The 107,052-nt window shown below is 36.7% G+C and overlaps 1 protein-coding gene across 1 annotated transcript; it reads left to right on the plus strand.

Annotated features, from left to right (window-relative positions):
• The first annotated feature begins 15,478 nt into the window (after nt 1-15,478).
• Nucleotides 15,479-88,170, plus strand: LOC121385129 (dual oxidase 2-like). The gene is made up of 32 exons (XM_041515670.1): nt 15,479-15,714; nt 22,882-22,956; nt 24,901-24,981; nt 28,221-28,382; nt 30,314-30,501; nt 30,822-31,041; nt 34,387-34,553; nt 36,433-36,514; nt 37,552-37,648; nt 38,477-38,588; nt 39,961-40,060; nt 42,734-42,912; nt 44,718-44,902; nt 45,921-46,033; nt 47,126-47,281; nt 48,252-48,359; nt 49,750-49,955; nt 50,887-51,072; nt 53,538-53,760; nt 54,537-54,630; nt 55,082-55,263; nt 58,415-58,484; nt 61,758-61,954; nt 65,391-65,621; nt 67,143-67,236; nt 69,420-69,469; nt 70,991-71,272; nt 73,460-73,683; nt 80,658-80,816; nt 81,670-81,825; nt 83,200-83,328; nt 83,613-88,170. The coding sequence occupies exons 1-32, from the start codon at nt 15,642-15,644 to the stop codon at nt 83,733-83,735; spliced, it is 4,704 nt and encodes a 1,567-aa protein (XP_041371604.1). The 5' UTR covers nt 15,479-15,641; the 3' UTR covers nt 83,736-88,170.
• Nucleotides 88,171-107,052: the final 18,882 nt, after the last annotated feature.

Here is a 107,052-nt window from a genome sequence, read left to right on the forward strand (position 1 = left end):
GTTACGTAATACCTCTGCGCGACGGTGGTCGAGCTGTGCCTAATACACACCCAGACCAGTTGCGGAGGCCATGTGGCCAGTAGTTACGTAATACCTCCGCTAGTTCGGTACAATCGGGGTATTGCTGGCGAACTAGGCGACGACCAGTCTAGGCTTCTAAGAAAAATATGCCGGCTTGGTCGCTGTGGAAATATCACTTGTAGGTATTCGGTGCCGCCTTGTGCCCCCAGGCGATATTCGGATTTTTGTAATAAATAGATAGGATTTATAGTTATCGGGGAGAAACATAGGAAGGCTTCAGGGGAAACGGATGTCGTCCACTGAACGAAATATATAAGTTCAGTCCGGACGTGGTAAATATATTTTTCTGCTCTGTGTATAACCTTGATATGATTGACTTTAAATATTTTAATACTGTATTATACCAATATTATTTAGACGGTGTTTCCGGTAATCTGACGAAGTAAACTGTAGGATTCATTGTTCTAATATTATTAAAGCTTAGCCAGTCATCCTAGAGGACCTAGGTAAACTGTAGGTTATTGTCTTTATGGTGATATGTACCAGTATTATTCTGTATTACAAGGTTACTGAATGAGTAGTTAAGGGTTAATTAAAAATTAACCAGTTAGAAATAGAGTTGTAATTCCTTTACTAATTAAGTTCCCTGGAAGCGTTTCTCAATTATCACACGTGTGGGTGTTGTGTCACGGTGAAGTGATTAGAATATTGTGTAAACTAGACACCTAGAGATTAACTAATTAAGTGATCAGTTCTGGGTTGTTATTATTTTTTGCTGTTAATTAACTACTGCGGCAGTACATTTGTCAGCGTAGGTTAATACAGATTCCAAAGTGTATTGTGTTTTTGTTGTGTGACACTTGATCCCCGTGACACTTAGACACGTCACTCACCACTGTCTAGTCCACACCCCAATCCACCCCCACCCCGGCATAATTTCATTCATAATACGCGCCTGTACATACAGACGTAAATCCGTGCGTGTGTATTGAAATTATTCTAAATTAAATGAAAGGAATATTTGTTACATCTTGGTAAATTTTAAACTCAAGACTACTTGGTGTCTCACTTATGGCTATTTTAACACTTGGTTTAGAGTGAGAGAAGAAACCCGTTACCACATAAACTACAGAGACGATCCATCTCATTCAAACGAGCGCCCGACCACTAAGCTAAATTCTGAGCGTTATTTGAAACGCACCCCTCCCCAGTCATATGAAATGATGAATGCTGTAATAAAAAACAGAGTCTGGCCTGGTGCTTATAAAACTTTTAGACTCTAATTAGTGATGTAGCAATACATCGAACTATCGATATATTGCAATAGTCAGTGCCTCGATAGCAATGCATCGATAGTTAACTGAACTATCGATAACTATCGCAATTGTTTGCTCAACTATCGATAGTTTCGATAGTATGCATAGTGAAATATGGTCTACGACCAACACATGATTTTACTACTTCGTGACATTACAAATAACTCACAGATACAGACAGACAAACAGACAGACAAACATACTTACATACTTACATACATACATACATACATACATACATACATACATATATACATACATGCAAACATGCAAACATGCATACGTACATACATACATACATACATACATACATACATACATGCAAACATACATACATACATACATGAAAACATGCATACGTACATACATACATACATACATGCAAACATACATACGCGCGTGCGCGCACACACATACACACACACACATAAGTTTTGTTTCGTTTAACGACACCACTAGAACACACTGATTTATTAATCGTTGGCTATTGGATGGCAAACATTTGGTAAGTTTGACATATAGTCTTAGTGACGAAATCCGCTACATTTTTCCGTTAGTAGTGGTGCACTGGCTAAATACATACATACATGCATACATGCATACATACATACATACAAATTGAAAAACTGAGGTAAATAGTTTTGCGAAATATCTATTCATATTACTGTTATCAAAGGATTTAATAATTCACAATACTATTGCAATAGTAATATCAGTATTGTAATACTATCACAATAGCATTTTAACTATCGCAATACTATTGCAATAGTAAAATTGACCCCAATAGTCAACCCTAACTCAAATAGAGTCTGAGACAGTAACGTTATACAAATTGCATGCGTGTGACGTCACTTGAGATTGAGTCTGGACTAATAAAATTTTTATAAGCATGGGCCCTGAACCAAAAGTGTACAGAAAAGATGCTAATAGTGACAATCGAACACAATAGATTTATTAATCATCAGCTACTCGTTGTCAGACATTTGGAAACCCATTGCATTTTTCCATTAGCAGCAAGGGATCTTTTATATGCACCATCCCACAGACAGGACAGAATATAGAATGGCCTTTGATATGCCAGTCGTGGTGCACTGGCTAGAACGAAAAATAGTCCAATGGTCCCACCGACAGTGATCGATCCCAGACCGACCACGCATCAAGCAAGCGTTTTACCACTGGGCTACGTCCAGCCCCATGACGTATTAAAACCGCGGGCACTGGTTGAGATGGGAAAAGAGCCAATCAGAGCGTGGGTCACCAAAATTATTCGATGCCGCGACCCAAGCACCTCCGACTGAGATAGATTACGGTTATATGGCGTCGACACACAGCTAATAAGAGAGGAAACCCGCTGTCGCCACGGAATGGGCTACTATTTCTGATTAGCAGCATTGGATCTTATTCTTTCCGATTAGCAGCAATGGATCTTATATATATATATATATATATATATATATATATATATATATATATATATATATATATATGCAGCATTCAACAGACATGATAGTACATACCACGGTATATACCAGTTCTTGAGCACTGGCTGTAACGAGAAATGGTTCAATAGTTCCACCGACGGAGATCACATCCAGTTGTACTATACAAAATAAACTCCGATAGCCGACAATGTTAACTTTTGTGGTTAAAAAAAAAATATGCAATATATCAATCAAACTATGACCCATAAATATTATTGCTACGATCCCTCCATGTGTGTGTGTGTGTGTGTAGGGGGGGGGGGGGACATACCATTTAAGAGATTTAATTGCTGTTTTTATTAGCAACCCTGATTTTTTTTGAAAATTATAGTTCTATTTTGTGGGACTACCCTGCACTGGTTTCAACCGCTTGTGTATATTGCATAACAGCTGTATTATATAACAAATGTATTTCTTGGCAATGGATAATATCATTGCACAAATAATCACTGTCACATATTACTACCAACCAGAATCCGTAAATATTTGATAGTGTCCTGGAACGTTGACACGGAACTTTCTTCTTTGGTACAACGCAACCTTTACCACTGAGCTACATCCGGTTCTTTGTGTACCGATGAGTCGGGTTGCAAAATTCGTTTTGATCTGACGGTGACGTTCAGAGCATCACGTTGACTGTTGTGGTTTGACTGGTTCCTGAAATGTTCGTTCTGTTTAATGTGTAGCAGTCAAGCAAGCGTTAGCGACATATGTCAGGCTGACCATACCCCAGCCATTTAACTGGAGAGAGAGAGAGAGAGAGAGAGAGAGAGAGAGAGAGAGAGAGAGAGAGAGAGAGAGAGAGAGAGAGAGAGAGAGAGAGAGAGAGAGAGACAGACAGACAGACAGACAGACAGACAGAGACAGACAGTGAGAGAGACAGAGACAGAGAGAGACAGCACAGACAGACAGTGTCTAACTCACGGAGACAGAGACAGATACAGAGAGAGAGACAGAGAGAAAGTTATCCTATGACCCATTCCTACATTCCAGAACTCAACAGGAAAGAAAGAAGATGGTTTGTGTACTGAATTACGATGACACTCATAAACTACATATAGAGAATACTACATGAGTGAGAGAGAGTTAGTTAGTTAGTTCTGACTTATATTAATGTTCAGTGAAGTAGAAGTAACTGAAATTATTTAACTTTCTTTGTTCTTGTCGGGAATACGTTGCCCCAGGAAACGTTGAATCATATGCTCGGTATCCGGACGTGTGTGTAAGTGGGACTTGTTATCTTCCTGTCGATGTGGTTATCTTCTATACAAAACAACATGCAGATAATACTCCACTACCACTAGTATTTATAGATCTATGAAACACGATGCATTTAGTCATAGTTTAAAGTTTCAATATCAGGTATATTTTTAACATATCAAAGACATTGTTTGTAAGTGAATCTTGCTATCGTCCTGTCGATATGGTTATCTCCTGAACAAAACAACATACAGATAACAGTGGCGGATCCAGAAAATCCATTTAGGGGGGCCCCAGTGACATGAGGTGGAATGCCAAGGGAACTTTGGGGGAGGTTTGGAGGGGAATCTTAAACAAAAAATGAAAATTAATATATAATAAAATTATAACTATCGCAAAATTTAGATCCGCCTCTGGATAATACTCCACTACCACTAGTATTTTTAGATTTATGAAACACGATGCATTACAATTATATTTTAAAGTTCCAATCTCGCGTAGACTTTTAAAATTGTTTAAAGTAACAGACCTAGTATTTAACATTACGGCGTATATTTCACTATTAGAACAATTTTTGGTAATTGAAATCGGATTTTAAAAATGTATATATTATTGTTTAGATTATCCATTTCGTACGTCCGAAGTGTTTCTGGTCATCCGGGCGTTTCAAATTCCATGAAATACATTTTTCATATTTTTTAAAAACATACGTTCTTCTGAGGAGAAACGGTTATATATACATGGGCGTACATAGGATTTTGAAAAGGGGGGTTCCAATACATAGGATTTTGAAAAGGGGGGTTCCAAAATAGATTGCAGAGATATTGGGCATATATTTCTATGTTGAGTAAATATAATAATGTCAGATATCAATGTCAGATATATTAAATTATAAAAAAAGCGATTTCAGGGGGGGGTTCGGTCGAACCCATCGAACCCCCCATGTACGCCCATGATATATGATCTCTAGTCTATATTTTTAAGGATCGATATCTTCTTCTTCTTCTTCTTCTCGTTCGGTTTCATGTGCTCACTAAACCCTGAGATGTGCTGCATCAATGAACTGGATCGTCAGTTGGAGCTCATCAGGGCTGCCCCATAGCTTTTCTTTGATGCTCTTTTCTTCTGGCCAGGTGTTTTGCCTTACGTTTACGATATGATCTCTAGTCTATATTTTTAATGGTATTTCCCTGTTTTAACACCACAGACTCGTGTTTCACTCTATTGTAGCTTTATACAAATGTGTAACTGGTTTGTAGATTAACCAAACTTAGTGTCCATTTTCACGGGTTCTTTTTTTTCTTTAACTTTATTAACGTGCCTATATCCAAAAAAAAGGTTCAGACACGTTCATGGATTAAAACTAGCGTGTGCGACTTTAAAGACACTTTTCTGAGCTTGCTTCCACTGCTGTTTTCAACCAACTCAGTCATTTAAACGACTAAATTTGCATATTAAATACGTGTCTGGCCCGTAACCAGCATGTTAAGTGTGTGTGTGTTGGGGGGGGCTTCTTTGTATCAGTCGGAACTGGTTCTGGTTCTGATTCTGATTGATTCCGGTTCCGATTCCGATTCTGATTCTGGTTTCGATTCCTGTTTCGGTTTCGATTCTGATTCAGGTTTCGGTTCCCATTCAGATTTTGATTCTGATTCTAGTTCTGGTTCTAATTTTTTTTTTGTTTGTTTGTTTGTTTGTTTGTTTGTTTGTTTGTTAATGAATCTCACTTTTCTTTTGGTTTTGGTAATGATTCATATTCTAGTTTTGATTCTGGCTATCATTCTATTTCTGGTTAAATCTGTGGTTATTGCTGTTATGGTTCTGATTTAGTTTGTCTGACTGTTAGCATTCAGTATTTCAAGCACAGAATTCGATAGGCGTGCTTCTACAGGAAGTAGATGAGTCAGACATAACTGACAGTTAAAGTTAGTTGTGTTTAACGACACCACTAGAGCACATTGATTAATTAATCATCGGCTAATGGATGCCAAACATTTGCTAATTCTGATACGTAGTCATCACAGGAAACACACTACATTTTTGTCTAATGCTGCAAGAGATCGTGTATATGCACTTTCCCACAGACAGAAAGCACATACCACGGCCTCTGACCAGTTGTGCACTGGTTGGAACGAGAGAAAAAAATAATCAGGTGAATGGTTCCACCGAGATGGTTTGATCCTGCGACGCAAGCACCTCAAGCGAGCAATAAACCGGCTGACCTAAATCCCGCCCCTAAATAATTGATAAGATTCAAGCGTGTAATATATTTTCTCCAACTGTGTTTGACTTAATAAACCAGCCGTAGCCTATATGGATGAAGTTGTATTTGTGTTACACGTTGTATTAGGACGGGTGTAATATATTTCACTGTGATAGAAAAGTAAAGCACTTAAACAGACTTCCGAATTCCATGCCATTGTTACAATGTTTTATAAGCATACGAGACAGGGGGCAAAACCTCAAATTCGGGCAAAAATTATACAGATATTAGGGTAAAATGTGCTATCTGAGACCTTTTTACCATGTCACATTGTGTATTCCATCATTCTACCCTCAAAATTAGTTGTAATCCAGGTAAATATGCGTAGTAACTCGTTTGCAACCCTATATAGCTGTTTGGTAGTAATGCTCATATGAATAAATGTTGTTATGCAGGTTCGGGCATTTTCGTTTAATTCGGGCAAAAGCCAGCCTACCCCCCCCCCCCTCCCCCCCTCCCCCATCACAAATGGGAGCCCGTACGCCTATGTAATTTTTGCGACTAACAGAGCCTCACCCAGGCACGCGTGTAGGAAATTATTCAAGGGTATGGGTCTAGTCTGTAGAGAGTGAAGTGTCTAGGACGGGTATGATTCATGAATTATTGAAAAATATATAATAAAAACGAAAATTCGCCTTTATCAAAGACTAAAATAACATCCTAAATACATTTGTGGCGGTTGTGGTAGCTAAAACTTCATTTGATTTCCCATGTTTTGTTGAGGGTTTTTTGGGGGGTGGGGGGTGTTTGTTTTTTGTTTGTTTGTTTTTTGGGGGGTTTTGTATGTATGAAATTATTTGAAGGTAAAATTCTGTTTGGGCTACTTCAAATATTAGGGCGACCTGAAACACATTACAATATATAAATACTGATATTTTATACAGGAAAAATATATTAATTAAAACGTAATTAAAGAGGTCACGTAAAGACGTCTATTAGTCAGAAATGTTTTTGCGCAAAATAAAAAGGCGCTAACTTCAGTAAAAATAAAAAGGGAATTCCCCATTTACAAGTTCCGGTCCCGATCGCACATATGTGTGATATAATATAAATTTATCACACGGTTTGAAATAGTCTTTATCACTAGAGTAAAATTGAATAGGTATGTAATGCTGCTAATGGAAAAATGTAGCGGGTTTTCTCTCTCAGACAAGTTGTCAAATTACCAAATATTTGATATCCAATAGATTAATAAATAAATGTGCTCTAGATGTATGTTGCTACTCCGGTTTTACGCTGCACATTCAACTGAATGACCACTTCAGGAACCAGTCTAAACAGTTTTCAAACGGCTGCAGAACGTTATAAGACTGGTTTTATCCGATTTTTTTTTTTACTTAAAGGAGCTCAATCACAGATTTGGTGGGCCTTATTTCTCTAAATATGCATTATAAATGGAAATTACATTCATTTGGAATACCAAACCTAGTTATTGTTTGATCCAAAACATTCTAATTGAACTACGATCGAGGGAATTCCATGACACGATTCAGTTTTAAAATTTGGAACTCTTCTTTAAATGAAACATTTAAAATACGGAAAAACAGACTCGTAGTGATGAGGCTATATATACGACAACCGTATAATGTATTTTTTGGATTATATATAAACGATCGCCGTGTATAGAGACTTGGGAAATGAGGGCCGGCTATATACATGGCAAATAATAAAAAATAAAAAAATATTTCATGACAAAAATAACCGCGAATACGCTGAAATAAAATAATAAACAGTCAGAACATGAACTCACCATTTATTATTATTATTATTATTATTATTATCAGGCGCGTGTGCAAATTATTTTGACTGGTTCGCAAAGTGGTATTTCGGTTTTAATCTATAGCGCAAAAAAACCCCAGTGTACTGTTGCATGTTGGCAAAGGTTGGCTAATTATTACTTAACAAAGGTTGGCTAATTATTACTTAAAGGAGAGGACAATTAAGGCATTTGGCCTGGTATGCATATTCAACGATATATAATGCACATTATTGCTTAATATCAACACGTATAATCGTATAGTTAATTAATAAAACGGTTAAATGTGACGACTATTATATATAACGGGCGCAGCCATTTTGTACCATCTCAGTGAGTACGCCCTCTGGCGAGCTGGTGGTTACGTAATACTTAACGCGTCACGTCAGGAATGAGCCTTAGAACTAGAGAAACACAATCTACCTGGTTTTTGCGGGATGATAAATAGTCATACATTGCAATGTTCTGTAATAATACACATCCCAGTAAGCCAACAGTAAGTATATCCAGCACTATATATATTATTTTTCAATACAAAATAAAATACCATTGTCAAAGTGGCTACACAACAAGTCGAAACAATTAACAATGTTTTGCCCATGCATTAACCTACGTACTGAAATGATACACGGAGTGTTTTCTTAGTTAATTGGTCTATGCTGTTAGTTGCTTTTACCTTCGATTCCTGATTGGCAGGTGTGTATTTGATTGGTAACCAGACGAGCCAATTAATTGACGCTGTCTAGACACAAAAATACATACCGGTATTGTGGAATATTACCTGTCGCCCCTAAAATTTGTAATGGACATGGTTTATTACTGTAAATAGTTCTGTAAAACTATTGATTAAGTAGATTTTTCCATCTAAAAACACAGAACTGACCAATTACGTAGTCCCAAAGAAAAGAAAATTATCACTTGGGTATCGTGGGTTGTCGTTTTTGCTCCAACGTAGCATATCAATAGGCGTAATAGTGTAAATTTTTCCTTTGGATTATTAAACAGAGAAAAACACTATAACCCCATTTTTTTCCGTTAATGCAACTTGAAATATATTTAGTTAAATAGTTTATTATATTATTACGTCATTTATGCTGTTTTACAAGTCAGGTTGATCAAAGAGAAGCGCCTTGTCGAAAATTACTGCTTTTGTTTACACTGTGCATACAGGAGATGGTCAGGAGCTGACGTCACTTCGCCCCAAGCTATCTCACCGGACGTCACAAAAACGAAACAAAATGGCTGCCCCCAGTTAGCAGGAATAATCATGGGTTTTTTTATTAACTCTAAAATTACGCGTTTTTCATTTGCTTAAGTGTCAGTATGTGTTGGTGGTCCGGGTATGCATCTTTCCAACACATAAGGCTCTTGTTGGAGTTGACCCTACCTTTAACCCAGTTGAATCCAGTTCTACGTGCAGGGACAAGTTCAGTTTGCCGTTTGTGTGTGTGTGCACGCACGTTAATCTTGCATTTTTATAGCCAAAACTCCTCCAGATAAAACACGGCCCCTCCACCCCAAAAAGGTAGTAGTATGCTAATAATAACAGTAATAGTAGTAGTGGTAGTGGTAGTGGTAGTGGTAGTGGTAATGGTAGTGGTAGTAGTAGTAGTAGTAATAATTGTGTATTATTATTATTAATATTATTACATGTATTATAATGTTGGTAAAATTACGTCGCGGTGGGGTGGGTGGGGGCGTTTGTTACAGAAACATTAAATAAATTTAGAGGGAGAACCGGGAGTGGTCTCAGCTTTACTATTAACCTATAAAAAAATGTATTTTGAGTTTTATTGCCCCTTACAATTTTGAGCATTTGAAATGTGACTAAATACAGGAAAATAACCTTCTAGTCATATTTATTTGCTGTAAAATTAACTTTTTTATACAGTTTTGCTGTGAATATAGCCAGCCCTCGTTTATGGAGGCTATATACACGGCCTTCGTATATATAGTCACATCGTATATAAACACCGTCTAGTTCACAGTATTCTTTAAAAATGTAACAATTCCTATCTCAAGTCAGTTGTTATGGCATATTTTGCATGATAATGAATTTGACAAGGTGGAAAATGAAGGTGTTCATGATCCAGATGTTTAGAGTTTTTCGCGTACGACTAACGATAAATTTACCTATAGATGCAAAGGCCTAACTAGTCGGGATTGTCGACGTTTAACATGCTTCTGTTACTAAAATAAATTAATGTATAAGCTTATTATCATTCAGTACATGTTTTTATTATTTTTTAATAACTTATTTTCATTGTTGTTGTTGTTTTTCTATTTACCCTACGTCGCAGGGGACGGTCAAGCGTTCTCGTTACACGAGCTTGGTAAATCGTTTTGACACTGGGGTTATTCAGGGAATGCTCGTCACGTGACTCAAAATAATACGTCACACCTCTGCACTCCAAATAGCCGCTATTTTTCTCAGAATTATGGACCGTACCCATAATTCTTATAAATTTTTATAAAATATCAGTAATAAGTGTGATATGGTGGTCATATAGATGGTTCAATAAAGTACTTTTAGGTACAAATCTAATGTATATATTGTCATATAATACCTTGTTAGAGCGTGTTTAATATCGTATTTAGGTATTTGATACCTCTGTTTACGTGAATTACTTTAAATGAAAACAAAGAATATTTTGTTAATGTAAAAAAAATTTAAAAAATAAAAATTTAAATAAAAGGAAGAAAAAAAAGAAGAGAAACACGAAAAAGTTTTACGGTCAGACGGTTTCGTACATAAGCACCTAATTTATAAGTTCAAAGTTCAAGAGTGTTTCATGCATTCATGCCTCACCTTGTTGTTGCGTCGCAAACACTGGAGGAACAAGGAAATGTTATATTTAACGACGCACTTAACACATTTTATTTACGGTTATATGGCGTCGGACATATTATGGTTAAGGACCACACAGATATTGAGGGATGAAACTAGCTGTCGTCACTTCATGGGCTACTCTTTTCGATTAGCAGCAAGGATCTTTTATATGCATCATCCCACAGACAGGGTAGTACATTCCACGGCATTTGATATACCAGTCGTGGTACACTGGCTGGAGCGAGAAATAGCCCAATGGGCCCACCGACGGAGATTTATCCCACACCGACCGCGCATCGAGCGAGCGCTTTACCCCTGGACTACGTCCCGCCCCAAACAGAATTTTCAAAGTCCTTTGTTCTTACTACAAACGGTTGCTGCCAAGTGCCATCACAGAACATACAAGTCCGCTGTCATTTCATTTGTAATATTAGTCTGTGTAAATACAAATTTCTGTTTGGAAACACGCTCCGTTTCAGTGTGTTAAAATCGAGAAGAATATTTTTTTTAGGTAACCGAGGCCAAAAGATTATCGAAAAATTGCGTGTGACGGATAGAAGTCGCATAGTAATGACATGGCACCTTTAAACAGGCGTGCATGCAACAAAGTTTGCAGGGATGACATGGGTCTAGTCTGTGGCGAGCGACGTTCCTAGGGGTTTTAAGTGATGTTCTAAAGGAAAATATATTTCAAAAACAAAATTATCTTTCAACAGGAGATAGGGGCGTCAACCCCAGAACCCCCACGGCATTTAATATACCAGTCGTGGGGCGCTGGTTGGGACGGGGGAAAATATCGTTTACTAATGCAAAATACAAAATCAACTATACTTTTAATTAACTCGTGTGTTAGGTGCGGTCGCGAAAAAGTTTCATTATGTCAAGCCAGTTCTGGGAGAATGACAGTCCTACAGGCGATGCAGGAAGAATGAAATAGTCTTGTGTCATGCTCGCATCTGTCATATCTACTTGATTGATTTATTTATTTTGAAGAAGGATCCTCTACCTCAGTGTGAGCACTGTCAGTGTACTCTGATTGTGGGTCCTATTTTGTTGGAATGCAACCATCTGAAAGAAACTAGAAAATCTATATTTGCAAGAAGAAATGTGATGGAATCATTTCGACTCCATTCCGAACTTTTGTTGTAATTTCTTCGTGATGCTGAATTTTATTCAACATTTTTGCACTGTTATTTACACTGTGTTTTAATTTAACTGTTGGATGTTTAATTTGATGTTGATTATAAATTCATTTATGTATTTACCTCAGTTTAACACCCGATAGCCGATGTATATTTTGTGCTGGGGTGTCGTCAAACATTCATTCATTTATTCATTCAGTCATCAAGGAGGAAAACTCTACTAAAGTGCCCATATCCCGCGTGATAGGTAGGCCTATTCCCATTGTAGCCCAGTCTTACAGATCCCGATGACTCGAAAGAAGGAAATGTTTTATTTAACGACGCACTCAACACATTTTATTTACGGTTATATGGCGTCAGACATATGGTGAAAGACCACACATATGTTGAGAGAGGAAACCCGCTGTCGCTCTTTTTGATTAGGAGGAAGGGATCTTTTATATGCACCATCCCACAGACGGGATAGTACCCGATAACTCGAGTGTCTTCTGTCCATAACCATATGTCTGACGCCATATAACCGTCAATAAAATGTGTTGAGTGCGTCGTTAAATAAAAACATTTCCTTCCTTCCTTCGTGTGTCTTCTAGCCCGGTTTGTCTGGATTTACCACTCTGTGGACCCGTTGAGTTTTTAGCCCATTTTTAAGTAGTGCTCCCTCCTACTGACATTTAAGTCTGGTTTCCGTAAAATCTGTGACGGACGCAGACCGACGCATGGTCTCCTGAACACGCCTCAGTAGTACGGGGCAGCGTTCAGCCAGATGGAGAACAAAAACGTTCGCTAGACTGGTTTCGCGTTAAACCAAATGGCCACGTCGGGAACCAATCAAATAGTTCGCGAACGTTAGCGAAACGTCCGCTGTCTCAACTTTTGTTTCTTTTGAGGAAGAGGGGCGGGATTTAGCTCAGTCGGTTGAGTGTTCGCTTGAGGTGATTGCCTTGCAGGATCGAACTTGTGGATCCATTCAACTGATTGGGGGGGGGGGGGGGGGGGGGGGGTCTCGTTCTCACCAGTGCACCACAACTGGTCAAAGGCCGTGGCATGTGCTTTTCTGTCTGTGAGAAAGTGCATATAAAAGATCCCTTTCTGAATTAGAAAAATGTAGCGGGTTTCCTCTGATGACTACATTAAAACAATAGTGGATGATTCATTAATCAATGTGCTCTAGTGGTGTCGTTAAACAAAACAAACTTTGTTACATATTCCAACAATGCGAGTGCCTTCTAGCCCTGTTAATTTCATCTTCGCAAGTCAATGTATCATTCCGTGCAGTATACTGCATTTCATGGCACGTAGAGGCGTGATGTAGCCCAGTGGTAAAGCACTTGCCTAATGCCCTGTCGGTCTAGGATCGATCCCCGTTGGAGGGCCCATTTGATTATTTTTCGTTCCATCCAGTGCATCAAAGGCAGTGGTATGTGCTATTCTGTCTGTGGGTCGATGCATATAAAAGATTCCTTGCTACTAATGGAAACATGTAGCGGGTTTCCTCTTTAAGTCTATATGTCAAAATAACAAAATGTTTCACATCCAATCGCTTATGATTAATTAATCAATGTGCTCTAGTGGTGTCGTTAAACAAAACAAACTTTACCTTTTAAGGTAGAAAATAGCGGCCATTACGGATGTAATATTATACATGTAATCGTTACACAACTATGTAACCGTGAACGTGACGTTCACTGTTCTACGAAAACGCAGTACGTAGATCTATTTGTTAGGAGTTTCTTTGACAAGCCGTATTTCTTAGAAATACTGAACAAGGAAGAAGAATATATAAAATACATGTACACCCTTTTTAAAAATCATGAGCTCAGTAGTAAAGTGATAAAGTTCTAAAGGTCTACAGTCAAAGTTTGTTTTTGTTAGCGATACAACTAGAGCACATTAATATATTAACCATCGGCTATTAGATGTTAAATATTTGGTGATTCTGACATATAGTCTGAAAGAGGAAACCCGCTATATTTTTCCTTTAGTAGAAAGGGATAATTTATATGCACCATCCTACAGACACGATAGCACATACAACGGTTTTTGATACACCAGTCGTGCTGCGCTGGCTGAAACGAGAAATAGTCCAATACGCCCACAGACAGGGATCGATTTTAATCCGGGTTTCGCTATACGGGTCTGGGTTGAGTTCGCAACGAGGGTCTCGCCATAAATATGTGTACGTGTATGTGTATGTGTATGTGTATCTGTATATGTATGTGTATATGTGTATAGACCTGTGTGTGTGTGTGTGTGTGTGTGTGTGTGTGTGTGTGTGTGTGTGTGTGTGTGTGTGTGTGTGTGTGTAAATATATGTGCTTGCATCGCAGGATCGAACTACCTCCGTGGATTCATTCAACTGATTGGGTTTTTTTCTCGTTCCATCCAGTGCACCACAACTGGTCGTGGTATGTGCTTTCCTGTCTGTGGGGAAATAAGTGACTGAAAGAATAGAGGGTCAGACTATTTAATAATACAGACATTGTTTTTAAAAGTCCGATCTAGATATGTCCACATGTGTGGCCTCACCAAGGCCCGTTAAGGCGCACAGCTTTTAGGGACGAGATGGGTTGCATCCCGTCATGAAAACCGCTAGAGTGACAGTCATTAGATGTGGTAGGCGTAGTGCTGTGCGGAAATACAGATCTTGATAAACCGGATCCGTGTGAACAAGTGAATATCGTACTACAGACGCGTGCGCAGAGGGGGGGGGGGGGGGGGGTCGGACGAAGGCGAAGGCGAAATGTTTTTTCATATCCCGATGTTTTACATTCCTGTGAAAGCAGCTCGGCTAGCCAGCAGAAAATACCTCAGAATAGCCCTAGAAGGGGTCAATTTTCCAGACCCCCCGCCACGGGCTTCGCGCCTGCGGCGCTCGCGGTGTCGGGCATCGCCTAACAGCTCGACACCCCCCCCCCCTGCAAAATTTCCTGCGCACGCCCCTGTACTAGGATATAGTGCAGTCGTCATGGTTGGTATATAGTAGTGCGGACGGGCCCGACGCCTAAGGATACGAGATAGATACAATATTGAAACAAAATAAAGTATAAGATAGAAAACCGAGACTGTGACTATAGCTTTAATAACGTGTATTCCATCGAGGTCACCAAATCTCCCGTTTTGCAGTATATTTAATAATAGCGTGAGAAACCCATGCCTGGATGATCAACTGGGACAATTTACGTATACTTTTTTTAAAATTATGTTCTTATATTTATATCGGAATGAACAAAGGGTTGTTAGTCATGAATAGTTGGTGTCAGGCTAGCTCTTCTTTAGTACTACAGTGTATTAGCTTCTTATATATATATATATATATATATATATATATATATATATATATATATATATATATATATATATATATATATATATATAAGGGTTAGGTTTACTCTATTTCTAATAGTTTCTACATACCTACTTTTGAGAACATTTACAAAGACTTTTTTAGCACAAAGAGAAGCGGTGCAGCTCAAAAGAATGCTTTACAGCTAACGCTGGACGTGTCACGTTTCATTCAATTCAGCAACGGGTATTTTCGGCGTTGCGTTATTTTTCTTCCGGGTTGCGAGTAGATAGAGTACAGAGCAACACAGACGGGCTCGGACAGTGGGGGGATTTGTCGTCAAGTAAGAATGACGCTTCCATGTCGGTTTATTATCAACGCTTTCATCTGCGTGCGTTTTCTTCACCTGTTACACAATGTCGGTGAGTTTCGTTTATGTTTATTTATTCTGAAAGTGAAATAATGACCGTTTTCAAATTATTATTTTTTTAATTATTAAATTACGTCTTTGGCCTTGTAATCCATGAGCCAGAGGGTCGGTTGGTACCACCTGGAGGGGGTTGGTTTGGTGGTAGTGGCTCATAGTGATTTTTGTCAAGGCCTACATCTCTAAAGGTGGGGTGGGGGTATGGTAGCATTGCAGGACTTAAGTTTACTGTATGAACTGTTATACCCTACCCCTATTTTCACGGGAGTTATACCATGTATGTTTTATGGAATTGTTAAAACGGTAACAGAAAGCATTGTAAAGTAGTTACCAAGACAATTATTGGATGACAAAAACCGGAGTATAGGGAGTTATTGGATTCGATTAGTTCGATCAAATACAAATGTATGTTCACAATATAGAAATCATTTGAGGGTTAGGGTATCAAATAACACTGCATTTAACCATTTTATAACCGTACCCACATTTCCTTTATAACATTATTATTATTATTATTACTTCAATGGATAGGACTAAATAAAAGCAATATAAAATATTTATTAAGGATAAGTCAAAAGTAAGGGAAAAGCAAGTTGATGAAACCTACATTTCAGAAACAGAAGCAATTGTATGATTCCACGAGGGTTGGGGTTTCACATAGACATTACGTAATCTAATTTTCACCATTTCACAACAGTAATTTCATTTAAAGTTTAGGTCTGCGCCCTCAATGCTCCCTGTAAGGGTTTTATTGCACACAAATGTGCAATTGCCTGCCAAGTAGGCCCTACTACTCAGATTTAATATGATCTTGAACGTATATGTTGTAGCATCATTAAAATGAGCTCTAATTAGAATATCCTTGTTTAGATAACATTTTTCAAATATAAACCCACTCTATTTGACTAAAAGTCCACTTTGATCATGTATTTATTGTTAAATGTTTGTGTGATAATAATGCTACAAAGGTACTGTTGTTTAAAATTATATCTTTGTACAAAGATTCCATTGAAGATACTAACAAATCATAACATGACCACATTCAAGACGGCATACTATTGTCTCTACAATTTCAATATAACAAACTATTAGTATGTTCAAAAGTGTACCTATTTATAAATTGCATTAATACAGTGGTCTCTGATTCAGCTGTACAAGTTTATAAAATTAAATATTACCTACAACTGCAATACTATACTGACGTCCAAACGAAACTTTACATACATAAAATTAGAATAATTTGATAATTAATGATGTTAATCGAAAAGAACCAATTTAGAAACCACCTTACAAACACTTTGCATTTATCATGAAGTGTATTGTGACGGTTAGATGTTGAACTTCACACGACTTTTATATCCCACCGTACGGTTTGTTGGTTTTCTATAATACAATTTCAAGCCTCGTAAAGTTTCTTTTGGACGTCAGTATATATTCAAAATAACATTGACCTAATCCACGCATTGTGAAACAAAACATGACACCGCGTGTCTTACTCCCAGCTGAAGACAGATAATAAGAAAAGTTGAACCGAATTCAATATCAGAGACTTAAAAAACATTTTAAAGATATCTTCCTGCTACCAGTACATCAGGTACAGGACTGACCACTCACTGTATTTGAAATTTTGAACCAGAGCTTTTGAGAATAAAACTACATTTATAAACTATTTCCGTACTGATGAATCAAATATTGTTTTTGCAAAGACATAAGAACAGGGATTGTTCCACATCATATGTAATGCTGTAGCCATCGTATGAAGATGATTGTAAGGCTTATGTGTAGGATTTGGTATTTTTACTGAAGACGTAGTTAGTCAAGTCATTGAAGGTAAGATGTATAAACATGTACAGATATATTATGAAGCTATACAATTCTTACGAGTCTAGTCTAGTCAGTTTATCATTTGGCCAAAAGGCCAATCAAGGAAAACCCCAGCATGGATGAAGATTTGTGCTAACATACATTTTACAGCCATGAATATGAAATGACGGTCAGTCACTGTTTAACATTCAGTGGTACCTATACCATGGGCCTTGTCAGTACTAGAAGGGTTATATAGAAAATCAAAGCAGGCTACTTTAACAGAAGGTTTAGACATATAAGCAGACAGTCTAGAGCAGAAAATTTGACATTTATTGTTGATGGGAGTTTACTGATCTAGATAGTAAACAGTCATTAGATTAAGTTTGTGGAGGTGGCAAAATCAATCTTGTATAAAGCATTGTTAGAAGGAAGCTACAGTCACTGGTTTTGTATTGTAATTGGCACATACCATGAGACTTGAACCATTATGATTAGTGAAAGACCATTAAGCAAAGAAGAACCTGTGCAGGAGCTGTAGAGTATCACAGTATCATGTATTGTAAAACAATTGAGAACCTTTCCTATTCAAGGAATGGAGGAAAGCAGTATAGCCAAATAGACTCTAGGACAAGGTGCTGTTTGCTAAAATAATATTCAAGGCTGCATGCTATCCAATGTTTGCAAAAGGACGTTGATGGATTCTAACTATTGCGTGCAGCTGATGATAAAGCTGGGGAATACGAATAAATTACCATCAGCTTAGAAGACACAGACGTGTTTATGTTGTGCTTGGCATGCCATGAGAACACCGGAGTTCCGTTGTTCCCCAAAAGGTGCATGAATTATTTAGCAGGGGTGTAGGTGGGGGTGTGGGTGAGGTTGGAGCAATGCACCATGATTAATTATGACTGGCTTCCGATGCCATGGACCCTTGTTTGTATTTGCGGAAATCGAGCTCGTGGTCACCATTTATAAAATCGATAGGTGATAGAAGATACACCAAAGTCAAACTCAAAATCGGTTGCCTTTCTGGCTAGATCAGTAATATTAATAATGTTAAAAGATATTAGACAAACAAAGTATGTTATTGAATGATATCTCTTTTAAAACTGAAGCTATGAAATATTCAGTGAACAATAGATAGGGATCTATCTGGTTTGACCTTTTCGTTTGACTTACATTAAATAAATTAGCATTTCTATCACCAGCAAGAATAAAATGGAGATAACAGAAACAACTTAATTCAAAATTGGTATCAATGAAATAAAACTTTTATATCATGTACCATGGTCTTAAAAAGTTACCAAAACTTTAACATGGCTATATTGCTCTGGGATAGTTTAAAATATATAAATATATATATATATATATATATATATATATATATATATATATATATATATATATTTTAATGTTGCTTTATTGCACTGAGGATGGTTAAGGAAGGGTGTGCCCATAATCACCGGGTGAGCGCTGCATCCAAAACTTTAACATGGCTATATTGCTCTGGGATAGTTAAAAAAAAAAAAAAAAAAAAAAAAAATATATATATATATCACCGGGTGAGCGCTGCATCCATGCAACCATAAAGGCCTAATGTAGGCCTAATCAAACACGGGTAACTCAGAATTGCTTTGTCACTACACCTACGTACCCGACCCAGCATGAAGTCATCGTCGTAAAGAGATCACGAGTTTATATCCTACAACTAGGTAAGAATCGGACTATGTATTGTGTAAGGAAATGTGTCTGCTATCTCACAACACCAGGGTAATCATCGTGCATCCGGTTAAGTTGTCCCGGCACGTGACCTAGATCTGGCTTTCTTCCTGGATTACTTGCGCGGCAAACTCCACTTGTAGAGACAAAGGCGTACGGACTCCCATTTATGTAGAGGGGTGGGGGGCAAGGGGGCGCAGGCTGGCTTTTGCCCAAATAAAAAAAAAGGGCAGAATCTTGCAAACGAATCGCTACGCATTTTTACATGGATTACAACTAATTTGGAGGGTAGAATTCATGATGGAAATACATGGTAAAAAAATATCTCATGTTAGAACATTTTGCCCGAGTATCTATATCAATTTTGCCCGAATTTGAGGTTTTTCTCCAGCACTAGGCTCCGCCCACCCCCGCCCACCTGTCTCGTACGCTTAATGTGTCGAGGTAGAGACAGTAACAACACCAGAGCTTTGTTTTTTGTTTATTTATATGCTGTTTGCTTTCTTGTTTGGTTTGGTTTTGTGGGTTATTTGTTTGTTGTTGTTTTTTGTTTACTTGCTTGTTTGTTTGGTTTGGTTTGGTGTTATTTGTTTGTTGGGGGTTAGGTTTTTTTTTAGGGTTAGTTTGTTGTTGTTTTGGAGATTTTTATTTGGTTTTGCGTGTGTGTTGTGGGGTTGTGTTTGTTTTGGGTTTTTTGGGAGGGTCTCTTTAGGGTTTTGACTTTGATATTAATTCAGAAGCAGAAAAGCACAAATAATATCATCCCAGACCTACTGGCTGCTCACTGCCTTAACTGGTTGTATGGGCTATTTCTTATTCCAGCCAGTGCATCACGACTGGTATATCAAAGGCCATGGTATGTACTACCCTGTCTGTGGGATGGTGCATATAAAAGATTCCTTGCTGCTAATGAGTAGCTCATGAAGTGGCGACAGCGCGTTTCCTCTCTCAATATCTGTGTGGTCCTTATCCATATGTCTGATGTCATATAACCATAAATAAAATGTGTTGAGTGCGTTGTTAAATAAAACATTTCTTTCGTTTTACTGGTTATAATACTGTGGCAAATTACCCTGGCATATATTGCTAGTGGAGTAACACTAAACGTTTTTTGGTGAACACACACTAAACTTGTTGGACATCACAAACTGAGACCCCTCAAGAAGTATTTGTCTCTGATGTCATAGAGCGTGTTGCACATTTTATGTTGACCTGCTAAAAGTATCATCACTCATATTTGGAAGGAAAGTTTTGTTGTATTTAACGACGCCTCTAGAGCACATTGATTTTTATCTTATCATCGGCTATTGGACGTCAAACATATGGTCATTCTGACATATTTCTTTAGAGGAAACCCACTGCCGCCACATGGGCTACTCTTTCCGATAAGCAGCAAGGGGTCTTTTATATGCACTTTCCCACAGACAGGACAGCACATACCATGGCCTTTGATAAACCAGTTGTGGACCACTGGTTGGAACGGGTCTGCAAATGGGTCTACTGAGAAGGATCGATCCAAATACTGACCGCTTCACAGGCGGACACACTAGTGCTTGAGCTACATCCTTCTCCCGTCGTATTTGGTAGGAGCAAATCCTGTGTGCACACTAAAACTTCGTTCATTGTTACCTACCACTGAAGCCTTCAACAAAAATCTGGCCTGAGCCCATCTTCAAGTAGCTGAATATTTGCATGCCTTGGGCTTGCTGCTGGTGGACTACTTGGGCACTTGGTGACACTGAAGAGGAGGACACATTCAACACGACAGGACCAACAAACCCCCGGGACAACAACACGGCGCCTTACCTACCGGTGTATTTACACAGTTGCACGAGAGTCTCCCCTGGGTTGTCAGGCCATGACCAGAAGCGATCAGGCCCTTTTTAAGGGCCCTATGGGCAACCTAGGGAGGCACCCCAGCATCATATAGGTCTAATTAACGAGCTACTCTCGACTCACTAAATTCAAAACCTATGTTAGCTCTCGATCTTTTCTTTTTGACCAACTGTTTAAAATTGTGCCAAACTTCCTTAAATTAAAATTACGCACCTTTTTCCATTTGGCATTTTACATTGCTCCTTCAAAATTCCAATGCACCATCACCCCCCCCCTCCCCCCCCCCCCCTCCACCTGTTACGGATCACGGTCTGGCTGCTGGTGCTCCCTTGCACCTGCCAGTGCTGGTGCTCCCTCCTCCTTCCCACCCCCACCTTTCCAGTCCTGGACAGAAGAGCCGGTCAAGGTCGGCTCTTGTGTCCAGGACAGGCATGCGCTGCAACAGCTTGCTCTGAATGTGCACATAAATCCCTGTGACCTGACCTGACCTGACCATGCCTTGGAGCAAAACATTTTTATAGGGTGTGGTGGCAGGCTGAATTTTTGCCCAAATTAAACGAAAATGCCCGAATCTAGATGACAGCATTTATTCATATTAGCCTCTTATTATGCATATTAGCATTACTGATAAACAGCTATACAGGGTTGCAAACAATATAATCACTGCACATTTATACGTTGAGTTATAACTAATAGTGAGTAGAATGATGGAAACACATGGTGAAAAGGTTTCAGGCAAGCTCATTTTGCCCGTATATCTCTATTTTTGGCCCGAATTTTAAATTTCACCTGAACACACACACACACACACACACACACACCCATGTCTCGTACGCTTTGGAACAAAATCTGCTACGCTTGGAACCAAATGCTTTTAAATATGGTTGGTTACACGAGGAGGGGATTGGACGTTGTGACTAGTATATTTTGCTCTTGTAATGGCGGACGGCCCTGTCAAAGTGAAAGGAGAATGGTGAAAGGAGAATGAAGGTTCAAGAACAGGACTGACACGTTTGATACAGATGATGAAATATATTTATTAGAAATCTTTCTGCATAATGGTTTATCTGTCTTTAGTTTTATCCATGTGAAGCTAAAGAAATTTAATCTAGTCAAGACATTCATAGTTCTAATTTGCATTGTATTCTATACACTTTCCCAAGTCAGTATTGATAGAATCAGATTCCTCATGTTGGAAAACATATAAAAAGACTTTTTCTTCATCTTTTGTGGTTGTAAAGATAGGCCTATATATGTGAATAAGTTCATTTTCGTGATTCTATGGTAGCCATCTTGGATTTTCAAATTTTTCTCAATTTCCCCAAAGGTGAAAATTCCACAACCACTTGGATATTATTACATGTAATTCATGTAAGAGATGAATAATTAACACTGAAAATACCAAGAGGCCCAGTAAATTGTCAATCCCACCTTCCAATACACAATACCTATTTTTGGAGGGGGGGGGGGGGGGGGGGGGGGGGGGGGGGAGAGATTAACCAAAGTCATTATTTAGTTTTTCCTTGTTGCTTGTGCTGCTGCTGCTACTACTACTACTACTACTACTATGACGACTACCACTACCACTACTTTTACCACTACCACTACCACTACTTTTACCACTACCACTACCTCTACTTTTACCACTACCACTACCTCTACTTTTACCACTACTTTTACCACTACCACTACCACTACTACTACTACTACTACTACCACCACCACCACCACTACCACTACTTATTGCTTATAGTAATAACTACTACTACTAAGTACTGTGACTGATTATTTATGTTTTCAGCTGGAGACAGACCGTGTTCAAACAACATCTGTAACTGCACATTAGGTGAAACAAACCAAAACAACATATCTTGTGGTAAGTGTTTTACATATCGTTCACTTTGTAGGTTAAAAAAAAAGACATCTTATCACGCTCAATTTTATTTTGAAAAGCCAATCTTTTATTTTATCTGTGTTTGTGAATCAATCAATCTGTCTGTCTCTCTGTCTGTCTGTCTGTCTGTCTGTCTGTCTGTCTATGTATGTATGTATTTATCTATGTATCTATGTATCTGTCTGTCTGTCTGTCTGTCTGTCTATCTATCTAGTATCTATCTATCTATCTAGCATATATCGATCTATCTACCTATCTATCTACCTATCTACCTATCTATCTATCTACCTACCTACCTACCTACCTACCTACCTATCTATCTATCTATCTATATATCTATGAACCAACCTACCTACATACATATCTATCTATCTATCTAGTATCTATCTATCTATCTATCTATCTATTTAGCATATATCGATCTATCTACCTACCTATCTATCTATCTATCTATCTATTTAGCATATATCGATCTATCTACCTATCTATCTATCTAGCTATCTAGCTACCTATCTATCTATGAACCAACCTACCTACATACATACATACCTACCTATGTACCTACTTACCTATATATCTAATCTATGTAATCTTAGCTAGATAGGTAAGTACCAACCTGCCTACCTAGCAATCTGTGTAAAAACCACTTAGTTGCCTACCTACTTCAAATTCATTTACCTATCTAGCTAGCTCATGCAATACTTACCTATCTACCAGTACCTGGCTGTTTACCTACAGACCTGTCAACCTACTAACCTAACACCTGTCAACCTACTAACCTAACACCTGTCAACCTACTAACCTAACACCTGTCAACCTACTAACCTAACACCTGCCAACATAAAACCTATCAGCCTAAAAGCTACTAACCTGCCAACCTAAAATCTACTTACCTAAAACCTATACCTACTTAAAACCTACCTACCTAAAACAGACTTATCTATAACCTACCAACTTAAAACCTACATAATTATATCTATGTGTGTCAGTCTAAAGAGATATTGATTGATTGATTGATTGATTGACTGATCGTACCAGTACAGATACAACAACATATACCCAGACATATACAGTTGGCTTTGGTACCAGTACAGATACAACAACATATACCCAGACATATACAGTTGCCTTTGATACCAGTACAGATACAACAACATATACCCAGACATATACAGTTGGCTTTGGTACCAGTACAGATACAACAACATATACCCAGACATATACAGTTGGCTTTGATACCAGTACAGATACAACAACATATACCCAGACATATACAGTTGGCTTTGGTACCAGTACAGATACAACAACATATACCCAGACATATACAGTTGGCTTTGATACCAGTACAGATACAACAACATATACCCAGACATATACAGTTGGCTTTGGTACCAGTACTAGCTGTTGGATACATACAGACGTACATTCATGCATGCATACGCACACAAATGCATACACACACACACACACACACACACACACCTACACACACACAAATACAATACATACGCACAAACACACACACACATACACACACACACACACACGCACACATGCATACACAAACACACCTACACACACACACACACACACACACAAACACATGCATACACAGACACACCTACACACCTACAAATGCATACACATGCACACAGATGCACCTACACACACACACACACACACACCTACACACACACACCTATGCACACACACACACACACACCTAGACACACACCTACACCCACACACACACATACACACAGACACACACACATACACATGCAAGTATACATTCACAATTCCATATTAAATTTAAGTATTAAAATTAAAACTTAGTGCTGTATCTCTGTTTTGCCGTTCATGATACGTAATGATGACATACACATTTCTGGTTTAGCATTTAACAAACTTAATTCTTCTTTTTAGTTGAGACAGAGCGTGAATATGAGCTTCACCCACAAGATGGATACTATAACAACCTCATACATCCAGATTGGGGAGCAATAGGTAAGTTCAAATGTTGAACCTAATTTAAGGTCCACCAAGCGAATGGTTACTATAACAACCTCATACACCCAGACTGGGGAACAATAGATAAGTTCAAATGTTGTACCTAATTTAAGGTCCACCTAGAGAATGGTTACTATAACAACCTTATACATCCAGACTGGGGAGCAATAGTACTGAGGAACAGTAGGGCAGTTCAAATGTTGAACCTTGGCAGTGGTTTCTATAACAACCTGATGCATCCAGACTGGGGAACAGTAGGGCAGTTCAAATGTTGAACCCAATTTAAGCTCCACCTAGAGAATGGTTACTATAACAACCTCATACATCCAGACTGGGGAACAGTAGGGCATTTCAAATGTTGAACCCAATTTAAGCTCCACCTAGAGAATGGTTACTATAACAACCTCATACATCCAGACTGGGGAACAGTAGGGCATTTCAAATGTTGAACCTAATTAAGCTCCACCTTGGCAGTGGTTGCTATAACAACCTGATACATCCAGACTGAGGAACAGTAGGGCAGTTCAAATGTTGAACCTAATTTAAGCTCCACCTTGGCAGTGGTTGCTATAACAATGTGATACATCCAGACTGGGGAGCAGTAGGGCAGTTCAAATGTTGAACCTAATTTAAGCTCCACCTTGGCAGTGGTTGCTATAACAACATGATACATCCAGACTGGGGAGCAGTAGGGCAGTTCAAATGTTGAACCTAATTTAAGCTCCACCTTGGCAGTGGTTGCTATAACAACGTGATACATCCAGACTGGGGAGCAGTAGGGCAGTTCAAATGTTGAACCTAATTTAAGCTCCACCTTGGCAGTGGTTGCTATAACAACGTGATACATCCAGACTGGGGAGCAGTAGGGCAGTTCAAATGTTGAACCTAATTTAAGCTCCATCTTGGCAGTGGTTGCTATAACAACGTGATACATCCAGACTGGGGAGCAGTAGGGCAGTTCAAATGTTGAACCTGATACATCCAGACTGAGGAACAGTAGGGCAGTTCAAATGTGGTACCTAATTTAAGCTCCACCTTGGCAGTGGTTGCTATAACAATGTGATACATCCAGACTGGGGAGCAGTAGGGCAGTTCAAATGTTGAACCTAATTTAAGCTCCACCTTGGTAGTGGTTGCTATAACAACATGATACATCCAGACTGGGGAGCAGTAGGGCAGTTCAAATGTTGAACCTAATTTAAGCTCCACCTTGGCAGTGGTTGCTATAACAACGTGATACATCCAGACTGGGGAGCAGTAGGGCAGTTCAAATGTTGAACCTAATTTAAGCTCCACCTTGGCAGTGGTTGCTATAACAACATGATACATCCAGACTGGGGAGCAGTAGGGCAGTTCAAATGTTGAACCTGATACATCCAGACTGAGGAACAGTAGGGCAGTTCAAATGTGGTACCTAATTTAAGCTCCACCTTGGCAGTGGTTGCTATAACAATGTGATACATCCAGACTGGGGAGCAGTAGGGCAGTTCAAATGTTGAACCTAATTTAAGCTCCACCTTGGCAGTGGTTGCTATAACAACATGATACATCCAGACTGGGGAGCAGTAGGGCAGTTCAAATGTTGAACCTAATTTAAGCTCCACCTTGGCAGTGGTTGCTATAACAACGTGATACATCCAGACTGGGGAGCAGTAGGGCAGTTCAAATGTTGAACCTAATTTAAGCTCCACCTTGGCAGTGGTTGCTATAACAACGTGATACATCCAGACTGGGGAGCAGTAGGGCAGTTCAAATGTTGAACCTGATACATCCAGACTGAGGAACAGTAGGGCAGTTCAAATGTGGTACCTAATTTAAGCTCCACCTTGGCAGTGGTTGCTATAACAATGTGATACATCCAGACTGGGGAGCAGTAGGGCAGTTCAAATGTTGAACCTAATTTAAGCTCCACCTTGGCAGTGGTTGCTATAACAACGTGATACATCCAGACTGGGGAGCAGTAGGGCAGTTCAAATGTTGAACCTAATTTAAGCTCCACCTTGGCAGTGGTTGCTATAACAACATGATACATCCAGACTGGGGAGCAGTAGGGCAGTTCAAATGTTGAACCTAATTTAAGCTCCACCTTGGCAGTGGTTGCTATAACAACGTGATACATCCAGACTGGGGAGCAGTAGGGCAGTTCAAATGTTGAACCTAATTTAAGCTCCACCTTGGCAGTGGTTGCTATAACAACGTGATACATCCAGATTGGGGAGCAGTAGGGCAATTCAAATGTTGAACCTAATTTAAGCTCCACCTAGATAATGGTTACTATAACAACCTGATACATCCAGACAGGTACAGTAGATACATTTTGGCACTGTCAACAGTGTACATAAACTCCACCTAGAGAATGGTTACTTTAGGTTTGTCACCACTATTGTTTTTAAGTTAAAATACCAAGCCTATGCAGAAATTAAACCGGAAATAGTTTTAAATATTACCACTCCTTACTTCGAGGAGTATAGAAAAGGAAGCAACTCTTATTAATCATCAGTATATAGGCAATTCTAGTTGTAAATACAGAAATATCAATCATGTTTTTACGCCATAATTATAGGACACTCACCTTCACCATTGCATAAATCCTAAAAACTAAATATGTGTTTCTGATTTCCCGACCTACCCTAATTTTATGTAGCAACCCTGAAATGTTTTTAAGCAAAAAAGAAAACAATAAAAAAATTAATTAATTAAACACACTTATTTTTTTTAAGCACTCTTTTCAATTCTGTGATCGCTATAACAACGTGATGTATTCAGACTGGGGAGCAATATATAAGTTCAAATAGTGTACATAAGCTTCACCTATACCTGATATATCGGAGTTGGAGAGTAATAGGAAAGTTCAAATGTTGTACATCCAGACTGGCAAGTAGTCTTTGTAGTGGCAGCAGTTTACCCCAACCTCTTCCTCCCTCTGACTCCCTCATCTCACCCATCTCACTCTTTCTTTCTCTGTCTCTGTGTGTGTGTGTGTGTGTGTGTGTGTCTCTCTCTCTCTCTCTCTCTCTCTCTCTCTCTCTCTCTCTCTCTCTCTCTCTGTATCTATCTCTCTGTTTGTCACTGTTTGTGTGTGTCTCTCATGATCCAGATAAAGTAACAAAATAACCCTATCTCAGACATATATATATGTTGATATGTTGCTGAACAAATATTCCTTTTGTTATTCCTTTTTTCATTATTCCTTTCCATGTGGATACAATTTGATCATTTGGCTTTTAACTTTGCAGACGGTCAGCTGTTGAGAAAGAGTCCTACAAATTACAGTGATGGTGTTTACGAGCCGGCGTCTCCTGAACGACCTAACCCGTTGGATATCAGCGATGTGGCTCATAAAGGAGGGTCTGGGCTGAAGTCACTGAGAAACAGAACAGCACTGCTGGTCTTCTTCGGTACGACATGGGACGGGAAGTTGCCCAGTGGTACAGCGTTCGCTCGATGCGTGGTCGGTGTGGGATCGATCCCCATCGATGGGCCCATTGGGCTATTTCTTGTTCCAGCCAGTGCACCACAACTGGTATATCAAAGGCCGTGGTATGTACTACCCTGTCTGTGGGATGGTGCATTTAAAAGAACCCTTGCTGCTAATCGAAAAGAGTAGCCCATGAAGTGACGACAGCGGGTTTCCTCTCTCAGTATCTATGTGGTCCTTCACCATATGTCTGACGCCATATTTATATAGCCTTAAATAAAATGTGTTGAGTGCATCGTTAAATAAACCATTTCCTTCCTTCTTCGGTACGACATGTAATTATCGTAAATCAGTTTGTGAATAGCATAGGGAAAATTAAAATTAAAGTTGAAGTTTGTTTTGTGTAACGACACCACCAGAGCACATTGATTCATTAACCATCGGCTATTGGATGTTAAACATTTGGTAATTTTGACATATAGTCTTAGAGAGGAATCCCGTTACATTTTTCCATTAGTAGCAAGGGATCTGTTATATACACCATCCCACATACAGGATAGCACATACCATGGCCTTTGATATGCCAGTTGTGGTGCACTGGCTGAAATGAAATAGACAACCGCACATTAAGCGAGCGCTTTACCACTGGGCTACATCCCGCCCCATGTAAACATGTAGACATACTATACATAATGCCATCTTCATAAATCAAGGCTAATATTCAGCCTTGATACATGTAGTCAAGATTACTGATATCCACTACTAGCTCCCTCTATTGGAAGAAAATTTGTAACACCGATTATGTCCCTTACACGATGACATCGCTGACCAATCACAGCATCGGTAACATGTGACAATCTTGAAAGCAATATCAAAAATTAACTGCCGAAACCTTTTTTTTAACATATCGTGACAAACATGACACATTTCCACGGATGCTGACGCTGCCATCTTTGTTTACAATAACAAGGGAATCTATAAGGAGCGTTCTGATTCGTTGCAATCAGATCTCATCGCATCCAATGAAATTTAAGCATTTTGTGGCACGATTTCTTGACGACATGTATCAAGGCTGAATACGAGGAACGAATATTAGCCTTGATTTATGAAGATGACATAATGCATGCATGTTAATTATTATAAATACACATACATACATACGTCAGGGTTGAAAATTAGCAGTCGCCCGGTCGCCCGCGGTGACCTTTATTGACTAAGGGCGACTAAGAATTTTACAAAGGTAGTTCTTTGTCCGACCATCAATTTTAGTGTCTGGCAAGTATGGTACTAATTAAAAAAGAAACACTGATACTGAATCGAATGTGACAAAACACACTGCGTCTATTAATAAAGACACAATTCAAATAAAAACATATTAATTTATTAAATTTTAATCTCATACCGTCTCAAATAACATTTTATTAGGGCTAAAAGTGCAGTGTAAATTAAAACTTTTTTTTTTTTACAAATTGCCATCAAACTGCATAGGTTAACTCTTTTTTGTGATAAAAATTTTAAGGCAATTGATGGAACATCCAAGGTAATCTGAATAACACAACCGTAATACATGATCAGGGCCATATATCTCTGCACAAAGCAGAGTCGAATGGGCATTTGGCAAAACAGTGGGTGATTCCATGGATCTCTATCTAGGAGAACAGTCACTCCCGAGGAAATCATTTGCTGGGAATTTCACCCCTCTTGCATCACTACAAAGTTTATTCCACCCCTCTTGCATCACCACAAAGAGGACTGCCACTGATACATACACACACACACACACACACAAACACAAACAAACCCACAGTGACACACATACACAGTGACACATACCCACAGTGACACACATACACAGTGACACATACCCACAGTGACACACACCCAGTGACTGACACTGTGTTCTCCCTGCAGGTCAGCAGGTGGTGGAGGAGATCATGGACTCCCAGCGACCAGGCTGTCCTCGCGAATTCTTCAACATCCCCATCCCTAAGGGTCACGTACGATACGACCCCGAGGGGGAAGGGGGCAAGGAACTGCCCCTGCTGAGAACGAGGTTTGACGCCCGGACTGGCTATTCTCCGAACAACCCAAGACAACAGGTGATATTCTGTTTATTTTGTGTCGCCTTAATGAAGTCAAAAGGTTTTCTCTCTCTATATCTGTGTGTCTGACACCATATAACTGTAAATAAAATGTGTTGAGTGCATCGTTAAATAAAAACATTTCCTTCCTTCCAAAAAATATTATTCAAAACAAAAATATGAACCTTTTGTGTTATTATTGTTTTAAGCTTAATTATAAGGATTGTCTTTAATTTCTTTTATATTCATTTATCTAAACTGAAGGAACAGTTACAGTTAACATGTATGTGTGAATATGTGTACACGTGTATGTATATTTTGCTTTAATTTTCAAACAGCTGAATGAAATCACTCCTTTCTTGGACGGTGGTTTGATGTACGGAACGGCCAAGGCCTGGACAGACACTCTCAGAGAGTTCAAAGGTGGCCGCCTCCTGGCGGAAGATCTAACAAAACCTTTATCGGATTCCATTCCGGTGAGGAACGACATCCGTCTGCCAATGCCCAACCCACCATCTCCTAAAGACCATGTCTTAAGACCAGTCACCAGATTCTACCGTAAGTTAATCATTTGAATATAATGTTCTACTGTAAGTTAATCATTTAAATATAAGGTTCTACCGTAAGTTAATCATTTACATATAAGGTTCTACCGTAAATTAATAATTTAAATATAAGGTTCTACCGTAAGTTAATCATTTAAATATTAGGTTCTACCGTAAGTTAATCATTTAAATATAAGGTTCTACCATAAGTTAATCATTTAAATATTAGGTTCTACCGTAAGTTAATCATTTAAATATAAGGTTCTACCATAAGTTAATCCATTGAATATTATATAAGGTTCTACTGTAAGTTAATCCTTTTAATGTAAGGTTCTACCATAAATTTAAAAAAACATTTTTTAAATTTAACTTTTTTAATTGCTATCTGCCGTCAGAGAGAATGCAGGATTTTTGCAACAATAATCCTATGTTTGAGATTAATACTTTATATAAAATGTAACTGGTAATCATTTCAGGTTCTACCAAAAGTTAATAAGTTAATCCACTGAATATAAGGTTATAACATAAGTTAATCCACAGAATAAACCATTCTACCGTAAGTTAATCCACTGAATATAAGGTTCTACTGTAAGTTAATCAATTGAATATAACGTTCTACAGTAAGTTAATTCATTGAGTATAAAGTTCTGCTGTAAGTTAATTAATTGAATATAACATTCTACAGTAAGTTAATTCATTGAATATAAAGTTCTACTGTAAGTTAATCAATTGAATATAGCATTCTACAGTAAGTTAATTCATTGAGTATAAAGTTCTACTGTAAGTTAATCAATTGAATATAAAGTGCTACTGTAAGTTAATTCATTGAGTATAAAGTTCTACTGTAAGTTAATCAATTGAATATAACGTTCTACAGTAAGTTAATCCATTGAATATAAGGTTCTAATGTAAGTTAATCCACTGAATATAAAGTTCTACTGTAAGTTAATACATTGAATATAAGGTTCTACTGTAAGTTAATCCAATAAATATAAAGTTCAACTGTAAGTTAATCAATTGAATATAACATTCTACAGTAAGTTAATTCAATGAATGTAAAGTTCTACTGTAAGTTAATTAATTGAATATAAAGTTCTACAGTAAGTTATCCATTTAATATAAAGTTCTACTGTAAGTTAATCCATTGAACATAAAGTTCTACTGTAAGTTAATCCATTGAATATACAGTTCTATTATAAGTTAATTCATTGAATATAAAGTTCTACTGTAAGTTAATCCATTGAATATAAAGTTCTACTGTAAGTTAATTAATTGAATATAAAGTTCTACTGTAAGTTAATCCATTGAATATAAAGTTCTACTGTAATTTAATCAATTGAATATACAGGGGTGCAGAAATGAAAAATATTTCACTAGCCCACTGGACCAGAACCAACTAAAATTTACTAGCCCTCAAGAATTTTACTAGTCCACCAGTCTATATAACAATGTGTTATTGTTTAACAATACACTGTCTTCACTTCAAATGTTGTACATATGTATTTAATTAAAAAATCATCATTAAGGACACTTGCTAAGTGATCAACATCACGTGGCAAACAAAATTGAAGTTCTAAAATTCAAGTGACACCCCGCAAGTATTTAACAATACCATCTATTCAAAACACAACGGCAACATACTTTCATTGTAAATAATTCATTTCTAGGAATTACTGGCACTTGAAAGTCTGACGTTATCAATGTGGTCCATGTATTGATGTGTATTTCATCATGTTTTTTTAACCGTTTGTTTGACTGGTTTGGAATTTTAGCATGTGGAGTCTCAGATTTACCGTCAGTCAGCCCATCAGACTGGTAGTTGCATATTTTAACTTGTTCATCAGAATATTTACTCACATTTGTACTTTCTGCACCCTTGAATATATATAGGCTATTTCATGGGGGGGGGGGGGGGTAATACAATTTGTATGTCAATGAGTGATGTGTGAAAACCATATTTTCACAACTTGTGAAGCAATGAGTGAAAATATGCTTTTCACACATCATGAAATGGTCTGTTTATTATATACATCTCTCCTAATTTTTGACAATATCTTTCGCTTTTTGGTAATATCTTTTGCTTATCCTATCAAAAACACGTAACAGCATGATATATTTCTTCCTATGGAACTTTTCCAGAAAATTTACTTGACCATAGACTTTTAAAAAGAAATTTGAATAAAAATTATCTTTGTTAACATTTATTTAATAATACTGCTGTGCAAGCACACTTGAAAAAGCAATCCTCCAAAAACTCCCACAAAAACAAAACGAATCGAATGCCGTTAAATTCTTATACTTACAGTTGTAATTGCACTTCATATCCGTTTTTAATAGGTACAGTTGTTTAAATTACATTTTTTTTTTTTTTAAATACGATCAAATGCATTTGTAATCACCAAACTTACATACGAAGAAATGAGAGAAAGGGAGATAATTTAATCATGCACTTTTACAAAAAAGTAAATACGATTTCTATATTTTCACTGTAGCTAAAATACAGTGAAAATATGACTTTTCACTGGATATCACTTTTATGGTTTCTGTAGATCTATATATATCATTGCTATTTATATAATAAAAGGGTCTACTGTAAGTTAATACATTGAATACAAGGTTCTATCATATATGTAAAAACGCATGTACTTCTGAGAAGTAATGGCTATGGATACGAGCTCTTGTCTGTTTAAACATCATAGTCTCTTGTTTCACTCTATTGTAACTTTCCTCGCCTTATAACCGTAAATAAAATGTGTTGAGTGTGTCGTTAAATAAAACATTTTCTTCCTTCTATTGTAACTTTATCCAAATATGTTATGGATGTGTTGATTAACCAAACTTTGTGTCCATTTTCACACGGATTGAAATTAAGATTTACATTAAAAAAAAATATATTTTTGGATCACATTAGCTTTAATTACCTATCAATGGCTTCAGTTAATTTCTATAGTATAAGAAGAGAAGAAGAAGAAGAAAGAATGGTTTATTTAACGACGCACTCAACACTAATTACGGTTATATGGTCTGAGGGGTGTTTTTGTGTGGTTTTGGAGCCGGCCTCGGTAATATTGTGGTTAGGCCATCGGACATAAGGCTGGTAGGTACAGGGTTCGCAGCCCAGTACCTTCTCCCACTCAGAGCGAGTTTTAACGACTCAATGGGTAGGTATACGGCCAGATAGCTGAGGTGTGTGCCCAGGACAGCATGTTTAAACATTAATTGGATATAAACACGAAAATAAGTTGAAGAAATGAAAATGTGGTTTTGGGGTTTTTTTTATTTAGTATAAATATTATCATTTGAAAGTAAGATTCAGAGAAAGATCTCTTTAATGGTTTAATAAAAAACATTTCTGCAGGAATTGGCAACCCTCGAGGAAATGAAAACCCATTTCTGTTGGCGTTTGGTGTCATGTGGTTCCGCTGGCACAACTATCTCTGTGAGAGGCTGAGTGCGACTAACCCGGACTGGAGTGATGAGCGACTCTTCAATGAAGCCCGCAAGCTCGTTATTGCCCAACACCAGGTGAGAATCAGGGGCCAGTCTAGGATTTCACTAGTGGAGGGGACTTTATGCCTAAGGTCTCACTACACGGATATCATCTGCCATTGAAATCCATGTTTAAAGGGACATACCCTAGTTTTTAAACACTAAGACATATTTAAAACTATTAGAGCTGTTTTTGATAACTGAAATCATACTTTTCTTAGATTGTATTGTGTAGATTATCCATTTCCATACATTCGAAGTGTTTTTGATCATCCTGTTGTTTTTAATAGCACAGAATGCATTTATCATATTTTTAAAAATGCACATGCGTCTGAGAAGAAACAGTTATGGAGTAGAGTTTTAGTCTATTTTTAGAGGGTATTTCACCATTTCAAAGTCACAGTCTCATGTTTCACTCAATTGCAACTTTATCCAAATGTTTTGTATTTTAACTAAACTTAGTGTTAATTTTCACAGGTTGAAACTAGGGTATGTCCCTTTAAATTGCCCAACTTCAAATGAAGATTGCTAACTTGGCACTGACAACATACACCATTGGGAACATACATTATATAAGCATTTATTTTCACTCCAAAATTGAGAACATTTCTGTCTCAGGTTTTTTTCTATATCACCACATCTGGCTGTAGTACCGGTCCAAACAGGTGGTTCATTAACCAATTCATTCTGGCTGTCTTTTCCGCAATACACTCATGTCCCAAAACGTTAATTTACAATGTTACAAAATAACATGGGCAAAATACAGCCAGAAGGCTTACCATTAAACAAATTGTTTTAATTCTTCCTCAATTCCTAGAAGTGAATATGTGAACTACAACGTATGCCACAATTAGGAACTATAGTGGACAATGATGAATGGACTCTCACCCAGAAGTGAACTGTGTAGTGAGACCTAATGTTTAAGTATATTTTTTCTCAATACACCCAACCCCTATCCCACTTTGCTTTCCAAAAAAACCTTTTGTTTTAATTTTTTAATTGCTTATCCATAAGCGCAAAATGTTGGGTTTTTTTTTTTTTTACAAATATTTGTTAATTTGTAATTCTCATGAATAAGTAAATTTGGACCACCATCCCTGCTGCAAAAACTCATGCCTGCTTATGCATTGATGAAAGTAACTTGTATCAGTAATCGAGTTTGATGATCTCCAACCACCTTTCGAGTCCATGTTTGAGTATCACACGTGGCATGTGTTGGTAACCAGGATACAGGCATATACACTCATCACCACACCAAATCTACATGTATGTATGAATGTCAGTGTCACATGATGTCTTTTATCCGAACCAATGGGGGGGTGTACATCTATCATACACCCACACCAATGTCGATCCATGACAGAGTGTCATGTGTTTCATCACAAAGAAGTCCCCGTCCCCTCTTCTTTTCTCTCTCTCTGTCTCTCTCTCTCTCTCTCTCTCTCTCTCTCTCTCTCTCTCTCTCTCTGTCTCTCTCTCTCTCTCTCTCTCTCTCTCTCTCTCTCTCTCTCTCTCTCTCTCTCTCTCTCTCTCTCTCTCTCTCTCTCTCTCTCTCTCTCTCTCTATCTATCTCTCTCTCTCTCTCTTTTCTCTCTCTATATATATATATATATCTTTGTCTCTATTTTCTCTTTCTCTAACACTTTCTCTCACACTTTATCGTTCTCTGCAGGTCTCTGTCTCTTTCTCTCTTTCACACCCCTATCTCTGTCTATCCCTGTCTCTGTCTGTCTGTGTGTGTGTGTGTGTGTCTCTCTCTCTCTCTCTCTCTCTCTCTCTCTCTCTCTCTCTCTCTCTCTCTCTCTCTGTCACTATCTCTCTTTCTTTCTCTCTCTTTCTTTCTCTCTCTCTCTCTTTTTTCTCTCTCTGCTGAAGTTATCAGTAAACAAACATTCCTTTCCCTTTCCTTCCACAGAAAATTGTGATGTATGATTGGCTTCCAGCCTGGCTACAACGCAAAGAGAATAGCGACTTGTTTCCAATACCAGCATACAAAGGCAAGTTCATTCATTTTCATTCCTGTATCCAATTAATATTTAAGTAGACTGCCCTGGGTACCCATATCAATAGCTTGAGTATCATAATAAGAGAGACGTTGGTGACCACAGAGTTCACCTTAATTTATTACCAGCCCACCCCCCACCCCCCTTAATAAAAGCCCCAAAATTTAGGTTTGGGTGCAGGAAATTGTGCAGGGGAGTCTAGACTGATGAGATAAATTTTTAGAGGGGTGGGATCATGCTTCCTGAGCAAATATATATACAGTGGACTCTGTCTAAACTGGATTCACTTGGGACCAATGAAATGTGCCAGTTTAGACAGAGTGTCGGTGTAGACAGATTCCATCCAGAGTTACAGTTCTTGCAATATAGTGATCAGAAAATACCAACATTAATAAAACGCTATATGCACCAAACATTTGGACTATGTGTAAAACATTTGTCAAAGCATCCAGTTTAGGCAGAGTTTTATTCATAATAAATTAATGGTAGCTGGACGGGACTTTAAACCTGTGCTGGTTTACACAGAAATCTGGTTTAGACAGAGTCCACTGTATATTGTTTTTAATTTGCTTGAAGTAAGGGAAGGTGTCCCCCAAAACCTCCCCTCTGCAAACCCACCTGAAATTAGTTCTGCTTTTCGAAGTAGGCATAATGTCAAATGAACACAATACATAGATATAAAATAGATCTAAAAACTTCAACATCATACAGTTAAACTGAAATCAAAACAAATGTGTGTTTTTTAATAATGGAAATGACATATTTCCACATTCATTGTTGTTGTGTTTTTTTATTTGTTTTTTTTGTGTTTTTTTTTAGTCTTATTTAAAAAACAAAATTAATGATTGAGATAAACAATGGTGTTGTCTCTCTGCTTTACCCTGTATTATATTTGGCTGATAAAAAAATACAAAAAAGTACAATTTTAATAAACATGCATTTTTGCTGTAAACAGATATTGTCAAACTACACTGGATACTACAGTACTATAATAGAGACTGCGGCTTTAAATATAGCGTGTTATTTTCCAGGCTATAACCCTCACGTTCACCCAGGTGTTTCCCAGGAGATGCAGACGGCCGCACTGCGATACGGACACACCCTGGTGGTCTCGGTTGTTATAACAAGGTCAGTGGGTAATACTGATGATATTACACCACCAGTTTTCACAGAATTATGGCTCTTGAATTTAGGAGATCAAAATAAAATTGTTGAGAGCGGTAGGGGACATGTATTGCTTTAGCACTATTCTCAAAATATTTGTTTCCCAAAGACCATATTTTATTCTTAATAGGCCATATTTCTTTTGGACTGTTGCTTTAAAAAAAATAACAGCAGGCCATATTTTACTTGATATTTGAAGCCCTGCAAAATAGTCAGATCAGTGTTTCGAAAATGTTGGAGTGTCTTGTTTATGCACTTCACATCAAATAGGGCAGGACGTCCATTGGTAATGCGCTCGCCTTGATGTGTGGTTGATTTAGGATCGATCTCCGTTGGCGGGCCCATTTGGCTAGTTATCGTTTGTGCTATCCTGTCTGTGGGATGGTGCATATAAAAGATCCCTTACTACTAATTAAAAAATGTAGCAGGTTTCCTATCTAAGACTATATATAAAAATTACCAAATGTTTGACACCCAATAGCCGATGATTAATAAATCAGTGTGCTCTAGTGGTGTTGTTAAACAAAACAGACTTTTAATTTTAGCTTTCACATCAAACAAATCAAACAATCATCATTAATCAATTTATTATACCTCACAGATAATTAAAAATATTAATGCCAGTCTTCATGTTTTTTGGCCATGTTCATGTCATCAGAAATGGCAGCCATTTTAAATTTTGCTGTACTGCTGTAATATTCATTATTTAAAGACTTGAATGTACCTTTTTTACTCTTGAGGAAACACGTATTTACTTCTTGACACCCTTTTTTTTCAATCTTTTTTGTAAAGAAAACTAGAAAGTGGTCAGTGCAGTAGAACGACTATGCCAATCCGAGTGGGAGGGGGACATCAGGCTACACTAGAAGGCATCCGTTTGTGTCAGTCCTACTGGAAATCACAGGTAGATTCACACATAGAGGATATTTCATGTTTCTTTGTCAAATATGATTTATATATTATCGAGTGAAGTTTGCAATCATATTTTACGAGTCGCGCTATGATTGCAAACTTCACGAGATGAGATATAAATCATATTTGACAAAAAGCATGAAAGTTTCTATTTATTACATATAACTTTGGACAATTTACCTTTTTTTTTAAATGCCAGCTGCAAAATAGTTCCAGCTTTCTTACAGTGAAGATAACACTTTCTACAGTGATGATAACACATTTTTGAGTGAAATAGTGAAATTTTCACTCTAAAATGTGTTATCGTCACTGAGTGGCTGATAACATTTTTATTTCACTGATATTTTAAGATATTTCACAAAATGTTATGTTATAAATTTTCATATTTAGGATATCAAATCCTTTTATTATTATTTTTTTTTTTTTATTATTATTATTATATTTTTTTTTTTTTTTTTTTTTTTTTTTTATTATTATTTTTTTTTTTTTTTTTTTTTTTTTTTTTTTTTTTTTTTTTATTATTATTATTATTATTGTTATTATATATATATACAGTCAGACCTTGTTACAACGACCTTCGTTATCACGACATTTACACCATCTGACCATATATTGTCGGAAACGAACGTACATCAACGTTATTCTGTTCATTACACCGGAATTCACACCTTCCGACACTGACAGAGCAAATTGGGAACAAACGTGCATCTCTTTACAACAACATTTCGTCGCCAGCCGACAGTGTCACATGTTTTCCGAGTTACCAATGTCGGCTAAATCTGTAGACGTGTAATGCTTTTGAAAATAAGTCTTTTGTCTCCTTCAATTAATGGATTAACTTCGAACAATCAAGGCTACTAGTTTTATAACATTTTGTAAATGAAGTAGGTAACAATCGATTAGATTCACAGTAAATGCGCCTTAATATTTAATAATGGTCTGTGATCCATCCCCGTCATTGTGCCCATTGGGCTATTTCTCATTTCAGACAGTGCACCACGACTGGTATATTAAATGATGTGGTATGTGCTATCATGTCTGTGGGATGGCGCATATAAAATGATTTTTATTTTCCCCGTTATGAGGGCCTGCTGGGGTAATAAAGTTATTTAATGAAACTTATTTGGAAGGAAGAAAAAAACTTTAGATTGATCTTGATCGTAGACTCTATTAACATGGCCCCTTTACCACTATGGTTTCGAGCATGTCCGTCTCAGGCCATATCTCTGGCATGGCCAATGAGATGGCCTGGGACGGATTTACATTGATCAAAGTGCACATTACTCAATGTCAGAAGTTATCTCCCTTATGTTTAAAGTGCACATTACTCATGTACTGTTACGGTTTATCTGCCTTGTTTTCAGGAAGCGATATCGGAAGGACCGGGACTCGATGCACTGTACCTTGGTATGGCGCACACCTTGGCTGAGAAGGAAGATCACATCATTGTCGATGATTTGAGAGGTACATACACAGCACGGTCTAGACATTTGTTCCTACAAATAAAAGTAACGTGTGATTAATTTCAGATATTTTCAGTTTACAGGTTTCTCCATTTGGAATTCATTTCTCTTCTGATAACACTTCCAGAAAAGAGAAATGTTAACAGTGTAGAGCAGTTTAAAAATTTAAACAAAAAAAATTCATTAAAAGTAAAACGATAAAAGGCAGCTGTGAAAACACTCACTACTTTCCATATCCAGGGAGTGTGAGTAAACAACAGCTCACCTGTCATGGAGAGCCCAGATTATTGCACACTGATCTCTAAAAAATTATAAAGATTAAAATTAAATAAAGAAGAAATTAAATTTTAAGTAAATATGACAAATCTCAACTCACTGTTTGTTTGGGGTTTTGGGTTTTTTTTGTAATGTAATTAAATACAAAAGTTTTTTGAACCGGCCTCAGTGATGCAGTGGTTAAGCCATCATACTGCAGGCTGGTAGGTACAGGGTTCGCAGCCCGGTACCGGCTCCAACCCAGAGCGAGTTCTTACAGGCTCAATGTCAGTAGGTGTAAAGCCACTATACCAACTTCTCTCTCACTAACCACTAACCCATGTACTGTCCAGGACAGTCAGCTCAGATAGCCTAGGTGTGTCCCCAGAACAGTGTGCTTGAACCTTAATAAGCATGAAAATAAGTATTAAAAAAAGAATTTTTAAAAAAGAAGATAAGTTATATTGGCTCTATCCTGTTCAGGACGAATGGAGAATTCTGTTGGTGGCGTAGTGGTTAAGCCATCGGACTACAGGCTGGTAGGTACAGGGTTCACAGCCCGGTACCAGCTCCAACCCAGAGCGAGTTCTTAAGGGCTCATTGGGTAGGTGTAAGGCCACTACACCCTCTTCTCTCTCACTAACCACTAACCAACTAACAACTAACCCACTGTTCTGGACAGACAGCCCAGATAGCTGAGGTGTGTGCCCAGGACAGCGTGCTTGAACCTTAATTGGATATAAGCACGAAAATAAGTTGAAATGAAATGTTGGGCAAGCCTTGCAGAGTTGCCCGTTCTTAGGTTAAAGCCAATATATTTTTAGCTGATATTTTCTTGGACCAATTTAAGTGTTTCCCTGCTTTTAATATATAGAGGATAATAAACGAGTTACCATTTATTATCAAATTTATGTCCCAAGTGAAATAATTTTCAGTTGTCACGAGCTTTAGCAAGTGACAAATGAAAATTATTTCACGACGGGCATAAATTTGATAATAACTGGTACCTAGTTTGTTATTCTATTCATTACCTCAGCTATTTTTTCTCTAAAAGTCTTTATTTTCGACGCACATGCACAAAAGCCAACCTGTATAGGAACGATGTAAATCACTTTACGCACTGTTCTGAGAATTACTATAACATTGTAATTTAATCACGTTCATAGATAATTTAAAAAAACAGAAGTTCTCTTTATTCTGCTTCCAAATCTATAATGAATTGCATTAAAATGACATTTTGTTATTAATTTAACACCAAAAACAGAGACCCGTAAAGGCAAACTCTTTAAACTACATGACGTCATTTTGTGTGTTTGTCAAATCGTGATGATGTCATATTTAGTATCGACAAAGTCATTGGTTTGTAAGCGTCAAATTGTCCAATAGTATTGTTCGTTAGACCAATGCAGAATATTTCTCACTGAGAAAATATGGAAAATATTTTCCGTTATGAGTGACCGCTGGGGTAATAAATAGTGAATACTACATGAGTGGCTGTCAGATACCCTTTATCATACAAGTTGTTGTAAAATCTATCTAATGAGCAAAAGCAATTTGGATACATTTTTAAACAATGAGTTTTAAGGTAATGGTACCTAACGGATATGAATGTGGTATTTTATTTCTCAAATATACCCTCAAAAAACAGATTTTAACAAAATTGAAATGTCTATTATAACTAAAACCTATTTAGCTAACTTATACATCACAGACTAATCAATGTCAGGTTAACTATACATCACAGACTAATCAGTGTCAGGTTAACTATACATCACAGACTAATCAATGTCGGGTTAACTATACATCACAAGCTAATCAATGTCAGGTTAACTATATACGTCACAGACTAATCAATGTCAGGTTAACTATACATCACAGATTAATCAAGGTCAGGTTAACTATACATCACAGACTAATCAATGTCAGGTTAACTATACATCACAGACTAATCAATGTCAGGTTAACTATACATCACAGACTGATCAATGTCAGGTTAACTATACATCGCAGACTGATCAATGTCAGGTTAACTATACATCGCAGACTGATCAATGTCAGGTTAACTATACATCGCAGACTGATCAATGTCAGGTTAACTATACATCGCAGACTGATCAATGTCGGGTTAACTAAACATCACAGACTAATCAATGTCGGGTTAACTATACATCACAGACAAATCAATGTCAGGTTAATTATACATCACAAGCTAATCAATGTCAGGTTAACTATACATCACAGACTAATCAATGTCAGGTTAACTATACATCACAGTGTAATCAATGTCAGGTTAACTATACATAACAGTGTAATCAATTTCGATTGTGCTATTTTTTCCCCATTGGATGATATTGCATTGGCAACCTGGTCATCACTTAGGAACATTTTGTAATATTGTATAATTGCACATGTATTGCAGGTGATTTGTTTGGTCCCCTGGAGTTCTCTCGGCGTGATTTGGGTGCCATTAACATTCAGCGAGGTCGCGATCACGGAATACCGGGATACAATGCAGTACGGAAGGCATATGGTCTTGATCCTATCTATTCATGGAATGATATCAACAACATCAGTGCTTATGACACCACATTAACTGACGTAAGTTTTAAAGAAAGTAGCACAAATAACAAATCGGGTATGTCAGGTCTTTGGATTGCACCAAAGCTGAGGTGATAAAGAGTGTGCCCAAAATAAGTATGCCCAAAATAAGTACGCCCAAAATAAGTACGCCCAGAATAAGCAAGCCTCAAATAAGTAGTACACCCAAAATAAGTACGCCCAAAATAAGTAGTATGCCCAAAATAAGTACGCCCAAAATAAGTATGCCCAAAATAAGTAGTACGCCCAAAATAAGTAGTATGCCCAAAATAAGTAGTATGCCCAAAATAAGTAATCCCAAAATAAGTATGTCCAAAATAAGAAAGCCCAAAATAAGTATGCCCAAAATAAGTAGTATGTCCAAAATTAGTACGCCCAAAATAAGTAAGCCCAAAATAAATATTCCCAAAATAAATATGCCCAAAATAAGTATGCCCAAAATAAACAAGCCCCAATTACAGACATGCCAATTTCAAAACATTTCACCTCAAAATCAATACAATGCTAAGCTGTTAATTAGATTAAAATAACTATAAATGCATTTCTGAATAGGCCTATGTACAACTCTTTTTCAGCCATTATTAACATTACTGTACTAAAAAACAGGGCTTCTAGATTATGGTAGCCCCACTCCCATGGTTAGTGTTATTCAATGTTGTGCTAGTTAATTACTACTAGCGCTATGCCCGATGGCTAGTGAATTGGGTTTTTTTCAAATGTTACATATTTTGTAAATATGAATATCCTGTCCCCACTCCAACCTCCCAAGGTTAATTATTTTTAAGGTCTATCTCCCTCTTTATGTGACATATCTGATTATTACTAATATTTAGTAAAATTGTATTAAAGTAAAGTAGGGCTAGTGAATTTTTAATTGTGGCTAGTACATTTTTTAAATCACTGATCCCATGGCTAGTGGATTTTATAAAAATTCTAGAAGCCTTGTAAAAAGACTTTGGTGTGCTCAGAACAGACAAAAACGTGTTGTGTCCAAATTAGTGAGATCTAAAGACTATTCTATAGTCTGTTTGCATCAAAAGGGAACCAATGAATTGGCATATACATGGACATACACCTCAGCTATCTGGACTTTCTGTCCAGGACACTGGCTTAGTGGATAAGTGAGAGAGAAGTCGGTGTAGTGGCCTTACACCTACCCACCGAGTCCTTAAACTTGCTCTGGGTGAGAGCTGGTACCGAGATGTGAACCCAGTATCTGCCAGCCTTGAGTCCGATGGGTTAACCACTATACCACTGAGGCCAGTAGTATAATGTCTTGGTTCCTGATAACATGAATGTATTTACAACTGGTTTATGCAGGGCACAATATTTTAAAATTATGGGTAACTGAAAATCGTCTCACATGACTGTTTACCCCCAGTTAGGCCTACCAACTATCCACTTACGTGAATTTTATTTGATAACTGATAAGTTACTATTCCTGTACTTACTGAGTCCCAGTGGCATAGGAAGGTGCCAAAAAGTGTGGGGGGGGGACACACTTTTACACTATTACAAAGCAAATACATGTATAAAGCAAAATATCTGAAAAGTGGGGCACATGTCCCGCTTGCCCACCCACCCCCACCCACCCCCCTCCCGCCCTGCTTCCTTCGCCAATGCTGACTATATATAACCAATGTTCAAAATTTTTATTTTGAACAGATTGATTCTGCATTGATGGTTTACATAAAAAAAACATTGTGCTCTACTTGCATGTATGTTTCATCTTCCTATGGCTGATATTTGCATCGTTATGATATTGCTCCGATAACATGTACTCATAGTCTTGTTTTAACTTTCAGATTTTTAAGCAACTTCAAAAGATGTACAATAATGATTCTGTTCCTGATAACTTGGACCTATTTACGGGCGGCCTCCTAGAGACGACCCCCGATGGACCAGGAGATCTGTTCCGTAACATAATGCTCGAACAGTTTGAGAGAATCCGAGATGGTGATCGCTTCTGGTTTGAGAATAGAGAAAACGGGTAAATTATTTCCTTTTTCTTCTTTATCTTTATATTGGGCATTGGCAAAACTGGCATACGTGTGTTACATAATCAGTTGTAGTAAAAGAACAAAACGTTACACATAAACCCAGTTAAAATAGGTACTGTTGAATTGTTTTACTTAGAAACAAAATACATTTTAATTTTTAACTGCCAATCTCCTGTATGAAAGGTGAGCTGGGATTTTGCTCAATTATAAAGTGCTCACCTGAAATTCGATGGGTCACAAGATTGATTGCCCTTGATGTATCTTGGGAGTTTTTCACATTCCAACCAGTGCCTCATAAACAGGAACACCAAAGGTCATGGTATGTACTGTCCTGTCTGTGGGAAGTTGCAGTAAAAGACCCCTTGCTGCTTTACCAATAGGTGTAGGCTATGTGGTAGCAGGAGGTTTCCTCTCTCTTTCTCTCGATAAAGTTTACTGAACATTATAAGATGCCAATTATTTATTTATTTATCTATCTATCGCACACACACACAAACATGAACACAAACACACACACTTGCATGCACACACACACACACACACACACACACACACACACACACTTATGCATGCATGCACACACAAACATACACATGCACACACACAAGCACACACACACACACACACCTACACACACACACCTACACACACACACACACTCATACATACACACTCACATGTACACAGGCACACACACACACACACACACATGTACACACAGACTCACACATACACACACATATATATGCACATCCATATACACAAATGTATACACCCACACACAGATTCATACATATACACACACGCACGCATGCACACACACACACACACACACACACACACACACAGACACACACAACACAAGCAAGCTTAAACAAATGTGCACAAACACACACATACACACACAACACAAGCAAGCCTACACAAATGTACACACACACACACACACACACAACCATCTTGTTACCATGGTAACGATGTAATCTTGTGTTTCTCTCTTTTCTTCAGTTTATTTACCGATGAAGATCTACAGTTTATCCAGGATACTGATTTAGGCGATATTATTTCTTTGACTACTGGTATCACGAGATCTGAGCTGCCAGTTAATGTGTTTTTCTGTGGTAATTATACTAGTTACAACAAGTTATGGGCCAGTATCAAATGTTATCTTACTTTTTTTTTTAATTAAAAAATATATATATTCAGGTGTGGTGAAAAGGTAATTAAAAGTAGGTTACTGTGTAATGCATATTGTATGTACACCAGCCTTTTACTGATAGCTTGTTTGTTTGCCAGTGTAAAGCATATGGTAAATGCATAAAACAAATCCAAAATTGTTAGGCTGTTTTATTTTTGTTTGTTTGCCAAGCAGGCCACTAGCCTGAAAAAAAACACAAACATGGTTGATGTAAAACTCTTTTTCATGTCTGAATAGATTTGAAAGGGTATAAATGTCTTTGCAATCTGGTTTTGGATAACCATGCATGCCACCAAGATGGAAACTGAGCATTTAGGACTGTGGTCGAGCCCTGTTTGGTCGATCTGAATGATGGCATATCCATGAGACAAGTAGCGAGACTACCAGACTATACTTTAAACAATTACCTATTATAAATTAATATTTATAGGATATTAAACGAGCTTCCATTTCGTCTCATGTTTATGTCCCGAGTGAAATAATTTTCAATTGTCTCGAGCTTTAGCGAATGACAATGAAAATTATTTTATGAGGTAGCGAGTTTAATATCCTATTTATTACCTATTATCGATCTTAATTTATATCACTCATCTCGTTTCGTTAACGTTCCTGTAAGGTTGTAGTAAGCCAATCGATGACGTCATCGTGTGACGTCAAAAGTGTTACGTCCCACTTGGCATTCTAGTGGGACGTATCACTTTGATATGTACCAGGATATTTTTAACCATATGGGTAATAATTAATATAACATTTGTTTTCCTCTGTAAGCTGTAACCATGAAGCATTTGATTTCTTAACTTTGCATAGAAAACTTTGTATCATAATTTAGTATCATTTCTCTGCACTGCATGACAGCATTAATTTAAATTAATTTGTGGTGGCCCGAGCCTAATAACCAATGGCGTCAGGCATTGGGCCACCATATTCTAGAACCTCTGCATTATTTGTCTTAAGCTTTTTGGCATTACACCATTTGGTTTGACTTTGTAAATGTTTTCTATTTTTTTCTTTACAGATGGCAATAGTGCTACATGTGACTGTTTAGCTCCCGGCAATGCGAGCCTTGACAAATACGAGAACTGTGAGCCGGGACTTCAGACGTACGATTATTTCTCCGGCAGTGAGGCCTCCTTCGCTCTCACTCTTGTCGCGCTTGGATTGTGTGTTCCAAGTAGGTTAATAATAATAATAAAAAATAATTTAATTTCTGTTACATTCATTATAATTCAGAGGCTGGACATAGTTCAGTGGTACAGCACTCGCTTGATGCGCGGTCAGTTTGGGATCAATCCCCATTGGTGGGCCTATTGCGCTATTTCTCGTTTCAGCTAGTGCACCACAACTGGTGTATCAAAGCCCGTGGTATGTGCTGTCCTGTATGTGGGATGGTGCATATATATAACAGATTCCTTATTACTAATGGAAAAATGTAGCGGGTTTCCTCTCTAAGACTATTTGTCAAAATTACCAAATGTTTGACATCCAATAGCTGATGATTAAAAAATCAATGTGCTCTAGTGGTGTTGTGAAACAAAACAAACTTTAACTTTCATTATAATTTAATGTCATCCCATTGGTCCAATCGTAGTGATGCAAGTTTGTTCATTTCTCAATGAAAGTAAAAACATAATGTCAGTATTCCTTACTCTGCTTTAGCAGTACTCTCAAAAAACTTGTTCACTTACATTTGGTTTTATTCAGTTATCATTGGTTTTATTCAATGACAAGTGGTTTCATTCAGTTACCATTGATTTTATTCATTTGCAATCAGTTTTATTCAGTTACAATCAGTTTTATTCAGTTATGATTGGTTTTTATTCAATGACAATTGGTTTATTCAGTTACCATTGATTTTATTCAGTTACGATTGGTTTTATTCAATGACAATTGGTTTTATTCAGTTACAGTTGGTTTTATTCATTTGCGATCTGTTTTATTCAGTTACAATTGGTTTTGTTCAGTTACCATTGATTTTATTCAATGACAATTGGTTTCATTCAGTTGCCATTGGTTTTATTCAATGACAATTGGTTTCATTCAGTTGCCATTGGTTTTATTCAGTTACAATTGGTTTTATTCATTTGCAATCGGTTTTATTCAGTTACAATCAGTTTTATTCAGTTACGGTTGATTTTATTCAGTTACAATTGGTGTGATGATACTTATGGCCAAGAGCAAAGAGAAGACAATGCAACAAGCAAAGCGAAGATCTCCAAGAAAACTGGATGGCGACCCAAACAAATTTACAGGTAGAGATCTATCCATGGGACTTATATACAGGTCACTGTCGGTCTTAAAGTGACAGACCCGAGTTTTCAAACACCATGACATGTTTTTCACTATTAAAGCCATTATTGATAATTGAAATCAGGCATTTAATAGATTTTATTATTTAGAGTATCCAGTTTTCATACATCTGGTCATCCTGGGCCCGTGCTTATAAGGACGTCACACGCACACAATTTGTATGGCATTGCCATGACATTACTGTCTCAGACTCTATTAGAGTCTCGAGTCTAGACTCTAAAAGTTTTATAAGCACCAGGCCAGGTATTCGTAATAACACAAAATGCACTTTTCAGATCTTTAAAAAAACATACATAACTCTGAGAAGTAAAGGTTATGGAGACGAGAGCACTCTATTGTAACTTTATCCAAATGTATTAATTACAGGTTTGAGGATTCGCCAAACTCGGTGTCCATTTTTAAAGGTTGAAAATAGGGTCTACGGCTTTAATTGAACAGTTTCAGTATTAATAGAGTGAGAAAAACAAATAACGGAACACTTGATATTGTGCACCAATATGTAAATAATAATAAAAAATAATAATATAGGATTGAATGCCAGTAATGTGGGATTGAGTATGAGTAACAGGATGAACTTCCTGACACATGTACGAGAATACTGGTTGCAGTCACTCTTTGCTGTCAAATCAAAGACCGTGGTATGTGCTATCCTGTCTGTGGGATGGTGCTTATAAAAGATACCTTACTACTAATGAAAAAATAGAGCAGGTTTACCTCTCTAAGATAATACATCAAAATTACCAAAATGTCTGACATCCAATAGCTGATGATTAATAAATCAATGTGCTCTAACGGTGTAGTTAAACAAACCAAACTTTAACTGATATTTTGTTTTGAAGATTCAGTGACTTTTTATTTTATAATCATCTGATATTTTGATAAGGGGAATTATTTTATAGTCTTCGTTACTAATATTTTCAGATATTTTATTGAATGTTATAGATTAAATTTCAATATTTTCCCCATAATCATCCATCATCTGGCATTTTAATTAGGAGATTTATAGAGAGCTCATTTTGAAATTCTTTCATCATGTAATATTTTAATTAAGAGATTTGGAGACGGTTTATAAACACCATCTGGTATTTTAAACAGAAGATTTAGAGACAGCTCATTTTGAAATTCTTTCATCATCTAATATTTTAATTAAAGAGTGTTGGAGACAGTTTATAAACACCATCTAGTATTTTAATAAGGAGATTTAGAGAGCTCATTTTGCAATGTTTTCATCACATAGTATTTTAATTTGAAGATTTGGAGGCAGTTTATAATCACCATTTAGTATTTCGAACACGAGATTTAGAAACTGCTCATTTTGAAATTCTTTTCCAGCCACGGAATGGGTAGGAGCCACGTCAGGCGAGCGGAACGTGATGATCGAATTGAAGCGAGACAGGAAGAAGATCGTCGTCATGGATCTGGTGGGGAAGACGCTCAGGCTGATTGATCTGCGGCACTCTGACAAAGTTCGAATCCGCATGTCGGAAGATCGACCCATGGACCTCATGTCTATCCGCGTCCAAGGAGAAATTGATTTGGTGTGCAGGTCTAATTTGAAAAAAAATTCTATCAGAATCCATTTGGATTCTTGCAACTTTATGTGATGGGAATTCAAGAGAATCCAATTATTTTCAAAGATTTTTTTTTTTTTTTTTACAATGTGCTATGTGACCAATTATTTTGGAATTTGAATACATAACATAACTATTATATAGATTTGTAAATTACATTTTGCAATGGTTGTTGCTTGAACATTGGATATTGGACTAAGTGCTTTAAATTTGTTTTTGGTAAAGATTTATGTTACTGAAAACTAAATGGAGTCTCATGATTTTCAATTACTGAAGTATTAATCTGAATCAGATTCATAGATTCACATTAAAAAATCTTTTAATATGTTAATTTATATTAATTAAATGTAACTGTTGTGATATGTTACAAATTGATTTGGTATGTTAAGATATTTATGTGGAATGTGAAACATTTGATATGTTTATTCAAGAGGATATTAAAATTAATCTGATATGTTAAATTAAATATATTCATAAAGAATGTCAAATTCATTTGATATATTTATTCATAAGGATACTGAAATTAATTTGATATACTAATATATTCATGACAAAGGTGTAACTTTTGTTATGTTTATTCATGAGGAATTTGGAATTAATTTGATATGTTAATATATTCATGAGGAAGGCATAACTTGTTTTATATTTTTATTCATGAGAAAATTGACTTTAATTTAATATGATAATATATTTATGAGGAAGGTTTAACTCATTTGGTATGGTTATTCATAAGAAAATGTGTTTAATATATTCATGAGAAAGGAGTAACTCGTTCAGGAAGAACTTAAAATTATTTTGATATGTTAATATATTCATGAGGAAATTGGAACTCACATAAAGACAGCAAACTCAAGATAGTCCATTCTTTAAACAAATATGTCCTCGTTTTTTAATGCAGGTCCTTCGATTTGACTCATCGGGGACTCGGGATTCAGCCGTGCGTAACTTAGAGTCATTTCTCCAAGATATTGGTGTGAACCGAGAAAAGATTTCCTTCAGTTCGGCAACCATCATCAAAGAGGCGGAGACCTACGACGACAGGAAACTTCTGTTGGACAAGTTTTTCAGAATTGTTTGTCTGCAGGTATGAGAAATAGGATGTTTTAATTATTAAAGTTATTCATTGAACATTTACAGGCCCCTAGAAATGATATATTAAATGTCTGTAAGCACAATAATACCAGAATTTTAAAAAACAAAAACAGCCTTAACTTAGGTCTTACTTTCATGTGAGATTTCATCCACCATGGTCCACTATAGTTGCTAATTGGTTTAAACAATATTTTATTCCCAATTATAATGCTGGTTGGGGATTGGCAACAGGCAAAATGTCTATATACAATTTGAAAATGTAATTCAGGTTTACACAAGATGACAGGCCAATGGTAAATTCCATGATTCCAAATCTTAAAGGCATATTCCCACGGGCAAGTTTACTAGCCTGTTCGCAAGCCCAGGTCAATCAAGGATAATAAAGGTGTGGGGGGGGGGGGGGGGGGGGGCTATATGCCTTTAAGAGTGGGAAACAAAATATAAAATATAAATCATACGTTTTAGATATAATAATACATGGTCAATAATTCTCCATTACTATTACCTAATACTTATATAACAAACATTATGTTTGGAAACATTGATATGTTTGGGTATTGTTACATACACACAATTATAACAAATGTTGCACTTGGCCTTCCATATGTTTCGTGTCCACACAGTACCTCTGGAAAATTCATGCATTTAAGTCAATAAACTAGTACAAGTAAGTAGTTGTGTGGACACCCAGCTACTATAGACTGGCACTTAGTGCATTAATTGAAATCAAAATTGTTTAAAGCAGTTACAAATTCATGAATTGATTCCACTGTTCTTAAATTTATGTCCGGAGGATAGTCATTTCTACTAAATAACAATGTTTTGAGGTCAAAACCACTGTTGTAATAAAACTTTCTATGGCGAATATTATCATACAAAGGACATGTAAACAGAAAATGAAGTGTATTTTCAAATGGATAACCACAGCTGCATGACGGATTGTCACTAATATATCATTTGAACCTATGATCATTTAGATCACTACATTCTAGGCGAAGTCTACAGTGAACTATTTGATTTAAACACATTCCAAATTCAAGAAATTGCTTATTCGGACGGATTTCTTTTTAAAAGCAGAAAACAAATAAAAATTTGTATTGTCGGTTCCGATATTATTCCAGATACGAATTCCAGATGGTAAAAAAGAACTTTTATAGAATTCTATTTTAATATATACAGTTTGGAATTCGCCAGTGTTATGAAGAGCGTAATTTGAATTGTTAGTTACTTTTGGTGGTACCAATGATGATAGATAGTTGGGAGTTAGACCTTTTACCATTTTGTGAAGAATACACATTTTATGGAATTCACGGCATTGCGATAGAGATATAAATCCAGTTTCGTTACATATTTTGTCATGACTAGTACCTCTAACTGCACCACAGTTAGTTCGAAGGGCATACAAATGAAGGTTTTCCAATAATTTTGCCTGAACTTTAGGGCAGTTGTCCCATATGTAATCACAATAATCAAATATAGATAAAATAAATGTTTTGTATAGCATTTCAAGTGTTTTCCTACTCAAACGGTATTTTAGACTTCGAAGACAATTTATCATGGGACTAACCTTTTTCAGATAGTTGTTCAATGTGACAATGCCATTGTCCATTACTCTGAAACGTAAGACCCAAGTGCTTATGATTTTGAACGTTTTTAATCTTACCATCTTTTAAGAAGAGGTCTGATTCAAGATACGCCCGATGTTTTTGAGAGAAAGTAATTGATTCAGTTTTCTCTGGAGAGAACGTAATTTGCCATTTATCTGCCCAGTCTAATATTTTACAAAGATTCATATTAATTGTATAATAAATAGACTGACGATCTTCTAAAACTGTATAAAGGGAAGTATTATCTGCAAATAATAGTTGCTAATTGTGATACATGTAAATGTTGTTGTTCACATTTTCACTTCTAGTAATTAGGGAAGAATTAAAACATTTAGCATTTTTCAATGGTAAGCCCTCTGGCTGAATATTGCCTCTGTTATTTTGTAATATTGTACATTGACATTTTGAGGTGTATACCGGAAGAGGTGGTCCATGTGAATCGGTTCCTGAACCACCTGTTCCGTCTGGTACTACAGCCAGATGTGGTCATATAGTATGAAAACAGAGACAAAAATGTTCTCAATTTTAAAGTGAAAAGAAAAGCTTGTATAATGTATGTTCTCAATGGTGCATGTTGTTAGTGCCAACAAGAAGCTGTTCTATTGGCAATCTTCATTTATAGTTGGGCAATTTAACATGGATTCCAATGGCAGATGCACGGCTAGCTCTTGGTGATAAAAAAATTTCGCCAAATTATCTCAAAAATGCAAAACCTATAGCTATTTTCCAACAAAATAACAATTATTACATAAATTGTTTTCACCAAATTAAAATAAAATTCGCCAATTAGTGGCAGAGCTAGCCCTGTAAATGGCGATCTGTGTAGTATGTGAGAGCGTAATTGTTTTAGGCGTTCAAGAAGAATATGCGCGACATGAATCTCGGTGAGCTGGACGGCGAGACGATCAACAAGATCCGAAACATCAAGCTGACTCGCACGGAGTTCGCCGAGTCACTCGGGATGGAGCCAAACTCGATGTTCGTCCGCAACATGTTCCTCCTCGTCGACACCACCAAGGACGGCTTCGTGTCGTTCGAGGAGTTCATGACCATGTTCATGACCTTGGCTTCAGGTGGGTCAGGGAGACATCGGGCGTGGGGAGTTAGGGGGAAATCTATGATGATCATGTTCATGACCTTGACGTCAAGTGGGTCCAGGCATTTTGGGTGGGGGGTGTTCAGGGAGAATCCATGACCATCATGTTCATGACCTTGACTTGAGGTGGGTCAGGGTGGCATTTGGGGTGGGTGTGTTCAGGGAGAATCCACGACCATCATGTTCATGACTTTGGCTTCAGTTGGGTTAGGGCAATACCTGGGGAAGGGGTCAGGGGGAATCCATGACAATCATCTTGACCTTGGCTTCAGGTAATTCAAGGCAACATCGGGGGGGGGGGGGGGGGGGGGGGGGGGGGGGGGGGGGGGGGGGGGGGGTAAGAGGAATCCATGACCATCATGTTATTGACCTTGACTTCAGGTGGTCAGAGTGATACCTAGGGGTTGGGTGGGTGGAATGGATGATCATCATGTTAATGACTTTGGTCAGAGAGATACCAGGTGGGGTGCAGGCATAATGATGTAACTTGACCAATATTATTAGATTTTCTGTGTGTATGTATGTAGGTTTTGTTTGGTAATAAATATTAGATAAAATTTCATCTGTTAAAGAACAAAATTACAACAAATGACTGCATTTTACTTTAAAATGTTACATAACTCATGACTAACATCTCTCTCTCTCTCTCTCCCTCCTACTTAATGTTTTTTAATGCATCCCCTGATAGCCCAAGAGTGCTACATAATTGTTGAACAACCCCTTAATTAGATTTTTCCTTGCTGGTGTTTACAGGTACTGCGGATGAGAAGGCCCAGCTACTGTTTAACATGTACGACATCAAGCGAAAAGGCGAGCTCACCAGGGACCAGTTCTCAAAAATGCTGAAGTAAATAGCAATCTTTATTGTTTATCCTGTGGCTTGTTGGAAGAAGGCAACTGATTGCTCATGCTCCCAAAATGTTATCTGTATCAGATTTTTTTGTTGCAGTGAAATTTACTGTTATTATTATAAAAGAAATTGTATCATATTCATAACACTTTGCTTATAATGATCACCTTGATTTACATACACTATTTCACTATTTTGATAATTTTTGTGTACTTTTATCTCATTATTATTATTATTATTATTATTATTATTATTTTATTATTATTATTAATTACTATTAGTAGTAGTATTGCATTTCTGACATAATAATAATAATAATAATTATTATTATTGTTATTGTTATTGCTATTGCTATTGCTATTGCTATTGCTATATTGTTATTGTTATTGTTGTTGTTATTCTGCTGATGATTATTGCTATTATTAAAGTTTTGCTGTGTTTGTCTCAGATCTATGATGGACCTGGCCGATGCCAGTGTGGACCAGGCCCGGGTTGACCAGCTCCTCAACTCGATGTTCGAACAAGCCGGGATCAGCGGCAAAAACAAGATGACTTTCGACGACTTCAAGAAGATATTCGCCTCGGACGATCACCGTGAGATCCTCAACAAAGCTACAATGGGTCTTGATGGTGAGTCCAGGAGATTTGATTTATTTATTATTATGGGGCAGGATGTAGCCCAGTGGTAAAGCCCTCGCTTGATGCATGCTCGGTTTGAGATAGATCCCTGTTAGATAGATAGATAACTACTTTAACATGCCCATATACTACTAGGGTTTCAAACACCCCCATCCAGAGTCAGACCTCCAATAAGATCGGTGGCCTGGCTCAGAATGGGGGGGGGGGGAGGTGTGGGATAGAGTTGAAAATGGGCAGAATTTTTAAAATAGCAATTAGTAAAAAAGTTAATAGAATTAAAAAAAAAAAAAAAAAAAAAATTACAAGCCAAAAAAAAAAATGAATTGACTGCTCGGCCGAATATTTATATAATTTGGAGCATTTTAGAAGGACAGTCCAAAAATAAATAAGAGAAAGAAGAGAGGATCGGACTATTTAATAGTATTAAAAAAAAAAAAAGTAATTTCGACATAAATTTTTTAACGGAGGTCTAAAAGTTTAAAGTCTGATCTGTATGATCTGGGCCGGGGGTTGGGGGATGGGGTGAGTTTAAAGTGGGCAGAATTTGGAATACGAATTTAGTAGTTAGGTCAAAGACCTAAAGCCAAAATGAGCTCATTCATACTACTCATGTCTGGACAAAAATTTAAGTCCAAAGAATAAAATTAGAGTGTTTGACCGAAAGGGTTTTAAGGTGATTTGAACAATTTAGATGGGCTGCCAAAATAAATTGTGTCGAACTGTTTAAAATAAAATACAATACAACACAACACTACACAACACAACACAACACAACACAACACAACACAACACAACACAATACAATACAATTTTGAATGCCGGCCATAAAATTTAAAGTCCGACTAAGCCCTTGGAAGGATTGGCGACTACGGGGACGAGATGAAGTGCTTGGTGTTAAACTGCGGCGCCAATTTCCTCCACCGGTGGGCTAGCAAGGTCTTAGCTAGCTCGACGTAATGGGCGCCGGTGATGATCTTCAGTATTCTGTGGACGGTGTAGTTGTCCATGTCTTCGAAGAGTATCATCCCAGCGCGACGTCACCACAAATCCAAACTTCCCGTCTCGTAGTTCCATGGCATGGATAGCACACTCAACTCCGTCAGGAAACTGTCCGAGGTGTCCCCGACCAGGTATCGAGCATACTGGCCCTTGATCTTGGAGATGGCGAGGCTCCAGGTGGCGTCCCTGTCCAGGGCGGTCACAGCAGCAACATCCATAGGGGTCTTGGCGGAGCTCCCCGGGGATGGGAGACTCGACATCGACCACCTCGAAGGGGTTGGAATGGAAGACGCACGCCATGGAGTCTCGCAAATCGCTGTGTCCAACTGCGGCATTGACTGGTCCACTGGCTCAGTCTGTTTAGGTCCGTCCTGAGCTGCACCTGGTGCAGGTTTTCTCTTCCTCCTTCCTCTTCCCTTCCTCTTCGTCGTCTTCCTTACTGCGTTGTCATACACCAAAGTCACGGTTGCCCGTGACCCAGTGTAAGTGACGCAGTACTCCAACAAAGAGCCGTAGCTTGCAATACGTTCCCCCAGGTGGGGGCAACTCAAGAGAGCAGAGTGACACATCTTTTCTCATCGAAGGCATAGCTCGGAATGGAGTTGTGCAATGTGGATCCCTGTTAGTGGGCCCATTGGGCTATTTCTTGTTCCAGCCAGTGCACCACAACTGGTATATCAACAGGGGCGGTATGTAGCCAAGTGGTAAAGCGCTCGATTGATGTGCGGTCGGTTTAGGATCGATCCGTGTCGGTGTCCCCGTTGGGCTATTTCTCGTTCCAGCCAGTGCTCCACAACTGGTGTAACAAAGGCTGTGGTATGTACTATCTTGTCTGTGGGATGGTGCATATAAAAGATCTCTTGCTGCTAATCGAAAAGAGAAGCCCATGAAGTGGCGACAGTGGGTTTCCTCTCTCTATATGTGTGGTCCTTAACCATATGTCTGATGCCATATAACCATAAATAAAATGTGTTGAGTGTGCGTTGTTAAATAAAACAGTTCCTTGATATATCAAAGGCTATAATATGTGTTATCATGTCTGTGGGATGTAAGTGCATGTAAAAGATCCCTTGGTACTAATGGACAAAAGTAGTGGGTTTTCTCTCTAAAACTATATGTCAAATTACCAAATGTTTGACATCCAATAGTCGATGATTAATCAATTAATGTGCTCTAGTGGTGTCGTTAACCCAAACAAACTTCTAACTTTATTTATTATTATTGTCTCTATTCCTAATTCCTGGTGGCAGTCTTGACAATGGTAAAGTGCTCACTTCATGCGCGGTCAGTCTGGGATCAATCCCCGTCGGTGGGCCCATAGTGCTATTTCTCATTCTAGCCAGTGCACAATGACTGGTACATCAAAGGCCGTGGTATGTGCTATCCTGGATTGGGGCTTTTCTCCATCCCAATCAGTGCACCACAACTGGTATATCAAAAGCCATGGTATGTGTTGTCCTGTCTGGAAAAGTGCATATAAAAGATCCTTTGCAGCTAATGGAAAGATGTAGTAGTGTAATGTTTATAGCATTAATACCAATAGCAATGTAGAAACTATTATCGTTTAGTTACTATTACTGCAAGTGTTAACATCACAATTATCGGAAGTGTTTCCGAGGGTTACGTCATAGCCAAGCAGACGACAAGTCTGTGTCCTCAGTGAATAAAAGCCACTATCATTTTCAAGCAGGCTTCCAAATGTTTGACTTCCAATAGCTGGGGGCGAGACGTGGTATGTGCTATCCTATCTATGGGATGGTGCATATAAAAGATTCCTTGCTGCTAATCGAAAAGAGTAGCCTATGAAGTGGCGACAGCGGGTTTCCTGTCTGAATATCTGTGTGGTCCTTAACCATATGTCTGACGCCATATAACCGTAAATAAAATGTGTTGAGTGCATCATTAAATAAAGCATTTTTTTTCTTTCTTTTGTTCCAATAGCTGATGATTAATAAATCAATGTATTCTAGTGGTGTTGTTAAACAAAACAATTTTTTTTTTTTAATACTGATGCTTATTTGAAAACACCACAACACATGTATCATGCATTAACTAATTTTGTATCTGATTGTCACTTACCACCTATTTGCTGGAGTAGGGCAGCACTGTATTTACCATTATTGCTTTGACTGTGGTGTTTCAGTTGAAGGAGGACAGATAGATTCACCAAGTCGAGGGCTGACCAACCGGCAAACTGTTCTCAGGCGATACAAGTAAGTAAACAGTCTGACTGTGTCTAGGTTAGAAGTGCCCTGAACTTTGGAGTAAGACATTAAATCCTGCTATGTCTGCAATTGAAGGGACTGTGGAACAGGGGGGAACATGGGGGCTGTGCCCCCCCCCCCCCCATTTTCATTTTATTGTGCTCAGAAGGCTGGAAATGCAATATGTGAACACTTATTAAAAATGAGGGGCGAGACGTAGCCCAGTGGTAAAGCGCTCGCTTGATGTGCAGTCGGTTTGGGATCGATCCTCGTCGGTGAGCCCATTGGGTTATTTTTCATTCCAGGCAGTACGCCACGACTGGCATATCAAAGGCCGTGGAATGTACTACCCTGTCTATTGGATGGTGCATATAAAAGATCCCTTGCTGATAATCGAAAAGAGTAGCCCATGAAGTGGTGACAGCGGGTTTCCTCTCTCAATATCTGTGTGGTCCTTAACCATATGTCGTACGCCATATAACCATAAATAAAATGTGTTGAGTGTGTTGTTAAATAAAACATTTCCTTCCTTCCTTCCTTATTAAAAATGTTCTTGGGGGACTGTGCACCCAAAGCCACTTAACAGAGGTTCAAACCCTTCGGACCCTCCAATTTCCATCCCATGGACCATCACACTGACAGTTCGAAATACACTGTATTAGTGAGATATGTAACTGGACTTATTGTTGGGAAATGTGTTGTGTAAATTCCAGTACTTTCATGTTAACTAGTATGCTTGAAACATCCAGATATCTTACATTTAAAGGGACATACCCTATTGTCCGAACCAAATTGTTAACAACTACAAAAAATTACTCTCCTACCTTTAATTGCTGTTAGATTTCCTCCAAAGTTTGTCCAGACACAAATCTTGAAAAAACCATTACAATGACACAGATTCCACATACCAGATGATAACCATGTCACCTATATAGACTTCGCTGAGAGCGCATAGGGAAAAAAGCATGTAATTTTGTATCAGCTGCCATTTTGACTTTTTATGGAATATTCTTCAAGAGGGGTGAAAGGATAGGACTTAATCTAACAACGTCATAACATGTTATGATATAAAAGCAAACGTGATGACGTCATATTATTATTTTTTATTATTATTATTATTATTTTAATGATACCACTAGAGATCATCGATTTCATATTAATTGTGTCACATACTTTGGAGGCTTTCACCCCTCTTGAAGAGTATTCCATAAACAACCAACATGGCAGACGGCAGAAAACTGCATGTATTTTTCCCTATGCAATCTCAGCAAAGACAATATCGGCGACATCGTTGCAGTCTCATGTGTGGAATCTGTATAATTGTAGTGGTTTTTTTGCGATTTGTGTCTGGACAAACTTTGGAGGAAATCTAACAGCAATTAAAGGTAGGAGAGTAATTTTGTGTAGTTGTTAACAATTTGGTTCGGACAATAGTTTTTAAACACTACAGCATATTTTTTACTATTAGAACCATTTTTGATAACTGAAATCATACTTTACTTACATTTTATTGTTTAGATTATTCATTTCCGTACATTCAAAGTGTTTTTGGTCATCCTGGTGTTTTTAATATCACAAGATACATTTTTCATATTTTTACAAACGCACGTGCATCTGAGAAGTAACAGTTATGGAATTGAGTTTTAGTCTATTTTTAGAGGGTATTTCACCATTTCAAAGTCACAGACTCATGTTTTACTCAATTGTATCTTTATTCAAATGTGTTACAGGTTTGTAGATTAACTAAACTTAGTGTTAATTTTCACGGGTTGAAACTAGAGTCTGTCCCTTTAACTAAGCTTAGTGTTAATTTTCACGGGCTGAAACTAGGGTCTGTTCCTCTAATGCTCTTCCCCTAATAACGGGAAACACTACTATATATACCTGTACAACATAAACCTACAAGACGGGGACAGGGGGCCAACTGTGTCTCTAATGCTCTTCCCCTAATAACGGGGAACACTACTATATATACCTGTACAACATAAACCTACAAGACGGGGACAGGGGGCCAACTGTGTCTCTAATGCTCTTCCCCTAATAACGGGGAACACTACTATATATACCTGTACAACATAAACCTACAAGACGGGGACAGGGGGCCAACTGTGTCTCTAATGCTCTTCCCCTAATAACGGGGAACACTACTATATATACCTGTACAACATAAACCTACAAGACGGGGACAGGGGGCCAACTGTGTCTCTAATGCTCTTCCCCTAATAACGGGGAACACTACTATATATACCTGTACAACATAAACCTACAAGACGGGGACAGGGGGCCAACTGTGTCTCTAATGCTCTTCCCCTAATAACGGGGAACACTACTATATATACCTGTACAACATAAACCTACAAGACGGGGACAGGGGGCCAACTGTGTCTCTAATGCTCTTCCCCTAATAACGGGGAACACTACTATATATACCTGTACAACATAAACCTACAAGACGGGGACAGGGGGCCAACTGTGTCTCTAATGCTCTTCCCCTAATAACGGGGAACACTACTATATATACCTGTACAACATAAACCTACAAGACGGGGACAGGGGGCCAACTGTGTCTCTAATGCTCTTCCCCTAATAACGGGGAACACTACTATATATACCTGTACAACATAAACCTACAAGACGGGGACAGGGGGCCAACTGTGTCTCTAATGAAACAATGGATATATTCAGACAAATATTCAACATATATTTCCATCATTCTACTCATAACATTAGTTGTAATCTATGTAAATATATGCATAGTAATTCATCTGCAACCTTATACAGGGGACAGTATTTCAAAAGTTCATGTTAGTTTTACTCAGGTAACCAATTGTTTGGTTACATGAATATAGTTCTTGTAACCGATGAGTTAGGCCTACCTAATACTAAAACACTTGAACTATAGTTCTGTGCTACATTGGTGGTTCAAAAAACAAACTGATTTTCAGTTTCATTACTGATATATGGTACTTTTAATTTTAGAATGTAATTGTTCACCATGATTGGCGGTTCTCATGATTTTAAAGTTTCGTAACCAACACACAAACAGAACAATGGTTCTCGTGAAATATTGTTCCCTGCTATACAGCCGTTTGGTAGTAATCCTAATATGAATAAATGTTGTTATCCAGATTCAGCTATTGTCATTTAATTTGGGGCAAAAATCAGTCTTCCCCTCAACAAAAATGGGAACCCATAGGCCTATGCTGTACAAGTATGTGTTTTCCTCAAATGTCTTTGCTTAGCCATTTCAGCTGTTTAATTTAATGTGTTATCTATCCTCAGATCTGGAACACGGACTTCAGATGTGAACCGAACATCCAAAGTGAATATCGTGACGAAGAAGACCAAACCGCCCATGTCAAAGCTTGGACAGCAGTACTATGAGTTCCAACGCTACATCGAGAACTACAGACTGCAGATTTTCTGGGGATCTCTGTTTAGTCTGATTACGGCTGGCATCTTTATCGAACGAGCATACTGTAAGTCGGAAATGTGGTAGAATCTCGTAAATTCCAACCAGACTCAATATTAAAAATTTGAAAACATTTTGATTTCTCTACAAAGTTTCAAATTATAATCATCTTCATTTTTGTATTGTATTGTATTTTATCCATAGGTCTCACTACACAGATCACTTCTGGGTGAGAGTTCATTCATCACGGTCCACTATAGTTCCTAATTGTGACACAAGTTATGGCTCACATATTCACTTCTAGGTAATGGTGAAGAATTAAAACAATATGTATGTTTAATGGTAAGCCTTCTGGCTGTATTTTTCCCATGCTATTTTGTAATATTGTGCATCGACCTTTTGGGACATGGGCATATAGTGTATGGGACAGCTCGAGTGAATCGGTTAATGAACCACCTGTTCGGACCGGTATTAAAGCCAGATGCAGTCATATAGCAAAAAACTGAGATGGAAATGTTCTCAATTTTGGAGTGAAAATAAATGTTTATATAATGTATGTTCGCAATGGTGTATGTTGTTAGTGCCAACAAGAACCCGTTCTATTTGCAATCTTCATTTGAAGTTGGGCAATTTAACATGGGTTTCAATGGCAGATGACATCTGTGTAGTGAGACCATAGCTCTTTATACTGTTTTTACATAATTATGTAATTTTTTATTTTTAATATAAATATTCATATACAGTCAAATTCACTTTATTGCATATCAGTTTATAGCATAAATCGGTTATTTGCATATTATTCGTCTGCACAGAACCGTTTAGCATTAAATCAATACAAATTATGTCGCATATTTGAATAGCTTTATAAAGACAAACACCGGTTGTTAAACATTCATTCATTCATTCATTCATTCTACTGTAAGTTTGTCAAACAGGACATTGTCATTTGTGAGATGTATTGATCAAGTCACTAGATTTCTTGAGTTTAAAAATACTGTTTCGTTATTTTTTATTTGCATGATAATTTGTTTAACATATAAAATAAGACATTTAACATGTAAAAGAAGAAATTTATCTAACAATTTTTTTTTGGTTGGTTAATATACATGTATATTAGTGGTTAGTATACCTGTGTGTTAGTGGTTAGTATACATGTGTGTTAGTGGTTAGTATACATGCGTGTTAGTGGTTAGTATACATGCGTGTTAGTGGTTAGTATACATGCGTGTTAGTGGTTAGTATACATGTGTGTTAGTGGTAGTATACATGTGTGCTAGTGGTTAGTATACATGTGTGCTAGTGGTTAGTATACATGTGTGCTAGTGGTTAGTATACATGTGTGCTAGTGGTTAGTATACCTGTGTGCTAGTGGTTAGTATAACTGTGTGCTAGTGGTTAGTATACCTGTGTGCTAGTGGTTAGTATACCTGTGTGCTAGTGGTTAGTATACCTGTGTGCTAGTGGTTAGTATACCTGTGTGCTAGTGGTTAGTATACCTGTGTGCTAGTGGTTAGTATACGTGTATGCTAGTGGTTAGTACACGTGTATGTTAGTGGTTAGTACACGTGTATGCTAGTGGTTACTACACGTGTATGCTAGTGGTTACTACACGTGTATGCTAGTGGTTAATACACGTGTATGTTAGTGGTTAGTATACGTGTATGTTAGTGGTTAATACATGTATGTTAGTGGTTAGTATACATGTATGTTAGTGGTTAGTATACATGTATGTTAGTGATTAATACACATGTATGTTAGTGGTTAGTATACATGTATGTTAGTGGTTAGGATACATGTATGTTAGTGGTTAGGATACATGTATGTTAGTGGTTAGTATACATGTATGTTAGTGGTTAGTATACATGTATGTTAGTGGTTAGTATACATGTATGTTAGTGGTTAGTATACATGCATGTTAGTGGTTAGTATACATGCATGTTAGTGGTTAGTATACATGCATGTTAGTGGTTAGTATACATGTATGTTAGTGGTTAGTATACATGTATGTTAGTGGTTAGTACACATGTATGTTAGTGGTTAGTACACATGTATGTTAGTGGTTAATACACATGTATGTTAGTGGTTAATACACATGTATGTTAGTGGTTAGGATACATGTATGTTAGTGGTTAATACACATGTATGTTAGTGGTTAGTATACATGTATGTTAGTGGTTAGTATACATGTATGTTAGTGGTTAAAGGTTAACTTTATGATGAAATTATAAATTATGAATTGTACAATTTAAATTTAAATCTATTTTAAATACTGTATACCTTGTATTCTCAATAACCAGTAAATAGAGGTTATTTCATGTTTTTGTCAAATATGATTTATATCTCATTGCGCGACGAGTGTGATATGATTTATATCTCATTGCGCGAGGAGTGTGATATGATTTATATCTCATTGCGCGAGGAGTGTGATATGATTTATATCTCATTGCGCGAGGAGTGTGATATGATTTATATCTCATTGCGCGACGAGTGTGATATGATTTATATCTCATTGCGCGACGAGTGTGATATGATTTATATCTCATTGCGCGACGAGTGTGATATGATTTATATCTCATTGCGCGATGAGTGTGATATGATTTATATCTCATTGCGCGACGAGTGTGATATGATTTATATCTCATTGCGCGATGAGTGTGATATGATTGCAAACTTCACGAGATAAGATATAAATCATATTTGACAAAAAACATGAATTATTTTTTTTATTATATAACTTTTGGCAATTTACCTTTATTTTTAAAATGCCAGCAGCAAAATAGTTCCGGCTTTCTTACAGTGAAGATAATACTTTCTACAGTGACAATAACACATTTTAGAGTGAAATAGTGAAATTTTCATTCTAAAATGTGTTATCATCACTGAGTGACTGATAACACTTTTAGTTCACTGATATTTTAAGATATTTCACTAAATGTTATATAATAAAAAGTGTTATTCCTACTTTTGCCGCAGTGTAAAGCATCTAACAAAATATCTACTATAAATGTTCCAAACTTTATCCGAAAACAAGGATGCCGTATATATATTAAATGTCATTTCAATGTTTTCAGTACATAAATTCACACACAGATATTAAACAAATTACATTACTATTCAAAAGAAAATCATACAAACTAGGCTTCTATTCAAAAGTGGTTAAAAGTTAACCTTGATCCTTTTTCCTTTCAGCCAAAAAGCTATTTTAATGCAGGATTAAAAAAAAATCTTTTTATAAAACTAAAAATAGCCTTTATTGGAAATTAAAACATATGTAATATCAACTGGGGTCTTAATTCACAAAGCTCTCTTAGACTGCTAGACAACAAAGCATCCTCTTTTTAAGTCTTTTAGCATTGCACTGCGAGATCGCAAAGTTGTGAGAGTTTAGTAAATTAGGCCCCTGACATATTGATTACAACTTGGCAAATCCTTTGTATTTTGACTAGTTTGAACTTTATTATAACATAAACCTTTACATGATATATCTTCTTCTGTTTTCACAGTCTACTCGGTGTTGCGTGAACACTCAGGCCTGCGGCGCCTGGCTGGATTCGGTGTGTCAGTGACGCGTGGGGCCGCCAGCGCGCAGATGTTTACGTACGCCTTTCTTCTGATCACGATGAGCAGGAACACGCTGACATTCTTCCGCGAGACGTTCCTTCACAGATTCATCCCCTTCGACTCCTTCCATGCCATGCACAAATACGTCGCCATCCTGGCTCTCTTAATGACTGGTAACCTGGTTACACCACTTCAGGGGCAGAGTGTATGGGTGGGGTAACTACGAGACGTTCCTTCACAGATTCATCCCCTTCGACTCCTTCTATGCCATGCACAAATATGTTGCCATTTTGGCTCTCTTAATGACCGGTAACCTGGTTACACCACTTCAGGGGCAGAGTGTATGGGTGGGGTAACCATGAGACGTTCCTTCACAGATTCATCCCCTTTGACTCCTTCCACGCCATGCACAAATACATCGCCATCCTGGCTTTCTTAATGACCGGTAACCTAGTTACATCACTTCACGGGCAGAGTGTATGGGTGGGGTAAACATGAGACGTTCCTTCACAGATTCATCCCCTTCGACTCCTTCCACGCCATGCACAAATATGTTGCCATCCTGGCTCTCTTAATGACTGGTAACCTGGTTACACCACTTCAGGGGCAGAGTGTATGGGTGGGGTAACCATGAGACGTTCCTTCACAGATTCATCCCCTTTGACTCATTCCACGCCATGCACAAATACATCGCCATCCTGGCTCTCTTAATGTCCGGTAACCTAGTTACATCACTTCACGGGCAGAGTGTATGGGTGGGGTAACCATGAGATGTTCGTTCACAGATTTATCCCCTTCGACTCCTTCCACGCCATGCACAAATACATCGCCATCCTGGCTCTCTTAATGACTGGTAACCTGGTTACACCACTTCAGGGGCAGAGTGTATGGGTGGGGTAACCATGAGACGTTCCTTCACAGATTCATCCCCTTTGACTCCTTCCACGCCATGCACAAATACATCGCCATCCTGGCTCTCTTAATGACTGGTAACCTGGTTACACCACTTCACGGGCAGAGTGTATGGGTGGGGTAACCATGAGACGTTCCTTCACAGATTCATCCCCTTTGACTCCTTCCACGCCATGCACAAATACATCGCCATCCTGGCTCTCTTAATGTCCGGTAACCTAGTTACATCACTTCACGGGCAGAGTGTATGGGTTGGGTAACCATGAGATGTTCGTTCACAGATTTATCCCCTTCGACTCCTTCCATGCCATGCACAAATACATCGCCATCCTGGCTCTCTTAATGACCAGTAACCTAGTTACATCACTTCACGGGCAGAGTGATCTGGGTGTATATTGTGGGGTAAGCTACTTATACACTTTTATTTGACTAAGTCCAAAATCAATTTAGAAATTGTTTGCAACTTTTAATTTCAAAATGTAAAGGTTCATCATGAAGCTATTTGGCAGTTCATGTGAATTAAATTTGGTCTTAAATACCATGTGTTCCCTTTTTTCCATCAATTTACATCAAAGGCTGTGGTATGTGCCATCCTGTTTATGAGAAAGTGTATATTTAAAAGATCCCATGCAGCTTTTTGGTAGGATTATCCTAGATATTTGGGGTTGGGTTTCAACACTCAATACTGACACCATGGTGAAAATAACCGTGTTAGATTCCAGTAGTCATAGTATATACTGTGCAGAGGTGTCGGTAAACATACATTCATTTCTTCTTTCCAGCCATGCACATTGTGGGTCATGCCATCAACCTGTACCACATCTGTACTCAGGCCTCCATGGATCTCAACTGCTACTTCCGTGAATATTTCAGAGCGTCAGTATCTTATTTAGCTTGAATACGAATACGACTATGTTTATTTGGATTGCCGATCATTTCACAGTGAAACCCCTCCAACTCAGACACCCTCAGGACCAAGCACGAGTATCCTGGTTATAGAGAATAATACATGAGTGGCCGTTAGATACCATTTATCTCACAACAAGTTGTTTTAAAATGTATCAACGAGTGAAAGAAAGTTTGATACATTTTTAACCAACGAGTTGTGAGATAAATAGTATCTAACAGACACGAATGTATTATTCTATTTCTTACATATCCTCAAAAACAAGGTTTTAACATCTTTTTTGACCAAAAGTTATTTACAGACGTTGCACTTGTAGCGAACTTACGCATCACAGACACATGATTGTCAGGTTAACTATACATCACAGTGTAATCTATTTCCACTGTGTTGTTTTTCATTGACTGCATGGCACTGGTGACCTGGTCATCACCTAGGAGCAGCCAGTCATATGTCTTGAAATTGTTAACACACGAACATGTGTTAACAACCCATGTGTTATCAAAAATATTGCATGGTGTTCTCATCAACGGGTGTGTAAGAAATGGAGATAATCTTGTGCACTGATATATTGAAAACCAGCCTCGGTGGCGTAGTGGTTAGGCCATCGGTCAACATGCTGGTAGGTACTGGGTTCGAATCCCAGTCGAGGCATGGGATTTTTAATCCAGATACCGACTCCAAACCCTGAGTGAGTGCACCGCAAGGCTCAGTGGGTAGGTGTAAACCACTTGCACCGACCAGTGATCCATAACTGGTACATCAAAGGCCGTGGTATGTGCTATCCTGTCTGTGGGATGGTGCATATAAAAGATCCCTTGCTGCTAATCGGAAACAGTAGCCCATGAAGTGGCGACAGCGGGTTTCCTCTCAAAATCTGTGTGGTCCTTAACCATATGTGTGACGCCATATAACCGTAAATAAAATGTGTTGAGTGCATCGTTAAATAAAACATTTCTTTCTTTGATATATTGAAAGGGACCCTAAAAAATATCCAGTTTTGAGGTAATTTTAGTTTACAGAGGTCGATTTTGAGGGTTTGGACTGTATCATCTATAAGTTAACATTTTATCATGTTTAAAGTCTTTCTTTTCATTTCATCTTATTTCTGTTGTGTGTATTTATGACCGTGTATTTAAACAGGCTCTTTCCATAAGTATTTCAGTGTCAGGATCATCATTTGTAGTTTATTTTATCAATGAATTAATATTTTATCATATTTAGATTATTACTCATTACATTATGATATATAAAATATTTTGAATATAAACATGACTGTGTACGTTTAAATTCTACTTTTGCAATTATTTCATTGAGTCAGCTTCATATTTAGTTTAGTTTATTTCAAAATTAATATTTTATCATATTTAGATTATTACTCATTACTTTATCATATGTAAAATATTGTGAATATAAACATGACTGTGTATGTTTAAAATCTACTTCTGCAACTGTTTCATTGAGTCAGCTTCATGTTTAGTTTAGTTTATTTCAAAATTAATATTTTATCATATTTAGATTATTACTCATTACTTTATCATATTTAAAATATTGTGAATATAAACATGACTGTGTATGATTAAATTCTACTTCTGCAACTGTTTCACGGAGTCAGCATTATATTTAGTGTATTTTATTTCAAAATTAAAGTTTTTATCATATTTAGATTATTATTTATTAACTTATTATATTTAACATATTGTGTCTGTAAACTTGAAAATGTACAGGGACCTAATTCACTAAACTCTCACAACTTTGCGATCTCGCAGTGCAATGCTAAAATACTTGCAAAGAGGATGCTTTGTTGTCTAACAGAGCCTAAGAGACCTTTGTGAATTAGGACCCTGGGGTCCTATTTTCGAAGCCATCTTAGCGCTACCTACCGTCGTAGGTTGTGACGTCACTACAGCGCACGCCATAGTGACATCATAGCTTACGATGATTTCACGATTTCGTAGGTTAAGATAGCTTCGAAAATATGGGCCCAGGTATGTAGAAATGATAGTTGAGATCTAATTAAAGGCTTCAGCTTACCTTAGCGTATCACATGGTGCATGCATGTAGTCAAATAAATGTAAGCTAACTGATACGATGAAGTACGATCATTAAATATAATACTGTAATTAATAAAATGATTCCATTTTTGTATTTTTAGAACTCATGTTTTGGCGTCCTTCCACTACTGGGCATTTGGCACAATCACTGGTCAGTAAGAATATTAAACTACATTCTATTAGTGTTATATGTCAGGGGGATTTTAGGTGGCTGATCCATTGCTCGCCACTTTCAGAGTCAAACTACTATGGTATGTATTCTATCTGAGGGATGCAGTATATAAACAATCCTTGCTGCTGATTCGCAAAGGAAACAGTTTTCTCTCTCATTATCTGTGTAGTCGTTATTACCATATATCAATGCCATATAACCATAATCAATATGTGTTGAGTGCATCATTAAATAAAACATTTCTTAGTTTAAACAATATTTATTTCCGCAAATCAAATACAGCGGTTTGGTATTGTCCAGCAGGCTAACACCTACATTTTAAGGCCTCTTCCTGTATTTAACACATACACATATTTGATAAATCAAGATGGAGGAAGCAAGCGAATAAGATTATTTCTACTATGGTTAACAAGGAGGATAGAGAGAAAGATAGAAAAGTAAACTATTCCTTCCTTCGTTACTTCCTAAAAATAAATCTCCATATTCAGGGTGTATACTACCAAATCAAATCCCATAGACGACAATAGTAACATATGTGGCTAAAACTCCTACCTGCAACGTATCAACCGACATAAACGCCACGGATATAAATACTACCACCCCTTACACTTAAAGTGAATCAGAAAAAATTGGGGGTCAAGCTGCTTGTTTCTGAGATAACAGGTAGCGTCTATGACTACCCTAGTTCCGCACAAAATTCGAGTACTTTTTTTTACAGGTACCCCATACATGTTTCAAGCATAAGGCTACTTGACGCTTTGGTACTAGATGAAATAAAATTGCATATTTTTTTTACCCAGATAAAACTATTATTTTTTACAACCAACACACTCACATTTATAACCAATCACAGGACTTGTGGTGTTCACTTCTCTATCAAAAGTTCGGTGCACCTCGAACTTTGACCCAGCCGGAAATTATTTGGTTTAGTACTACCTTCAATGCTTGGGTCTTAAGTGGCGTGCTCATTATGCGATTAGTCGCTCCGACTTGTCACATGAGATTTGTTGGCCATACAAAAACCAGAACATATAATAATAAAAGTAGTTCCTATTCAGGTGTTCTCACAGTATAATTCAATCACATGCAACAAGACTTTTCGCATAATGGGAACACTTCTTTAACAAGATACACATGTATTACTTTGCCTTTTGAGGTTTAACTAGGATCCCTAAAAATTAAACCCCATATTCAAAATGCTTGGATATTAATAACATATTACTTTTCCTTTCCAGGGTTAACTGGGATCCGTATAAATAAATCCCATATTCAATGCTTGGATATTAACAAGATATTTACTTGTCCTTTCCAGATTTAACTGGGAGCCCTATAAATAAATCCCCATATTCAAAATGCTTGGATATTAACAAGATATTTCATTGTCCTTTCCAGGTTTAATGAGTATCATCCTGACAGTGATAATCATCATCATGTACATGTTTGCGACTATTCACATAATGAGATTGCCCTTTTAACAAAATATTACTTTTTCCTTTCCAGGTATAACGGGGATCATTCTGACAGTGATAATCATCGTCATGTACGTGTTTGCGACAGAGTACGCGCGGCGCCACGTGTTCAATGCGTTCTGGTTCACGCACAACTTCTACATCGTGCTGTACCTCTTCCTTGTGCTGCATGGCCTCGGCCGTCTCGTGCAGGACCCCATCTGGGGCTACTACTTTATCGGCCCCCTCGTTATCTTCGTCATCGACAAATTCATCTCAATCAGCAGAAACAAGGTGGAGATCACGGTCAAGACGGCAAAAATGTTGCCATCTGGTAAATGTGCATTTTATCTGTAAAATGTTATTTGATTTATAAGAATTTGTTTTTACCATCTGGTAAATTTTCATTTTCTCTGAAAAATGTTACCATCTGGTAAATCTTCATTTTCTCTGTTTAATATTATTTATTTTTTAAGAAAAATTTTACCATCTGGTAAATGTTAATTTTCTCTGTAAAATATTATTTATTTTTTAAGAAATATTTTACCATCTGGTAAATGTTAATTTTCTCTGTAAAATGTTACCATCTATTAAATGTTCATTTTCTCAGTAAAGTTGTGTTTACTTTCTCCAACTTTTTTACCATCTGGTAAATGTTAAATTTCTCTGTAAAATGTTACCATTTGGTAAATGTTAATTTTCTCTGTAAAATGTTACCATCTATTAAATGTTCATTTTATCTGTAAAATATTGCCATCTATTAAATGTTTATATTCTCTGTAAAATGTTACCATCTGGTAAATGTTCATTTTCTCTGAAAAAGGTTACCATCTATTAAATGTTCATTTTCTCCATAAAGTTGTTTACTTTCTCAGAAAATGTTTACCATCTGGTAAATGTTAATTTTCTCTGTAAAATGTTACCATTTTGGTAAATGTTAATTTCCGGTGTAAAATGTTACCGTCTGGTAAATGTTTATATTCTCTGTAAAATGTTACCATCTGGTAAATGTTTATATTCTCTGTAAAATGTTACCATCTGGTAAATGTTAATTTTCATTGTAAAATGTTACCATCTGGTAAATGTTTATATTCTCTGTAAAATGTTACCATCTGGTAAATGTTAATTTTCGGTGTAAAATGTTACCATCTGGTAAATGTTTATATTCTCTGTAAAATGTTACCATCTGGTAAATGTTAATTTTCGGTGTAAAATGTTACCACCTGGTAAATGTTCATTTTCTCTGGAATTTTTTTTACCATCTGGTAAATGTTAATTTTCTCTGTAAAATGTTACCATTTTGGTAAATGTTAATTCCGGTGTAAAATGTTACCATCTGGTAAATGTTTATATTCTCTGTAAAATGTTACCATCTGGTAAATGTTAATTTTCGGTGTAAAATGTTACCATCTGGTAAATATTCATATTCAGTGTAAAATGTTACCATTTGGTAAATGTTTATATTCTTTGTAAAATGTTACCATCTGGTAAATGTTAATTTTCTCTGTAAAATGTTACCATCTGGTAAATGTTAATTTTCTCTGTAAAATGTTACCATTTTGGTAAATGTTAATTCCGGTGTAAAATGTTACCATCTGGTAAATGTTTATATTCTCTGTAAAATGTTACCATCTGGTAAATGTTAATTTTCGGTGTAAAATGTTACCATCTGGTAAATGTTAATTTTTTCTGTAAAATGTTACCATCTGGTAAATGTTCATTTTCTTTGTAAAATGTTACCATCTGGTAAATGTTTATATTCTCTGTAAAATGTTACCATCTGGTAAATGTTAATTTTTTCTGTAAAATGTTACCATCTGGTAAATGTTCATTTTCTTTGTAAAATGTTACCATCTGGTAAATGTTTATATTCTCTGTAAAATGTTACCATCTGGTAAATGTTAATTTTCGGTGTAAAATGTTACCATCTGGTAAATGTTCTTTTTTCTGTAAAATGTTGTTTTCTTTCTCTGAAATGTTTTACCGTCTGGTAAATGTAAATCTTTTCTGTGACATGTTGTTTACTTTCTAAGAATAATTTTACCATCTGGTAAATGTTCATGTTCTTTGAAATATGTTTACCCTCTCAGAAATTTTTTACTTATAGTAAATATTCTTTGGGAAGAATGTTACTTTGTGGAAATGTTCACATTCTCTAGCTTATTTTCTTAAGACGACAAAAATGTTACCAGCTGGTAAATGTATATTTTCTCTGAAAAATGATGTTTACTTTCTCAATTTGTTTTTTACTTATAGTCAATGTTTATTGTTATAGTAACTTTATTTGTTAATGTTCTTTGGGTAAAATGTTAATTTGTGGTAAATGTTCACATTCATATATATATATATATATATATATATATATATATATATATATATATATATATATATATATATAGTTAACATTTACCAGAAAGTAAACTTTAATTAATAAAGTCAACATATATATATAAGGTTCGTATTTACACCAACATCAAAATTATCACGTTCAAATCATAATTAAAAACAATTATTATTGCAGGGGTAACGTTCCTTGAGTTTAAGCGACCTTTGAACTTTGACTACAAGTCAGGTCAGTGGGTGAGAGTGGCATGCCTGAAGCTGGGTAAGAGTGAGTACCACCCGTTCACACTGACGTCATCCCCACATGAGGAGACCCTCACCCTGCACATCCGCGCGGTCGGCCCCTGGACAACAAACCTCAGACGAGTGTATGACCCAAATGTCAGTTTGAAGATGCCAAAGGTTTGTCAAGTAGTCATGATGATTGTTTGTGGTGGTGGTGGTGGTGGTCTTGATGATGATGATGATGATGGTGGCAATATTGATGGGTGTGGTGATTATGATGGTTGCAATATTGATGGTTGTGATGATGATGGTGGTGGCAATATTGATGGTTGTGGTGATGGTGGTGGCAATATTGATGGTTGTGGTGGTGATGGTGGTGGCAATATTAATGGTTGTGATGATGATGGTGGTGGCAATATTGATGGTGGTGATGGCAATATTGTTGGTTGTTGTGATGGTGGTGGTGGCAATATTGATGGTTGTGGTGATGATGGTGGTGGCAATATTGATGGTTGTGGTGGTGATGATGGTTAAAGTAATGATGATTGTGGTGATAATGATGGTGAAAGTAATGATGGTGGTGGTTATGGTGATGATGATGATGATGGTGAAAGTAATACAGGTGATGCGCCAGTTCCGGATCACTTCAAACAAAATTGTGAATTCTGTCAACATGCGCGCGTATGACTTTAAAAGAAATTCTTGGTAATAAAGATAATCAACCATATAAATAAACAGTGATATAAAATGTCAATTTAGGTAAACATTTGGCACCAAAAACAGTGTTGTTCGAGCTGGCGTACTTACGCCAGTTGCGGATCACTTTGTCCAGTTCCGGATCACTTTCGAAAAATAGATGCTTACGCCTTCAAAAACACATTTTCCAAGATGTTAGCACTTTCAACACGTTCGTGGATCCTGCCGGACATATTTTATGATCATTTGCAACTCCATAGGGTTCCCATCCCCCTGATTACGCCCCTAATTAGCAATTTCTAAAATAGATTGAAAATCAACGATGGCGTCCCATGACATCAGCTACACGGGGCGTGTGTCAAAAGTAAAGGTGCGCGATCCTTATTTTCGTTGTGTACTTTCAACAAGTTGAATTATATTTGATTTCTGGCATTCTAGTATATAATAATAATAATAATTAATATTATTATTACTAATAATAAATAATTGTTTTCATTTATTATCGTAAATATCAATAATAATAATAATAATAATAATAATAATAATAATAATAATAATAATAATAATAATAATAATAATTATTATTATTATTATTATTATTATTATATTGATGACTTTTAAAAGTCACATTTTCTTTATGAAAGGAACAAAGGCTGGAAAATAGAAAGAAATGACATAGCAAAATATCAACTTTGGGACGGTTTAGTATTTATCATAATACAGGGGTGGATTATGCTTTAGGTGGGGTGGGGTGGGGGGTGGGGTGGGTTCCGAAATTATAAATTTTACAGGTTATCTACGTGGTGGGTGCCGCCCGTTTAAATATTAAAATTAAGCAAATAATTTTGAAGCAGGACGGTTAGACCCCTTGTTAATAATGATATATATTAATATAGTGACACACACTAAACAGTCACAAAAGTGGATTATTAATTATTATTTCTGACGTGTTGTTCCATTTGCCCTTTTCTGGTTAGTCTCCCACTCCCCGCAAAATAATTCCTGGATCTACTCCTGAATACAGAATTATTTTCAAGGACGGTCTACAGGCTAGGGCTAGCTCAGATTGACCGTGTGAATACACAGATCAGTGGCCGACTGACTCTCCTGCATCAGAATGCGATTGTGTAAAACAAAAATTCCACTGAAAAAAATAATCCACCCTATAGTGGTACAGACTGTTTAAATGCGAATTATAATTAAGCCGAATAAGAGATTTTCACTTCGTTGACAAAACCAAATAGAGGACCCCTTCCCCCTCTCTCCCAAAGTCGAGTAGTCAAGTATGCGAAAAGCACGTGCAATGGCACATGCGAAACAGACCACTGGCGATGGCATGGTTTTATAAAGGTCCTCATGTCAAACTTGTGCCGATTCTTTTCTTTGTACAGTAAACCTTTTTCTTTTTTTTCCAATCAATCAATCAAGCAAGCAATGGGGTCGACGGCTCTCACACTGAGGGGGGCGGACAACATTACTGAATCGTCTTATGGGGCAAATACAAAGACACGTGTGCAGCGATTTTAGCGATTCTAGACTGGCGATCTAACAGATCATACTAGTGAGGTGGCTTAAGGGCAAAAAATGGAAGAATAGTTACACGGCGGACAAAAGTGCCATTTTTTCGCCAAACTACCACATGGATATAAGGATTGAAAAAAGGCCATGCTCAAAAAAATCTGGTAACGGGAACAGGTCCCTATGACGTCATAATGAAGTGTTTAGTTCTTAGACATCTGGAATGTGGTAAAATGCGTGTGTTGTTAACTAGTTGCTGAATAAATGCCGGTTATGTAAATAGTTTAATAAGAAGTGATTGCAGAGTTCATTTAGTTCTACAGAAGAAACACGCAGTTAAGAAAATATTAACTGAACAGAGACAGAGAACCTAGTTAAACAGGAAAGTTGTTTTCCCTTATTTTAGTCTGAATAGTTACTATGTGTATTAGAGGGGAAACAAATATAATTAAATTAATTTGCCGGGGGCAGGCCGTAGCCCAGTAGTAAAGTGCTGGCCTGGTGTACGGTCAGTCTAGGATCGATCCCTGTTAGTGTAATCATTGGACTATTTCTCGTTCCAGCCAGTGCTTCACAACTGGTGTTACAGACCATGATGTGTAGGCCTACTATCCTGTCTGTGGAATGATGCATATATTAAAGATCCCTTGGTGCTAATTAAAAAAAATAGTTGCTCATAGTTTCCTCTCTAAAATATATTTGTGGTCATTAACCACATGTCTGACACCACATACCTGTAGTTGTGTTGAGTGTGTCATTAAATATAAAATTCCTTTCTTTCTTTCTTTCTTTTTTTAAACATGGCTCCCATATGCAACAACCTTAGTTAAATATTATGATCTAGTTATGTCTGTATTTTGTAGACAATTTGAATATTATATATAAAAAAATTAATTTAAGTTGCAATTTAAAATGAAAATGCCTGGGATTTGTTTATTGTAAAAAAGATGCCGGCCCAAAGATGATAAATGTTTTATGACCATACGCAATAAAATATTTTAATTTACTTAGCATAGAGGGAAATTAGTTTATATTATTTCAAAGGCATCATCACAGGATTGTAACTTTTCTAGTCATTGTATATTTTATAGACATTATATAATATTTGACATAGAGTTGAACATGAATTAGTAGATACAGGTCAAGTATTTTTCTTTAAATCGGGGTCCGTTCATGGTAGTTCATATTATAATTAATTGGTTAGAAGCGACCCCCTTTATATAAATGGCATAAAATAAATATGCATATTAATAATAAATATTGTTCATTGTAGTAGTTGAAATGTATGCACATTCATATTTTCTGGGCTAAAATATCTAGATATTACTACATTAACTGGAATAACTAGCATTTCAGATGTTCCAATGATGAGATATCTCTGGTCATTATAACAAAGTGGTTACTGCTATAGTGTGTTTAAATAAAATGTGTGTGTGTACATGTATATCATTCTACGAGCGCATTAGACAAACATTATACTTAATCACGCACCAGATCAGTGCTGATGACGAATGCATTAAACTGTATTTAGATATGTTTTACACCTGGTCTTATTGTACTTAATGGCATTCACTGGTACATTAAAGATTGTAATAGGTACTTTCCTGTCAATGGGGGAAATGCATATAAATGATACCTTGTCGCTGTTTTGTTGCAGCAGCCACTATGCCGGTAACAATTTTCCTTTTGCATTTTACAGACCAGTGTCGAAATACCTCACAGAGAGGACATATGATAACTATGGTTTAAACAACTTCCAGATCAAGTTGCCGGGGTCTGGATTGAAAATTAACGTTGCGGAAAGACACTGGCTTAAGATGTGATAATAATCCAGCTCAGATTTCAAGATATCACTTGCCAGATTCGTTTCGAGTTGTGCTGTGTCATAGCCAGCTTTGTTTTGTAGATCCACATAGTCATGATCACGGGACACACACACCTTCCCACCTGCGTCATAATGAATTCTTAGGGGAACAAAAATAACAGTTAAAACTTGATACACAACTATCCACAAACATCAAACGCCTAGAGTTTGAGGATTAAAAAAAATATGGAACATGGAATAGGTGATTTTAACAATTCACTAGCCATATATATATATATATATATATATATATATATATATATATATATATATATATATATATATATATATATGTATATGTACATGTTAGGGTAGCCAGGATTGTTTATTGGGGGTGGAGTGGAGATAGAGGGCACTGCTTTTACACATTTTATGGGGTGACATGCATTATAAAAGTTGGTATTGTGAAAAAAGAGGTCCTCTTGTGCCCAATCCCTGGCTACCCGGATACGGCAGTGTATATATGTGCAATTTAAAGTACATCAATCAACAGATTTTGGTTTCAACACATGTACCTTTAGTAGTATTACTTGCATGGACAGTAGAATTGTGGTAATTATTTGCTAATGTCATATTATTTTAGTAAGTTTTAATCACATATAACTTCTAAACATTGTTTTAGTAACATCTGACCCATGTTGCATGCAAACATCTTACACACAATGAGATTTTTGTGCATTTTTGTAAAACCTACGAAAATGCGCATTCTGCTAGGAATCATTACACGTTGATTGTAAATATATTTGTCATTTTATTCTCTCTAAATTGCTGTTTAAATCATTAAGTTGAAGAACATAATTTTGTTTTAGAACATGTCAAAACGTAGACTTTAGAACGAGTGAAAACTTTTAAAGAAAAATGCCGAATATAGTTACTGGCCCTGTATTCATTTTGTTTCGTTAAATTACTGTGTATTAAAAATCATTAAACGTATTAACTTATCTTAACGGTTGATTATTAATTCAGTCAGTACCTCAACACTACAGGTGGTGCAGTTTACTCTGATAGCTTACATTTCGTGTTTAATTAGTGTAATAAATATATCTGTTATAACTGGTACGATAGCTTACATTTCATGTAATAATTAGTATAACAAATATATCTGTTATAACTGGTTTTAAGGCTTTGCTTTGTTTGACAAATTGTTTTTCTAAAGTTGTTAAGAGCTTCTAGCAACCTGCTACAATACCAGGGAGCACAATTTACCATTTCAGTGTAGGATAAGGTTACTGTGCACACAGCTGGAAACACCCATGACCCTTTCCAGTGTCTGCCATCCAAAGATAATTTGTATTTAAGACACTGCCTTTGTTTTATAAGAAAATCAACTTCATGACGTCATAATGACGTCATACTTGACCCTTCCGGTCATCACAATTTTTGGAGCATGACCTTTTTTAAATCTACAGGCCCATGTGGTGCTTTGGTGAAAAAATGGCACTTTTGTCCGCCGTGTAACTATTTTGTCACTAAGCCACCTCACTATACGGGCTCTTATTTTTGTAGGGGGCAGGGCAGACTGATTTTTGCACGAATTAAACGAAAATGGAATTTTAAAAAACTACATTTTATTTATATTAGCCATATTTGTGAATGACTGCGGCTGGTATTCGTACGAATGGCTAATTACATGTAGGCTTACAAATATAACGTGAGAGACAAGTGGACAACACTTAAAATCGTAGTTTCAGTTTGTAAAATACGTGTCTTTACATTATATACATATTGTCATTACCTGTAGAAAACAAAAATAATACAAGAAACATAGGTGGAACTACAACGATTAATATAATATTTTGTAGAGGATGACTGGCCATGGGACGAACAGTCTAGGGCTACTATGACATGGGCCCCGAGACATACAGAGTCGAATTATTATGAACTAGTGGTTAAAATGACGAATCAAGAGAGGTTTAAGAAGAAAATAATAATGATAATAATAATAATAATAATAATAATTATTATTATTATTATTATTATTATTATTATTATTATCATTATCATCATCATTATTATTGTTATAAAGGAAGGGGGGGGGGGGGGAAGTGGGAGAAAAAAATTCCACCGTGTTCAACGTTTTTGAGTCTTGAGATAAACCCTGCGTTCATCGCCCCATCTAGCGGCAGTTACAACGTAAATACTTCCGTTTTGTGAGTGATCCGCAACTGGCGTATCAAGTGTGTCCCCTTTGAGGAGTTACAGTAAGTCGTTTGCAGCATCACTTTTCATAAAACTAGTCATGCACAATCTATATGTTTCCCCTACTCGTACTATAAAATTTCAAAGGATATAAAAAGAAAAACATCAAAAACTTCATCTCTCTTTTTAAACGTCTTCTTTTTTTCATGTCGTCTGTTCGTGTAAAGTTTTAATAGTGGTTATGTATCGCCGTCTAAAATAAAACCAAGACTATATACTGTTACAGTTATTTTACGTACAATTTCAAGAAACATGTATTATTTGTTTGTTAGAATATTTGTTTAATGAAATTTACATAGAAATGACTAAAAATTGAATATACCGACAGACTGATCGGTAACTACAGGTGATCCGTAAGTGATCCGGAACTGGCGCATCACCTGTAATGGTAAAGATGGTTGTGATGATGATGATGGTAAACGTAATGATAAAAATTATGATGATGATGGTTGTGGTGATGATGGTTGTGGCGATGATGTTCAAAGTAATGATGGTAGTAGTGATGATGATGGTTAAAGTAATGGTGATTATGATGGTTATTGTGATGATGATGGTGAAAGTAATGATGGTGATGATGATAGTGGTGGTGATGATGGTGAAAGTAATGATAGTAATGGTGATGATGATAATAATAATGATAATGACCACTTATGAAAAAATACTCATTGGTGATCTAATACTGACATTAGCTGACCATATAAATGCAACTATGAAAATATTATCTTATAAAAATCATCTTGTTATATATTTATTTTTATTTTTACCTTATTTAGACAAGTTGGGGATCTTGCTCACAAAATGCTACTGATTTATTTTTCCAGTTATTAATGGACTAAATATTGTTTAACATAAGCATGTTTCTCCTCTGTTGTAGCTGTATCTTGACGGTCCATTTGGTGAAGGTCATCAGGACTGGTACCGGTATCCTGTGGCGGTGCTGGTCGGGGGAGGAATCGGAGTAACTCCGTTCGCCTCAATCCTCAAGGATCTCGTCCACAAGTCTCGCATGAAGGTCAAATTTCCATGCAGGAAGGTAATCATGTTTTTTTGGTTCTTCATTGTCTTGCAGCAATATTCTGGCAGATATCTTTCTAGCTTGTGTTTGAGATTTACTTCACTTACCATAGGTAATGCCATAGAACAGGCATGATTTAAATTGTTACAAGAATAAGGCCAAGGTGAAGAACTTTGCCTCTGTTTCTAGTTTACTTCACTTACTATGGGTAGTGCCATGGGATAGGCAGGTTTTAGTAACAATAAGGTCAAGGTGAACAGCGTTGCCTCTGTTTCAGGTTTAATTCACTTACTATAGCCAGTGCCATAGGACAGGCAGGTTTTATTAATTGAATAAGGCCAAAGTTAACAATATTGCCTGTTTCAGGTTTACTTCACTTACTATAGCTAGTGCCATAGGACAAGCAGGTTTTATTAATTGAATAAGGCCAAAGTTAACAATATTGTCTGTTTCAGGTTTACTTCAGTTACCATAACTAGTGCCATAGGACAGTTAGGTTTTATAGAATTAATAGAATAACATTGCCTCTGTTTCAGGTTTATTTCACTTACTATAGGTAGTGCCATAAGACAGGCAGGCTTTATTAATAGAATAAGGCCAAGGTGAACAGCATTGCCTCTGTTTCAGGGTTACTTCACTTACTATAAATCAATGTGCTCTAGTGGCGTCATTAAATAAAAACAAACAAACTTTACTTCACTTACTATAGGTAGTGCCATAGGACAGGCAGGCTTTATTAATATAATAAGGCCAAGGTGAGCAACATTGCCTCTGTTTCAGGGTTACTTCACTTACTATAGGTAGTGCCATAGGATAGGCAGGCTTTATCAATAGGATAATGTAATGGTGAAGAACATTGCCTGTGTTTCAGGTTTACTTCCTGTGGGTGACGCGGACCCAGAAGAGTTTTGAGTGGCTCACGGACATGATCCGCGAGGTGGAGAACGGAGACATCAACAACCTCGTGTCTGTCCACATCTTCATCACTCAGTTCCAGCAGAAGTTCGACCTCCGCACAACTATGCTGGTGAGTGGGGTGAATGGGTAGTGGGTGGGTGGGTGGGTAGTGGGTGGGTGGATGGATGGGTAGTGGGTGGGTGGGTGGGTGGATGGATGGGTAGTGGGTGGGTGGGTGGGTGGATGGATGGGTAGTGGGTGGGTGGGTGGGTAGTGGGTGGGTGGGTGGATGGATGGGGGTAGTGGGTGGGTGGGTAGTATTGGGTGGATGGATGGGTAGTGGGTGGGTGGGTGGATGGATGGGTGGGTGGTTTGATGGGTGTCTGTACACATCTTCATCACTCGGTTCCAGCAGAAGTTCGACCTCCGCACAACTATGTTGGTGAATGGGGTGGATGGGTAGTGGGTGGGTGGGTGGATGGATGGGTGGGTGGTTCGATGGGTGTCTGTACACATCTTCATCACTCGGTTCCAGCAGAAGTTCGACGTCCGCACAACTGTGCTGGTGAGTGGGGTGGAGGGGTAGTGGGTGGGTTGGTGGATGGATGGATGGATGGATGGATGGATGGGTGGGTGGGTGGGTGGGTGGGTGTACGGATAGGTGGATGGATGGATGGATGGGTGGGTGGATGAGTGGGTTGTGGGTGGATGGATGGATGAGTGTTTTGGAGAAGGATGGATGAATGGATGGATGAGTGTTTTGGAGAATGATGGATAGATGGATGGATACATGGATGGATGGATGGATGAATTGATGGGTGGATGGATGGACAAAGAGACAGCAAACATGCTGCTGCCACATTGGCCACTCCTTCTGTGTCTTTTACCAAAAAAGATATTTTCCCATAGTCAGGACAGTGCTGATTGGAATAAGTCAACATACAAGTCTATCGAGGGCAACTTACCATAAGACACATCACATCGTAGACGAGTGCTCTACCACTGTGCTACATCCGATCCCCAGAAGAAAGAGAAGTCACAACAATCATGTTACATCTATGGACCGTAGTTTAGAAACAGTGCTCTAGGGTATACATGTTGTTGCCATGTTCCTCTGTGGACCAGTGATTTAAAAACAGCACTGTTGGAAATATGTTTAAGAAACACTATCTTGGGATATTCAGTCTTCGCCAAGAGAGGCAAGGGATCATGTCTGCTCCCCATACACACTCGCCTGTGAAGTTTTAGGAGAGCGGGGATTAATATCCTAGGACCATTTCAGGAGAGTGATCTTGTACTCGCCTTGAGTTTGCTCATGGTGGAGACCGATATATATATATATTGATATGTTTCGATCATGGATCCAGGCTCTTAATACAACATCTTGACATGTACATGTATATTGTTTTCTCCATTGGCCAGGTTTCTGGAAACAAAATCTTAATATACATGTATAAATATGTTGTTGACATGTTTTCTCAATTTTCTCTTTTGTCTAATATAGTACATCTGTGAGCAACATTTTCAACGCGTGGCTGGTCAGAGTTTGTTCACCGGTCTCCGGGCAATAACTCACTTCGGCCGCCCAGTCTTTCAGGACTTTCTCTACTCGCTGACCATAGAACACGAAGGAGTAAGTTTTACTTCTAATACATGAATACTAGAATACTAGTGTCGGGGAGGGTTCTGTTTGTTGTTTTGGGGGGATGGTTTTTTGTGCTTTTGGGGGGGGTGGGGTACCATTTTTTAATGTCTAATGTATGTTTTTTTAGATGGGGGTGGGGGGGGGGAAGGTGTTTTTTGTGCTGCTTTTTTAAATACTGCTACTGTGTTAGAGTGTAATATCTATTGTATTATCATCTTCTTTATTTTAGACAAATCATGAACACTTTATTAAAATTATTATTTTCTTTTCAGGTTCCAAATATTGGTGTATTCAGTTGTGGCCCACCGCCCATGACCCACTCCATGGAATCGGCATGTACCACCCTGAACAAACTAGATGGACCAACCTACGTGCATCACTTCGAAAACTTTTAATAACATGTTGAATAAATCATCAAAGTGGAAATGGGCCAGCCTGTGTGCACCACTGTGAAAACTTGATAAAATCTGAAACAGTTTATAATCGGCCAACCTGCATGTATGTGTGCACCACTGTGAAAACTTAATAAAATCTGAAACAGTGTATAAAGAGAATAACTAATTAATGACGTAGGATATCTGCTTTATTATGGGAAATTAATAAAATCTTAAACCGTTTCTAATCGGCCAAGCGGCATGTATATAATCATGTACCACCATGAAATTGTTTAATAAAATCTGAAACAGTTTATAATAGGCCAACCTGCATGTACATGTATTTGTGCATAACTGAAAACTTGATAAAATCTGAAACAGTTTATAATAGGAAATCCTACATGTATGAATGCACCACTGTAAAAAGATTTCATGAAATGTGAAATTAATCATTAACATGGAAATGGGCCTGCATACATGCATATGCACCACTGTAAAAAAAAAATTTTAAGTAAAATCTGCAATAGTTTACAATAGGTCAATCTGCATGTGTATGCATCACTGTAAAACTTGATAAAATCTGAAATAATTTATAATTGGCCAACCTGCATGTATATAATCATGTTACATGTATCACTTTGAAATTGTTTAATAAAATCTGAAAATATTTAGAATAGGCCAACCTGCACTGCATGTATGTAATTATGTACCACTTTGAAAAATCTTTAAAAAATCTGAAACAATCTGTAATAGGCCAGCCTTCACCACTATGAAAACTTTTAGTCATATGTAAAATAATTCATTGACTTCAAAACTGGCCGACCAACTTAATATACATCACTAAGAAAATATTTTCTCAAATTTGAATCAGTTACCTAGCTTGATAAGCCAGTGTACATGTGTATATGCTCAACTATGAAACTGTTTTAAGTTACTGCAGAAATGTACGAGTGGTATGCATGGTTATTGCACACTTCCGATGTTTTGATTGACAGCCGAAGGTCCCGAGTGTGACAGTAAATGTATGTGGTAACCGACTTGTACCATGTGCCCCTAAGTGACTTTGCATGATGTGATAAGGAGGAAGTTTGGCTCAGTAAGAGGTGGGGTTTAAAAAGTGTTCAGTTGTGCAGTTATACTTATTTATTGCACATTTTTGTTAATGGGGGAAAACAACCTAAGCGTTGCACAATATGCTATAATTCATCGCATTTATAACTGATAAATCTCTATGTACATGTACAAAAACAATGACACTTTTTAGTCACATTTGATATTAAAAAATTATCACCTGCAGATTCGAATATTTCCAGCAGCTAATAAAAATTACGGCATCTGTTGTACTGCCTTGTGCCTTTGCCGTGGTGACTAAAACATACCAGCTACTTCAGGGCTATGACCAGCCACACCATTGGTGCTCATTTTGTGTTTATTTTGGTGCATGTCCGTTGATCTCATTCTGTTTAAAGGAATCAATGTATACATGTGCAACAAAATGAAAACTTTTAATCGAATGTAAAACAATTCATCAGTTTAAAAACTGATCAGTCAACGTGTGTGTGTGTGTGTGCACAAGGAAATCTTGTAAGCACATGTATGAACATTTAGAACACTAAGACAAGATCCAGAGTTTATGATACAGACATTCGTGACATCATGAAATTCTTGATATTTCAATGGTTGAGACGAAAAAAATATATAAATTGTACAGCATTGAAAGAAAATGCCATGACTTACAAGAAATGTCCATGACTTGAAAAAAAACTTTTCATGACTAGACTCTTTTTAAAAAACAAAAAACAAAAAACAGTCTATTTCTAGTACTTGAATTAACAATTTTATTGTAAACACTTTGTCAGCTTTTAATAATGTTTCATCCATTTTAACATTCTTGCTTTATGTCCGTTCAAATTTAATATTTGTTGCAGCAACCTGTGACAGGGGATAACATTGCTTGTAGTGTAAAGCTATTACATTGAAAGACGTATACTAAACAACTTAACAATTGGCAAAGTCATACATTTGTATGGGGCAGGGAGTGTGACAGGTGTGTCCATATTAATGGCATAAGATATTGTGTATTAATGGTTATAATGTAAAGTGTTCATACTGACAGTCATTAAATAATCACCGTCAGTGAGGTACTGGTTAAGCCATCAAACATGAGGCTGGTAGGTACTGTGTTCACATCCTGGTACCAGCTCCCACACAGCAAGTTTTAAAGGCTCAGTGAAGATAGGTGTACAACTTAGTCACTATACTGACTTCTCTCTCACTAATCACTAACAACCAATGACTAAATGTGTGTGTGGCCATGACAGCATGCTTGAACTTTAATTAAATACAAGCACAGAAATGAAATGAACATGATCACTCAACTACAGCATGATTTCAACTGGTTTGGGATTGGAGTACCTGTAGTTCAGTGGTAGCGTGCTCATGTGTGACGCAGGGTCTCCAGTAAGATTGGACCCCCTGGGTTTTTCTTTTAGACCTCCTGGGTTTTTCCTCATTGTGATGAGTACAATGTACATTATATTTCATGATTAACTATGGTATCTCAGGTTGTGTTATGCAAGCCCGTAAGAACTTTGGGAGCATGAGGCTATGGCCACCCACCACATGGGAACGAAAATGTATGGGTTTTCTTGTCCTACTCTATATAAATAAAAATGTGGCTTGTGCCCCCTCCCTCCCCCATTCCAGATAATGTTCCTGTGGGTCTGCTGTGTTATGTAATTGTGTAACAGCATTTCTATTTTTGGTATTCACTATACATGCATTTGATATTCTTGTTAATAATTATATATTATACAAATGTTAAGCACTACTGATATTGATTTCAGGGCTCGAACTTAACGGCGGCAGTTGCCGTCATTGAGATATTAATTGCCATAGGTCAGGAGCATCACCGATGGCACAAAAGTGTCTTTGGTGATGCTCCTCAATGATGACAAAATTTTTACACCTGGTGTACATTATCTACCAGTATATACCATTAGTACATTTAAAATATGTCTACATACAGCAAAATAACCCTTCAGTCTTATTTATTTGCTGCAAATGTCTTTTCTTTTTTAAATTGATAAGAGCAGGGTTTAAATTGCCGTCGGTGGGTTGTTTCATCCACGGCCATTTTGTTTTTTAGTTGGCATGGGAGATAAATTCTTCAGTTCGAGCCCTGTTATGTTATTTTACAAATACTTTTTGCCATATTGAATGATTACATAATATGTATGTTAATAGTCATATATGAATCTAATTCTTGAAATAATTTGCTCAATTCTCAAAGATTAACTTTACAATAGAGCAGTAATAGAGTAATGTTAAAACTAGATTTAAAAAAATAAAGTTGTAGTCAAATGTCAGGAGATGACAATATGAATGTTTTAATTTTTTATAAAAAATATTTCAAGTTTATAAAAATTATTGAAAATCCTGCATTAAAATTGCTTTTTATATCTCTTGAATTGCAACATAGATTGTATGGGGGGTTTTTCTTGAATATTTACGTAATTTGTTTTCCTAGTGTACATACTGAAAACATTAGAATGTCACGAATTGCTTTCAGATAAAGTTTCGAATGTTTAGTGTAGGTATTTTGTTGGAATAACACATTTTACTTGTTATTGAGATTACAAAGTATACTGTAAAATAGATTTAAACGATACAGCTCATAGTTCATTATTTTATTATAACTTTAACCTTTAAGGTAAAAGTATTTTATTACCTTTTAGTATTAAAATATTTGCAGAAACATTAAAATTACAATCTCACCTTGCTATATCATTTACTAAATAATGCAAATTATAAATATTAGTTTTAGCTAAACCATGTTTCATTCTCAGCAATAGTCTTGCCTGCTTTTATTTAATTTATTGCATACCCAATCAAATTAATTAAAGGTCAGACCGTCAGTAGATGTGTTTTTGGCATAGTTAAAATAAAAAATAAAAACCATGTTGACATTGTAGTATATTTTTAAATTACTGGTAATGATTTAAACAACAGCCTCAAGTTCTGCCAGCAAACATTTCGCTAACATTTGCAAACTATTTGATTGGTTCCCGACATGGCCATTTGTTTTTCTGTGAATTGCCAAAACCGGGTTAGCTGGCATTTTTCTGCTTGGTCTGGCTGAATTCAGACCAGTTTAGAGGAACAAAATAACAAGTATTGTTACAAACCATCATAATAATATATAAAATTATATATAATTATAATGAATCCTAATGGAATGTGCATTTCAGTTTTGTTTTTATAAATGATTAAAACCCCCACTGTGTACAAGATTTTTGTATGTATCATGTTTCACATTTTACTGAAACAGTGTTTAAAAGTTAAAGTTAAAATTTATTTTGCTTAACAACATCACCAGAGCACATTGATTTATTAATCATCGGGCATTGGATGTCAAACATTTGGTAATTCTGACATATCTTATAAAGAAAACCCACTAAATTTTTCCATTAGTAGCAAGGGAACTTTTATCTGCACCACCATCTCACAGACTGGATAGCACATACCATGGCATTTGATATACCAGTTGTGGTGCACTGGAATGAGAAATAGCCTAATGAGCCACTGATGGGGATCAATCCTAGACTAACCACGCATCAGGCAAACAATTTACCACAGGGCCACATCCCGCCGTGAAACAGTGTTTAAAAGTTATCTGTGATCAAAACTCGCTCAAATAATATAAAACTAGTGAAGAATTATCAAACTGTCTACTGGTCTTTAATTAGTTTGGTTCAGTATACTACCAAGTAGCTCTGAAGCAGGAGTCTTTCACAGCGCTGTAATTAAATAGCTAGCACTGTTTTTATGGGGATAGATTGGAGGTAGGTTAACCTAAATCAAAGAATGGTACATTTGATGGGGAAATTAATGATCTGTTGTTCTTTCACAGCGCTGTAATTAAATAGCTAGCACTGGTTTTATGGGGATAGATTGGAGGTAGGTTAACCTAAATCAAAGAATGGTACATTTGATGGGGAAATCAATGATCTGTTGTTCTTTCACAGCGCTGTAATTAAATAGCTAGCACTGTTTTTATGGGGATAGATTGGAGGTAGGTTAACACAAATCAAAGAATGGTACATTTGATGGGGAAATGAATGATCTGTTGTTCTTTCACAGCGCTGTAATTAAATAGCTAGCACTGTTTTTATGGGGATAGATTGGAGGTAGGTTAACCTAAATCAAAGAATGGTACATTTGATGGGGAAATGAATGATCTGTTGTTCTTTCACAGCACTGTAATTAAATAGCTAGCACTGTTTTTATGGGGATAGACTGGAGGTAGGTTAACACAAATCAAAGAATGGTACATTTGATGGGGAAATCAGTGATCTGTTGTAAAATGCTAAACTATTAAAACGCAATTGCAGATTTATGTACCAAGTTGCTTCTTTTTTCATTCATTCCGTCATTATTTACTTACAGATTATGTAAAATAATATATGGTCAATCATTCAATCTAGGAACATCACAGTTACATACTGAGATTTTTTTTTTTTTATCCAAAATGATATTTATAGTATTGATAGTCAAAAAAACATCAAGCAAATCCAAAATAATTTGCCAAATTATTAAGAATTATTAAAAAGGTTTAGTTTACTCTTGTAGGAACATTCAATTAAATGTTAACAAATCATGACACAACTGAAAAGTATTCTAACTATAAACAACAAATTGTGAGAAGTTTTCAACTTTGGTTTGAAATAAGTCTTCATCATTTTAATATACATGTATATCTTTGTTATTACCAGCTTTTAATTGTTTTCAAAACCTGTTGCATGACATTGTAATTTAGTAACAATTTCAGTGTACTTGTTTCATATATTATTTTTCAAAATTTTTGTACATTCTTTATAATCCAAAAGGTATTATTTTCAAGATGAAACAGTGAAATTGTACATGTATGCTCTATGTAGTTTAATCTTAGATGCTATTTTTTTATATAGATATGTAGTGTACTGTGTACATTAACAAGTCATTAAACTAGTTTGTAATGAATATCTTTTGTAATAAAATCATATATATATTTTTCTTATCAATGAAAACTGTGTTTGTATTTATATACATAAGAACTATATATATGTGCTATCCTGTCTGTGGGATGTGCTATCCTGTGTGTGGGATGTGCTACCGTCTATGGGTTGTGCTACCCTGTCTGAGGGATGTGCTACCCTGTCTGTGGGATGTGCTATCCTGTCTGAGGGATGTGCTATCCTGTGGGATGTACTATCCTGTCTGCAGGATGTGCTATCCTGTCTGTGGGATGTGCTATCCTGTCTGTGGGATGGTGCCTATAGACCTGTAGAGCCGATTTCAGTCAGATTGAAGAAATTGATGATGACAATGTGCACACGTTTTCTATTGTAAAAAAAGCCTTCTACATATACTGGTACATATTTATCAATTTGTTAACTACAGTGAAACTCCTTGCATCCCTTTTTAGATATCAGTACAGAATAGACCCTTTTAAACTGGATACCCTTTAAAACCAGGGGCGGGACGTAACCCAGAGGTAAAGCGCTCACCTGATGTGCAGTCTATGTGGGATCGATCCCCGTCGCTGGGCTTATTGGGCTAGTTTTCATTCCAGCCAGTGCACGACTGGTATATCAAAGGCTGTGGTATGTGCTATCCTGTCTGTGAAATGGTGCATATAAAAAATCCCTTACTACTAATGGTGCATATAAAAGATCCTTTGTTACTAATGGAAATATTACCAAATGTTTGACATCCAACCGATGACTAATAAATCAATGTGCTCTAGTGGTGTCGTTAAACAAAACAAACTTTAAAACCAGACTTTTTTTTCCTTGGTCCTGTCAGTGTCCAGTTTTAAAGGGTTTCACTGTACAAAGGTACTTGCCAGCTACAAGCTGTTCTCATGATTGTTGGAACATATGGGGTTAATTGTTGTGAGACTATATGGGGTTAATTGTAGTTTAGTTCCAGCAGTTATAGCTGGAAAACAAATTAGTTTGTACTTCTTGTGAGGGGAAGTACTGGTCTGGTCTGTGAAACCAGTGGTCAGTGTCTGTGCTGGGAACAGTGATACATGTATGGCATATGTTTGGTTACCACTGTTTAAATGTTTTAAAGTGTTGGCACCAAGTCAGGTTCTTCAGGATTCTTATCAAAGCAATCCAAAGAGCCTGTTTCACTGGGAACCAATTTCTTATCTTCCCCATTTCTGTGGTTACCACTCTAATTCAGTTTGTGTAGTGTCATACAGGCCATTTTTGTAAAATAGCATGTCTCTTACCAGACAAATCCAGACCATTTGATGGGAAAAGCATTAAAAGTTTAAAGTTTTGTAGACCAAACCAATTTCCTATTAGCTCAATTAAGGAATGGGTCCACCGAGCTATTTTTTTATCCTATGATCATAACACTTCAGGTGGGGGGGGGGGGGGGGGGGGGGCACGTAGTCCAGTGGTATAGCACTCGCTTGATATGCGGTCAGTTTGGGATCGATCCTCGTCAGTGGGCCCATTAGGCTATGTATCATTCCAGCCAGTGCACCACGATGGGTATATCAAAGGCCATGATATGTGTACTATTCTGTCTGTGGGATGGTGCATATAAAAAATGTAGCAGGTTTCCTTTCTAAGACTATATGTAAAAATGACCAAATGTTTGACAGCCAATAGTCGATGATTAATAAATCAGTGTGCTCTAGTGGTGTCGTTAAACAAAACTCTTTTTTTATCCCACCAACTGGGAGGAGTTGGGGTGTGTGTGTGTGGGGGGGGGGGGGGGGGGGCATGACGTAGCCCAGTGGTAAAGTATTCACTTGATCAATCCCCGTTAGGCTCATTAGGCCATTTCTCGTTCCAGCCAGTGCACCACGACTGGTATATCAAAGGCCATGGTATGTGTTATCCTGTCTGTGGGATGGTGCATATAAAAGATCCCTTGCTTCTAATGAAAAATAAAATCTCGATGACATGTATATGTGAAAATTACAAAATGTATGACATCCAATAGCCGATGATTTATAAATCAATGTGCTCTAGTGGTGTCGTTAAACAAAACCTTGTGTAGATAGAAGTTTGACTGTGATATCCATTTTGTCAATCAAATAATATAGGAGCAGCTCAAGGGTTTGAATAGCAGTGGGCAGGACGTAGCCGGGTGGTAAAGCATTTGCTTGATGTGTGGTCGGTCTGGTATATCGATCCCCATCGGTGGGCCCAGCCCATTGGGCTATTTCTTATTCCAGCCAGTGCACCACGACTAGTATATCAAAAGCTGTGGTATGTGCTATCCTGTCTGTTGGATTGTGCATATATAAAAGATCCCTTGCTACTAATAGAAAAATGTAGTGGGTTTCCTCTCTAAGACTAATTTAAAAATTACAAAATGTTTGAGATCTAATACCGATAATTAATAAACCAATGTGCTCTAGTGGTATAGTTAACCAAAACAAACTATTTGAAAAGCAGTTTTCACCTATATCCAATATATCTATTGTTTTGATTGGCAGTGTTAACATATGGCTACAAAATGTACAATTTGAATAGCAGTGTTCATATGCGACAAAATATTTTAATTCTGAATTGGTGTTCACTGTCAAACCTTCCTGTAATGTTTAATGGCAAGGCACATTGCAGGATTTAGCTCAGTCAGAACATTTGCCTGAGGTGTTGGTGTTACAGGATCGAATCTCCTTGCCGGATGCATTCTCAGATATTTTTGTCTCATCCTAACAGTGACACACCCTCGACTAGTATAGGGCGGGACGTAGCCCAGTGGTAAAGTGCTTGCTTGATGTGCGGTCGGTCAAGGATCAATCCCCGTCATTGGGCTATTTTTTGTTCCAGCCAGTGCACCACAGCTGGTGTATCAAATGTCGTGGTACATGTATGTGCTATCCTGTCTGTGGGATGGTGCATATAAAAGATCCCTGCTAATTGAAAAAGAGTAGCCCATGAAGTGGCGACAGCGGGTTTCATCTCTCAATATCTGTGTGATCCTCAACCATATGTCCGACGCCATATAACTAAATAAAATGTGTCAAGCGTGTCGTTAAATAAAACATTTCCTTCCTTCGACTGTGGTGTCCTGTCTGAGGAAATACATATAAACAATTTACGGCTGTCAATGTAAACATTATGTCAGAATAATTCACCATCCACTAGCTGATGATTAATACATTGATGGACTCTCATGGCGTTGTTAAACAAAGCAAAATTTAACAGTCTGCAGCTGTTGTATAAAAAAACATGGAATATGAGTTTTGTCTGTGCGGGGTTTTTTCTCTAATGCGTAATATGCGTGTATTGGATACAGCCAATTTTCTCTCACATTAAATTCTGCACAGCGGCATTGGATGCACAAAATGTCGGCATGTGTGAACCTTAAAGGGACATTCCTGAGTTTGCTGCAATTTTAAGATGTTATTGACTAACAAAGACTTTTTAACGATTGTAATTACATATCAAATATATTTTTCTGCATAAAACATTAGTAGCTGTATATTAAACGTATTTCTGATCGTTCTAATAGTTGTACTAGGTTAAATTTCATTTTATTTCCTAAAATATAGTTTTTCGTACGTACGAAATTATTTGAAGACAAAATCCAGTTTGGGTTTCTTACAAATATTAAGACGACCAGAAACACATTGAATATACAGGCACTGACATATTTCTAAACAAGAAAATATATTTAATATGTAAGTTTAATCGTAAAAATATTTTATAAGTCGGAAACATCTTACAATGCAGCAAACTCGGGAATGTCCCTTTAATTGAACATGTGGGCAGGACGTAGCCCAGTGGTAAACGCTAGCTTGATTCGCAGTTAGTCTAGTAGGACCCATCAGTGGGGTCATTGAGCAATTTCTCATTCCAGCCAGGCCGTGGTATGTGTTACCCTGTCTGTAGGATGGTGCATATAAAAGATGTTGCTACTAATGTAAAAATGTAGGTCTCCTCTCAAATACTATGTGTCAGAATTACCAAATGTTTGACATCCAATAGCCAATGATTAATATGCCCTAGTGGTGTCGTTAAACAAAACAAATTTTAGCTTGGATGAACATAAGCAAAAAATAGGTTTCATCATCTTCTGGACATTTAAGGAAAGAAAGAAATGTTTTATTTAACAACACATTTTATTTACGGTTATATAGCATCAGACATATGGTTACGGACCACAGAGATATTGGTATGGCACCATACCCAGATTTGTTTTTGCATATTTAATTTGTTTAAGTCGACCGTTTGACAAAATTAATTACTCTTATCAATACAATATGATTTTGTTAACCGTAGCCCTAAAGCTAACCCATTTTCTTTCTGGGGGAGGCCCTCCATACCTCCTACACACATTGTAAATATTCAATTTCATAACGCCATACCCAAAAATGTCTTTCTGGTAGAAACACTGATGGGTTACTCTTTTTGGATTAGCAGCAAGGGATATTTTATATGCATCATCCCATAAACAGGATAGCACATACCACAGCCTTTGATGTACCAGTCATGGTGCACTGGCTGGAGTGGGACATCACCATTAGACTACCAGTTGGCACTATGAATTGCTTAGACTCTGAAGATGGTTTAAACCTCACGTAAGGAAAAAGAAATCCAAAAGAATTTTGGTCTTTTTTCTTTTTTAATCGGACTTCTTTATTTTCATATCATCTTACAAAAATGAACAGTAAACTATTCTGATCACAATAAACATGACTATTAAACGAGCCTTTGAACTTCAAAACATATCCACTAGATACACTGTTAAAACAACAAAGAACAAAATCTAATAATATGTTCTACTTTATTACAAGTAAAATATATGCATTAACATCTAGAGGTGATTTTCACAACTCTAGTATACACTGTATGAAACATGGTATGAAAACTTCAACATGATGTTAAGGTTAAACATTACAACATGGTGAGGAAAAGGTGAAGATTTCAACATTGTTCTAATATTGTAAATAAATAATAATCAAAGATCTTAACTATGAAGATATTTCAACATGGTGTTTATTTGGAAGAAATCTCTCAACAAGCTTGTCGAACATTTTTTAATTGTGAAGATATTTCAAGTTTTAATTACACACTTTAAGATACCTCAACATGTTTTAATTGTGATGATATATCAACACCGTTTTAATTACACTTTTAGATATCTTAACATGTTTTAATTGTGAAGCTATATCAACAAAGTTTTAATTACACACTTTAAGATAGCTCAACATTTTTTAATTGTGAAGATATATCAACACCGTTTTAATTACACACTTTAAGATAGCTCAACATGTTTTAATAAGGAAGATGACTCACCATTGAGTAAAACAAAGGGGTCTGAATAGGGTCTCGGATATGAAGACTTCTCTCAACATGGTTTTGGATACGAAAACATTTTTGGCAACACATACTTAAAGGTACATGGTCTTTTAAAAAAACATTGTATGGATGGTTCCTCTGGGTTAAACTCACAGCTTCTTGCTTAGACTATCTTTCTGTAGATCTAGTGTGTCCTAATGTCTATAGATACATGTACTCAGAGACAGTGTCTTGATTATTTCAGTAATACTGACTTTCTGAAAGTCCATTTTAGAAATACAGTGATTTTTATTTAATGACGCACTCAACACATTTTATTTACGGTTATATGGTGTCAGACATATGGTTAAGGACCACACAAATTTTGAGAGGAAACCCGCTGTCGCCACTACATGGGCTACTCTTCCGATTAGCAGCAAGGGATCTTTTATTTGCACTTCCCACAGGCAGGATAGCACAAACCATGGCCTTTGTTGAACCAGTTATGGATCACTGGTCGGTGCAAGTGGTTTACACCTACCCATTGAGCCTTGCAGAGCACTCACTCAGGGTTTGGAGTCGGTATCTGGATTAAAAATCCCATGCCTCGACTGGGATCCGAACCCAGTACCTACCAGCCTGTAGACTGATGGCCTGCCACGACGCCACCGAGGCCGGTCCCAAGTGATCAAGTATCCGGCTTAAAGAGGTTATGTTCTGTACTGATATTTCTATGACTACCAAAAAACCCCAGAAGAAAAGTCCATGTCCAAGAGAAGGTCCGGTTTAGCTAGTTTTTATTTATAATATAGTAAACTAGTCTGGGAGTGGCAGTCCTCTTATTGGCAGTACAAGGATGTATTGTCCAGTAAAGGAGTAGCTGTCCTATAGGCGAGACGTTGGAGCGAGATTCATGGAATCAACAACTATGTTGCCAAATGCCCGTTCGACTCTGCATTGAGCAAATATACCGTCTTGATTCATATAACAGTTTTGTGGTTTTGTGGTTTTATCATTCAGATTCAATGTACATCCTAATGAAGTGTCTTAAGTCTGATCAAATGACCACAGATGTCAGCATTTACTCATCTCCGCATAAATTGAATTTTTCTTTTTTAATCTCAAGCAAGAACGTAAGTTTCAAACAGAAAAATACCATACAATGTTGCTTAAGGATCAAGATAACAAAATATGTAATGCTGCTACTTTGGCCCCCACCCCTACCCCCCATCAAATTTGCAGTGAATTCCACAATGTTACCAACTACAGTATACCACCACCAGCATGTTACTCCTTCAACAAATGATACGGCTCATACCATGGACTGCGGTGATCAATTGGTTAAAATGGGATACAATCATGCGGATGAGCTACAGGGAACAGACTGTATGATGTATAACATCAACGGTCAGCATTCTAACACTACAATACATTAAGCTCCAAAACGACGATGATTTCAAACAGTGTAGTAAGGTCTCAGTACTAAGATGGAAGGAGATTTCTGACAACTGGTTAAAATGGGATACAATCATGCGGATGAGCTACAGGGAATCAACTGTATGATGTATCACACCAATGGTCAGCATTCCAACACTACAATACAGCAAGCTCCAAAACGAGGAAGATTTCAAACAGTAAAATGGTGGTAAGGTCTCAGTACAAAGATGGAAGGAGATTTTCTGGTTCAAGATTTACTTGTGCATGTAACAGCAGGACAGCAGGAGAAATGGCTTGTAATGTGGAGTTGGAGAGAAAAGTTAGTTGAAAGACCAGACAGCTGAATTTAACAAATATTTCATTCTGTTGGCAAACATCTTGTATGGCTTTTTCCATTATTTTGAGAAAGGAAAAGTCTGAAGCAGAATCTCATCAAAGGTACTGGGGCCCTATTTTCGAAGCCATCTTAGCGCTACAAAATCGTAAAACCGTCGTAGGTTGTGACGTCACTACAGCACATGCCATAGTGACGTCATAGCTTACGATGATTTCACGATTTCGTAGGCTAAGATAGCTTCGAAAATATGGGCCCTGGTATATATTTCAAGATACAGTCAAACCTCTCAAAACTGGACCCTCCGTAAAACAGAATTCCCGCAAAACCGGACATTTTTAATGGTCCCTGTTTAAAAATTAGCACAAAACTTAACCTCTCTAAACCAGATACCCCTTAAAAACAAACTTTTTTGCTGTCCTGTAGGTGTCTGGTCTAGAGAGTTCACTAGAGGTGTGCGGTATTACCGGTATTTTTTTCCTGTCATGGTACGTACCGGTACTTTTTTTTACTGTACCGGTATACTTCGGGACTTTCCATGGACGATGACTTTACGGACATTTCCGAGAAATAAATTATCAGTGTCACGAACCAAATACATAATTTCGAGAAATTATTTTAAAAGCATCCAATGTTAATGATTGTTTGTGTTCCATTAACAAATATTTGAAAAACTAACGGAATTTCCCAAAGTATCTAGAATCTCAAAACGTTGTCACTAACAAAAAACATGGTAAATGACGAATTTGTTGTTCGCAACACACGTGCGATATTGGTCATTGTTCGTCAAATTACGAAAAATAATAAAAATTGGCAAAAGAATTTTCGACTTGGCGAAAAAAAGTAAAGAGTTTTTTAATGTCGATTTTTAGTCACCAAACATTCTTTCAAACAATTTTGTTCGACAGATATGCCTCGCGGTATGCATAAGCGCCATTTGCATGTGTGGGTGACAGTCTACTATTCAATAGTGAACTGCTTCTCGTAAAGCTACAAAATGCGATCAAATAATATGAAACACTGTTCAAAACATGTTGCATTGTTGATACTGAATGTTTCATTACTAGCTACAACAAGATTCACTTTTTATTTGTCACGTTTTTAGCGTTGTGTCGTATCAGATAATGTTGCAAAATCTAGGTCACGTGGTTGAGTTCATTTTACTGAAGTGGGTGCGTTGATGAGGATTACATATTTTTTCTCACATATACACAATCATTATTAGTTGAAATTTTCTCAGTTTACAGATTTAATTTTAAACATATTCAGTGGGGGAATTACAATTTATTGATGCTATGTCTACTTATATAATATTAGCACAGGCATGATACATCCTTCCGCCCCTGGTAAATAAACATACAAAAGTCTCGGATCACGTTGCAATGAAGTTATGAAACTGAAAAAGTTTTTTTTCCACTTGTTAAAGTCTGAAAGACGGTCACACGCCATTTTTTTGAGAACAATAACATAAGTTATAATGACGTTTTCTTTATCTTTGTTTTGGGTGACTGGCTATACTCTTGAGTTGGATACGAAAACAATTATAAACAGTATTCAGTTTAAAACATACATATAAGTTAGGAGGAGGGGAGCTACGTACTTTAAAAAAACACACCTGAAAGCCCAACTATTTCATTTGCATTCATAAAATAAAATACTGCCAGTGTGGCTATTTTGTTTCTAAACTGTTTTTCTTCTTTAAACATGAATTCATTATCAAAGAGATTAAAGATACAGGCCCATAGCACATAGCTTATATATATGGCCCATTGGGCCTGTGGAATTGGCACGATATCTGGAGGGTTGGGGACGTATGCAGAGCTTTTAGTGGGGTGGCACAGGTTACATTTTTTATCTTTATATAGAGCAGAACAAAAACATCGGCTACTGAATGTTAAACTTTTGGTAATTTTGATATATAGTCTTAGAGAGGAAACCCACTACATGTTCGCATTAGTAGCACATACCACAACCTTTGCTATACCAGTCGTGGTGCACATACATAAATGAGAAATATCCCAATGGGCCCACCGACTTGGATCGATCCTAGACCTACCACGCATCCAACCGAGTGTTTTACCACTGGGCTACGGCCCGGCCTAGACATCAAGGGCCATTCAAATATTACGTAACTTTGTCATTTTCATTATTTTCCAGTTTAACTGAAATAATAACATGGGAATTTATTCATCTGTTATGTTTATTTCATTTACATTATAAGGTCTTAAAATACAACAAGGCTCTACAACTATGATCTACCTATAAGTATTGGCTATTCTCTAAATGAGAGTTTTAGTCCTGGTTAATGCTTACTCAACTTTTGAGGAAATAGAGTGTAAACTGAATCTGTCAAAATCTTTACTGGTAGGTATATAATTGTAGTATGTCATATGTGTTTGACCCCCTAAGTTCAAAGGCACATAAATGACACTGTATGTTGTGCAATTATTGTATCACTGAATCGCAGTGATTAGTATGCTGTCATTACCGTGGTATACCGTGGTACATTACAAAAAACCGCGGTACATTGTTTTTTTCGCGGTACCCAACCCTAGAGTTCACTGTATAATAATATTTGTATGTCAAAGTGTCTTCACCCTCAAAAGGAAGTCTTTTCCCCCCGAATAAAACTGACAATAATCTGTGTTAATCTACTCATCAGTAATACATCAAAACAGAATAAACTCTTAAAAGTTGTAATGGAAGCCATAACATGCACAACGATCATCAATCTGCCATTAGCATATTGAGTACCATATCACTGCACCCGACTGATTCCAAAAGAAATTACGATAGTCGTTAAAAGTATGCAGCCATGGCGTACTGACAGGTGCTTTTTCTACTTTGGAGAGCTGATTATGACTACGATATATGGTTCCAACTCTGTCTATAGGAGGACTGCCACATTACTGCCCATCAGTGCAAGCACCTAAGTTTCCATTAACAAGGAAAAGTCTGAATGCATGCATAACATGGAGTTAAATACTAAAGATGATCTATGAAAGATAAAACATAAATAATGTTCTAATTATGTTTACATGTATGTATAGGCCTACATTTACATGTAGACAAAATATGAAACAACTTCTTATGTTATAGATTTCTTCATAACAAAAAAACAGTATATGCCAACTCAGAGCTCGTACGTAAGAATTTGTTGCCCATAGTGAAATGGCCCACCAACAGTAATTTTGTGCCTGCCAATGGCAATTTAAAAACAAGTGCAAGACAGCAATACGTTTTATCCTTGGTGATGCCTCCAACCTATGCCAATTTATATCTCAACGATGGCAACTGCCATTGGTGCTGTAGTGAAGTTCCAAGTCCTGCAACTACTGCTTGTTTACATATTATTTTATTAGTGGTGATACCATACCAAAATGATACCATTAGAATCAACATTTCAATAAAAAAAACTTTTTAATGTCATGCAATGTAAGTTGTGTATCAGTTGAGATCGTCTCATTGACAATTACCCTAAAACAGTTACACCAAATAAAAGGAAAAAAATACTAATATTAAATATTGACTTCGTGACTAATCTGAGCACCATGATTCAGGTAATAAATAAATATCCATACATATTTACGGCTAAAGCTGCAAGCCAAAACATTAATAGCAATTTGGCAAATCTGATCAGAAAGTCTGTAGACAAATTCAAGTAACATTTACCTACACAGAATTATAGCTATATACATACAAATGACACATGGTTTTCAAATTAGCTTTTTGGCAAATTGTTTACTGACATATACATGTATTTTGACAGCTTAAACCCTGGATTTAATTGTTAAACTGAATAAGGACTTAGTAAAAACCCACTTAGAATTCCTACTGGTAAGTTTTTTGATTTTGTGCCACATAATGAATGCACCTTCCGTTTCATTTTTTAACAAATAAACAAACAAAAAATTAAATGAAAAATAATGTATCTCTACATCCTACAACAATCCTGACAAATTTTGATAAATAATTTATTACTGAATTAAAAAAAACCCCAAAAACCAAAAACAAATTCAAAGGAATATCTAAAAATTGCTAATTTATAAAATGAAATGCTGTCACTGTTAGCCTAATTTTCTTTTTGTTAAACATAAAATTCTTGATACTGTTGACCCCATTGTTCTTTTCACAATGAATCATGTCATCAAATATTTCATAACTCATTATATTAATTCATAACTCAATATACATGTATTAATTCCACATAATGAATTAAGTTAGTCATGGATGAGCAAAAAATAAAATAAAATAACAACTCGACTTTATAATATTACTATACTGCATATATAATTATGTATAGACATGAAAACAGAGATGTAATTAATCTTCCTCTATTTTATAAGTATTTTGCTAACAGGATCAAGACCCAGCACCCCTGCCATCTATCTATATGCACTTTATGTGTATAGTAAATTTTCAGAATAATTTTTTTTCTGATTTAAACTATTTTTAATTTGAATTTCAAAGAAAGAAAAAATTATCTTCAGTCATATACAAACTTTATTGATTGCAGCAGGCCTGATGTCACCCAAATTTAACATTTTATTTTAAGTATCTACTTAATTATAAACAATCCAGTACAGAGAAAATGAAAACAATTGTATACATATATGTTTTAAATGCACTGTGAATTTAAAACTGGTTTCAATTCATAAATACCTGGTATTACAATGTAGTTGTTTTTAAAAATAAAAATAAACTATGTACATGTAATACCAAATACGAAAACAAACAGTACACTAAAATATAGAGGGGGGGGGGGGGGGGGGGGGGGACAGAGAAGAAAAACAATCATACATGTACATCAAACATAGAACAGTAGTCTACACAATGGACAAAATCCTGACCTTAACTTCCATTTCACGACACCAACAAGTATAAAAATCAAATGCATATATTACAGCTTATATGTTACATAAAGATAAAAAATAAGTTGACTGTTTTTTGATTAAGTCAAATAATGCCACTATGAAACTAGAAATCAGAAAGATAGCTGTCAATAACAATTCCACCACAGTAGGACTGTTTTTCATGGGCGTCATTTTTGGCATGACACAGGCAAAAAAGTCAGTTATGTTGTTACTAATAGCAGCGTTTTTATGTATGTGGCACAGTTGTTGATAATTGTGCACATACCGTGCCCATGCCACTTCAAAAACCACGCACATGGAATATGGTCCTTATAATAATCTTAAACACTGCTGTAGAACCCGACATCTTGGATAAGAACAAAATGGCTATTAAAGAACAGTAGATATGTCCCTTCCAGTACAAATGCTTTTACTTTCAGATGAAAACCACTTTCTTAGACACACCATATTTGTTTGGGGTACCTACACTCTATATGGACAATGTTTTTTCTATATTTATATATTGTATAAATTTAAGTACATATACATTTTTTTGTTATTGGTGCATATTTTTACAAATATGAATCCTCACTTTTATTATTTAAACTAAAAAACTAAAAATATTTTTACAATTATAACTTATCTTTTATTATTTTTGTTTGTTGTTGACCTCAAAAATTATGATCTCAATATTAACATTTTCTGCTAAGATGAATTAAGTAAAGAAAATGTAAATTGTAAAAAAAACACGTTTCATCAACATATTATGTGCAACATCATGTTTTAGAATCGGTTTTATATAAAAAAAAAAAAAAAAAAAATTATCAACATATTTTGTGCAACAGCATATCTTTTAGAATCGGTTTTATATAAAATAAACTTCTAATTTGTGTGTTAGGTTTGTCAAACCATTGTTTCTTACTTTACCTTTATGTCAAGGTTGAGTAGAAAAACCACAGAATGCCCTACATTAAATAACATTGTGCACTGTCTCTACCAAATACATGTATATCACTATAAGAGTATTTTTGGATCATACACATCCTATAATCCAAGTGAAAAATTTAATAATTTATTACATTCCCAAGCTAGGATGATTGGTAAAAAGATAAATATTTCTTTACCAGCAAACTCAGATTGGGGCCATTGAACAATTCCTTAATGCTTTGGAGAAGGGTTATCATGAGATGCATTATGAAATGTTATTGCATGGAGGGGATGGGATCATGATAGTCATTATGAAATGTTATTTCACAAGGGGTGTGTTATTAGTTGCCTAATGTTTTATAAAGTAAACTGCAGTCACACAATAATATTTTACCCGTTATTCAGTAACAGATTTTAAAAAAAATCTTATATTTATTACCAAACCAAACTCAAATACAAACAAAAAATCCAATAATGTTGATAGAATAATGTCAGTATTTTACAGGAAAATGGGGATGGGGTAGGGGGAGATGAGCATTGGATAACTTTAGAGGGAAGTGGTCAATGTTATAAAATGTTACAGTGTGTTAAGAATACAAAATTTTGTGTTACATAACTGACGAAATGCCCTTTTGTTGCATCCTAATAATTCAAATATGAAAGCATGATATGTATGATGCAAATATTAAATTTACATAAACTATATTCTAGACATGAATGTATATATATGACATAATGGTACACTGAAAGTGTTAGCAGGACAAGTTCTTTACATTGTACACAGAATATACCAAAAGATGTATCCTGTGTTAATACGTACACTATACATGCATATAAACAAATGATGCACATGTACCATGTTAATGCTAACAATAACTAATGGTCAATGTAATATTGTGGTTATCACACGACGGTGAGTAGCATAAATAATGGTGCGTGTTAAGTACAAACAAAATACGTAGATTTTGACATGGTTTTTATACATTAAACACAAGAAAAATCTTAGAAAAATACTAGGACTATGCTGATCGGACTATGTAACAATGGAAGATCATAACAACTACTGCTTTAAATAAATTTTCCTTTAGGAAAGAGCTCCAAGTTTGCTGCCAGCAAATCATGTTTTTGACTAATAGTAATACTAATAAAGGCTTTTTAATTATTGAAATTACACATTTTTTCCAGTTTAGAATATTAGTGTCAGTCTGTATTTTCAATGGGATTCTGTTGTTATAATGTTTACAGTAGCCCAACACTTCATTTTCGCATTTACCATAGTTTGACACCCAATAGCCGATATCCTTTTCATTATAATTTATAGTAGGGGGTGGGACGTAGCACAGTGGTACAACGCTCGCTCGATGAGCTGTCGGTCTGGGATCGATCCCCATCGGTGGGCCCATTGGGCTATTTCTCGTTCCAGCCAGTGCACCACGACTGGTATATCAAAGGCTGTGGTATGTACTACCCTGTGGTATGTACTACCCTGTCTGTGGGATGGTGCATATAAAAGATCCCTTGCTGCTAATCAAAAAGAGTAGCCCATGAAGTGGCAACAGTGGGTTTCCTCTCTTATTATCTGTGTGGTCTATAACCATGTTTGACGCCATATAACCGTAAATAAAATGTGTTGAGCAAGTCATTAAATAAAACATTTCTTTCTTTCTTTATAATTTATAGTAGACCAAATTACATTTTACCATCCAATAACTATGATATATGAAGGGTCCTCAGGAATAACCTATGATGTCGAAACAGATAGCCAGTATTATAATGGCCATTAAAAATAGTTGGTAAATTATGCTTTCTTAGGCATAAATATTCCATGATTGCAGAGTTGTAAATGTTAAATTAAAAATATATATACCACCTTACTAAAAATGTGACATCACAGGTTATTCCCGTGAAACCTTCATATGTATTAAGCCTCAAGTAACATTTTGCGGTAGAGTTTAGGATGTAAAATGATGTTCGAGTGATTAGGTTAACCTGAAATGCACTGAATACACACACACACCGATATTCTAGACAAGAAAAAAAACAAGTATTTAATGTGTAACGTTCATTGTTAAAAAGATTCCTTTAGTCGGAAACATATTTATGATGACAGCAAACTCAGGAGTCTTTTTAAAAGGTCATAATGCTTTTATTTAATTCAATACTTCTGCTTGGAACAGTGGGATCCATTTACAATTTAACCAGAAATGCACTGAATATACAGACACTGATATTCTAAACAAGAAAAAAAAGGTATTTGATGTGTAAATTTTCTTTTAGTTGCAAACATACATTACAATGACAGAAAACTCAGAATAGTCTTTTCAATGCTTTTACTTAATTCAATATGTCTGAGCTCAATTTACGAAGCCTGGTTGTTGTTTTTTACACACAAATGTTTAAGCATTGTAAATGTATGTAGCTACATCCATGTAAAATAAAAACAAGCTTTGTAATTTGGCCCAGTTTGCTTCATAATTTTAATTTTTTGTATATACATTCTGCGAGTGTTTGGTTGCATAAGATTAAGATTCAAGTTGTTTTCATGTTATAATGTAGTGTTGCCAGAATTTTATAGCTGGTATATCTTTTAGTAATGCATCTTGTAGAGAAATTTTATAATTCTGAACACTATAAAGCTCCCCTCCACCAAACAATCATTGATTCAAAATGAAGCAGTCGTGCAATGTGCAACTGCATCACTTGGAAGAACATAGAATATTATTTTTATGACATTGCAATGCTCTTACAACATGTAAACATTTTGGAATTCCAAATTGGAATCCACCAGTCAAATGGTTGACATAATGGGGCCACAGTATTTATTGTTCCTGGCCATCACTCTCTTCCATCATACAGGTATTTGGGCTTGACTGTTTCATGATGCATGGTCACCAAGTGTTGGTGTGATATAGGAATTGGTGGAAGGCAGCCATTACTTATTTTCAGATAATAGTTAAAAATCTTAAGTTAAGGAGTGCTGAACAATTTGTTTAGGCAGGGTTTCTGCCAGAGGGTAAAACAGGTATGGTGCCATACCCAATTGTTTTTTGCAGATTTTATTTTTTAAGTTAACATTTTGACAAAATTAATGACTCTTATCATTACTGTATGATTTTGTTAAGCCTAACCCTAAACCTGACCCATTTTCTTTCTGGGTTAGCCCCCCATACCCCCTGTTGACTGTGGTTGTATTCAATTCCATAGCGCCATACCCCAACATTTATTTCTGGCAGAAACACTGTTAGGTGATTATACATTTATCATTTAATATCACAATATTAGACTATAATTCAAGCATAGCTTTAGCCAGAAATACTACTCAATGCTGCGAGGTGACCAATTACTTTAAAAGATATTCGTGTATATATAAGGTATTACACATGTATGATGCTAAAACCATATACGTCTCCCTGAAATGTTTAGACTAGGTGAAAAGTATCAAAAATCTGGTGATGACTCTTTTATTTCTCGTGTCCTGTAGTTACACTTAACCAATATGTAAAATAAATATTTAATATAAATATAAACTATGATATAATGGAAGCAACCTTTCCAGACTGATTATTTGATTTTTTGGGGGGTAAACTTACAAGCAGCCTACAATGTTAGTCTGTAAAAATATGAATATAAATATAATATTTAATCATCATACGCCATGCATACAGAATACTAGTGCCTCTGGGTTCAATGCATCTCACAGGACAGTGCATGTGTACACTAGTAGGCAACATTGCTTGTTTACCTGGTGGGTTTACGAAGTATCGGTTACAGTTTACAAAGCATGTCTGACTTCTATTTTCTCTGACTAGACTTTCCAAAGTGATCATCAAAAACACAGAAAACTGCTGAGGGAATAGTTAACTACAGTGAAACCTCTCAAAACCAGACCCTCTGTTAACCGGAATTCCCTCAAAACCAGGCATTTTTTATGGTCCCTTTTTAAATATCTGTACATAGAGAACCTCTCTAAACCGGATACCTCTTAAAACCAGACTTTTTACTTGGACCCGAGGGTGTTCGGTTTAGAGGAGTTTCACTGTATTTATTTGTAATTATTGAACTAACTGCTTGGGTGTATTCAAAATTTTGTTTTGCTCAGGTGTATTTAACTGGTTGCTCAGGTGTACCGTTCTCTTTACTCGGTGTACCAACTACTTGCTTGGGTGTACTAAACTGCTTGCTAAGATGTTTAAGAAGAGAAGACTGAAACTGTGCCAAATACGAATACCTGAATGAATGAATATTACAAGTCATGGCCGCTCATAAAATTATCTTACAATTCAGGTTAAATAGTGCCCAACATTTTTATCAAACAGTTTAAAAAAAAAAAAAAAAAATCACAAAATTGTGACTTACTGTAGCAAATACTTAATACATAAATTAAGTGACATCATAATTACATACATGAACATTATTTGTAAATGCAAATGACAAAATATTTTTGTTAAGCAAGATAACAAAACAACTACTATGCTTTTATTTGTATGTTT

Source organism: Gigantopelta aegis, chromosome 2, assembly GCF_016097555.1.
Source record: "Gigantopelta aegis isolate Gae_Host chromosome 2, Gae_host_genome, whole genome shotgun sequence".
NCBI classification, from domain to species: Eukaryota; Metazoa; Mollusca; class Gastropoda; order Neomphalida; family Peltospiridae; genus Gigantopelta; species Gigantopelta aegis.

Coding starts and splice junctions, on each gene's coding strand:
- LOC121385129 (XM_041515670.1), top strand. CDS start 15,642: ATGACGCTTCCATGTCGGTTTATTATCAACGCTTTCATCTGCGTGCGT. Junction 22,957..24,900: donor CCAAAACAACATATCTTGTG/GTAAGTGTTTTA, acceptor TCTTCTTTTTAG/TTGAGACAGAGCGTGAATAT. Junction 61,955..65,390: donor CTTTATCGAACGAGCATACT/GTAAGTCGGAAA, acceptor CTGTTTTCACAG/TCTACTCGGTGTTGCGTGAA.